This window comes from Trifolium pratense, linkage group LG2, assembly GCF_020283565.1.
Source record: "Trifolium pratense cultivar HEN17-A07 linkage group LG2, ARS_RC_1.1, whole genome shotgun sequence".
In the NCBI taxonomy this organism is placed as follows: domain Eukaryota; kingdom Viridiplantae; phylum Streptophyta; class Magnoliopsida; order Fabales; family Fabaceae; genus Trifolium; species Trifolium pratense.
The window spans coordinates 61,223,116-61,367,294 of NC_060060.1; the positions used below are offsets into that span (position 1 = coordinate 61,223,116).

At 33.5% G+C, this 144,179-nt stretch overlaps 12 protein-coding genes and 6 long non-coding RNA genes across 26 annotated transcripts; 5 read left to right on the top strand and 13 right to left on the bottom strand.

Moving 5' to 3' along the window:
* Positions 1-1,776: 1,776 nt before the first annotated feature.
* On the bottom strand, positions 1,777-5,040 carry LOC123909368 (magnesium dechelatase SGRL, chloroplastic). The gene is made up of 5 exons (XM_045960205.1): positions 4,642-5,040; positions 3,588-3,764; positions 3,260-3,418; positions 2,424-2,570; positions 1,777-2,140 (listed from the first exon to the last, which is right to left on the bottom strand). The coding sequence occupies exons 1-5, from the start codon at positions 4,786-4,788 to the stop codon at positions 2,033-2,035; spliced, it is 738 nt and encodes a 245-aa protein (XP_045816161.1). The 5' UTR covers positions 4,789-5,040; the 3' UTR covers positions 1,777-2,032.
* Positions 5,041-5,470: 430 nt separating this feature from the next.
* Positions 5,471-9,780, top strand: LOC123909370. Of its 2 annotated transcripts, XR_006809869.1 has the most exons (4): positions 5,472-5,827; positions 6,682-6,824; positions 6,899-7,026; positions 7,952-8,147. It is a non-coding gene; the product is annotated as an uncharacterized LOC123909370 (long non-coding RNA). The 2 variants fall into 2 exon arrangements; XR_006809870.1 differs by having other exon boundaries at positions 5,471-5,827; positions 6,682-7,026; positions 7,952-9,780.
* Positions 9,112-11,133, bottom strand: LOC123909371. Of its 2 annotated transcripts, none has more exons than XR_006809871.1 (3): positions 10,755-11,133; positions 10,355-10,642; positions 9,112-10,277 (listed from the first exon to the last, which is right to left on the bottom strand). It is a non-coding gene; the product is annotated as an uncharacterized LOC123909371 (long non-coding RNA). The 2 variants fall into 2 exon arrangements; XR_006809872.1 differs by having other exon boundaries at positions 9,112-10,122; positions 10,215-10,642.
* Positions 11,134-16,960: 5,827 nt separating this feature from the next.
* On the bottom strand, positions 16,961-19,400 carry LOC123909372. Its single transcript, XR_006809873.1, has 3 exons — positions 18,895-19,400; positions 18,112-18,823; positions 16,961-17,502 (listed from the first exon to the last, which is right to left on the bottom strand). It is a non-coding gene; the product is annotated as an uncharacterized LOC123909372 (long non-coding RNA).
* A 2,891-nt stretch (positions 19,401-22,291) lies between these two features.
* LOC123909373 (probable methyltransferase PMT24) lies at positions 22,292-26,986 on the top strand. The gene is made up of 9 exons (XM_045960206.1): positions 22,292-22,563; positions 23,534-24,381; positions 24,468-24,617; positions 24,831-25,101; positions 25,205-25,315; positions 25,643-25,817; positions 25,935-26,204; positions 26,296-26,496; positions 26,574-26,986. The coding sequence occupies exons 2-9, from the start codon at positions 23,569-23,571 to the stop codon at positions 26,800-26,802; spliced, it is 2,220 nt and encodes a 739-aa protein (XP_045816162.1). The 5' UTR covers positions 22,292-22,563; positions 23,534-23,568; the 3' UTR covers positions 26,803-26,986.
* Positions 26,987-32,068: 5,082 nt separating this feature from the next.
* LOC123905159 (putative wall-associated receptor kinase-like 16) lies at positions 32,069-35,064 on the top strand. Its single transcript, XM_045954793.1, has 3 exons — positions 32,069-32,966; positions 33,373-33,555; positions 33,701-35,064. The coding sequence occupies exons 1-3, from the start codon at positions 32,069-32,071 to the stop codon at positions 34,885-34,887; spliced, it is 2,268 nt and encodes a 755-aa protein (XP_045810749.1). The 3' UTR covers positions 34,888-35,064.
* Positions 35,065-39,231: 4,167 nt separating this feature from the next.
* LOC123909375 (wall-associated receptor kinase 2-like) lies at positions 39,232-41,575 on the bottom strand. The gene is made up of 2 exons (XM_045960210.1): positions 40,728-41,575; positions 39,232-40,305 (listed from the first exon to the last, which is right to left on the bottom strand). Exons 1-2 carry the CDS (start codon positions 41,516-41,518, stop codon positions 39,498-39,500), a joined length of 1,599 nt encoding a protein of 532 aa, XP_045816166.1. The 5' UTR covers positions 41,519-41,575; the 3' UTR covers positions 39,232-39,497.
* A 1,966-nt stretch (positions 41,576-43,541) lies between these two features.
* On the bottom strand, positions 43,542-64,528 carry LOC123909374 (wall-associated receptor kinase 2-like). Of its 2 annotated transcripts, XM_045960209.1 has the most exons (4): positions 64,040-64,527; positions 45,828-46,247; positions 45,206-45,388; positions 43,542-44,903 (listed from the first exon to the last, which is right to left on the bottom strand). In XM_045960209.1, the coding sequence occupies exons 1-4, from the start codon at positions 64,488-64,490 to the stop codon at positions 43,699-43,701; spliced, it is 2,259 nt and encodes a 752-aa protein (XP_045816165.1). In that variant the 5' UTR covers positions 64,491-64,527; the 3' UTR covers positions 43,542-43,698. The 2 variants fall into 2 exon arrangements, with proteins under 2 accessions (XP_045816165.1, XP_045816164.1); XM_045960208.1 differs by lacking the exons at positions 43,542-44,903; positions 45,206-45,388; positions 45,828-46,247 and adding exons at positions 61,296-62,692; positions 62,995-63,177 and having other exon boundaries at positions 63,617-64,528.
* On the bottom strand, positions 46,252-46,690 carry LOC123908581 (wall-associated receptor kinase 4; the record flags this gene model as incomplete). Its single annotated transcript, XM_045959257.1, has 1 exon — positions 46,252-46,690. A coding segment is annotated over exon 1 (429 nt), but the record flags the coding sequence as incomplete, so codon positions are not given.
* A 1,795-nt stretch (positions 64,529-66,323) lies between the features above and the next one.
* Positions 66,324-68,379, bottom strand: LOC123909376. 5 transcript variants are annotated; one of them, XR_006809878.1, is made up of 4 exons: positions 67,713-67,727; positions 67,353-67,433; positions 66,819-66,965; positions 66,324-66,713 (listed from the first exon to the last, which is right to left on the bottom strand). It is a non-coding gene; the product is annotated as an uncharacterized LOC123909376 (long non-coding RNA). The 5 variants fall into 5 exon arrangements; XR_006809874.1 differs by adding an exon at positions 68,053-68,379 and having other exon boundaries at positions 66,819-67,976; XR_006809875.1 differs by lacking the exon at positions 67,353-67,433 and having other exon boundaries at positions 67,713-67,759.
* Positions 68,380-69,638: 1,259 nt separating this feature from the next.
* LOC123909378 lies at positions 69,639-75,956 on the top strand. Of its 2 annotated transcripts, XR_006809880.1 has the most exons (4): positions 69,677-69,815; positions 72,339-73,359; positions 75,179-75,314; positions 75,402-75,956. It is a non-coding gene; the product is annotated as an uncharacterized LOC123909378 (long non-coding RNA). The 2 variants fall into 2 exon arrangements; XR_006809879.1 differs by having other exon boundaries at positions 69,639-69,815; positions 72,339-75,314.
* On the bottom strand, positions 70,117-75,285 carry LOC123909377 (wall-associated receptor kinase 2-like). Its single transcript, XM_045960211.1, has 4 exons — positions 75,152-75,285; positions 72,454-73,359; positions 71,886-72,068; positions 70,117-71,586 (listed from the first exon to the last, which is right to left on the bottom strand). Exons 1-4 carry the CDS (start codon positions 75,225-75,227, stop codon positions 70,382-70,384), a joined length of 2,370 nt encoding a protein of 789 aa, XP_045816167.1. The 5' UTR covers positions 75,228-75,285; the 3' UTR covers positions 70,117-70,381.
* A 2,301-nt stretch (positions 75,957-78,257) lies between the features above and the next one.
* LOC123909380 (gibberellin 20 oxidase 2-like) lies at positions 78,258-82,324 on the bottom strand. The gene is made up of 3 exons (XM_045960212.1): positions 81,784-82,324; positions 79,076-79,400; positions 78,258-78,670 (listed from the first exon to the last, which is right to left on the bottom strand). The coding sequence occupies exons 1-3, from the start codon at positions 82,263-82,265 to the stop codon at positions 78,401-78,403; spliced, it is 1,077 nt and encodes a 358-aa protein (XP_045816168.1). The 5' UTR covers positions 82,266-82,324; the 3' UTR covers positions 78,258-78,400.
* A 9,535-nt stretch (positions 82,325-91,859) lies between these two features.
* Positions 91,860-93,600, bottom strand: LOC123909381 (rho GTPase-activating protein gacZ). Its single transcript, XM_045960213.1, has one exon. It carries the CDS (start codon positions 93,200-93,202, stop codon positions 92,354-92,356), a length of 849 nt encoding a protein of 282 aa, XP_045816169.1. The 5' UTR covers positions 93,203-93,600; the 3' UTR covers positions 91,860-92,353.
* Positions 93,601-96,314: 2,714 nt separating this feature from the next.
* On the bottom strand, positions 96,315-96,692 carry LOC123905160 (putative F-box/LRR-repeat protein 23). The gene has a single exon (XM_045954794.1). It carries the CDS (start codon positions 96,690-96,692, stop codon positions 96,315-96,317), a length of 378 nt encoding a protein of 125 aa, XP_045810750.1.
* Positions 96,693-97,361: 669 nt separating this feature from the next.
* LOC123905161 (putative F-box/LRR-repeat protein 23) lies at positions 97,362-98,354 on the bottom strand. Its single transcript, XM_045954795.1, has 2 exons — positions 97,962-98,354; positions 97,362-97,851 (listed from the first exon to the last, which is right to left on the bottom strand). Exons 1-2 carry the CDS (start codon positions 98,351-98,353, stop codon positions 97,362-97,364), a joined length of 882 nt encoding a protein of 293 aa, XP_045810751.1. The 5' UTR covers position 98,354.
* Positions 98,355-101,081: 2,727 nt separating this feature from the next.
* On the bottom strand, positions 101,082-101,708 carry LOC123909382. Its single transcript, XR_006809881.1, has 2 exons — positions 101,436-101,708; positions 101,082-101,344 (listed from the first exon to the last, which is right to left on the bottom strand). It is a non-coding gene; the product is annotated as an uncharacterized LOC123909382 (long non-coding RNA).
* Positions 101,709-133,737: 32,029 nt separating this feature from the next.
* Positions 133,738-135,964, top strand: LOC123909383 (chalcone synthase-like). Its single transcript, XM_045960216.1, has 3 exons — positions 133,738-133,945; positions 134,606-135,181; positions 135,315-135,964. Exons 1-3 carry the CDS (start codon positions 133,768-133,770, stop codon positions 135,740-135,742), a joined length of 1,182 nt encoding a protein of 393 aa, XP_045816172.1. The 5' UTR covers positions 133,738-133,767; the 3' UTR covers positions 135,743-135,964.
* Positions 135,965-144,179: the final 8,215 nt, after the last annotated feature.

A 144,179-nucleotide genomic window follows, 5' to 3' on the forward strand; every position in this document is an offset into this window, starting at 1 on the left:
TGTGAGCAATCAAATTCACTTGTCTCCTAATAAACTTAACTTCAAAGTTCACACATGATAACATAACAAGAATAATTTCATTAACGATGAAAAGAAATTCTGAGTTGCCTCACCGCTTGGTACAAATAAGTTCGCTTGGTATTTTTTTTTTTTGGATAAATACGTGATGATATTTTACTTCTAATCTAATTCAAAATATATTAAAAGTAAATCATAAATTTATTTATTTTTGACAATTCATAACTTTATTTATAATAAGTAACGGCGATATTACATACTCCGTTATGATAAGACTGACAAAGAAGGTAATTAAATTTACTAATTACCACACTATTATTATTTTTCATATAGATAACACCATATATATATGCATGGTTATTACTTGATTACAATTCATATATGTTGAATGGAGGATGCCTAAGTTCTGAACAGGATAGGGTGGCCTAAGCTCCACTTTAATCTTCCAAACATGGTCATGAACATTCTCCTCTTGATGCTGCCTCTAACAGGAGGAAATGAGCTAAATTTTCTCAAGTTCTTCTCTGCTGCTGACTTATTTGGGTGCACCATTTCCCTTCCCGTTTTCTTTTCCATGAATGATCCAAATCAAACGAGTTTATTGCTTGATTTGATGAGAGAAGAGAATTAGTTATATGATGAGTAGTTGTATTGCATTATATTAATCATTCATTTATATAGGAAAATAATATGTGTGAGTGAAGTATATAAAGTTAGAGTAGGAACCTTCGTGTGTTTGTGCCATCATCTCTTACTATTTTTGCAGTTAGCTGACGACAATATTGCTAGGTTCATGCAAACCTAACTATTTTTCGTACTAACTTAATTTATTGGTGGTGCATTAGAGTGAGTGTTTGATGCTTTGATTAGCTTATAATCTCAACAACTTCAAGAACGTTCCCATAAATGGGGGTACAATGAAATTATGCACGGTGATTGATTTTTATTTTTTTTGACTAATAGTCTAGTGGTTAGAAAATCCACCTTAAAGGTGAATAAATGGAGTGTCCGGATTCGAACTCTGACTTTTGCATGTGATATCTCTACCAATTGAGTTAAGCTCAAAGGGGGCACACAATGATTGATTATATCATCGTCTGTTTGTTATATATAGTATTATAAAAATATATTATGATATTCAATAATTTATTTATTTTTAAAAAAAATGCAACAAACTATTTTATGTTTGTTTATCATACAAAAATTACATTTTTTATTTATAAAAATCAGTTATCAAAAAGAAAAATTTAAGATAAACTACTCAAAACAATTTCTCATAGGAAGTGATTTTTAATTTTTGTTTATTTAAGACCGACTTTTTTATTCATTTATCAAAATCTATAGCGAACTAATGAAAACTTATAAAAGTGAGTTTTTTACGAGAGAAACGGTAACAAACTAGCTCTATATGCCAAATGGAAGTTGGAAGTGTTTTGCATTGGAGATTAAATTGAAAAGTGGCATAGTTGCGATCATACCGGCACTAATGTACCGGATCTCATCAGAACTCCGCAGTTAACTAACAATGAATTGATTGGTTCAAGTGGTAAGGGTCTTACTCTCCTTAAGCATGTGGTTATGAGTTCGATTCATGCCTCATGCGTATGGAGAAAAATCGGCTGACACTCCAATGAATAAACATATATTTACCTTATTACTTAATCAAAATGTTTCATCCTAAATTCTTTTAGATTTCATTGGAGAATCATATATTTAGAACAAAATTGATCATAGAAAATAAGACTAAAAAAACCCAAATTAAGGATTAAATTTGATAACTCATCTTTGAGTGGGATTCAATCTGTTAACAATTACTTAATAATTACATAGTTCATAATAAGCAAATTCCTTCTAGTGCACAAGAAAAAATGCTTTTGTGCAATTTTACATTTTCCTCTTACAGACAAGTTCATTCTTGCAAGCTGACTTTTGCTTTGTCTAAACCACCCAAAGTTCTGAGTTGTGGAAAAAAATTGGGATATAAACAAATCAACCAAGTCACCAATAATACATTTCAAAGAAGAAAAGCAAAAAGAGCTTGGAAGATGGACATTGGGCTTCTCCACTTTTCCGGAGGACGATCTCTGTTTATCAACCCTTGTAACTGATCCGCGCGTTTTCCCTTAAACAGAAGAAACTTAATCAGAAAAGAAGAAACAGAAAGGCGAAGGTAAACAATACAAGACTGTCAAAATTGGTTTTCTGTTGCTTATATTTGAGATCAGATGAAGTATATCTCAAAACTTCAGATGTTTTAGAAATCAATGATGTTGTACTAAAATATTTATACTTTCGAACCATATTTGCATAAAAAGGGACATGGTCGTAAAATGTGATTGTATTTACTAATCTGTATGTACTGTATAACCTTAAACAATAAGAGATATGGAAGAGAGAGTTATTACCTCCATGGCATCCTTTAAAGGTCCCCAACATTCCATTCTGTTGTATTTTTTTGAGCTAGAATGAAAATATACTCGAACTGTAGAATCCAGCAATTCTGGATTATCATGGAAAAGTACAGAATCTCCACATTGAATTGCTTTGAGTACCTGGAATGCTCAAGACAAGAATCCAACCATGTGTCATAATACATTAAGGCATAGTATTAGTACTGTCACATTTTTTTTTTGGACAAGAACACAGAAAAAGTGAGAGATTTATCCTTGCAAGCAAGTAATATACCAACAAAATAAGCTTAGAATTTTAAACAATGATTTAGGTATGCTCTTGAGAAAACAAAACCTTCTACAAAATTCACGACTAAGAGCATCCTCAATGCAGCAACCCGTTTTTTAGTACTTAATTGGGTTCAAGACTATACATTACACATTTTTTATGGGGAATCTTCTTTGTAAGCTTATATGTTCATTGTGAGCAATGTCAAGCTATAGCGAGGAACATTTCACTAATTGGGGACCCATATGCAATTTTTGAGAAGATTCCACATAGAATACTCCCTCTAGACTCAAATATAAGCAAATTTGCGACTAACTTCATATTTAATGTCAAACGAAGAAAAAAGGCCGTTTGTAGAATATGATAATTTTTTCTTACAACGAGAAAATTAAATGAAGTTAACTAACATTTTTAATTAATGTGTGTATGATTATTTTTGCTTATACTTGAGTCCAAGGGTGTACCTCTTAGACCAGTCCTAATTTTCACATTATTTCTGTTTTGATAAGAATACTAGAATAGGGTGCATTAAGGGGATAATATAAATTGAATGCAAACATACCAAAGGCATTTCCTTGGAGAATATGTGATATCTAAATTCAGCAGCTAGATCCAGGAAGGAATTAGGACCACTGACAAAGCAATGAACATGTAGGCACATTTCATTTTTCACTTTCTTCCATTCAGCTACAACATCGTCTTTCTCGTACCACCCTCGCAACTGCCATTTCAGACAAGGAATGGAAGACATCAAATATGTGTTAATTAAAAGAGAACTTATATTTTCGTGCAACGGATTCTACTAATGAACACCTTAAGGGCACCCTAGTATCAAAATATGCATTAATTTAATTTCCACACCAAGTCCAGCAAAAGTTAAAGACACAAACCTGCTCTAGTTTGATCACATTGGAAACAGCTAAAGTCAGATTTGCCGTTAAGTCACAGTGAGAAAGAATGTAGGTTCTAGGAAGAATACTTGCATATCTGTTTATCGGATCTTCCAGTAGAACAACCTTGAGTTTTGAAGCTTCAAATTTTGTTGGAGGACCCAATAGCCTAACAGTCTAAGAAACAAAAAAAGGTAATCTTGTAAAATGAATATAAGTGATACTTACAGCACACTACTATGAGAAATCATATTTCTATGGACAGATCTTCATTTGAAAGGAATTATCTCATGGTGCTGCTGAATTTTATAAATTTGAAAGGAATTACAGCACACATTGGTTTCGAGCATGAAAGAAATCTTAATTTTGTAAATTAGAACTGGATGCTAGAAGCCAATCAAGCACGGTATGCTGTTTATCCCTAATTTAGTGATACTATAATGCAGCAAAAGTCAATGAATGCAATTACAACAAACCAACAAAAGAAAGCCTAATTCATTCTACACATTCACATATGAGTAAATACTAAATAGGAATTCAAAAACACAATGCTATGGGTTAAGGATTGCAACTTCCTACATTAACTATTAAGATGGTCAAAACACTATGCTAGGTGTTTGGAAGTTGAGTTCCATAGAGTATGACTCATAGTTGCTGATACGTGGACAGGGTCGATTGATTGCAGCGAGAGAGGTTTGCCCTTGGGACAGGCAGGCCAAAACATTTGTTGCGGGGGGCGGCCATGGTTGCATCGCCCCCCGCAGTATGATTTATGGATAATGTTGTGATCTGGACTCTAATATTTAAATACAAGTTAACCCACTTGGATTCGTCTGGAGGTACTGACTTAAGACCTGGGAGTATGCTAACTAGAAGAAGTCAATGTAGTACAAAGAAAATCATCACAGATAGGATCTAAACCTCTAAGAAAAGAAAATGGATAAATCTACCATATCCAAAGATGTACATGAACAATTCAAGAAGCACTAGAAACAAAATAGCAAAGATTTTAGCAATTAAGATTGAATGCATAAGAATAAGAATAAAAAGAAACCTCAGAAACAAGGGAATTGTAGGAAGGTGTAGAATTAGTAGTAGTGATGGAGGAGGAGCATCTGAAAGATGGGAGATGTTTTAACATGGTAGTGGAGAATAATCTAGTTGGTGAAAATGAAAATGCATTATGACATGATGATGCCATTGAAGATGCATAATAATACACTTCTCTTCATGTTTCAAAGGCTACCACCACCATTTTCTTCTTTGTTTGTTGTTTTGAGAATGAATGAAAAAAGTGATGTGGAAAAATAGAGTTCTGAGGTTGTGTGGTTAGAGATTCAGAAACCACAACACTACAAAATCACTGTCAATCAATTTCTTCCACACATTTTCTTTTTCTTTCTTTTTGGGTAGTAGAAAATAGAAAATAGAAAATGCACACACACACAAACACAAACACAATGCATTGTTGATTGATTGCAATTGAATCTTGTGGTGTGCCACGCCAGCATCAAACAGCTCAAATTTTTGATAAGATAATGTAATGACGTGGCTTTACTTGGATCGGCTGTTCGGATTCTGAATCAATCCGACCCGCTCCAACCTTTATATATTGTTTTTCAACTCAAACTCCATTTGATTTTTTTTAGTATTATATTAAGGTGAGCACTTCTGTGCAGCACAATTTTCAGCTGCACCGGTGCAGTAGTCACGGATCCAATAGAAATTTGACACGTCAGCTCAAGCAAATTTCGCACAAAATCATTCGTGGCCCAGCTTTGTAGTTGCTTAGCATCTTTAATTGTACTCAGTTTATGTTTAATCATTTAAAGCTAAGTTAATTAATATCCAAAAGTAACCATGGTTTGTATTTAGTTATCTATTAAATTTTTTTTTACAGAAGATATTTGTTCATCTTTCAATCTAATCGGAACAAAATCATCTCTTCATCTCTTCATCTTCCAACCACCGACAATCTCGAAAGCACCACAACCGCTCTCCTCCGTACGACTGCGCCGCCAACTGTTCTCCTCCCTACTATCGCACCGTCTATCTCCCTCCACCCTCGTTTTCACACCGTGACTCAAATCACTCGCTTTCCCTCTTCTCTTTTCTTCCAGTTTAGAACCCTAAACTTTTCCCTCTTCTCTCGCTTTCACTCTTTTTCTATTCTATTTAAATTAGAACCCTAAATCTCATTTGTCCTCCAACAACAACAACGTCTCTACACCTCTGAGCAGGTAAAAGATTGATTTTTTATTTTATTATATTAGTTGTTTAAATTCATTGTGTTATTTTCTTACTCATTTTGATTTTTGTTTTTATTAGTGTTGGTTGGGATTGCAAATTGAGAGTTGGTGAAGTCTTGGGTTGCAGCCAAGAACTAGGAGACTCACCCCATTTTCATATTTTACCCAATTTGTTTTTTGTTACTGATTTGTGTGCTAGCTTTTGTTTGATTTCTTACTTATTTTGTGCTTATATACAATGTTTATTATTTTCTGCTTTTGTTTCCAGATGTTTAACAAGATTTATAAACTCCTATTTGTGTTGTTTTTAAACTGGTGTGGGTTATAATTGTCAAACCAGTTTGTGTAATGTTTATGAACTTTGATTTTGATGGCTTCTTGATGACTTTGTTTTGTGGTCTGAGAGCATGGACTTGGGTAGTGGGATAGTGGCTATAGACCAGGGACAATGAATATAGTAACATATTTTGTGGACATTTGTATTTAAAGTCGATTTTCAACTCCTTTCAATTTTGTTCGTTTCATGGCTTTTTGATGATGTTGTTCCTTTCCTGAACGAAAGTTCTAAACGGCTTGAGTGTTGGATTGAATTTCCTTTCCCACTCCATAATGGTACTTCAATTTTATTATACATTGTTATTTGTGCTGGTTATGATTATCTGTTTAATCCATTGAATTTGTATAATCTGATTATTTAAAAGGGATTAATTTTGTTGCTGACTTTTTTTAGCTGATAATTTCTTAATTTTGAGTTATTGTTATCTATCTCCAATATGCAGAAATATGAAATTGATAGTGGTTATAATCAGAATAATTTATGCCTTATGGTTATGTGTTATTAACAGTTTGAATATCAAGGAGGCGGAGCGAGGAAGAAGATGAAGAAGGAGGCGGAGCGAGGAAGAAGAAGATGAAGAAGGAGGCGGAGCGATGAAGATGAATGACAATAATAGTGGGTATCAAGGAGAGTGATCGGCGCATTCTGATGGTGTGGCAATTTTTTCAATGTACCAGGATTTTGGATTTTCCAATGAATTTGAATATTTCCTTGATCATTTTCAGGTGCTAGAATTGAAGAGAGGTGAAAAGGGTCAACAAAGAAACCAATATATCGGTCAAAATAAACTTGGATGGAAATGGGATTTCTGATTCTAGTTCTAGAATTCCCTTCCTTTTATCATATGCTTGATGTTAGTATTTTTGACTCAACCACTATTATGTTCATGTTACTTCTTACCTATGAAGCACTAACATAAACACTTGAGATGACCTGGACACTAGAAAGTAATAAAAATTTAAGACAAATGGAAGTCATTGAATGTAATAACATGTGTTGGTTTCATGTCCAGTGACGATGCCAACACGTGTCTATTCGATATGAGTGTCAATGCTCTATAGTTTTTAGTATATCTCGTTCTTGCTATCTGCTGCCTTTTATAACATAACATGAGATTTCAATCAATGCACACACAGTCCAAAGATGAATGTTGTAACTTGTAAGGTCCGAAAGTGTATTATTCCATTGCGATTTCTTGTTGTAGTAGAATACCGAACATAGTAATCATGTAGTAGATAGGTGCACGTGAGATGAATGATGGACTTGTCCATAGAAGAATAAATAGAAAGAGTTTAGGCTACCAAATGGCCTAAATATCTATTTTTATTTGCTTCATTTTATTAAAATAATTTGCTACTGATTTCAACACAAGGAGGTAGGGTCACATGTGATAGTGTGAATGTTTTTGCACTTTTATGAATCTTGGTCTGATTTTCTGTATAATTGGGCTTCTTAAATCTCTGTTTCCCTTCTTATACTTCATTTTCTGGTATTTAACCTTACAACTCAATAGAAGCTATTTTTTTTAATGTGCTCTAGAAGTTTGATAAAATGCTTGTTTGAAACAAAGATGCAGTACCATTTTATCTTCCTCTTATGTTCTTAAAATTTAGATTGTTTCTCCAATGGTATCTAAAACTGGTTGATACCACTTTATTCTGGAAATTTGAAATTGAACACTTTCAAATGGTTGAATTGCTTATATATAGCCATTACAACTTGAATTTAATATTTAACGTTAGTTCTTTTTTTTTTTTACCAAAACTTTGGTTCTTTAGGTACTGGTGTAGCAGCTGAAGTGCAAATGATATATAGCACTTTATATGTAAAAGAATATGAAAGAACTAGGCATTGGTGCTGGTTATCTGTTCCACCGAGTTATTTTCTAGATCAGTTAACTGACTTGACATTGATTCTGTCAAGCTGATATATAGCTATGCAATCGGGGTTTTACTTCCACTTTGATGACCATTTCCGTGTAGTGTACTTTATCAGTATACCTTATCAGTTGTTACCATATCAGTGTACCTGAAATTGCACTCATACACAAACTAGCTAACTGAAATAATATAGTGTGCCTTATCAGTATACCACAATATTACAAAACATAAAGATATGTCCATATTAGAATAAAGATATGTCCATATTAGAATTTTCCATGTCTCAAATGTTAACACAACTAGCGAGTAACCTGTGCTTCGCACGGGTGGATTAAACTTAAAGGCAAACTTAAATAAAAATTTAAGAAATAATATGTGAACAATGAAAATACAAAAGTCAAAACAAATATAAAAAATCAATCCAATATACCACCAAGACTTGAGATACCTTGATTGTCATATGCTTTGCTTTGGTTTGGTTTAGGTCACAAAAATAAAAGAAATATAGTTAACATCACTTTAGTCTTGATTTACAAACATAAAATCCTTTTTGAAAACCTTTTAAGTTAGTAATTATCTCGAATAATATTAGAAGGGTCACAAGCAAATTAAGATATTCAACCCAATTACCCAAAAAAGTACACTAAAAAGAAAGAGCCTAACAAAAAAAAAGACAAATTAACTTGGTTAGAAACAATTTTTATTTACTTAAAAGACAAATTATACAAGATGTAATTATAAGGAGTGAAAATTACAAGCCTGCATAATATAGCAAGGAGCACCACGTGAAATCCTAATACAATGAAACTAAAGAAAGACAAATCCCACAAATAGGAAAAACCAATGCAAAAGATCAAAACAAAAACAAAGATTTCAATATCCTAATAACACCACCACAGACACGACAACAGCACCACCAGTTACTCATCACAGTACCTAATACCAGAAAGATATTCGTCTCACTCATTATATTGTGCTGCTCAGAATCACAATTGAAATTCCTCATATTTGCAGGAGTATCAAAAGTGAATTCCACGTGAGATGATGGTGGATTCAATCTTGCTTCCTCTTGTACCTTCTCTTGAGCAGAGACAGTTGCAAACTTTGATGCTAGCTTTTCTCGTGTCCTCTCCAGAAAAGCTTTCTCCTTCTTCTTCTAATCTAAAGATTCAACAGATGATTGTATCGCCTCAAGTTCATCCATAGTATTACCAAGATTCACTTTGGCTTGTTTCAACTCCATTAAAATCATAACATGTGATGACATAGCCGAAGAATACACAGTATAATGCTGCCATGATTGGCAAAGGTATCGAAGCAAAAAATGCTCCAAATTTTCCTGGTTCAAAGGGAAAGTATGAAGCATGAGATATCACTAAATTTATGTAACAAAGAGAATATCAAGTTACACAGATTATAAAATATGCTAAAATTATGAAATGGTGTTGCGCAGAGATTGTTAGTCTAGCATACCAAATACAGAGACAAAAATCATAAAACCATCTGATATTGCCAATAATCCAGCATTTTCCTTTACACATTTACACTTAAATTTGAACTTTGATTCTCTTCTTTACTTAGTTGAATTATCACATCCGTATTATTCACAGAACACGGACTCACGAGTCACGATCACGGCACAAGGTTAAGAGAACAAGATCCACATGGTCACTTGTTTGGATGTGAATCAGACATAAACAAAAGGTTTGACAAAAAAATAAACAAAAGTACTTCTAAAAATCTGGTGGCGTGGCATATCTTGTTTTAAAACCATAAGTCATACATAGTGCAAAAAAAATTTAGGACAGAGGAGAAAGAAAATTTAATGAGAAGAAAATATGAAGTAAACTTACCAAACATGCCATTGAAAAAAGAAGCTACTCCCTAAAATAAAAATAAGAGTGACACATAAAAAATCAATCATAAGTTTCTTGTCCATAATTCCAAAAAGAATTACAAAATATAGTGAACCTTGCCAGCCATTGAAATAACCAAGCAATTGTGATGGAAAATAGAACTACGAATCGGTCAAATGTAGGCTTCTTGGTGCTTATATAACGATGAAGATACTGCGGTATCGTAGAAAACAATAAACACGTTTAGATTTAGCATTAGAATCTAAGTTTAAGAAAATTATATCATGGATTTAAAATCATTATACTTGCGTGAGAGATGAAAACCATCAAAATAGTGCTGGAAGCCCAACTTCAACACATGATGCCAGCTGCAATGATTGGAATAATTAGAGTACAAGAATCATATCATATAAAAACTAAACAAATTGAAAATAGAATATAATACCTCAATTTATTTAAGTTTAAATACAAATTTATAGATCTTTGCAGTACCTGCAAATCAATTTTTTTTTTTTTTGACTAAACCTGCAAATCAATTAGAACCTGAAATCTGTGACATACTTTGTGAGATGGAAAGCAGTAAATAAAGAAAATGAAATCTATATGAAGAAACACAGTCCAACATTGGTCATTTTTAGTTTGGAAGCATAAACTGGGCAATTAATGAAAGAAGGAGACTCACCCTCAAAGAACACTGCAATATCATAAACGGTGTTGTTCCATAAAAAAAAATCTAGTTTGCAGAAAAAATTAAAGAAAATTGGAAAACTTAAAACAGAAAAGAAGAAATATGAAACATAAAGAACAAGAAAACAAACATAAAGAATATACTATGTAGTATGTACCATTTTTTATCCACGTATGTACCATTTTTTATCCACATGTTCCATTTTTTTCCCACCCCCTAAATTTGCTTTGAGATCTCTCTAGGATCCTCAACCAGGATAAAAGTTGCTGCTTCACATCGGCACAAGATCACTTCTTATATAAGCACCAAATAGCACATTTGGGGGAAAGGGATCAAATAGCACCCAATCGAGAGCAAACCGAACCGAGGAGGTAAGTGAGTCACGCCAAATTGACACGAATTAGCAAAAGCGAAACGGTGCTGGGTGATGTGAATGAGAGCGAAACCAAAATTGGGAGGGGAAAACTATGGATTTTAAGTCATGAAAAGATTTGAGAACAAATGAGAGGGAAACCTAAATTTGGAAGGGGGAGATTAAATTTGGTATTTTCAAAAAAATAAATTGTATTAAATAATTATTTATCTAAATAAATAAATAAAACATTTTTTTTCCTTCAAAAATTGCCAATTTTTCTATGTAAATATTCCCTCTAGTCAATATTAATATATCTCACGTGTATTATGAACCAAATATATCAATTTTTCAATTAACCTAAGTTAGGGCAAAGTCTGATCATGTTAAGGATGGTGAAATGGTGAGAGGAATACCTCCATAGGTTGTGGAAAAGCCTGAAGATCTTAAGGATGGATAAAGGGTGAAAGGAAGACCTCTATTGGTTAGGGGGAAACCTGAAGATATTAAGGATGGGTATAAGGTGAAAGGAAGACCTCTATTGGTTAGGGGAAAGTCTGAAGATGTTAAGGATGGGTAAAGGGCGAAAGGAAGACATCTATTGGTTAGGGGAAAGCCTGAAGATGTTAAGGATGAGTAAAAGGAGAAAGGAAGCCCATTATAGGTTAGGGAAAAGTATGTGTTGGTTAGAGGAAAGCCTGAAGATGTTAAGGATTGGTAAAAGGTTAAAGGAATACTTCTATAGGTTAGGGGAAAGCCTGAAGATGTTAAAGATGACTAAAAGGTGAAAGGAAGGCCTCTCCTGTTAGGGGAAAACCGAAAGAAGTTAAGGATGGGTAAAAGGTGAAAGGAAGACCTCTATAGATTAGGGGAAAGCCTGAAGATATTAAGGATTGGTAAAAGGTAAAAGGAAGACATCTATAGGTTATTACAAAGCCTAGAGATGTTAAGGATAAGTAAAAGGGTGAAATGAAGACCACTATAGGTTAGGGGAAAGCCTGAAGATATTAAGGATTGATAAAAGGTGAAAGGAAGACCTCTATAGGTTAGGGGAAAACCTAGAGATGTTAAGGAGGGGTAAAAGACGAAAGGAAGACCTCTATTGGTTAGGGAAAAGCCTAAAATGTTAAGGATGGATAAAAGGTGAAAGGAAGACCTTTGTTGGTTAGGGGAAAGCCTGCAAAAGTTAAGGATGGGTAAAAGGTTAAAGAAAGACCTCTCTTAGTTAGGGGAAAATCTAAAGATGTTAAGGATGGTTAAAAGGTGAAAGGAAGACCTCTATTTGTTAGGGGAATGCCTGAAGATGTTAAGGATGGGTAAAAGGTGAAAGGAAGACCTATATAGGTTAGGGGAAAGCCTGAAGATGTTAGGGATGGGCACAAGGTGAAAGGAATACCTCTATAGGTTATGACAAGGCATGAAGATGTTAACGATGAGTAAAAGGTGATAGGAAGACCACTATAGGTTAGGCGAAAGCCCGAAGTTGTTATGGATGGGTAAAAAGTGAAAGGAAGACCTCTATAGATTAGGGGAAAGTCTGAAGATGTTAAGGATGAGAAAAAGGTGAATTGAAGACCTGTGTTGGTTAGGGGAAAGCCTAAAGATGTTAAGGATGGGTAAAAGGTTAAAAGAAGACCTCTCTTGGTTAGGAGAAAGCCTGAATATGTTAAAGACAGATAAAAGGTGAAAGGAAGACCTCTTTTGGTTAGGGGAAAGCCTGAAGATGTTAAGGATGGGTAAAAGGCGAAAGGAAGACCTCTATTGGTTAGGGGAAAGCCTGAAGATGTTAAGGATGAGTAAAAGGTAAAAGGAATACCACTATAGGTTAGAGGAAAAACTGAAGATGTTAATGATGAGAAAAAGGCGAAAGGAATACCTGTGTTGGTTAGGGGAAAGCCTGAAGATGTTAAGGATGGGTAAAAGGTTAAAGGAAGACCCTTGTTGGTTAGGGGAAAGCTTGGAAATTTAAAGGATGAGTAAAAGGTTAAAGGAATACCTCTCTAAGTTAGGGGAAAGCCAGAAGATGTTAAGGATGGGTAAAAGGTTAAAGGAAGATCTCTCTAAGTTAGGGGAAAGCCTGAAGATGTTAAGGATGGGTAAAAGGTAAAAGAAATACCACTATAGGTTAGAGGAAAAACTGAAGATGTTAATGATGAGAAAAAGGCGAAAGGAATACCTGTGTTGGTTAGGGGAAAGCCTGAAGATGTTAAGGATGGTTAAAAGGTGAAAGGAAAACCTCTATTTGTTATGGGAATGCCTGAAGATGTTAAGGATGAGTAAAAGGTGAAAGGAAGACCTCTATAGTTTAGGGGAAAGCCTGAAGATGTTAAGGATGGTTAAAACGTGAAAGGAAGACCTCTATTTGTTAGGAGAATGCCTAAAGATGTTAAGGATGAGTAAAAGGTGAAAGGAAGACCTGTATAGGTTAGGGGATAGCCTGAAGATGTTAAGGATGGGAAAAAGGTGAATGGAAGACCTGTGTTGGTTAGGGGAAAGTCTGAAGATGTTAAGGATGGGTAAAAGGTTAAAAGAAGACCTCTCTTGGTTAGGGGAAAGTCTAAAGATGTTAAGGATGAGTAAAAGGTTAAAGAAAGACCTCTCTAAGTTAGGGGAAAGCCTGGAGATGTTAAGGATGGGTAAAAGTTTAAAGGAAGACCTCTCTAAGTTTGGGGAAAGCCTGAAGTTGTTTAGGATGGGTAAAAGGTGAAAGGAAGACCTCTATAGGTTAGGGGAATGTCTGAAAATTTTAAGGATGGGAAAAAATTGAAAGGAAGACCTATGTTGGTTAGGGGAAAGCCTGGAGATGTTAAGAATGAGTAAAAGGTTAAAGTAAGACCTCTCTTGGTTAGGGGAAAGCCTAGAGATGTTAAGGATGGGTAAAAGGAAGACCTCTCTTGGTTAGGGGAAAGCCTAAAGATGTTAAGGATGGGTAAAAGGTGAAATGAAGACCACTATAGGTTAGGGGAAAGTCTGAAGCTGTTAAGGATGAGAGAAAGGTGAAAGGAAGACCTCTATAGGTTAGGGGAAAGCCTGAAGATGTTAAGGATGAGTAAAATGTGAAAAGAAGACCTTTGTTAGTTAGGGGAAAGCCTGAAGATGTTAAGGATGGGTAAAAGGTTAAAGGAAGACCTCTCTAAGTTAAGGGAAAGCCTGAAGATGTTAAGGATGGTTAAAAGGTGAAAGGAAGACATCTTTTTGTTAGGGGAATGCCTGAAGATGTTAAGGATGAGTAAAACGTGAAAGGAAGACCTCTCTAGGTTAGGGGAAAGCCTGAAGATGTCAAGGATGGGTAAAAGGTTAAAGGAAGACCTCTCTAAGTTAGGGTAAAGCCTGAAGATGTTAAGGATGGTTAAAAGGTGAATGAAACACCTCTATTTGTTATGGGAATGCTTGAAGATGTTAAGGATGGGTAAAAGGTGAAAGGAATACCTCTATAGGTTAGGGGAAAGCCAGAAGATGTTAAGGATAGGAAAAAGGTGAATGGAATACCTGTGATGGTTAGGGGAAAGCCTGGGGATGGTAAGGATGGGTAAAAGGTTAAAATAAGACCTCTCTTGGTTAGGGGAAAGCCTAAAGATGTTAAGGATGGGTAAAAGGTGAAATGAAGACCACTATAGGTTAGGGGAAAGTCTGAAGATGTTAATGATGAGAAAAAGGTGAAAGAAAGACCTGTGTTGGTTATGGGTAAGCCTGAAGATGTTAAGGATGAGAAAAAGGTGAATGGAAGACCTGTGTTGGTTAGGGTAAAGACTAGAGATGTTAAGGATGGGTAAAAGGTTAAAAGAAGACATCTCTTGGTTATGGGAAAGCCTGAAGATATTAAGGATGGGTAAAAGGCGAAAGGAAGACATCTATTGGTTAGGGGAAAACCTGAAGATGTTTAGGATGGGTAAAAGGTGATAGGAAGACTGAAGATGTTAAGGATGGGTAAAAGGTTAAAGGAAGACCTCTCTAAGTTAGGGGAAAGCCTGAAGATGTTAAGGATGGGTAAAAGGTTAAAGGAAGACCTCTCTAAGTTAGGGGAAAGCCTAAAGATGTTAAGGATGGTTAAAAGGCGAAAGGAAGACCTCTATTTGTTAGGGGAATGCCTGAAGATGTTAAGGATGAGTAAAATGTGAAAGGAAGACCTCTCTAGGTTAGGGGAAAGCCTGAAGATGTTAAGGATGGGTAAAAGGCGAAAGGAAGACCTCTATTTGTTAGGGGAATGCCTGAAGATGTTAAGGATGAGTAAAATGTGAAAGGAAGACCTCTCTAGGTTAGGGGAAAGCCTGAAGATGTTAAGGATGGGTAAAAGGTTAAAGGAAGACCTCTCTAAGTTAAGGGCATGCCTGAAGATGTTAAGGATGGTTAAAAGGTGAAAAGAAGACCTCTACTTGTTAGGGGAATGCCTGAAGATGTTAAGGATGGGTAAAAGGTGAAAGGAATACCTCTATAGGTTAGGGGAAAGCCTGAAGATGTTAATGATGGGAAAAAGGTGAATGGAATACCTGTGATGGTTAAGGGAAAGCCTGGAGATGTTAAGGATGGGTAAAAGGTTAAAAGAAGATCTGTCTTGGTTAGGGGAAAACCTGAAGATATTAAGGATGGGTAAAAGGCGAAAGGAAGACCTCTATTGGTTAGGGGAATAACTGAAGGTGTTAAGGATGGGTAAAAGGTGAAAGGAAGACCTTTGTTAGTTAGGGGAATGCCTGAAGATGTTAAGGATGAGTAAAAGGTGAAAGGAAGACCTCTATAGGTTAGGGCAAAGCTTGAAGATGTTAGGGATGGACACAAGGTGAAAGGAAGACCTTTATAGGTTATGACAAAGCCTGAAGATGTTAAGGATGAGTAAAAGGTGAAAGGAAGACCACTATAGGTTAGGGGAAAGCCTGAAGTTGTTTAGGATGGGTAAAAGGTGAAAGGAAGACCTCTATATGTTAGGGGAAAGTCTGAAAATTTTAAGGATGGGAAAAAAGTGAAAGGAAGACCTATGTTAGTTAGGGGAAAACCTGAAGATGTTAAGGATGAGTAAAAGGTTAATGGAAGACCTCTTTTGGTTAGGGGAAAACATGGAGATGTTAAGGATGGGTAAAGGGTGAAAGGAAGACCTCTATTGGTTAGGGGAAATCCTGAAGATGATAAGGATGAGACTTTCCCCTAACCTATAGTGGTCTTCGTTTAACCTTTTACCAATCCTTAACATCTTCAGGCTTTCCCCTAACCAACACAGGTCTTCCTTTCACCTTTTTCTCATCCTTAACATCTTCAGACTTTTCCCTAACCTATAGTGGTCTTCATTTCACCTTTTACCCATCCTTAACTTCTTTAGGCTTTCCCTTAACCAATATAGGTCTTCCTTTCACCTTTTACGCATCCTTAACATCTTCAGGCTTTCCTCTTACATACAAAGGTCTTCCTTTCACCATTCCATCATCCTTAACATTTTCAGGCTTTCGCTTAACCTATAGAGGTCTTCCTTTCATATTTTACCCATCATTAACATCTTGAGGCTTTCCCCTAACCTATAGAGGTATTCCTTTAACCTTTTCACCATCATTAACATCTTCAGGTTTTGCATTAACGTATAGAGGTTTTACTCTCACCTTTTCACAATTCTTAACATTTTCAGACTTTGCCCTAACGTATATTGGTCTTACCCTCGCCTTTTCATCGTCCTTCATAAGCCACCGATATTTTTTTTAACAGTATGATTTTCTAAAAAATAAAAAATATACTATTAAAAAGATAAAGGTAGTTTTTTTAAAGAAAAAATAGATTTGTTTTCTAAAAAAACTGGAACAAACGCATACATAACGTCAGCCCCAAAATCATCACCATTTCATTTCCTTTCACTTATTATGCGCAGCGCAGCTCTAAGGGGGAATTGTGGACTATCACTTATTAAATTTAGCAACCTGTGAAGATTTAATAATCACAAAAGGCAGATAAAAACACTTTTGTTGGTGACCTTGCATAATCGGTAGAAACCATGGGAAAGATATTCATACCAGAAAATAATACTGCAAAACCAGTAGAAATCAAATTGCATATATTAGTAATACAGAAAAATAGGTCCAAATTCTTACAATATGTGTGTGGCGGTATTACAATTTGTACCCAACATGAGACATAAAATAATTAATAATACTATAAATACATCCAGAGGTCTCTTGCAGCAATCTATATATGTAACAACATGAATAACAGCGTCAATTCTGAGAACTTTTCTAAATTTACTATGCAACACTTTCAAGAGCTTCAATGGCCTTTTCAGTTCAGCAGCATTGTTCTCTTGCCAAAATCCAACAGCACCAATTGTTTTGACACTAGTTTCCATCTTCATTGATGAGAATTATTGTTGAATCAACCTTCATAGCCTGCCAAGCCAATGACATTCAGCTAGATTAATAAACAAGTGAACCAAGCACTGAGGGGGTAGCTCATTTAGAAGCTTTGTTATGATAAGATTAACATTGAAATGCAGCTCACTGAGGGGGCAGCTCATTTAGAAGCTTTGACCCTTGTCATGAGATTTCATATTTATCTTTAATGTTAGCCTCCTTTCTCATTTGTTCTGAAAATATTTAAGCACTGGAAAAATTAGAGATAATGACTTAAGAAACAACCAACCACTGAAAAGGCAATCAAATATGACAATAAACCAATAAAATGATGAATAAAACATTTGGCTTTGAAAACGTAATATCAAAATCAAAATCATGAGATTACTTATATAAAATCGAAGTTCATTTTTCCAAATAAGAGTCGGTTCCTAAATTTCTTTATCTACTTATTTATAGGTTTATGTTAGTGTTTCATTTATTGCAGTTTCTTTTGCTTTAGCTCTAGATGAGAACTCTTTATGCTAGAAACAATATTTTAAATTGCAGTAGCATTTGTAACTACGACACTTGGGAGGAAAGAAGCATCCATCTGATTTTGTGACCAAGTTAATCTACATTTAGGCACAAGATAAAAATAATAACTCTGCATATAATCTTCAATATGATATATGATATACTCTCTACAATTCTAACATTGCAGTTGGAAAGGTTTGAATACATAAAAGACACAAATGAATAATCTATATATCATAACTGAAGAACATGTACAGAAAACCATTTTAGAAAGTCTTATTTATAAGTCACATAAAGCTAAAGAAAGAAACCAAATGGATACTCACATTGCACTACCTGCTGCAGGGCCAATTACTTTGCATGCTGCATAGCAGTTATGCAAATTCCATTTGCTACACCTCTTTGATGTTGATCATGTTTTCCAAATCAACATGTCATATATCTTGTTGCAACCCCATTACAAAACTGTTTTAAGCGTAGAACCTAAATTAAAACTTTACCACTGCTTTATTTTGCAGAATGAATAAACCAGTAGAAATTATCTCCTATATCCACCAAAAGAACTTTATACATTTAGGCAAGTTCAATGAAGATCAAAATTTTCAATAAAATTAAACCGATCTCTTCATTTTTAACGAGTTTTGATTTATCGAGATAGAGTTTTACTTACAGTGAAAAGTTTCTGCAGAACGGAAGCACTATAAGCACTATATATCGATATGCTCAATGTTATATGAATGAAAATAAACTTTGCCGACTCTTACCTCTCGCCTACAATGCCATAAACTGATGACTTTGGTGCAGCCATACCTTATTTTCACATTGAACCAACTCAATGAGTAATTCTATTTTTTGTTTGAGTAATGATTATAAAATACTAACACAGATTGCATAAATGATGAGTATAAAGGAAGGAGTGTAGTGAAACCAACTCAATGAGTAATTGTATTAGGTAAAATATGAAAATGAGGTGAATCTCCTAGTTCTTGGCTGCAACCCTAGACTTCGCCAACTCTCAATTTGCAATCACCACCAACTCTAATAAAAACAAAAATAACACGATGAATTTAAACAAGAACAAAATTAATAAATAAGATTCAATCTTTTACCTGCTCAGAGATGTAGAGATACTGTCGATGCAAGCCTCAGTTTACAATACGAGATGTTGTTGTTGGAGGACAAATGAGATTTAGGGTTCTAATTTGAATAGAAGAGAGAAAAATTGAAAGCGAGAGAAGAGGAAAAAGTTTAGGGTTCCGAACCAGAAGAAAAGAGAAGAGGGAAAGTGAGTGATGTGAAAACGACGGTGCAGTGGTAGGGAGGAGAGCGGTTAACGGTGCTTCAAGACTGCCGGCGATCGTAGAGGAGAGGGAGGCGGTGGTGGTTGTTATTGACGGTGACTTGGAAAATTGAAAGATGAACAAATCTTGAAAGCCTCGATACAATCAATCCAAAGTAACCATGGTTACTTTTGGAGTGTTAATGATGAGGTTTAAGTGTCGTGGTTCTGTTTTCTTGCCATAATCTTTCGCACCACAAAAATCAAAGAAATCCACGTGGCCGGTTTTCATTGTTGCGTACCGGTGCAGCGAAAAAGGCCTCCTGCACCGGAGAATTTGCCTTATATTAAACCTCTATTTCTTTGGGCTGGAGTTTGATAATTTAGAGTTGTATTGCGGGTTATGTAAAATTTGGTTAAAAATTATTCTAATCAGATATTGAAATCGGATTATTCCTAATAATTTGTTTTAGGGGAGTGCATTAACTACTTGAATCTAATGTCTTGATAATTTATAGATATTTATCCATCAACCAATGATAATAAACTATATGTATATTAAATAAAAGTTGGTAACAAGTTAGTTGTGAGTACCACATGTAAATATACTTATGTGAATCTCATTAGTCGATGTCGATGGATAAATATCTCCAAATTATAAAGGTAGAGTAAGCCCCACCAAATGAATATTGTTACCAAATATAATTGGTCTTTTGTACTTTTTCACCCAGTTTAGATGTATAAATAGACCAAAATAATTGGTCTTTTGTACTTTTCTCATTCAACAAAAGGTACTGAGAAAATGCTCATTTTCTCTACTTTTCTCTACTCAAGAAAAAAGATGAACAATGAAACTCACTCCCAAGATGTTTCTCATGTGTTTTTCAACCTTAGAAAAATCATTAGGTCTTCAACCCCCTAATGACTCTCTCTCTCTCTCTCTCTCTCTCTCTCTCTCTCTCTCTCTCTCTCTCTCTCTCTCTCTCTCTCTCTCTCTCTCTCTCTCTCCCTCCCTCCCTCCCTCCCTCCTAGAAGCATGTGTCAGAAAAAAGCTTAAATACAGCTGGACAGCCTCCCTGCACCTCACGCAGCCAAGAACCTTTTAGAACTGCACCCCGCGCAACCTTTAGAAGCAAACCAGGAAACAAAAGAAACAGGTATGCGGCTAGCGCAAAAGGCAGAATCAATAAACACAATTTTTATGACTTAGAAACATTAGAGATTTCAAGGCACACACAACATATATATATGGGAGGGATCAAATTACACCGGTGTAACATTTGAGTGATGTTACACCGCTCAATAACGCTTTAACGAAAACAAATTTGGCAAAATCCACCGTTGGATTGAAAGTTTATATCTTATAGATCATCCATGTTAAGTTTTATAAAAATCTAAAATCGTTTGACATGTTTTTTAGACTTGTCAAAATTAACGGATTATGCGTTTTTATTAAATACCGTTAATATTGATCAATCTCAATGACATATCAAACGATTTTAGATTTTTGTAAAATTTAACATGGATGATCTATATGATATAAACTTTCAATCAAACGGTGGATTTTGCCAAATTTGTTTTCATTAAAGCGTTATTGAGCGGTGTAACATCACTCAAATGTTACACCGGTGTAATTTGATCTCTCCCCATATATATATATATATATATTTTGTCAAATTATCATATTGTTCAATAATATTATTAGAAAGAGGTCTCCGTTTTTTTAAATAACTAACATAATACCAAACTTATTCACCTTTTAAGAGATTTCTATTTCCAATATTTGATTACATGAGTAATGCTAGGGTCACACTCTCCAGCACACTCTTTAGACACACTCCAATTAAAACTAGCCATGTCATCCACTTTTTAAATTTATTTACCTGCCACCTTTTAACTATTGATTTTATATATATATGTTTTTTTTTTTTAAAATTTTTAATAAATCCTTGAATTTTAACTTTTCATCTTCCCTAACCTTTCAACCATGCCTGTCTCTATCTTTCTCACGTTCGGACAAATTCTCCTTTGTTAAAAGAAGTTCTTTTACCCAAATTTACAACCATTATTTGCAAACTTCTGCCAAAGAAACTTCGAGATCTAAATTGTTTTTCTCCAAATAATGCCATTGACAACATTTACTGGAATATCTTTCTCAAATTCCCATTCCAATCTAAAACAATCACCAAAAGAATGTTTATACTGGTTTCTATTTTCAGAACAAAAGAGAATGTCATTGTAGATGATGTTATTGTTCAATGAACCCAGGTTAAATAGTAACAACATTGGAAAAGAATTAGATCCGGAAGAAAAGAAAAAATGAAACCCAACAAAAATTAAAAATGGAACCATAAAGACGTGTCTAATACGACCACGAGAGACTAATTCATGAAACAGATCTGAAGTAGCCATGGACGAACAGTGCTGCAACGTTGAAGTTTTTCTTTATCCTTTCTATTTTTATTTTTTTTAGGAAATGTTGTTTCTTTACCGGTTCAACCAGTTAGCAGGTAAATGAATTAAAAAAGTGAATGATGTGGCTAATTTTTATTGGAGTGTGTCTAAAGAGTGTGTTAGAGGGTGTGACCCTAGCATTACTCTTGATTATATATATGTGGCTAAAAAAATTTAAGACATGTGTTAAAGAATAAAAAAATAAATTTGATATTAATTGTTTTATTGTATAAATCATATATCTTATGTGCACAAGAGTGTTGTTAGAATAAAAAAAATAAAATTTGATATTAATTTTTTTTATTGTATAAATCATATATTTTCTGTGCACAACATATATTTATCCTTGAATCACTTAAGATCGTAAATAATTACCAAGTGCTCCCTCAAGAAAATTTAACAATGCTACACTGGCAGGCTAATTTGTAATTTCCCGATTGGACCAGCGTTTGATTTTTTTTTGTTGATAATGTCGAACATTCAATTTTAAAACTAGGGTTTAAGCTATAAGAGATTTGTTATAATTTTTAAAAAGTTAAATGCACGACTTTTAACACGAATATATTTTTATGTAGAGTAATAATTGATCCTATTATTTATTAACATGTGCATACATGACACATGTTAAGGTAGTAAAAATAAAAATTATGCCTTAAAATTTGTGCATTTTAACTTTTCAAGCATTAAATGTCTTGTATTATTAAATGTTAAATTTCTATATTAAGATACCTTATCATATGCCCTATATGCACATGTTAACAAGACCCTTATTTATTACACCGTATTATTATTAATATTGTTAATTGTCTGTAAGCAAGCCCACAGAAAAACATCAATTTACAGAGCACCATTGCTGTCACAAATGATATTCAATTCAAGCACAACACAACCCACACACACTAACTGTTTCTCATCGATTCATCATGTTTTAGTGTTTTACCCAAACTCCTTGATCTTTTAGCTAGCACACACATCAACAAAGTATTCTCCTTGATTCATTCATTCATTCTCAGATGTGCTCTACTGGGTTGTATGACAGATGAAGGTGAGTAAACTTTATGCTTCTTAACTTCATCTCTGTTTCTGGGTTTCTTTGTTTTTTCAATTTCTTCATATGGTTTCCTTCAATTGTTTTGCTTGGACTATTGGAGAACGTTTCGGTTTATTTTTCTTAATAAAGTTTACTTTTTTTGACTCATTCGTACATGTTTCATTATTACTTTTTCTTTTTTACTAAGAAAAGAAAAAAAGACAAGTTAATAGTAGTTAATTCATGACCATGATTACCTTCTTTGTTTCAAGCTTTTAATTGCTAGTACTTCTTTGGTTTTATTATTGTCTACATTTTTTTTGTCACCCTTACTAGTAAGAGACCCGTGCATCCGCAGAGAGATCTAACCTTTTTATGAAGTTATCTCAATTGTATACATAACCCTGATGAGCTCTGCATGCAAAGCGGTAGATATGTTTAAGTTTTGAGCAAAACAACCGAGATCGGCAGCATTGCTATCTCTGAAAATACCACCGCAATCAGCCGGCATAGAGCAACCTTTTGCTGTGTGCCATCTATTTTAAAAAAGAAATAGACAAAAGCATCGACATTTAGCCACTCTTATATATCCAATATATTTTCCATTCATAGTCGATGATGTGAGACTTAACCATTCACACTTGTGTGAGTCCCCACATTGTATAGTTGATCCAATAACATGATCCACTCCCTCTCCCGCATCAAGCCAAACCACGACTCTGATACCTTTTGTTGGGGAGTCTGGGGGAGTGTCGAGAGAAACAACGGGTCAGTGCTCCAGGATCACTAGAGAGGAAGACGCCATATTTCCACCCAAAACCTTAAGGAATTAGTTTCATGGACCACCTCTCTTATATATCCAACATTATTCCCATTCATAGTCGATGTGAAACTTAACCACTCACACTTGAAATCCAACAACATTTAACCGAGTTACATTGTTTTCTTTTTAATGGATTTACTAATGATTTACTCCACTTTCTAGGTGTATTTATCTTGAAATAGAAGAAACTAAGAAGCATGGCGCCGGGGAAGAATTCCCGAGGGGGCGAGGGGAGGAACTCATCAAGCTACTGTTCAACAGTTCCAATAGCTGTGTTTGTTGCATTTTGTTTAGTTGGTATATGGATTGCAATGTCATCCATTGTTCCGATTCAGGATTCAGTCATGGAGGTACCCGAGACAATTAATGAGGTGAAAAATATAGCTAATCAAACTGGTTCTAGGCAATTTGAAGATAAGTTAGGCGATATACCACCAGAGGAATCAGCAAGGAGAGATAGCCAAACCCCAAGTCCTCAGAGCGAAAGCCATTCAGAATCTGTAGAAATAGGAGCACCGAATGGTCAAATTGATGATAATCAACTCAGAGGATTGACGAAAACTTTGGATGAAAGTAAATCTGACAAGAACTTAGATGATAGCAAATTAGGGACAGAAAATAATGTCGGTGAAGTCACACAACAAGACGAGACTTTCGGTGAGACTAAGGTGGAGGAAATCAAGAAAAATCTGGATTCAGAGACAAACCAAAGTACTGGAGATAGTAACGTGGAAAGCCATGAAACTTCAAAAGAAGAAACTTCAAGTGAATCGCAGAAGTCTTCAATCTCTATTGATGATAGCAGCAAATACGACTGGAAACTATGTAATACAACTTCGGGATCCGAATACATCCCTTGTCTTGACAATTGGAAAGCAATTAGAAAACTCCCAAGCATAAGTCACTATGAACATCGAGAGAGGCATTGTCCAGATGAAGTTTCTACTTGTCTTGTCTCTCTTCCGGAGGGCTATAGAAGCCCAATTAGGTGGCCCAAAAGCAGGGAAATGGTATGTAGCACACAAACTGAATTATTGAAATTCAATAACTGCCTGAAAATAAATATTGAAATTCAATATTTTGGTGCCTATTGCAGATATGGTACAACAATGCTCCTCATACAAAGCTTGTAGAATCTAAGGGTCATCAAAACTGGATCAAAGTTTCTGGTGAATACCTTAGTTTTCCTGGTGGTGGAACTCAATTTAAGCATGGTGCTCTTCATTACATTGAATTCATTCAGAAAGTAAGCCTTTAGTAGGTTTCTATGTTCCACAATTCATGTTCAATTATGTTATTTTGCTTAGCCAGTTGATTTTAATTTTTTTTATCAATACAAATTACATAACTTAGAACAAGATTCTTAGTTATAGGAAAACAAGATTCAGAAAGTGTTTTTTATTTTTGAGATAATTACAATGTTCGTGATTTTCCTGTTTTCGGTGGTTTAATAACGCAGTCTCTTCCTAATATTGCGTGGGGGAAGAGAAGTCGTGTGATATTGGACGTTGGATGTGGTGTAGCGAGCTTTGGTGGCTATTTGTTTGAAAAAGATGTTCTGACTATGTCATTTGCTCCTAAAGATGTGCATGAGGCGCAAGTTCAATTTGCACTCGAAAGGGGTATTCCTGCAATTTTAGGCGTCATGGGCACCAAAAGATTACCATTCCCTGGTTCTGTCTTTGATCTTCTCCACTGTGCTCGTTGTAGAGTCCCTTGGCACATAGAAGGTGTAATTGACATCTTGATTAAATTTTCCTTTCCTCAAATATATTTCTTTTCCCACTTATGTTTGTTTCGTTTTAGTTATACTATATTATTTGTAAAATGCAGGTGGCAAACTACTCTTAGAGCTGAACCGTGTCTTGCGGCCTGGTGGTTACTTTGTATGGTCTGCTACTCCGGTGTATCAAAAGGATCCAGAAAATGTTGGGATTTGGAAAGGTAAAACCATTAGACCTAAATTCATTTCACCATAGCCTTGTTTGGATAAATGAATTACATATGTGTTTACATATGTACAAGTCATTTGTTAACAAAAGATAAAATAAAACTGTTATACAAACTATATGCTGCCATAAAAGCTATACTGGAGAGCTTATGGAAGTAAGCTGCAAACACCTTATTGGCATGTCATAAGTTGTTTCCATAAGCTCTCTCAAACAGTCTCAAAAATGCTTATGTCAGTAGATAAGCTCCTACTAGTCAATCCAAACAGGCTGTAGAGATGAACTTATGGATTGTTTTTTATACAAAACCATTATGTTGCAGACATGCGTACAATTACAAAGTCAATGTGCTGGGATCTGGTGGTTATTGCAAAAGACAAATTGAATGGAGTGGCAGCCGCAATATATAGAAAACCAACCGACAATGAATGCTACGAGAGAAGACTAAAAAATGAACCGCCAATGTGTAGTGAATCCGATGATCCAAATGCAGCCTGGTACATCTATTTTTTGTTTCTTGTTCAATGTAATTCATGAATGTTGTTGATAGTGCTTTATTTATTTGGAGATTATTCCGTCACTCTTATTTTTATTTTCCACTTCCATATCTTTAGGAATGTATCACTACAAGATTGTATGCACAAAGTGCCATTAGGTGCATCAGAGCGTGGAACAATCTGGCCGGAGCAATGGCCGCTGAGGTTGGAGAAACCACCTTACTGGTTAAACTCTCAGACCGGCGTTAATGGAAGAGATGCTTCGGTGGAATTCACCGCCGACTACAAGCATTGGAAAGTTGTTATTTCACATTCATATTTGAATGGAATGGGAATCAATTGGTCTTCAGTAAGAAATGTCATGGACATGAGAGCTCTTTATGGAGGGTAAGTTGTACTTTCTACTTCATTATATTTTCTAGTCCCTAATCAACCTTAACAAAACTATTACTAATTTTGCGTTCTTTTGTGTTTTTAGATTTGCCGCGGCACTTAAAGCGTTGAAATTTAATGTTTGGGTAATGAATGTGGTTCCAATTGATTCTCCAGACACATTGCCTCTAATATATGAGCGTGGATTATTCGGTATTTATCATGATTGGTGTGAGTCGTTTAGTACCTATCCTCGATCTTATGATCTTCTCCATGCTGATTCTTTATTCTCAACAATTAAAGAAAGGTATGCCGATTTCTTTATTCTCGATACTTCTTATCCTTGTGATTTATTTAGCTGATTTTATTTATGTATGGATTCAGGTGCAATATAGTGGCAGTGATTGCAGAAGTTGATAGAATGTTGAGACCAGAAGGATATTTGATAATAAGAGACAATGAAGAAATAATTGGTGAGATAGAAAACATGGCAAAATCTCTACATTGGGATATTCGGTCGAGTTATGCAAAAAATGGGGAGGGTTTACTTTGTCTTCAGAAGACATTTTGGAGACCAACAGAGGTTGAAACTATTGTGTCAGCCATTGCCTAATTTATGATGCTTCAGCTTCACTTTCCCATTCATTGTTTTGGTAGAATGTGTAGTGTATTTTTCTTATTCTTCACTTTCTATGCTTGTATTATTGAAGAATGTCACTCTCACTTGTACAACCCTATGTAATGTAATATTTATTTATTATTTTAAATGTAAATAACTTGGTTGTTTACAAAATGTACTAGTATGGACTTGATCTACACATATACCTAGGGCAAACCAACATTTTGGTCCCTGAAAGTGTAACTCGCTACCACGTTTGTCTAAATTTTTTGGACTAAATTGACCAACAAAGAACACATTCGAGAACTAAATTGACTATTTAGAAACAGATTTGATGACTAAAATGACTAATAAAAAAGACATCTGTGGATTTGTTTTCAATTTTAATGCATTTAGAGATTAATGTAACAGCGAGTTACACATTCGAGGATCAAAATGGTTGTTTGCCCTTAATATTAAACATTAGCACTGTGATCTTTAACTAGAGTAGTACTGGCATTTGAGTATTAAACCACTCAAAAGGGCTAGTGTTATAATGGACTTTCTTTACTTTAGGTATATGCTACTATTCCATAGATGAGAATTGAGACATAATAATGAAGCAATTTTCAAGAAAACTACTTGTTGAACCTGTTTGAGTTATAAAATAGTGAAGATGCAGGGGACCAAAAAATGGTATTTTAAAAAAAGAAAGGTAATAATAGGTGGGTGATATATCAATAATTTTAATTTTGATTATTTAAGACATCTAAATAGCTAGCTATCATGCACGAACACTCCTTGGATTAGGCGTGTCCCGGTGTTGGACATGCGTCAGTATTCGACACCGACACCGATACTTATGATTATATTGAATTACATCATTTTCTCAAATGATTATCGATATTGACGTGTCAGTGTCGTGTTTGTGTCCGTACATAAATAGCTAGCTGTAAGCCAAACTATTAAAGGTAAGTGGATGTCTGAATCTCACATGTTAGAGGATTGAATTTAATTTGTATGTTCTGTGTAAAATAGTTGGTAGTTGCACTGACCCCGAGTTCGAATCTGGAATTTCAAACTTCTCCGTATTTAAAAATGTGAGTGTAGCAACTAAACTACTGGAAGAAAGAAAAGAATTTTCACATATCAATATATACTGCATGATTTTCTGAGAGATGTTTATATATTGGAATATAGGCTAACTGATTATATTTGTCTCTCCATCTTACAATTACTAATATTTTTTTTTAGTTACTTGGAAAATACGTTATGTTTTTCCTTAGAATGTTCCGTTTTTTCTGGATGTTGATAAACCAGAAGCAAAGAAACAAATAACAGAATTAAGGGAGCTATGAAGCTAGCTAGTAGCCACTAATCAAACTTGAACCACCCTAACACACCACTTTCATTTTTAAATACATTTTGCAACCATTTTAAATGCATATATATATATATATCCCTTAAATAACTACGTGGCCTTTAAGTCATTCACTAAATCACTATTAACTTAACAAAGATATGCTATAAACTATGCATACTTCACTGACACCACTGATTCAATTATCTTCCTTTACTTAATACACTGTTGTCGGGAAAAACAGCATATAAAGTGTCAAATACACTTTTCTTTTTGTGGACACTTATTCTAATCACATAACTTTTTTCATTAACCACTTTAAATGAACACTCTCCTCATGTTTGCATGATTAAAATTCAGGAAAAAAATAATAAACTCAGTTTAGCATCTAACACTAATTTTTCAATCCTCTCCTAGCTAGCATGTACTCGAAACTGGATTTCGTGCAGTAAACTGCAGCACGCAGCAACGAATCATGGCCGTTTGATTTAAAATCGGCGGCTGATATTGCGTTGCAGTGAAAAATTGAATCTTTAATCTAAACCGTCCGATTTATAATATTAATAGCTGAGATTTGGTACAGCGTGAAACTGTGTGCATTTCTACAGCAGGAAATCAAAATCCCATGTACTCTAATGCAAAAATATTGAAAAACTCTTTTTCATAATGCTAATTAATTTATACACTCTAGAACAAAGTTTCTTACATAAAAAACATATAGAATTAACCAATGGTTAGTTGGTCTAGCGGTGATTGGCGCTGGACTTGGTAGGGATGACCACAGTTCGATCACTGCAACTACGATCGGGAGGAGGCTGGAACCACTTGATGGCATAACTGACCCCCGAACCAGATTAAGCGGTCCCGTGGACCAGATACCGGTGGTGAAAACCAAAAAAAACAAATATAGAATTAATTATGATTGGCATTTAAGTAATAAGGAGTCAAAGTGATTACTATTATTTAATTCAACAAAAATTCCTCACACATGCACAACCAGATTCTATTAGTTTATTACACAATGAGAGCAACAACAAGGATAGCTTAACAGCTTAGAATTATGAAATACCTCTTTGTCTGCCATTTACACATCCTTTTCCAACCAAACAAGTTGTCATTCTCCCTACATTACTGAAACTGTCAGCTGCCAAAAGCTGCTTATCCTTTTTAAGCCACTGTGCACTTCCTTTGAGAAGAAACAATCTTAATTCTTTACACTATTCATATCATCATGTCATGTTTTTTAAGGCACCAGTTTTTGTTCTTCATTCTTCTTTCTTTTGTGGTTGTGTCACAAGGATCATCAAGATTTCCTAAGGATTATTGGGAACAGATGCTTCCTAAGAAGCTACCAGCTCCTTCTTCTTCTCCTTCTAAAGGCACAAACTTTGTGCCTAACACATCTTCCACAACCTTGAAAAAAGATAGTCTTCGTTCTTCATCGGATGGAAAAGTCTAATGTGAAAGAGTAGTAGAGTGATGATTTTTAAGAAAGCATCAAATTTTGTAAAGGAATCCCTTAGATGTGTCTGACATGCATGCTAGCTGCTTATAAGTTATAACTTATAACTCACTCAATCACATTACTGTTGTAGATTTATTGATCTGAGTTTGAAGATAGTTCTTTGTAAAGATAATTGAGTAACAACTCTTTATATATGATAAGATTAGTGATGACAATAATTTAGCATGAATAAATATTGCTGGCAGAAAAACCAGGTTACTTGTAATTGTAATATCCCTTTGAGAAACATTTCAATTCTAAGAAATCATCTTTGTAATGTTTCACTGAATGCACAGATAGTATTTTTCTTGTTCAATCTATTAATATTATTCACAGAATCATAGTATTTTCTTTGTTCATTATTCTTTTCTTTTTAAGGTTTTCTTAATGGTAAAATCTTATTCTGATTTCACACAATCATATAGAAAAATGAATGAGGATGAGAATTGATGTTGCTTTGTTAAATAATGATACTGACACAGCATAAAATTGTTGAACTTTCTGGATTAATTTTTTTTTGCTAACCACATGTTATCGGTGCGAATTTCACTTAGCTTAACTTAATGTAGCAACAAATTTAATTTTGGATAGTGATTCAGTTCAAGAAGTTGTGGCAAAAAAGTGCTATAGGACAAAGAGATATCATTCTTGGACATATGCATGTACAATAAGAACAGTCTGTAAAAGCACTTGAAATGACATGAAACATCAGTGTTTATTATGTCTCTGATAATGTTCCTACTTTTTGATTGCTTTGCTGTGCTATAAAGTGAAAGTAATTGAGTTGTATGTTAATCTAATCAAAGTTAATTTTGAAATCACATTGCTGTAAAAAAATTGATTTGCTATTACACAAAATAGAAACAAAAAACTACTATTACATTGTAACCACTAGAGATAACATAACCAGAAACATCAAGAAGTTGTATAGAAAGAAAAGCCTGATTGTAGGAGATTCTCAAGAAGTCCATGACATGATTATTTGAAGAACATTTGTGACCTATGAAGCACGGACACCGGACATGACATAGACATTGACACATCGACACCGATAATAATTTGAAAAAAAGACATAATTCAATGTAATATATCATAAGTGTCGGTGTCATGTCGGACACCGACGCGTGTCCGACACCGGGACATGCCTAATCCGAGGAGTGTCCATGCTTCATAGTTTGTAACAGCAGCATAAAAAATTTAATGACATTGAAATCTAGTTTATACTATCAGAGGCAAAAGAGTTAATGACAGATGGCACTTTGAGCAAGTTATCACTCTCTTCTAAACACAAATTTGAACTTCCCCATCTATGATCTTCCATAACTAACATTCCCTCTAGTTCCATCACCACTTCTTTCATCATCGGTCTTTCCTCTCTTTTCAACCTTAAACACATTTCTGCAAAGCACACTCCAAGGCTTTTGTCATCCTCCGGCCTATCAAAATTGAATGCCTTTTTTCCTGTCAAAAGTTCTGCTAAGACTACACCAAAGCTATAAACATCACTCTTTTCTGTTAACTGGCGACTCCTTTAATGCTTACTATTTCCGTCTAATTAAATGAGTTTGTGTGACATTTATGTGGCACACTTTCCATCTATCCAATCAACCAAAATTTCACAATAGTGACTAATGTTGAAAATGACAAAAACGTGGAGACTAAAAATATAATAAAAAAGGATAACGTGGAGACCAAAATTTTACAATCACGTCATGCAATTTTACAATCTTCCTTTTGGCTTCAAAAGGATAATGGTATGTTCACTCCTTGTTTCCATTCCAAGTGCAGAAGAAACGGATTCATACTTGGTAACAATATGAACGAAACTGCTAGGTTTTGTTTTTTTTTTTGTTTCCTATTGCTAATTACGCGTATTAGTTGTTGGAATACTATATAGGAGAGATAATTACTCAATGGTTGCTATTTTTTAGGAGAAGCAATTAAAAAGCTTTTCATTGTGATGATCTGTTTATTTATTTTCTAGTACTATTTTAATACTCCTAATTACCATATTAATGCTTATCAAATGTTGTAAAATGGAATTTATGCCTTTGAGTGGCTCTATAATACCAAAGGAGGAATCAAAGCAGCTGACAAAGCCACATGATAATGACATTAAAAAACTAAGATACTACACTCCCTCCCACCAATTCAAAAAACCACCAGTAGCTTAGATGACATAGCTATATAGCTCTACTCCTATCTTTTAACAACTCCAGACGAAGAATATCCGGCGGTTTGACAGTCCAAAGGTGGGGAAGAGAACCATTAGCAACTAGAGAAGCAACTACTGCATGAGCTGCTTTATTACCCTCTCGAGACACCGAGGTAAAACCACATCACATCTAATGAAGCTTTCTTTTAGAATGAGTATGTTCTTGATAATACAAGTGATCTGACCTCTTTCCGAAGCAATAATGACTCTGCACATAAAACAGTTTCTACTGATTGCGGTTGTTGCTGTTCTTTATACAAAAGCATCAACTCAACCAATGTCACTACCAAACTGCCCATCAAAGTGTGGTTCTGTCACCATTCCCTACCCATTTGGAACCACCAAAGATTGTTCCCTAGACAACACCTTTCTCATCAATTGCAGCCAAACATCACTCCTACCATTCTTCCAAGCAAATAATTCTGTTTATAATTATAATATAAGTGTTCTAAACATCTCATTGAATGGTGAGCTGCGTGTTGCATGGCCAATAGCCAGTGATTGCTACAATGAAAAGGGTAAACCCGAGAACGAAATAAATCAAGAAATCAGCCTGACATATTTTCACATCTCGCCAACTCGAAACAAGTTTATAGCAGTTGGTTGTGACATATTCGGAGCATTGGACGCGTTTGATTCTTGGGGAAACCACTATGCCACAGGATGTGTGGCTTACTGCAACAAGCCTAATGATACAGAGGCCAATCAATCTTGTTCAGGCATTGGCTGTTGCGAGATTTCAATACCCCAAGGTCATCATCAGTTGTTAACAAAAGTAGTATATATTGCTAATACCATACTTGACAATAATCACTCATCAGTACATGACTTCAATCCTTGTGGTTATGCTTTTTTGGTTGAAAAGGGATACTACAGCTTTAAACCCACAGACCTCAGTTTGAAGAAGAAGGAGTTTCCTGTGGTGTTGAATTGGGCACTGGGGAACCAAACATGCCAGCAGTCTAAGAAGAATCATTCAAGTTATGCATGTAATGCAAACAGTACATGTCACAATGTAGGAAAATCTGATGGTGGTTACATTTGTAGATGCTTTAACGGATATCGGGGAAATCCATACCTCCATCATGATGGTTGTCAAGGTATTATATATTTCTTCTCTCTTGTTATCATCCATTCTCTCTTGTTTAGATTTTTTGTTTTGTTCCTGATTTAATCTCTTTATCTATGTTTGCATATTATGAATTAAGAAACTGTCATATGACCATAAGTTCATCTCTTTATCTCTTGTTCCACAATTCAAAAGTTGAAATTGGTCTTTGTATTTTATTGTTTTGCGCTTAATCTAGGAAACTTTCAAATGTATTTTAGTACTTTTTGTCAATTTAATTTTTCTAGCACTTTTTGTACAAATTTTAAATTTTCTGGCTAATGAGAATTATGATTTTACATAACTAAAAACTCCACAGTAATATGTACTCTATTTTTATTTGAAAACTCTACTGACCTTCCTGAAAACACAAATGAAACTGACAAATTATTCTATAGATATTAATGAATGCATGGAGCCAAATGACTGTGTTAAGAAGGCAACATGTGTCAATCTTCTTGGAAGCTACCAGTGTTTATGCCCGGCAGGATCTGAGGGAGACGGGAAAAAGAAAGGAACAAGATGCACTAAAAAATTGAGTACCAAACAAAGGAAAGATATCATATTGATCATCGCATTGAGTGAGTACAACACATTCTATTTTTTTTTTTCTTTTCAAATAGTTTAGTGGCCAGACTCGAACATTCATGAAGTTGACTTGAAACATCAACGAGCTACGCAATGCAGAAAGAAAACGATTATGTATCCATTTATTTATGTCCTCAGGTGTCAGCTTAAGCCTCGTAGCACTACTGGTTGGAAGTTTTTATGCTTATTTTGCATTGAAGAAAAGAAAGCTCATTAAACTTAAAGAACAATTTTTTCAACAAAACGGTGGCTTACTGTTACAACAACAGATAGGCAGGCATGGAGGATCAACTGAAACAGCTAAAGTCTTCACTCTTGGGGAGCTAAATGAAGCTACCAACAACTTTGATGAAGGAAAGATCCTAGGACAAGGAGGTCAGGGAACAGTTTACAAAGGAGTATTACAAGATAAAAGAATTGTAGCAATAAAAAAATCCAAAATCAATGACCCAGACCAGATTGAACCGTTCATCAATGAAGTGGTCATTCTTTCCCAAATCAACCATAGAAATGTGGTAAAGCTTTTTGGTTGTTGTTTAGAGACAGAAGTTCCCTTGCTTGTTTATGAATTCATTCCCAATGGCACTGTTCATAAACATTTGCATGATAAAAACCAATCTATAAAACTAACATGGAAAACAAGATTAAGAATAGCAAAAGAAACCGCTGGTGTCCTGGCATACTTACATTCCGCCGCTTCTACACCTATCATACATAGAGACGTGAAATCTACAAATATACTCCTAGATAGCAATCTCACTGCAAAGGTTTCTGACTTTGGAGCTTCAAGGATTGTACCTCTTGATCATAGTCAGATAAACACTCTAGTGCAGGGAACATTGGGGTATCTTGATCCAGAATACCTCCTCACAAGCCAGTTAACAGAGAAGAGTGACGTTTATAGTTTTGGGGTTGTCCTAGCAGAGCTACTAACAGGAATGAAGGCATTATCTTCTGATAGGCTGGAGGTTGATAGAAACCTTGCTGCATACTTTGGTTCTTCGATGAAAGCGGGTCGGTTACTTCATATTTTGGACAAAAGTATAGACATGGAAAATATTGAGCAACTAAAAGAGGTTGCCCAAATTGCAGAACGATGTTTAAGGGTGAAAGGTGAGGACAGACCCACCATGAAAGAAGTGGCAATGGAACTAGAGGGAATATTAGTTATTGAAGAGCATCGTATGGGAAGTGACAATTTGTCATCAGAAGAGACTGAGAACTTGCTCAAAAATGTTGAAGATGGCATTAGTGGAAGTGGCATTAATTCTTCTGATCCGTATAGCTTAAACCAGATGTCAATGTCAACGTTTGGCGGAAGATGATTAGCTGATATTAATACTCATGATTAGATGTTAATCTATCTTCAATTCTTCATTATAATGGTGTTGCAGTATGTTATATTTCATCTATGTATGGCTTTACAATTGAGTCTGCTTATTTATGCTTGAGTAGGTTTCTCCAATTACATTGCTAAATGAATTTTCACTATGAAAACAATATTAATTCCACTTTTAGAAGCATATCAGCTCAATGATATTTATTCTTCATTCTTATATGATAGATTTCTTCATGTAATGGTATGCATGACTTCTATGAATGTAGTTTTGCAACCGCCTCCCTGTGACGGCTGCGGCCAGGGGCGGTCCTGTCTATTTGGAGGCCCGGTTTAAATATTAAAAATCGATCTCTAATAAAAAACTGTTAAAAAAAAAGTCATTCTTTATTTAAATTATAAATAACATAAGAAACATCAATAATGAATTGGTCTAAGGGTAAGGGTCTTGGTCACCTTAAACTTGTGGTTACGGGTTCGTTTTCATGGCTCATGCGTATGGAGAAAATTCGGTTGATGGGAGAAAATTCATAATCAAGAAACGTGTAATTTTTTTTTTCTTTTTTACTAAACATGTGTTATTTTATGAACATTGTTAATATATAACTATTATTATAAGACCTCAAAATTAATCAATTGAGTACATCTGATATTTTATAAACATTAACAATTTATAATTATTATTATAGGATCTCAAAATTTTAAATTGAGGCCCAATGACGTCGCTCACCTTGCACCCCCATAAGGGCCGGGCCTGGGGGCGACCGTGGCTGCAGCAAAAAGTTGGCAGGGGTGATGAAGAAGATGGAAAGACCGGCCGAATAGTGAGAACGTGCGCTAACATTTTTATGTTCTGTTTTAAATTTTTAGTTATTTAATTATAGCCTTTAAATTCTTGCCATCAGACTGCCACAATGTCTTTAATCTATGAAATGGAAAGGAGTAAAAGGAGCTTTGTGAAATGGAGCAATGCTGCTCTCTTAGAAACAAGGGTTAAATGTACAAATAGTGAGCATATAATAGTTTGTATGAAAAAATCATAGTTTGAAAAATTGGTAGCATAGAGTACACCGAAAAATACAATAGTATGAAATATACTTAATGAATGTAATATTTGAAATAAAAAAATATTATAAAACGATCAACTGAACCGAGCCGAACCGAATAAAATCAGTTAGTTTGTTTCGGTTTCATTTATGAAAAACTCTAAAAACCAAACCAAACCGAACGGTGACAATCTCATTGGTTCGGACACCCCTAGTACTACATATATCACCATTCCCTTCCAATTTGGAACCACCAAAAACTGTTGTCTAGACAACACTTTTCTCATCAACCGCAACAAAAAAACACCTTTCTTGCCACAAAGTAACCAAACAATCTTAAACATCCCACTCAACGGACAACTTCACGTCGCGTGGCCAGTAGCCAGTGATTGCTATGCTGAAAGAGACAAACTAATGAACCAAACAGTTCAAAAACTCAACTTATCCAACTTCCACTTATCTTCAAGTCGAAACAGATTAACCGCAGTTGGTTGTGATACACGGTTGGAGCAGTTTCAGTATTAGATTCTAGTGGAAAAAAAAAACTACACAACGGGGTGTGTGTCTTTGTGTAACTAACTTGATGATATAATCACCAATGGATCATGTTCTGGTACCGCAAGGACATGTCATATCGAAAGTTAGTTATCTTTCTGTCGACGCTGTGGCCAACCATGCTGGTGTAGTTGATTTTAATCCGCGTGGTTATGCTTTTGTAGTTGAAGATAGAGGATATGAATTTGTGTCTACAGATATAGTTAAGATGCAGTCCCAAAACCAAAACAGATCATATATATCATCCTCATAATTTCTTTAAGTGACTATATTAATTGTTCTCTCTTTGAATCACATCACACTCTATTATCAATTAGATTCCAAATTTATCATTACAAATTTGTATATTCATCAAAATATGATTATGTTCAGGTGTGAGTATAAGTGTCATATCAGTACTAATTGGAAGCTCTTATGCATATTGGGCAATGAGGAAAAGAAAACTCATAAAACTTAGACAACATTTTTTTCAACAAAATGGTGGCTTGTTCTTAAAGCAACAGATAGCAAAGCATAGAGGCTGTTCAACTGCAACAGCAAAACTCCAAACTGTGGATGAGTTAAAGAAAGCAACCAAGGTGGTCAAGGAACAATGTACAAAGGAGTTATACAAGATAATAGAATAGTAGCAATAAAAAAGTCCAAAATAAATTACCCAAATCAGGTTGAACAGTTTATCAATGAAGTGATTGTGCTTTCTCAAATCAATCATAGGAATGTGGTAAAGCTCAAAATGTTGTGGATTGAGTACATAGAGATAACAACAGAGATGTGAAAACTTCAAATATACTTCTTGATCATAATCTCACTGCAAAATTTTCTGATTTTGGAGCTTCTAGGATTTTTCCTCTTGATCAAAGTCAGATAACAACTTTGGTGCAGGGGACACTAGGGTATCTTGATCCAGAATAATAGGAACTTTTTTAAAAATCGGCCAAAATGCAGGGACTAAAAACATATTTATCCCTTTTCAATATAATAAATTTAAGGAGTTTTCTACCCAAAACAAAAATAAAATAATTTAGGAGTTGCCCCCTTCTAAAACTCTCTTTCGCGGCAGTCATTACCAAGTACCAACAAGAGAAGGAGAGGATCCAATTTGGAAGTAAAAGGGATATCGCGCGCTATAGCGCTCCAGCCCCCTCCGTCTTCGATGTTTCTTTCGTTCTCTCTCTCAGGTTTTGTCTTCTCTTTTTTTCTTTAATTCATCTATTATTACTAATTGCATAATTTATGTTAATCAATGGTAACTTAATCGGTTATGTCTGACAAATTCAACAAATCCTCCTTTTGTGCTGTTTTCACACATTTACAACAGTTTCAAACCGTCGCTATGTTTTTCCCCACACAACACTAAATTTGATAGCAAATGTTGCAACGGTTACAAAACCGTCCCAAACTTTAAAAAAAAAAAAATTAATTTAAAACATTTTTTATTCACTATAAAAAAAAAACATTTTTTAGTCATTTTGATGGCTTATTAAAGAACAATTATAATATCCATATATGAGTAAAGAAATTAAAATGCACAAATATATAAATAAAAATAACTTAATCTCATTTATATAATTCATTCAATAGTGACAAGATTCATACATCAAAAATTTAATTCAAGTACTTGAAGTTCCAAACGAAAGAAACTAATGTAGTTCAAACATTCAAAAATTAAAACATAAATATTAGTAGAGTGGTTAAACATAAGTTCAAAAAATATCTAAATATCCCTAGTATGTGATGTTGCTTCATAATCCTTAATTAGTGTGCACTAGACTCAGAAACGCCTACCATCGCTTGACTCTTCTTATTCGGTTACCTAAAAAAACATAAGTATATATTAGGATACTTAAAAAAATGAACTGTAGTTGTACAAATTGACTTAGTCCATGGCATAATTCCACAAGATAATGGTATTTTCATACATAACATAATGCATCTCTTTTATAAGCAGATCAAATAAATGAAGTCATAACAGAACAAATTCTTTTTTAAGAACCAATGAATAATTTATTAATGAAAGAGAGAGACAAGGTATACCAAAGAGTTACAATATGATTACAATGCCAAAGTGATTCAATTTTCTTATCAAAGAGTTACAATATGATTACAAGGTATCTAATTTTTCTATTTCATTATGCCAATGATTCAATCTAACTGGTGGTGGCAAAAAAATTGATTAACTCAATTTTCATGTGAACAATGTTGTTTCAAGTCAAAACCATACTTGCTTGTATCTCAGATCATTGAAGTCATGCATACTTCTAAAGGTCGAATTAATGTTGCTTTGGTAGTGAAAAATCATTTAGCAACTTAATTGGAGAAAGAAACTTACTCAAGCATAAATAAGCAGACTCAATTGTAAAGCCTTTATTTAATATATGAATTTTGTTAAAAGAATCATAGGATCGTAGTGCCATACATCATATACACATAGGAAAAAAAGAGAGCATGGTCATGCTCATGAGGTAAAAGTTGCTAAAAAAAGTATAATCGGTGCTCTTATATAGAGAGCATATTTGATTGATAAAAGATGCTAAAAAGAGCACAATCGGTGCTCTTATATAGAGCCATTTTAGCCTTAACTAACTAACTACCTAATAACAAACTAATTTGAACCTCTAACAAACTAATTGAACTTCTAATCGTGAGTATTAATATCAACTAATCATGAGAATTAATATCATGTCCAATACATAGAGGAAATATAACATACTACAACATCATTATAATGAAGATAGATTAAGATCTAACCATGAGTATTAATATCAACTAATCATCTTCCACCAAACGTTGACATTGACATCTGGTTTAAGCTATATGGATCAGAAGAATTAATGCCACTTCCACTAATGCCATCTTCAACATTTTTGAGCAAGTTCTCAGTCTCTTCTGATGACAAATTGTCAATTCCCCGACGATGCTCTTCAATAACTACTATTCCCTCTAGTTCCATTGCCACTTCTTTCATGGTGGGTCTGTCCTCACCTTTCACCCTTAAACATCACTCTGCAATTTGGGCAGCCTCTTCTAGTTGCTCAATATTTGCCATGTCTATACTTTTGTCCAAAATATGAAGTAACCGACCCGCTTTCATCGAAGAACCAAAGTATGCAGCAAGGTTTCTATCAACCTCTGGCCTGTCAAAAGATAATGCCTTCATTCCTATCAAGTTTTCAGTCTCTTCTGAAGACAAATTGTCACTTCCCCAACGATGCTCTTCAATAACTAATATTCCTTCTAGTTCCATTGCTACTTCTTTCATGGTGGGTCTATCCTCGCCCTTCACCCTTAAACAGCGTTCTGCAATATGGGCACCCTCTTTTACTTGCTCAATATTTGCTTCATCTATATTTTGGTCCAAAATATGAAGTAACCGACCCTCTTTCATTGAAGAACCAAAGTATGAAGCAAGGTTTCTTTCAACCTCTGGCCTGTCAAAAGATAGTGCCTTCTTTCCTGTCAGCAACTCTGCTAGGACAACTCCAAAACTATAAACATCACTCTTCTCTGTTAACTGGCTTGTGTGGAGGTATTCTGGGTCAAGATACCCCAATGTCCCCTGCACTAGAGTGTTTATCTGACTATGATCAAGAGGTACAATCCTTGAAGCTCCAAAGTCAGAAACCTTTGCAGTGAGATTGCGATCTAGGAGTATATTTCTAGATTTCACGTCTCTATGTATGATAGGTGTAGAAGCGGCGGAATGTAAGTATGCCAGGACACCAGCGGTTTCTTTTGCTATTCTTAATCTTGTTTTCCATGTTAGCTTTATAGATTGGTTTTTATCATGCAAATCAGTGACGGAGCCAGGAATTTTGTATAGAGGGGGCATCATAATCGTATAGTATAAATTTGTAGCATTTAATATATTTTACATTTTATTTTTTAAGCATAAATATACATCATAAATATAAAATATTGAATGATCTTCTCATTTTTCAATCTCAATAAAAATACCTCTTTATAAGACAAATACGAATATCGTGTTTATCCAACACATATATATCTTACAATATTATGTAAAATGTATATCCATTTACATTCCTAGAAGTCACTTGTGTGTAGTGGGGTGGAGTACAAGTTTTACATTCATAGCAACTTTAGTATTTGGATGATAAATGGATGTGGGCTTAAGTGGTAAAAGTGTCAACACATATATAGTATAAAAAAATTCTCAAAAACTTAGTGCAAGCTTGTGCCCCCATTGTCATGCATGTGCCTCCGTCCCTGATGCAAATGCTCATGAACTGTGCCATTGGGAATGAATTCATAAACAAGCAAGAGAACTTCTGTCTCCAAACAAAAGCCAAAAAGCTTTACCACATTTCTATGGTTGATTTGGGAAAGAATAACCAGTTCATTGATGAACGCATAACCACATGGATTGAAGCCATGTACTGATTTGTGATTATCGTCTGATATGTTCTTAGAACCATAGTTTACTTCTGCAAACAAGTGACCTTGGGGCATTGAAATCTCGCAACAGCCAATGCCTGAACATTTATTGGCCTCAGTATCATTAAGGTTGTTGCAGTAAGCCACACATCCTGTGGCATAGACTTTTCCCCCAGAATCAAATGCTGTGAATATTCCCAATGTGTCACAACCAACTGCTATAAACTTGTTTTGACTTGACGAGATGTCAAAATATGTCAGTGTGATATCCGGAGTTGTTTCGTTCACAAGTTTACCCTTTTCATCGTAGCAATCGCTGGATATTGGCCATGCAACACGCAGCACACCATCCAATGAGATGTTTAGAACACTTATATTATAATAATCAGAATCAGAATCATAATTATCAGCTTCCTCTTGGAAGAATGGTACGTGTGAAGTTTGGCTGCAATTGATGAGAAAGGTGTTGTCTAGGGAACAATCTTTGGTGGTTCCAAATGGGTAGGGAATGGTGACACAACCACACTTTGATGGGCAGTTTGGTAGTGATATTGGTTGAGTTGATGCTTTTGTATAAAGAACAGCAACAACCGCAATCAGTAGAAACTGTTTTATGTGCAGAGTCATTATTGCTTCGGAAAGAGGTCAGATCACTTGTATTATCAAGAACATACTCATTCTAAAAGAAAGCTTCATTAGATGTGATGTGGTTTTACCTAGGTGTCTCGAGAGATAATAATAATTGGATATGATTTTTGTTTTGGATATGATGATTCTTTACAAGTGGGATACTCAAGGTCGAGACACCTTCCTCAGCATGGTGTGAGCAAGCTTTTCCAGCTGATTTGTTCTTTCTCCAATATTTGTTTTCAATTTTTTGGTACTGTGCTTCGAAATATGTTGGGAGATTCTTGGTTAAAAGCACTTGGACAATATCAAGAATTTTGTTATGAAAAGGGCAAACTAGTTTTTGATCATACTGTTACTATGAGAGAAACAATGGCGGTATCTTCTATTGGGATTAATTATGCCACAATCTTTGAAGTCTTAGGAACACATGGAAATGAAAATTGTGTGGCACTAGTATTGTATGAGGCCTTGTTGCATAAAAAAATTGAGTTCTCTACTAATATTGCACAAAACCTAGTGCTATTGTTGTCTGCACCTATGAAACAAGTTGTTGGAGCAATGTTTGTTTTATTAATGCATATTAAGTGTTATTCCATGAGGAGGCAGGAGCTGAATGTAAAAAGTGTTCTCAAGTATCATGAAAATTGTTCTAATGTGGACAATGTTTTGAAGAACCTTGGTACACTAGTTATGAGTGTTGCTGCTATTGTTTATGAACAAGAAGCTAATCATTACCATCCTTGGTTTTTATGGAAGATGGATAAGTTTATTCACTATGTCAACTGTGATGTATGTGTAAAGGCAACTCTTTCTACTGATACCACTTCGTGATATTGAAACTGTCTATTTCACATCTGCCACTACCCAAAGATTTTTGCTAGCCCATCAAAGAAGAAAATATGCTCTTGTTTTGCACAGGAAGATGGTCTACAAGGGTATTTTTCATGCTCCTAAAGTTTTAACCAAGTTGAAGAATTGGCTTCCAGAGTATAAGTATGGATCTCGAAAGTTGGCTGATAATGTTGATCATGTTGTGGCTATTCTACATAGGAAAATGATCGAAAGGGGTAGCGTTCATGTTTCTTTAGTTCTACTCAAATGGAAGTCTTTACCTCCTAAGCATGGTACTTGGAAATTTTCATCCTTGAGGACAAGGATGTTTGAAGCGGAGGGTATTGTAACAAGAAATAATATTAGATTAATAGTTTATTTTAAATAATAGTTTATTTTATGTCATTTTACATTTTTATCCTTTAGGGTTGTATTTAAAGACATTGTGTCTCACTTGGAAAAGGAATCAATCAATATTCAACAAATTATCTTCTTATCTAAACACAACTCTCAATTTATCTTTGCATAATCTCACCTGTACCGAATTCTATTCAATTCATTAGAATTCCTACTTTGAGACTTGATTCTATCGGTTTCGTCCCTAGAATCTATTTACCCGTTACAGTATGAGCGTCTTCAGCCCCCTCCGTCTTCGTCGTTTCTTTCATTCTCAGGTTTTGTCTTCTCTTTTTCTATTATTAGCTCACTTTATGTTTATTAATTTTTTAATTAATTTTGTTGCTTCAGAAATAGTATAATTGTAACTCATGTTTTCATGTGATGTGACTAACTTTGTTTCAAATTCTTAACTTGTTTTCCATTTCAAATTCCCGTTGTTGAATTCTAGTACTGTAAAATGTTTTGCATTGTTTTGTTTCTTGGGGTTCATATTCATATTTGCATCACATAAATTGTAACAACAGTGACCTTTTAGTAAAACAAGTGTAGCGGCCGAACACTGGATCACCGGACCCGATTTCCTTAGGTTCATAGAGCCAGAAATCTGCGTTGTAAGAAAATTTAATACTAATCAAAACTATACTTAAATTTGTTATGCATACCATTATATGAAGAAATCTGGCATATAAGAATAAGAATGAAGAATAAATATCATTGAGCTGATATGCTTTTAAATGTGGAATGGAATTAATGTTGTTTTTGAGAATGAAAAACAATTTAGCAACTTAATTGGAGAAACCTATTCAACCTTGCAGCAGACTTAATTGTAAGTCATTTATTTACATAAATATAGCATGTCCAATACATAGATGAAATATAACACATACTACAACACTGTTATAATGAAGGTAGATCAACATCTAACTATGAATATTAATATCAACTAATCATCTTCCACCAATCGAGATTGAGATCTGGTTTAAGCTATATGAATCAGAAGAATTAATAATGCCACTTCCACCGATGCCATCTTCAACATTTTTAACGGATCCTGTTGTTTTGAGCAAGTTTTCAGTCTCTTCTGAAAACAAATTGTCACTTCCCCAACGATGCTCTTCAATAACTAATATTCCTTCTAATTCCATTGCTACTTCTTTCATAGTGGGTCTATCCTCCCCCTTCAACCTTAAACATCGTTCTGCAATATGGGCAACCTCTTTTACTTGCTCAATATTTGCTTCATCTATATTTTGGTCCAAAATATGAAGTAACCGACCCTCTTTCATTGAAGAACCAAAGTATGAAGCAAGGTTTCTTTCAACCTCTGGCCTGTCAAAAGATAGTGCCTTCTTTCCTGTCAGCAACTCTGCTAGGACAACTCCAAAACTATAAACATCACTCTTCTCTGTTAACTGGCTTGTGTGGAGGTATTCTGGGTCAAGATACCCCAATGTCCCCTGCACTAGAGTGTTTATCTGACTATGATCAAGAGGAACAATCCTTGAAGCTCCAAAGTCGGAAACCTTTGCAATAAGATTGCGATCGAGGAGTATATTTGTAGATTTCACATCTCTATGTATGATAGGTGTAGAAGCGGCAGAATGTAAGTATGACAGGACACCAGCTGTTTCTTTTGCTATTCTTAATCTTGTTTTCCATGTTAGTTTTATAGATTGGTTTTTATCATGTAAATGCTCATGAACAGTGCCATTGGGAATAAATTCATAAACAAGCAAGGGAACTTCTGTCTCTAAACAACAACCAAAAAGCTTTACCACATTTCTATGGTTGATTTGGGAAAGAATGACCACTTCATTGATGAACGGTTCAATCTGGTCTGGGTCATTGATTTTGGATTTTTTTATCGCTACAATTCTTTTATCTTGTAAAACTCCTTTGTAAACTGTTCCCTGACCTCCTTGTCCTAGGATCTTTCCTTCATCAAAGTTGTTGGTAGCTTCTTTTAGCTCCTCAAGAGTGAAGACTTTAGCTGTTTCAGTTGATCCTCCATGCCTCCCTATCTGTTGTTGTAACAGTAAGCCACCGTTTTGTTGAAAAAATTGTTCTTTAAGTTTAACGAGCTTTCTTTTCTTCAATGCAAAATATGCATAAAAACTTCCAACCAGTAGTGCTACGAGGCTTAAGCTGACACCTGAGGACATAAACAAATGGATACATAATCATTTTCTTGCTGCATTGGATAGCTTCTTAATGTTTCAGGTCAACTTCATGATGTGATGGACTAACATTTTTTATTTTCAAGTTTCAACATTTTTCATTGTGATAATAAAATTTGTTGACATATCCGGTAACTGTAGTTTAGTTGTGGTATATAATTGGAAGAGCCGGGGTTTGAACCCTGAATTTCTCATTTTTCCACGTTTAAAGTGTTTGAGTCTAGCCACTAGACTATTTGACAAAATAAAAATAAAAGTAGAATGTGTTTGTACTCACTCAATGCGATGACCAATATGATCTCTTTCCTTCGTTTGCTGCTCAATTTTTTACTGCATCCTATTCCGCTTTTTTTCCCGTCTCCCTCAAATCCTGTCGGGCATGAACAATTGTAACGTCCAAGAAGATTTTTGCATGTTGCCCCCTCAACACAGTCATTCGTCTCCATGCATTCATCAATATCTATAGAATAATTTGTCAGTTTCATTTGTGTTTTCAAATAAAAATAGAGTACATATTACTATGGAATTTTTAATTATGTAAAATTATAATTAAATCTCGTTTAGCTAGAAAATTTAAAATCTGTACAAAAAATGCTAGAAAAATTAAATTGACAGTACTAAAAAAACATTTGAAATTTTTCTAGATTAAGAGCCAAACAATAAAATACAAAGACCAATTTCGACATTTGAGTAATTTTGACTGTCATATCTCAATTCAGAGATGAACATATGATCATATGGCAGTTTTTTAATTCATAATATACAAACAAAGCTAAAGAGATTAAATCAGGAACAAAACAAAAACTCTAAACATTGGCAGGATTGTTAAAACCAAACATGGCAAGATTAACTTATTAGGCTGGAATGCTTCATAACAAGAGAGAAGAAATATATAATACCTTGACAACCGTCTTGATGAAGGTATGGATTTCCCCGATATCCGTCAAAGCATCTACAACGGTAACCACCATCAGATTTGTCAGTTCGTACATCGTAACATGTACTGTTTGCATTACATGCATAACTTGACTGCTGGCATGTTTGGTTCCCCACTGCCCAATCCAACAACACAGGAAACTCCTTCTTCAAACTCATGAGGTCTGTGAATGAAAAGTTGTAGTTTCCGTTTTCAACCAAAAACGCATAACCACATGGATTGAAGTCATGTACTGATGAGTGATTGTTCAATAAGCTGCCAGAAATATAGAATGCTTCTGTAAGCACATGACCTTGAGGTATTGAAATCTCGCAACAACCAGTACCAGAACAAGATTGATTGTCCACAATATCATTACGGCTGTTGCATAAAGCCACACATCCTGTAGAATCATTTGCTAAGAATAATCCCATCGTGTCACAACCAACTGCTATCAACTTGTTTCCAGTTGGTGAAATATGAAAATTTGTCATGCTGATACCCTGAGCTGTTTCATTTGCAAATTCACCCTTTTCAGCGTAGCAATCACTGGCTATTGGCCATGAAACACGCAGTTCACCATCGAGTGCAATGTTTAGAACACTTTGATTACTCTGTGGCAAGAATGGTGCGTATGAGGTTGAAGATGTTTGGTTGCAATCAATGAGAAAGGTGTTGTCTAGGGAACAATCTTTGGTGGTTCCAAATGGGTAGGGAATGGTAACAGAACCACACTTTGATGGGCAGTTTGGTAGTGACATCGGTTGAGTTGATGCTTTTGTATAAAGAACAGCAACAACAGCAATCAGTAGAAGCTGTTTTATGTAAGCAGCCATGGCTTTACTATTTTTTATAAAATCCTCCTACTTTGTTTAGTATTTATAGATTCTTTTAATGCTACTTAAAAATAGAAAAGTCAAATGACTTATTTTTCTTGTGGAATTTGGAATGATCAAATTAAATTAAACACGCACGGTTTGTCTAATATTAAAAATAAAATAGAAAATATAAGATCTAAAAACAATTTTTAAAAAAGATAGATTTCACCACGTGAGTTTAGCTCAATTGGCTAGGGATTACAATATTTATGTAGGGAGTCACCGGTCATCCCACTTATCTACATTAAAAGTTAGAATTTCTAACCATTATTTGACAAATAAAAAAAAAGATAGATTTTACTTTACAAATGATTTTTTAGCCCTCATAAATAAATAAGGTTTTTTTTTTGTAGTTATGAGTTAGCACCAACTTGTTACCTTAGGAATAAAAATAGTAATATAAAATTGGAAAACCTGAAGAAAAGATCCTTATAATTTTAAATAAATTAGTCTGCATCAAAATTTTCTTGTTATACGACTTTTAATTTCGATGTGTTAATTTTCCACGTGCTAATTGTAAACATCGTTTTTATGGGTTTTTGGATTTTTATGATAAAATGAAGCTTTCAAGTGCATGCTGCAAAGTTTCCTGTAAATTGCATGAGTCTTCAACCATTCACATTCGTGTTTTTCTTCGTTACGCAAAGGCTACTTTGCATATACGTTTAGGACTTATGACCATAGTTTAATCCAAAAGATTGGTAAACGAGAGATGTTAGAAATTTTATTTATATTCTATACATTGGTCTTAATTAATTAATTTAGGATTTTAATGGAGAAACACTGATAGTGTATAATTGTTTACACAATCATCTTTTAAAAAACCATTAATTTGACATGTCATATTAAAAAAGTGGGATAAAGTGTGGTGATATGTTAAAAAATATGATTGTTATTGGTTGACAGTCTAAAGTTATTTTACACCGTCAATGCAACTTTTTTTTTCTTTTAATTTAGAGAGAGAGTTTTTAAAGGACACACTTCACCGGTGTAAATAAATTTTAATTGACAATTAATAAGAATGGTCCAACATTACATGTCATATCAAGAAAATGGAGTTAAATTAAGTGACGTGACTGAAAATATGTTTGTAATTAGTTGACGATGTAAAATTATTTAGAGTGAGGCAGAAATTGAATTTAGTAGTGTTTGTTATTATTTCAAACATGTGAATGTCAATGACTTTCTTTCCATTTGTTATGTGCTAGTTGGCTTGTAAATTACTCCCTCGAGACACAATTATAAGCAAAAAATATTTTTTAGATTAATTGAAAAAATAATGTATTCAGTCTATATTATTGACTAGATACATTATTTTTTCAATGAACCTAAAAAATGGTTTGTTTGCTTATAATTATGTCCGGAGGGAGTATATTTTTTGTATGGATTCAAATTGAAAGCACTTGGAAGGTTCTTAAGTTCCCCATAGATTCAATATGTTTTTGTTTGTTTGTTTAACATTTTCAAATCTTAAGACAAAGAAGAATCAATATGATTTGTGTGGTTAGTATACAGTTGAGAAACAATTAGGAAGTTGAATGGCATAGAACCAAAGAATTAGGGAAGTGGTATGACTTTTACACCAGCTGGTAATGGGGGTAGTGGAGATCGATTTTACCCTCTCAAACTCAAACCTATAAGGTTCGGGTATCGTCATACTCGTTTCAATTTTCAATGGGAATGAAAACTAGAACGTCAAACTCATACCCAAACGGGGTTCGAGTAATCTGTGGGGTTCAGGTTTCTCTATTCCGGCCTATCTCCATATGAACTTGAGTTGCGTTTTAGTATTTGTTTTTTATTAAAACGAGTTAAAAGTAAAAAACTATTTTGTTTCAACAATATTTATACAAAGAAAATAAATAGAGAAAATAAATTGTTTAATATTAAACTTAAAGATGTGAATGTAATATAGAGTTTGTTTAACGGTTTCTAATGTCAAATTGATAAAATGTAGTTCAATAGAAGCGGGATGGATTCATGATGAGTATTAGGGCCCGTTTGGCCTAACTTTTTTTTCCTCTTCTTTTTACTTAAAAGTAAGAAGTTAGGCTAAACAACAATTTCTAAAAGCTATAGTAAAAAAAAAAGGTTTAACTACACATTTTGTCTCTTACGTTTATTTTAGGTTTCTATTTGGTCCCTTATATTTAAAAAGTATCAATTCGGTCCCTTACGTTTATTTTAGGTTTCAAGTTAGTTATTTCCGTCAATTTTGTACATCAGAATTTATCCCGTGTAAAATAGAATTTTTTTTTTTTTAATTTTTTATTATTTATAACTTGTCTCGCATATGATAATTATTTTGAATTTTTTATCAATGATATTTTGTCCCATATACGATAGTTAAAATATTTGTTTAGAGACATTCAATTGAATAGAATTTTGAATAAGTGAAGATAGGGGAAAAATTGAATTTGAAATTTGGTGTCATACATTGCAAACCAAAATTGGAAGAAGTTAAAATAGTCAAAACCAGTGATGTCACATGTCATATGATTTATTTGTAACTTAAATGTCATTTTCACGTGGTTAGCTTAGATGACTTGGTCTAACCTCAATGATGCATTTCCTTTTCACTCACAAAAATGTCATATGGCTTGGATGACTTGGTTAATTCTGTGCTTTTAATTTAGTTTCCAAATTTTTGGACACCAATTATCTTTACTTTGAACACATGACAACATCTTAAATAAGGGCAATCGAAAGTTTTTAATAACAATCTAACTTTTTTCCAAAATTCTCTTTCTTTAGTCGTGTTATCGACCTTCCTCGGCTGCCACGAGAAGGTAAGGGAAAGAAATGTTAGACCAAATTAATCGTGCAGCTGTCGACGGGAATAGGATGTTGCGCAGTATAGCCAGAACGACAATTAGCAGCGGTGGCGCGGCAGATACAGGTGACTTTTCTACTGTGTTGTCTTTCTCTGTGCATATATTTTTATTTAGTTTAACCGCATAATTTATGTTAAACAAGGGTGACTTAATTAGTTATGTCTGACAAATTAAACAAAACCTGATTTATTTGCTATTGTCATACATTTATTTTCCTCTTATTTACTTTTCTATTTCATTATGCAACGATCCTTTGTTGAATTTATTTATTTTTAATTAAAAAAAATGGCTGAAACTTGAAACGCTAGAAAAGAAACACTACACCACTATCATGTGAGCTTAGCTCAGTTGCCAGAGACATTACATTATATATACAGAGGCCGGGATTTGAACCCCCCGTCATCCCACTTATCCACTTTTTAAGAGTGAATTTTTTCTCGCCACCAGGTGATGGAATATTTCGCAAGTGAACGAATTACCACGTAGTAATAAAAATATCGATCCACAGGGATTGTGTGATTAAACTAGTCGAATCGTGTTCATAGACATTATGCAAAAACAGAACATGTATGGGGGTTGATTGAGTGATCAATTGGTAGAAAACGAATGCTTAGAGAATAATGGAAAAACGAGGTAGAATCATCGGAATCATCTAGTCTATAGCTATCCGCATGCAACCTACAATGTCATAAGAACTACTCAAGTGTTCACAACTAGATCGACAAATTAGTGAATCGCAATCTCTTGTCAAAATCCACTCTATTCGTCGTCGATACTCCCCCGATCTCTCGGGCGGAAGCTACCTACAACGAATGATATTACCGCGCGTCAATCGTTCGCTACACTCTATGCCTCAATCTCTCGACCGGAGACACTCGAGTGCTCAATGCAATTCAGTTCAGACATTAAATCAATACTCTCGCACGTGACTTAACTCGAAATCATTATAACACTAATGCAGGATTATAAAGCATTAAAATCAGATTGCAATTGATGAACACTATAGAAAGAGTACAATCTTACAACACTTGCAGGTTACATTCAGCTGAACTACATCCTAAACTATCCTAGATCCTACCTCCAAAGGAGTTTAGCTCCTCATCGTTCTTCGTTCGCTTCCTCGCTTCATCGCCATGGCTTGTGAATCCATGCTCTCGATGTGCTTGGAGCTCTCCGCTGGAGTGTTGAATCACGATCTTCAAGTTCCAAAACCAGAATGTAGTGAAAAGTTGCAGAATTTTCCAACCCGAAAACAGAATTATGCAGAAACTATATATACAGAATGCAACCACGCCGCGCGCCAGATCTATCACGCCGCGCGTGGTTGCAAATCCATCAACTACGCCGCGCGTGATAACAGAATCACGCGGCGCGTGATCAAGTCAGAGAGCAATCTTCATCTTCAACAAAGCTTCACGCCGCGCGTGGTAAGGCATCACGCCGCGCGTGATCAGAGTAAAAATCTTGGCTCCCTGTGAGCTCCATCACGCGGCGCGTGATGGGCTACGCCCCCAGCGTAGTGAAAATCCTCCATTTCCTGCAATTTTTCCTGTTTTCTTGCAAATCAAGTAATCAAGCTTATGGTTAGATTGCTCTTATATTTATTGCTAAAAACCTACTAAAATGTATCTAATGTTGCTAAAATAGGCATGGATTAGAGAGTATGACGATTCGTCATCACAACCCCAAACTTAAACCTTTCCTTGTCCTCAAGGAAACAACTTTTACCTCAAGCTTTCGTGTCAAGACCTTGGCATTTTCCTTAAATTCACTCGAATCATACATACGTGAGACTCACCTGATGATCAATGATCCACCTGCAAACAATGCTCAATTGCACAACCGTTCCCGCAAGACATTTTCAAGTAGTTCACACTTTTCGACCAAGGCTCTATGATTCCATCACACTACTCACATGCACTCTTCAGTTTGGGTAATTCACTCAAATCAACACATCAATGCAAGTCAACAATAATTTTGCAAGTAGTCTAAGAATTCATTCGGTTCACTTTGTGCACACACATTAGAGGTCTTTTAGGGTTATAACGTGGCTTGGCTAGGGTGGATGGTGACATTTTTGGATAAGTAGTAGAAAAACTTGGAGTTAGATCCCCCTAAGGTCAAAAATTCATAAACCAAAAACCCTTTTCTTTTGAACTATAGTGGACTAGAGAACTTTTTTCAAATCATCAAACAAAGTTTTACAATTCTTTAGAATTCAAGGCTATCACTTCTTTTAGTACTTCTTTTCTATTTTTTTTTTTTTTTTCACATTCATCTCTTTTTTCATTTTTGCATTTCTTTTCAACATATCTTTCTCTAAAGCCTTGAATCTTTGAAAAATTTTCAAATTTTTCAACCAAAAACTTTTTGTAAGTTCTCTAGTACCCTCACCCCAAACTTCATTGTTTGCTAATTCCAAAGAGCAACCCCAAACTTAGTGGTGAGCATTGCGCATCAACCACTAATTAGGTGCCTAACCTCCAAGAAAGTCATTCCTTTTTTTCATCAAAAATTTCTTAAGGTTTTGCAAAAATAACATATTTTCTTTCAGCTCAAATTGGTTAAGCAAAGGATAATTATAAGTAAGGGTGGATAGAAAGGCTCAAAGGTACCAAGGAACATGCCTCGTGTGTGCGACAAAATTACCAATCAAATAAAGAGACGACAAGCAAAATCGAGAGACAATACACGAGTGGATATCACACATAGAAAGAATGAGAAGTGTTTGGCTCAATACCTCACGGTTGGGTCGAATCAAAGAGCCGGTCAAAAAGTGTGCGTTCCCTTCCTTTGCCTCTTGATCACATGAGTGCAACAAGCTATTGCACTGCAAGTTTCACAAATCACACACGGAGAAAATCAAGTAATTGATACTCAAGTAACTAGAAAGAACATGCCAAAATATTGAAACAAACTCTAGAAGTAAAAACCATTCCACCATTAAACAAAAGAAGATTCAAATTTAGAGTACACAAGTAAAATATCCAGCCAATATCCAAGCAACATCAAACATTATTACAAACCAACGAAAGTAAAAGACAATTTAAGGAAAGATAGAATAGTAGAATAGTAGCAGCAACAGAACATCATAACGCAGAGAAGCCCTTACTTCACAGTTTTTGAAACTTCTTACCAACAACAGTGCAAAATCTTAATACCTGCGAAAACCCTCATGAGATTGATTAAATGAGATGAAGGTTACTGAATTCACTTGCACTGATTTTAGGCTTCACATCGCACTTAAGACTTTAGTGAAATTGATAGATCTGAAGCCTAAAACCAAGCAGATGAATCTGAACCTTGATGAATGGTGAGTCTTTAGCTAGAACGTGAGAGTTTAAATAATCAGAACAGAGTCACCTGATGACGCCGCGCGTGCCTTACTCCACGCCGCGCGTGATCTATTTCAAAATTTCTCTATGGCCCTCAAAATCCAACGGTCATGTTGACCAAATTCAAACGGTCAAGTTGACTTGATCACGCCGCGCGTAGCTTTCCTCACGCGGCGCGTGATCGCTTTAGCAAAACCACTTTCCTCTCTGCCTTGTTCACGCGGCGCGTGAAAAGATACCATGCCGCACGTGATCACTAGTCAGGGAGCTCACTAATCCACTTCCATCATCACGCCGCGCGTAGGAAGCCTTCACGCCGCGCGTGGTCGCTACTCCAGAGGCACCCTTCTCCTCAACTTACACTACGCCGCGCGTGATTGCACTACGCCCCCAGCGTAGTTCCCTTTAACAGTCCTCTGTTTTCGCTCTGTTTGCTGCTTAAAGCTGCGCACCTACCTACATCTTGCAAAACAAAACAACTAATCATTAGAACCCGTTGGGTTGCCTCCCAACCAGCGCTTTTTAACGTCCCGATGCTTGACGTTCCATGCCCCTAAGGGTCTTGGAAGAAAAGTGCCACATTGTGCCGAACGAGCTCTCCACCACGATAAACTTTCAACCTTTGACCATTCACCTTAAAACTCTGATTTTCCTCCCCTGATTTGAAAATTTCCACAGCCCCATGTGGAAACACTTCCTTAACTACAAAAGGACCAGACCATTTGGACTTGAGTTTACCGGGGAATAACTTGAAACGGGAGTTAAACAGCAACACCAACTGTCCTTCGTGAAACTCTTTTGGAATTAATTTCGCATCATGATAGCGTTTAGTCCTTGCCTTGTATAGTACCGCATTTTCATATGCCCTTTCGCGCCATTCCTCTAACTCATTGAGCTTCAACAACCGAGCTCTACCGGCGAGAGTGGCATCCATGTTCAGTTGCTTAACAGCCCAGTATGCTTTATGCTCAAGCTCTACGGGTAAATGACATGCTTTTCCATAAACCAACTGATACGGGGAAAAACCGAGGTGGGTTTTAAATGCAGTACGGTATGCCCATAACGCATCATCGAGTTTGAGTGACCAATCCTTCCGAGAGGAGGAAACCGTCTTCTCAAGAATCTGTTTCAATTGGCGATTGGACACTTCAACTTGTCCGGAGGTTTGAGGGTGATAAGGAGTAGCAACCTTGTGCTTAACGTTATACTTCCTCAACAGGTTTTCAAGATGCTGATTAATGAAGTGCTTGCCTCCATCGCTGATTAAGATCCTCGGCACCCCGAATCTTGTAAATATGTTCTTTTTGAGAAACCGCACCACAGTGGCTGAATCATTGGCTTGGCAGGCTGTAGCTTCGACCCACTTTGTAACATAATCCACACAAACCAAAATGTGCACATTAGATTGGGACGAAGGAAATGGTCCCATAAAATCAATCCCCCATACATCAAATGGTTCGACTTCAGTTAGGCCATGCTGCGGCATCTCATCTCTTTTAGACACACCCCCCGATCGTTGACATGCATCGCAAGCTTTTACAAACTCCATACAATCTTGAAATATCGTTGGCCAAAAGAACCCACATTGTAAAACCTTCGCAGCTGTTCTTGGGCCACTATGATGCCCGCCACAAGGCGAGTTATGACAATGCCACATAATACCTCGGATCTCACTATCGGCCACACATCGACGAATCATGCCATCATTACTCATCTTGAACAAAAATGGATCATCCCAGAAATAATGTCGCGAATCCGCGAAGAGCTTCTTCTTTTGTTGTGCCGTCATTTCTTCCGGAATGAATCCACTAGCTTTGAGGTTGGCAATGTCACCGAACCATGGAAACTCAGATACGGCAAGCAATTTTTCATCCGGGAATTCACACTTAATAGCTTCTTCCTTATTAGTAATATCCGGATTGCTTAGCCTTGAGAGGTGGTCAGCCACCACATTCTCTACCCCCTTCTTGTCCCGAATTTCCAAATCAAACTCCTGTAAAAGCAACATCCATCGCAACAACCGCGGCTTGGAATCGCCCTTTGTCAACAAGTACTTCAAAGCTGAATGATCTGTAAAAACAATCACTTTTGACCCAATTAGATAGGAACGAAACTTTTCCAAAGCGAATACCACTGCTAGCAATTCCTTCTCCGTTGTGGTGTAGTTAATTTGATTCTCATTAAGGACCTTGCTAGAGTAGTATATCACATGGAAAAGTTTGTTATGGTGTTGGCCTAGGACTGCACCAACCGCGTAATCACTTGCATCGCACATCAATTCAAAAGGGATGTCCCATTGTGGCGCAACGATCACGGGAGCAGTGACCAACTTAGTTTTAAGACAATTAAACGCAGTCACACAAGCCTCATCAAAAAGGAACACCGTATCTTTGACTAGTAAGGATGATAAGGGTTTTGCAATTTTTGAAAAATCCTTAATGAACCGCCGGTAGAACCCGGCATGTCCGAGAAAACTCCTTACCCCCTTTACATTTAACGGTGGAGGTAGCTCTTTGATTACCTCAATTTTGGCTTGGTCTACTTCAATCCCCTTTGAGGAGATTTTGTGGCCGAGAACAATTCCTTCTCTTACCATGAAGTGACATTTTTCCCAATTTAAAACCAAATTGGTACTTATACATCTTTTCAGCACATCATTCAAATTAGAAAGGCAAAAATCGAAAGACTTACCGAAAACCGAAAAGTCATCCATAAATACCTCCATAGTATCCTCCATCATATCGGAGAAGATGGCAAGCATACATCTTTGGAAAGTCGCTGGGGCATTACATAACCCAAATGGCATTCTTCGATATGCGAACACCCCAAAAGGACAAGTGAATGCAGTTTTTTCTTGATCTTCCGGATCGACGGTGATCTGATTGTAACCGGAGTAACCATCAAGAAAGCAGTAGAACTCCTGCCCCGCTAACCGTTCCAACATCTGATCCATGAATGGCAAGGGAAAGTGATCCTTCCTAGTAGCGGTGTTAAGTCGGCGATAGTCAATGCACATACGCCATCCCGTAACAGTTCGAGATGGAATAAGCTCATTCTTATCGTTTTTCACCACAGTCATCCCCCCCTTTTTCGGAACCACATGCACCGGAGATACCCAAGCACTATCGGAGATAGGGTATATCATGCCGGCCTCCAATAGTTTCAGCACCTCTTTCTTCACAACTTCCTTCATGGTAGGATTGAGTCTTCGTTGAGGTTGCACAACTGGTTTAAACTCAGCTTCCAACTTGATTTTATGCATGCAAAAAGTGGGACTTATTCCTTTCAGATCGGAGATAGTCCACCCCATTGCGGCTTTGTTGGACTTCAAAACTCTCAACAGTTTCTCCTCTTCCAAATGAGTGAGTTTGCTGCTAATGATGGCTGGAAACGAAGCATCGTCACTTAAGAACACATACTTCAGATGTGAGGGGAGTTGCTTCAGTTCGGGAACTTTCCTCCCTTCTTCCCTTTGATCCTTATCATTCACTTCAAGGAGATTTTCAAACTTAGGACTTTCATCTATCCGATTAGCATTCAAATTGCTAAGACATAACTCAATTTCTCGCTCTCATTCGTCTTCCACATTATCCAATGAGTTAACTAACACCTTTTCAAGAATGGAGGAGGAGTGTTGAACCTTAAAGATATCTTCAATGACCTCGTCAACCAACTCAATTCTGAAACATTGAGTGTCATCGTCGTGTTGTTTCATAGCTTCAAACACATTAAAGAGGACTTGTTCACCGTCAGTCCGGAACATTAGTTCTCCCAACTCCACATCGATAAGGGCGCGTCCGGTAGCTAAGAATGGTCTTCCTAACAGCAATGGTTCCCAATTCTTGTCTTCTTCCATGTCTAAGACAACAAAGTCAGCGGGAAACACAAATCCGCTGACTCGCACCAGAACATCATGTAAGATACCTTCCGGATACACGATGGATCTATCCGCCAAAGAGAGACTCATCTTTGTCGGCTTTGCTACAGCTCCCGGTATCTTCTTCATCATTGATAACGGCATCAAATTTACACTAGCACCCAAGTCACACAAAGCCTTTCCAATAGTAAGATCCCCAATGGAACAAGGGATTGTAAAGCTCCCCGGATCTTTCTTTTTCTGAGGTAGCTTCCTTTGGATGAGAGCGCTGCACTCTTCCGTCATACTTACCATTTCATCATCTAATGGTTTTCTTTTCTTTGTGAGCAGCTCCTTCAAAAACTTTGCATAACTCGGCATTTGCTCCAATGCCTCAACCAATGGTATGGCCATCTCAAGCTTGTTCAACACCTTCATGAACTTCTTGAACTCCTTCTCCCGCTCAAGATTCTTAACTTTCTTTCTCCTAGGAAAAGGCATCCTAGCATACGGCGATTCATCAACTCCTCTACCTTTCTCAACCTTCTTACTCTCCTTTTCTTTTATCTCCCTCTGTTTTTCAACTTCTTCTACTTCATCCTCACTAATCTCCACTTCCTTAGACAGATTTTCATTTTCTACTTCTCCCTCACGTCTCTCATTTTCAACTACAACCTCTTGCTTATTTTCAACTTCTCCCTCATTGACCTTCTTTTTCAAGGGCTTCTCTACAGCTGGCCTTTCCGGTATCTCTCTACTCCTCAAAGTGATTCCATTGCAAGTTTCATTTTTCGGATTATCATGAGTGTTTCCACCGAAACCTCCTTGGTTTTGCAACATAGAAAACTGTCTTGACAGCTGACCCATTTGCACCTCAAGATTCTTTATAGAAGCTTCATGATTCTTGTTAGAGGTTGCTTGACTCGATTTCATCGCTTCAAAGTTGCTTTGGGTCATGAGCATGAACTGATTTAGAGTCTCTTCCATCCTTGATGGAGGCCTTTGCTGCTGTTGCGGTGCACCTTGACTTTGCATACCGTTCCCCCACCCGGAACCGTTGTTATTGTTGTTGTACGGCTTCCGGAAATTGGCTAGGTAGCGAGCCTCCTCTGAACCCTCCGGGAAGCATCCGCCATTTGGGTGGTCCTGCAAACAAAAATCACAGCGCACATTGTCAATTTTACCTATTGGAGAAGATTGAACTTGCGGATTGGACAGCAGCTTCATCATTGCTTCCATTTGGCTAGTCATGAGCTTTTGTTGTGCCAATAGCGCTGTTTGAGTATCCAATTCCAACACTCCGCCTTTCTTCTTGGCTCCTCTATCATTAGTAGCTCTATACTCGTTTTGAGCCATGCTTTCCACCAATTCTCTTGCTTCAGTTTCGTCACGGTTCTTCAACGAACCACCGGCTGATGCGTCAAGTATCATTCGCGTTTGAGCCCTCAAACCTTGGGTAAACATTTGCATCTGATTGTGGCCATCGAAACCGTGATTCGGACACCTTTTAAGACAAACTTTGAACCTCTCCCAAGCATCATACAACGTTTCACCATCCGCTTGTTCGAAGTTGCTAATTTCAGCCCTTCTTTCTAGGAACTTATGAATAGGGAAGTAACGATCTAAGAACTTCCGCTCCAGCTGTCTCCAAGTCTCAATAGTTCCGGCGGGTATCGTGTCTAACCAATCTTTAGCATGGCCGGTGAGAGAATGCTTGAATAACCTAAGTCTTTTGTCCGATTCGCTCACCCCCGGTGGATCGGTATAGTCGCAGGCTTCATAGAAGTGAGACAAGTGTAAATTCGGGCATTGAGCTTCCGAACCTGAATAAGGATTCTCTTTTAGGGCGGAGAGGACCGTGTTCTTGATGTCGAATGAGACAGGATTCGCCGGCTGAAAGCCTTGATTTGCCAACGCGTCATTGTCTCTCCTCCCATAATCACCAAGGGTACGCCTTGGCGGTTGAGGAACCGGTGGAATCTGTTCTTCTTCCATTGTTGCTGCAGTCTGTCCTTGACAGTCCGGTGTATCCCTTAGCAAAGCTGTTCCCCTTGAAGCTTGAGCTTCCCTTGTTGCCTTTCGAATTGCGCGAGCTGTCTTTTCAATCTCTGGATCAAATTGCAGCTCTTGAGGACCTGTTCTCCGCATGCACAATGAAACACACAAGTAGAACGCTCCGGGAGAAAAATATCAAACAGAAAAAAAAAAATAAAGAAAACACAGAAAATATGAACACTATCGCCTTGTCGAATCAATCACAATCCCCGGCAACGGCGCCAAAAACTTGATGGAATATTTCGCAAGTGAACGAATTACCACGTAGTAATAAAAATATCGATCCACAGGGATTGTGTGATTAAACTAGTCGAATCGTGTTCATAGACATTATGCAAAAACAGAACATGTATGGGGGTTGATTGAGTGATCAATTGGTAGAAAACGAATGCTTAGAGAATAATGGAAAAACGAGGTAGAATCATCGGAATCATCTAGTCTATAGCTATCCGCATGCAACCTACAATGTCATAAGAACTACTCAAGTGTTCACAACTAGATCGACAAATTAGTGAATCGCAATCTCTTGTCAAAATCCACTCTATTCGTCGTCGATACTCCCCCGATCTCTCGGGCGGAAGCTACCTACAACGAATGATATTACCGCGCGTCAATCGTTCGCTACACTCTATGCCTCAATCTCTCGACCGGAGACACTCGAGTGCTCAATGCAATTCAGTTCAGACATTAAATCAATACTCTCGCACGTGACTTAACTCGAAATCATTATAACACTAATGCAGGATTATAAAGCATTAAAATCAGATTGCAATTGATGAACACTATAGAAAGAGTACAATCTTACAACACTTGCAGGTTACATTCAGCTGAACTACATCCTAAACTATCCTAGATCCTACCTCCAAAGGAGTTTAGCTCCTCATCGTTCTTCGTTCGCTTCCTCGCTTCATCGCCATGGCTTGTGAATCCATGCTCTCGATGTGCTTGGAGCTCTCCGCTGGAGTGTTGAATCACGATCTTCAAGTTCCAAAACCAGAATGTAGTGAAAAGTTGCAGAATTTTCCAACCCGAAAACAGAATTATGCAGAAACTATATATACAGAATGCAACCACGCCGCGCGCCAGATCTATCACGCCGCGCGTGGTTGCAAATCCATCAACTACGCCGCGCGTGATAACAGAATCACGCGGCGCGTGATCAAGTCAGAGAGCAATCTTCATCTTCAACAAAGCTTCACGCCGCGCGTGGTAAGGCATCACGCCGCGCGTGATCAGAGTAAAAATCTTGGCTCCCTGTGAGCTCCATCACGCGGCGCGTGATGGGCTACGCCCCCAGCGTAGTGAAAATCCTCCATTTCCTGCAATTTTTCCTGTTTTCTTGCAAATCAAGTAATCAAGCTTATGGTTAGATTGCTCTTATATTTATTGCTAAAAACCTACTAAAATGTATCTAATGTTGCTAAAATAGGCATGGATTAGAGAGTATGACGATTCGTCATCACCAGGCTACTTACAAAAAAAGAAAGACTACACCACTATATAGTAGGATAAACTAGTACCAATCAAAGCAGCAAAAAGCACTTGTTGAGTCGGACATGATTCATAGAAAATCAAATTGGAATCAAACGAACACCCCATATCTACAAGAACATCGGCACACCCATTAGCTTCACGATAAATATGTTGAATCTCCAGTTCCCACTCTAACTGTAACATTTTTCTAATCTTTTGTTGTATAAGCTCCAACCTGAGGGGCACACTCTACCGTTAGACTTCAACATTTGAACCACTATTTGAGAATCAACCATAAGTTGCACATATTGGAATCCCAAACTCCACACACACAGCAAACCTTCTAAAACATCTTGAAGTTCAGCTATTAGCACGTTGCACACTTGCACGCGCCCAGATATTTAGCAAATCCTCCACGCCACTCTCCATTGCTGCCCCTAATGAGCCCTCCACAGTCCACATCCAGCTATTTCTTGATTCTTATATGCTCCATCTGTTTTCAAACTAACCCACCCTTCTTTCGGAGGCTGCCATTGAATAGTTCTCTCTTCTCTAATAACAACCTGAGCAATGTTATTTGTCGTAGCTGCTGCACCATACACATGCACATACCTCTCAATTTCCTGCACTTGCCAAACTGGACGTCTGAACTCAGGATCATGTTCTTTTTATTTCGCCATCCCCATATGGCATAACAAGATGTAGCCCAGAATGCTGGCCAGTGGCCATGCTCCTATATTCCCTTTGTTGAATTCTAGTACTGTAAGTCTATTTTTCTTAGTGGAATCAATACTGTAAAAGGTTTTGCATTGTTTCTTGGGGTTATATTCATAACAACAATGACTTTTTAGTAAAAAAAGGTGTATTTTAAAGCAGTCATAAATTCCTATGAAGATTTAATACAAAGCAAAGCTATACTTATATTTTTCAGATCATTGAAATCATACATATCATTATATGAAGAAATCTACCATATAAAAATGAAGAATAAATATGATTGAGCTGATATGCTTCTAAAGGTGGAATTAATGTTGTTTTCATAGTGAAAAATCATTTAGCAACTTAATTGGAGAAACCTACTCAAGCATAAAGTAGACTTCATTGTAAAGCCTTTATCATGGCCAATACATAGAGAAAATACAACATTCTATACTACAACCCCATTATAATGAAGATAGAATAACATTAATCATGATTATTAGAATCAACTAATCATCTTCCACCAATCGACATTGAGATCTGGTTTAAGCTATACGAATCATAAGAATTAATAATGCCACTTCCACCGATGCCATCTTCAACATTTTTAACGGATTGTGCTGTTTTGAGCAAGTTCTCAGTCTCTTCTGAAAACACATTGTCACTTCCCCAACGATGCTCTTCAATAACTAATATTCCCTCTAGTTCCATTGCCACTTCTTTCATGGTTGGTCTGTCCTCGCCCTTCAACCTTAAACACCGTTCTGCAATATGGGCAACATCTTTTAGTTGCTCAATATTTGCTTCATCTATATTTTGGTCCAAAATATGAAGTAACCGACCCTCTTTCATTGAAGAACCAAAGTACGAAGCAAGGTTTCTTTCAACCTCTGGCCTGTCAAAAGATAGTGCCATCATTCCTGTCAGCAACTCAGCCAGGACAACTCCAAAACTATAAACATCACTCTTCTCTGTTAGCTGGCTTGTGTGGAAGTATTCTGGGTCAAGATACCCCAATGTCCCCTGCACTAGAGTGTTTATCTGAGTATGATCAAGAGGAACAATCCTTGAAGCTCCAAAGTCGGAAACCTTTGCAATAAGATTGCGATCTAGGAGTATATTTGTAGATTTCACATCTCTATGTATGATAGGTGGAGCAGAAGCAGAATGTAAGTATGACAGGACACCAGCTGTTTCTTTTGCTATTCTTAATCTTGTTTTCCATGTAAGCTTTATGGATTGGTTTTGATCATGCAAATGCTCGTGAACAGTACCGTTGGGAATAAATTCATAAACAAGCAAGGGAACTTCTGTCTCCAAACAACAACCAAAAAGCTTTACCACATTTCTATGGTTGATTTGGGAAAGAATGACCACTTCATTGATGAACGGCTCAATCTGGTTTGGGTCATTGATTTTGGATTTTTTTATCGCTACAATTCTTTTATCTTGTAAAACTCCTTTGTAAACTGTTCCCTGACCTCCTTGTCCTAGGATCTTTCCTTCATCAAAGTTGTTGGTAGCTTCTTTTAGCTCCTCAAGAGTGAAGACTTTAGCTGTTTCAGTTGATCCTCCATGCCTCCCTATCTGTTGTTGTAACAGTAAGCCACCGTTTTGTTGAAAAAATTGTTCTTTAAGTTTAACGAGCTTTCTTTTCTTCAATGCAAAATATGCATAAAAACTTCCAACCAGTAGTGCTACGAGGCTTAAGCTGACACCTGAGGACATAAACAAATGGATACATAATCATTTTCTTTCTGCATTGGATAGCTTCTTAATGTTTCAGGTCAACTTCATGATGTGATGGACTAACATTTTTTATTTTCAAGTTTCAACATTTTTCATTGTGATAATAAAATTTGTTGACATATCCGGTAACTGTAGTTTAGTTGTGGTATATAATTGGAAGAGCCGGGGTTTGAACCCTGAATTTCTCATTTTTCCACGTTTAAAGTGTTTGAGTCTAGCCACTAGACTATTTGACAAAATAAAAATAAAAGTAGAATGTGTTTGTACTCACTCAATGCGATGACCAATATGATCTCTTTCCTTCGTTTGCTGCTCAATTTTTTACTGCATCCTATTCCGCTTTTTTTCCCGTCTCCCTCAAATCCTGTCGGGCATGAACAATTGTAACGTCCAAGAAGATTTTTGCATGTTGCCCCCTCAACACAGTCATTCGTCTCCATGCATTCATCAATATCTATAGAATAATTTGTCAGTTTCATTTGTGTTTTCAAATAAAAATAGAGTACATATTACTATGGAATTTTTAATTATGTAAAATTATAATTAAATCTCGTTTAGCTAGAAAATTTAAAATCTGTACAAAAAATGCTAGAAAAATTAAATTGACAGTACTAAAAAAACATTTGAAATTTTTCTAGATTAAGAGCCAAACAATAAAATACAAAGACCAATTTCGACATTTGAGTAATTTTGACTGTCATATCTCAATTCAGAGATGAACATATGATCATATGGCAGTTTTTTAATTCATAATATACAAACAAAGCTAAAGAGATTAAATCAGGAACAAAACAAAAACTCTAAACATTGGCAGGATTGTTAAAACCAAACATGGCAAGATTAACTTATTAGGCTGGAATGCTTCATAACAAGAGAGAAGAAATATATAATACCTTGACAACCGTCATGATGGAGGTATGGATTTCCCTGATATCCGACAAAGCATCTACAACGGTAACCACCAACAGATTTGTCAGTTCCTACATCGTAACATGTACTGTTTGCATTACATGCATAACTTGACTGCTGGCATGTTTGGTTCCCCACTGCCCAATCCAACAACACAGGAAACTCCTTCTTCTTCAAACTCGTGAGGTCTGTGAATGAAAAGTGGTAGTTTCCGTTTTCAACCAAAAACGCATAACCACATGGATTGAAGTCATGTACTGATGAGTGATTGTTCAATAAGCTGCCAGAAATATAGAATGCTTCTGTAAGCACATGACCTTGAGGTATTGAAATCTCGCAACAACCAGTACCAGAACAAGATTGATTATCCACAATATCATTACGGCTGTTGCATAAAGCCACACATCCTGTGGTATAGTTGTTTCCCCTGGAATCATTTGCTAAGAATAATCCCATCGTGTCACAACCAACTGCTATCAACTTGTTTCCAGTTGGTGAAATATGAAAATTTGTCATGCTGATACCCTGAGCTGTTTCATTTGCAAATTCACCCTTTTCAGCGTAGCAATCACTGGCTATTGGCCATGAAACACGCAGTTCACCATCGAGTGCAATGTTTAGAACACTTTGATTACTCTGTGGCAAGAATGGTGCGTATGAGGTTGAAGATGTTTGGTTGCAATCAATGAGAAAGGTGTTGTCTAGGGAACAATCTTTGGTGGTTCCAAATGGGTAGGGAATGGTAACAGAACCACACTTTGATGGGCAGTTTGGTAGTGACATCGGTTGAGTTGATGCTTTTGTATAAAGAACAGCAACAACAGCAATCAGTAGAAGCTGTTTCATGTAAGCAGCCATTATTGCTTTGCTATTTTTTTCAAAATCATTGGACTGTATTTATACTAGTTAGGAACCCGTGCAACGCACGGGCGAGGACGATTGTATTATCTGATTAAATATAACACTTAGACAATTGGTTGTTAATATAACACAACCATATAAAAAAGACATATAATAATATAATTATTGTTATAGTTAAAACCTAAATCAACAAACAAACAATAACTTAAGAGTATCATCAAGAAAATAGTTAGATAAATGTCAATTAACATATAATACAACTATATTATAAGCAAAATATAATACAAAATTCGTCCTAACATTATTTATAATTTACTTTAATAAAATAGTTAGATAAAAGTCAATTAACATAATACAACTATATTATAAGCAAAATATAATACAAAATTTGTCCTAACATTATAAACATAAGATATATGCATAAACATAACCCTTTCGAGACGCCTTCCCTTCAGGTGGCCTTAATTCATTTATCTTATCAATAGTCTATATTATAGTCTCCCGTGTTATAATAATTGAACAATAAAGAGTGACAAAAATTAAACAATAAAGAGTGTCAAAAATTTTAACTATTAACCATACAATGAAATGACACGGAATAGAGGAACAAATTACTTGATTAATGATTTACTTATATATAATATCAATAGTTTATACTATAGCCTCCCGTATTATAATAATTGAACATTTATCTATTAGTTGTTCCTCCTCAATTTAATGACATATTTTTAGTTACCCTTAAGACTAACTGAAAGCATATAGTAAATATAAATATATTTAATCAAATGGAAAGTTAATGTTTCTTAGTTTTCACCCCTCAATTTTGATGCTATAAGCAAGCTAAGTCATCATTCTTTTTCTCCACCCAATCCCTAGTATTCTTATTTTACTAATATCAAAGTACAAAATTTGAGTCTACATGTCTCTATATTGATAGCAAACTCGATGAACTCTTTTACTGCATAATTATGCAGCATTCTAACATCCACATAAAATGTCATAGGCAAGCATTAATAATACTTAGTTTGGTCCATTGTTTATATAACTTTAACGGTATAGTGCGTGGCCCTAAAACCACCGCCGGCCCTAAAACTTTTTTTGATTTTCTTCTTCTTCTCTCACCCATAGAGGGGTGGTTTTAGGTCAATTTTTGGCCTAAAATCACCCCTTTACATTTTTTTCTTCTTGCTTTTTAATACAAATAAGTGATTTTCACATAGTTTAAGTCTTATAGTTTTGTTTTCATCTTTGCGATTTTATCCTTTGTTTTGATTTTCAGTATTGTTGTCCCGTCTTAGTGCGGAGTATTGATGTCCCGTCTTAGTGCGGAGTATTGTTGTCCCGTCCTTGTGCGGTGTTCATTTGTTTCAGGTTTGAAGATTAAGGTTGATCCAGTGCAGATCCAATCAATGACTTTTGTACCATCAACGCTACAGATCCGGCGACATGAATGTTCCGGAAACTTCAATATAGTCAAATATGTAGGCTTTTGCAATATGCCGTTTGATGCTATTAACACGGATGCTGTGAGTTTGTTCGCAGATTCATCCTTTTTGTTTTTAGCGATTTTGATTTGTATTGCATCGATGTACTCTTATCAATTTGAATGAATGAATATCTTTTATTTAGTCAAAATACTTAGTTTGGTTCTTTAATTAAACGCGTAAGCACTTGAATATTCACTTGAACAAATAATAAATAATAAATTATATCTTATATTTATGAATGAATTCAGTCTCTCATGATAGTAGATCATTAGGAGCGCCTTAAAAAGATAAATGTAGTACATAAACCACTCACATAAATATTTTTTGAACTTATATTAGTCTGCCTCATAAAGCTCTCTATTGATTAAACTTTATTGAGTGCTTTTGAATCGTGCACTATAAAGGAAAGGGTGAAAAATAAGGCAACACCAATAGAATGTGCTTAATCTCTATGTAATTAATATATAAGTTAACACAATATACAAACAAAAAAATGCAGTGTACATACTTTTAATAGTACACGATACAATAGAAATTGAGATAACTCTATCCTAGTTGCACTCAGGCTTTAGCTAATCTTCCACAAACTCTAGAGTTTCCTTGTAGTTGGAGAATGGTACAATATCAAGCTCGTGTCGAGCTTTTCTGCTTGTATATGGCACATTATGTGCACTAATTACTTGGTATTGGATATAAAGTCCTGACCTATTTAATCTCATACTTCATGTGTTACCTAAAATTGCAAAAATTAGCGTTTCAGTAGTAATTAACAAAAGGCAGCCAAAATCTTAATCTTAATACAAAACAGAAAACAATGATAAGGGCCAAATTTGCTCACCTAAAATCACTCTTTAAGGTCGCAGTCCCGTTGTCGAGATGAACTAAATAATAAATTTCAAGCTTGATGATATTGAAAGCTACTCCCATATTTCCCTTCAACTTGAATACATTTTAACCAATAGATCTTGAAAGACATCAACAACAACTGTTGAACCTCGCAAAAGTTTTAGAAACAAAATCAGGTTTACAAATTTACAAAGTAAAAGGAAACATTAAATTAGACACAATGAGCTGAAATTTTGCAAGAGAAGGAATTCGAACCTCACATAGGCCATCCAATATTAAACTCGGTGAGATATAGAAGGGAAAGAGGTAATTGAACAAATTTGAATTTTGAATTGAAGAGGGAACATGTGTGTATATATAATCATAAACAAAAATAAAAACCAAATAGAACAAAAAGACAATAGGTGACTAATGCATTTAAGTAACAACAATGTTTTAAAACATGAGATTATTTTGAAATGTCTTCAAAATAATAAACATGAGATTTATTTACTGAAACCAAGAACTAATAAACTGAAAACAATACCTAAAAAAAAATGTGACTATTGAGATCTATCGTTCACTAAGCACTATTCACTCTCCCATTCTCTTCTACTTCATTGTATTCCTAAGAGAAGAATAAAGACCAATAAACACAACAACAAAAGATGGAAATATGAACATTTTCATATCACAATAATTTTTTTGGATGAATCAGATAAAATTCTAAGAATGAGACTTCTAAGGTTCATGTTCAATTAAGTACCTTCCTAATTTATATTATAAACCAAATTGTTATGGCTTGACATATTTAAAGGGATAGTGAACCAACAAAGCCTTCTAAGAATGAGACACTTAAGGTTCATGTTCAGTTAAGAAAAAAAATGGAGTGAAGAGAAGGACTCACCTTGTAAATCAGAATGCTAAGGGAAAACATGGCAAGCCACTCCTTCAAATCAGATTATAATATTCAAAAAAACTAAAATCAAACCTAACTCAGAAGGGGAAAATTGAAAATCTAAATTAGAATATGAAATCAAATCATGAAATAAGGAAGGGATTAAGAAGCAAGTTGAAACCTTTCTATTTGAAGAAGCCAATGGAGGGCGATGAAAGTGACGGCGGCGAAGGTGTTGGTGGTGGTGAAGATATTGGAGAGGATGAGAGAGAGCTGAAGAATTGAAATCCAGAAAGTGAGTTATGATATTGAAGAGAGGGAGAATTTGAAATTTGAAATTGATTTCAACCTAATTGAGGTTTTTGGATTCTAGCCTGTAAAATCTGCAATACGTGAAAGCTACAGCTCAAGGAAGGTATTCTTGCTTCTTTGTTTTTTTTTGGCGTGAAGCTTTTCTTCTTTCAAGGAATGGGCTTTGCTGGGCTGGATTATGTTGGACTCAATGTATTTGGCCCAAAATCACAGAACAAAAGAGGAGGGAAAAACAATTCAAAACATTGCCCATAAGAAGTAAACTTTTTGTCATTTTGTCCAGCAATGATTTGATGAGGGAGGCTGTGAGATTGACACTTGGCCAAAATTACCCTAGAGCTGTGATGAATTTGTGTAGTTAGAATGATATTCTCCTTGTAATGCTACTTAAAACTAAGAGGGGATAGTAAATGGTCAGTCAACTTCTAGGACTCCTAGCAACTTGCAGGGGCCCCTTGTAGATGTAGGAGTCTCCAGCCGGCCTGATTGACCAATAAATGAAAATAGCAACAACTTGTTACTTAGGAATAAAAATAGTAAAATAAAATTGGAAGACCTGAAGAAAAAATCACACTTTTTTAAGAAAGTTATCCCTAAAAAAATGATTTTTATGAAAAGCTATTTAAAATAACTTATTTTTTAGTGATTTTTTTTTTAAAAATTTTATGATCCGAAGTTTTTTGTAACATAATGATGAAAGACTTAAAACGACATTTTAAAAGAAGCTATCAAAATTTTTATTTCAAACTTTTATAAAACAATTCTTTATTAAAATATTTTTAACGCAAAAACAATACACTATAAAATCAATTTTAAAAAAAAAACTAAAACAAACTCACCCTTAATTGCATGAGTTTGACCATTCTCGTCTATATCATCAATAAACAATATTTAGTAAACGAGTGATGTTAGAAATTTCATTTTAAGGTGAATAATTGGGAGTACTAGAGTTCAAACTTCAGTTCTGCATATTACATGTAATTTTCCTACCAATTAAGTTATGCTTATGGGGACACTGAATTACTCCCTCCATTTTATTTTTATTTTTATTTTTTTGGTACATACTTCCTCCATCTTTTTAGTTTACAGTTCCCTCCATCTTTTTCTTTTTTTGGTACATACTTCCTCCATCTTTTTGGTTTACAGTGAACTGGGAATCGTACCCAGGACTTATTACATACTACTTAAACCCCTCACTACTAGACCAAACATAGTGGCTTATACTCCCTCCATTTTTAATTATAAGCAAAAATTACTTTTTAGATTCATTGAATAATTGATGAATTTAATCTAACTTTCTCTACTAGTCTCTCCCCCTCTCTCTATCTCTAACTCTAACTACTCTCACTCTTTTGGGAGAGTATTTAACATTATGAATATTTCAAAGATAATATTCAACGTTTTTTGCAATTTCTGCATGTATTTGGCTATTTTTTGGTACAATTTTAGTCAAAAAAATCATCACAAGTAATGTACAATGATTGGGAGAGGAATAGGATTCAAAATATGCTGAAGCACAAATTCAACCTTGTAATTTAGCCGCTAGATTATTTAGAAAAAAAAAGTCATATCATCATCTAACCATTTTTATAATTTTTTTTTGGCAATATAACAAGAGTAAAAGTAGTAATTTTTTATTAAAAAATAATAATAATTTATTAAAAAGTTATACATATAATAATAATTATTATTCTCATCCCCTTTTCTCTTCTTTATTTCATTCAACACAATAGATCTTCACATCTTACTACACTGCTCTTGGTGTTGGTTCATATTCTTCAATACACGAAGCTTCCTATGGTTAGTTTTTTCTCTTTTCTCTGTGCTTTCATTTCAATATTTTACTTCCGTTTAGGAGGATAATTATCATACTCATTCATATGTTGATTATATGCATATTCAGCACCCTAAATTGTTATTCAATTTGAATTTTTTTGTTTTGTTTTGGTTTGAACTTGAAGTGCTTGTTAAACAAATCTGTCATATAAGAATGAAAAATAAACATCATATGGTTCTAAAGGTGGAATGGAGTTAATGTTGCTTTCAGAGTGAAAATTATTGAACAATATAGTTAGAGAAACATATGGAAGCATAAAGCATACTCAATTGAAAACCCTATATTTACATCCATACAAATATGAATATCATGTCCAATATAGAGGGGAAATACAGCATATACTACAACATTATTATAATGGAGATAAATTAATATAACCTAATCGGAAAGCTGGGTAGCTCAACTGGTTTGGAATTAAGGGCTTAAGAAGCCGAAGGAGAAAAAGGGTGGGGATCAAACCCTAGTGAAAATGAAGGATAAAAAATACTTATCTAACATATATTTTGCCTATCCTAAAAATAATAACTAATCATCTTCCACCATTCAAAGAAATTGAAATTTGGTTTATGCTATATGAGTCGGAAGAATTAATTCCACTTCCGCCCACACCATCTTCAACATTGATAATGGACGGCGCTGTTTTGAGCAAGTTTTCAGTCTCTTCTGAAGACAAATTGTCACTTCCCCAACGGTGCTGTTCAATAACTAATATTCCCTCTAGTCCCATTGCCACTTCTTTCATGGTGGGTCTTTCCTCACCCTTCACCCTCAAACACTCTTCTGCGATGTGGGAAACTTCCTTTAATTGCTCAATATTTTCCTCATCTATATTTCTGTCCAAAATTTGAAGTAATCGGCCCTCTTTCAATGAAGAAACAAAGTACACTGCAAGGTTTCTGTCAACCTCTGGCCTGCCAAAAGATAGTGCCTTCTTTCCTGTCAGTAGCTCTGCTAGGACAACCCCAAAGCTATAGACGTCACTCTTCTCTGTTAATTGGCTTGTGTGGAAGTATTCTGGGTCAAGATACCCCAATGTCCCTTGCACTAAAGTGGTTATCTGAGTTTGATCAAGAGGAATGATCCTCGAAGCTCCAAAGTCAGAAACCTTTGCAGTGAGATTGCTGTCTAGTAGTATATTTGTAGATTTCACATCTCTATGTATTATTGGTGTAGAAGCAGCAGAATGCAAGTATGCCAAGACTCCAGCAGTTTCTTTTGCTATTCTCAATCTTGTTTTCCATGTTAGCTTTAAAGATTGGTTTTGGTCATGAAGATGCTCATAAACAGTACCATTGGGAATGAATTCATAAACAAGCAAGGGAATTTCTGTCTCTAAACAACAACCCAAAAGCTTTACCACATTTCTATGGTTTATTTGTGAAAGCACAATCACTTCATTGATGAACGGCTCAATCTGGTTTGGGTCACTTATTTTTGACTTCTTTATTGCTACAATTCTTTTATCTTGTAAAACTCCTTTGTAAACTGTTCCCTGACCTCCTTGGCCTAGGATCCTGTCTTCGTTGAAGTTGTCTGTTGCTTCATTTAGCTCCTCAACAGTGAACACTTTAGTTGTTTCAGTTGACCCTCTATGCCTCACTATCTGTTGTTGTAACAGTAAGCCACCGTTTTGTTGAAAAAATTGTTCTTTAAGTTTAACGAGCTTTCTTTTCTTCAATGCCCAATACACATAAAAGCTTCCGACTAATAGTCCTACGAGACTTATGCTGACACCTGGACATAAACAAATGGAAACATAATCAGTTTCTTTCCGCTTAGCTTTGTTGATATTTCCTGTCAACTTCATGTTGTCAAAGACATTAGGCAAAATCTCAAGTCACCGTTCTGGTCTTGGAGGACTGAATACCTTTAATGTATTAGTTTCAGTTCAGAACAACAATTTACAACATGGATTTAGATTGGTGATTGCCAATGAAATATGTTTCAAGCTTGAACAATTTTCATTTTGATAATAAAATTTGTTGACATGATCTTGCTATGAATAAATCCAGAATAGGATGTGTTGTACTCACTCAGTGCAATGATCATTATGATTTCTTTCCTTCCTTTGGTACTGGATTTTTTATTGCATCTTGTTCCATTATTTTTCCCATCTCCCTCATATTCTGCCGGGCATAAACAATGGTAGCTTCCAAGAAGATTGATGCATGTTGCCTCCTCAACGCAGTCATTGGCTTCCATGCATTCATTAATATCTAGAGAATAATTTTGTCAGTTTCAATTTCTGCTTTAAAAGTGGAAGCGGAGTTTTCAAAGAACAATAGTTACCATTTACTGTGGAGTATCAATTATGTAAAATTATAAATAAATCCCCTTTTGCCAGAAAAATTGAAATTTGTACAAAAAATGCTAGAAAATTTAAATTGGTACTAAAAAACGATTTGACAGTCTCCTTGATTAAGTACCAAGTAACAAAATATAATGACCAATTTTGACTTTAAGTAATTTTGACTGTTATATCTCAGTTCAGAGATGAACTTATGATCATAAGACACATGTGTCTTGTCTTTAGACCAAACATGGCAAGATCAACTTGAGTGATGAAATGGATCATAACAAGTGAGAAGAAATATTTAATACCTTGACAACCGTGAATGAGGTATGGATTTCCCCAATATCCATGAAAGCATCTGCAAAGGTAGCCAGATCTCTCGGTTGAATCGTAACATGTACTTTTGTCGGCCTTACATGCATAACTGAAAAGATCCTTCTGAGCTTGCTGGCACGTTTGGTTCCCTACTGCCCAGTCTAACAACACAGGAAACTCCTTCTTTTTCAACTTGGGAAGGTCTGTGGATGAGAAGCTGTAGGCTCCATTTTCAACCACAAAAGCATAACCACATGGATTGAAGTCATGTACTGATGAGTGATTGTTGAATAGGCCTCCAGAACCATAGGCTATTTCTGTTAACACATGACCTTGGGGTATTGAAATCTCGCAACAACCAGTACCTGAGCAAGATTGATTGGCCACGATATCATCAAGCCTGTTGCACAAAGCCACACATCCTGTGGTGTAGTTGTTTCCCCCAGAATCATTTGCTGAGAGTGCTCCAATCGTGTCACAGCCAACTGCTGTCAACTTGTTTCGAGTTGGTGAGATCTGAAAATTTGTCATGTTGACATGCTTAACTGTTTGGTTCACACGTTTGCTCTTTTCTGCGTAGCAATCACTAGCTACCGGCCATGCAACGCGCAATTCACCATTGAGTGAGATATTTAGGACAGTTTGATTACTCTTTTCCAAGAAAGGTATGTTTGTTGAGGTTGGAGTTGAAGATGTTTGATTGCAATTAATGAGAAAGGTGTTGTCGAGGGAACAATTCTCGGTGGTCCCAAATGGGAAGGGAATGGTGACAGAACCACACTTTGTTGGACAGTTTGGTAGTGACATCGGTTGAGTTGCTGCTTTTGTATAAATGGCAGCAGCCACCATCAGCAGCAGCTGTTTTAAGCGGACAGCCATGGCTTTGCTTATTTTTTCAGGTTTGTCATTATACAAATCCTTGGATTTTGTTTAGTATTTATTTATTTATTTATTCTCCTTGTTATGCTATTAAAAAATAGAAAAGTCAAAATGATTGATTTTTCTTATATGGAATGAAATGATCAAATTAAACACGATTTTGTCGAATATTTTTTTATAATGTGATTTTAGTTTTTAATAGCAGTGATTGCAATGTTGCCAACCAGTTGTTTAAGTTTTATAGGTAAAATTGGTCAGAAGACACAGTTGTGTTAGCAAAAGGAAATTAATTAAACATGATCAAAAGCTAGCTGCTATAGCGCTATTAACATCATAGGCTGCTGGGAGATAACATTGTCTTAGGACTCATTCTAGCTATAAAACTTTTTTTTTGTTGATAAACCTATAAAATTTTAACAGCATGGTTAGAGACGTTGCCATCACTATATTATTAAAAACTAAAAATTCATTATAATAATAAATGTATATAGTCATGTTTATATATTATGTCCAGTCAAAAAATTGTTAATATATTATGTTTCTGTCACACAAAATGTGTATAGATTATGTATAAAAAAGAACCGTTGAGTTGTTAGTTATGATTCCAAATGTGAATTTGAATACATATTATATTATAAATGGTCTATCCCTTTTGATTATGATAATATAATAGATAGTAACTTCTTTGTTATTGACAAAGTCTTTGTTTTTGCTGACATAGGTGTGCATATTTGTATGCATATTATAAATGGTCTATCCCTTTTGATTATGATAGATAGTAACAGAATTAGGCTAATCTCCAAACTAAATTGCAAGTCCTTTTAGTGCCAAGCCAAATTAAACTTATATCTCAGGCTATTTTTTCAGCAAAAGCAAAAGTTTAGGTGAGTTGAATTTTAAGAATTCACGTATCACTAATACAAAATAAACTCTTTTCATCATTTTTCATTACTGATGTAGCATTTCTTGATGTAGTGTTTAGGATACTTTTAATCGGTTACTGAATTGATATAATAAAGCCTTTTTACATCAACTATAAGATGATAACTGATGCACAAAATGATTTTTACATCGATTATGCCCTAATAAGTAATAACCAATGTAACAATGTATACAAAAAATAAATCAAAAATTAAATAATTGGAAACATTAGGGAAATTTATAAATAAAATGCACAAAAATTCCGAGGTCTATATATGATCTTGAGTAATTACACAGACGCCTCTAATTTGTTAAATTTTTATCCAATTTTGGTTAATTCTTCATTGTATGTAGTAAGAAAAATCGAAGGCAGATATGATATAAACCATGCAGTTAAGAACCAAATGCTGACACAACAAAAGCTCTTGTAACTAAGGGTTTGTTTGGTTAGAGAGGAATGAAGAAGAGGGGAGGTATTATTTTAAGTTTTAGTACTTTGGTTCATTTTTCGGAGGGGAGTGAGCTAAAATCCTTCCCCTTCCCTCCCTTCCCCTCCACTCCGTTGAACAAAACATGCTAAGATAATGATGCGTGCATTTTTGACCCCAAAGATAATGATATGTGAATTAGACACAACACAATAATACATTCAATCAACAAAAAAATATAGACAACCAAAAATATATAGTATTCAGAAGAAGTAAAATACATTCAACTATAGGCAAATACCATAAGCAAAAACAATATGATAACAATATGGGAGTCAAACACAACACAATAAATACAATTAGCAACCCAAGATTATTTGCTGTTTTATTTGAGAGCGAACTGATTATTCCCAACCCAAGATTATTTGCCGTTTTATTTGATGGAGATAATCATGTGTCGCATGTCGAATCTCGGGTGGATATGGTGAAGGGGAGTGCAGACTATTTTGATGTCGATATTGCTGTGTAGAAGGAAGCATTATATGAATAATTCATTGTTCTACTTCTCTCAATTAAGATGTCTCCTCATTAAAATGCATGGTGGATTGGAAATGGAAACAATTGAGGTATGTTTTTGGTTAAAGAGGTTATTCTTTTATATCTGATAAGTATCTCCCCCCTTTATTCCTAACAACTGTTATGTTACTACATAGACTTCCTACTTGGTAGAATTTTGTAAGAGGAAAGTCATTGAGGAAACGACATGTATTCTCTTCAAATACTTTACATCCTTTCGAGTTCGAGGAAAAGTAGAACAAGATTGACATTGATTTGGCACTCGTAAATTTGGACAATTACGAAAATGAGGAATAAATGTTTTTCGCTAATAAGTGTCCAAGTGTGGGGGAAGGTCCGGTTTTTAAAACATTGGTATATATATTAAGATCATCTCATTCTCATGGAAATGGTTCCTAGCTAGAGGCAACAAGGATTTTGTATCTATTAAGAATGGTATTTTAATTCACTAGATTGTATAGGCCTAAACTTAGTCTCAGAGAGGTGTTGGTTTGTACATGTTATTCTTTGTATTTGTATTGAGGTTGGAGTACCCTGAAAAGTCCCCTAGAAAATAGTATATTTTTTTAGACAATATTTTACTCTTCATTTGTACAACTTGTAGGTCATACACAGAGACAGTAATTGAGTATGCCCCCCAAATAATGCCATGTTACCATTTCTGTTCTGTACAATTATTGTTCTTAACTGCATATGGAAAGTGGTCCATGAAATTACTATGTTTTCTTGTTAAAAACTATAGCTGAGGGAGTCCCCCACACCCTTTTCACATATGAGTTTGTGTCTCTCTGGTCATATTACTGATTGATAGTACCAACACAAAAACATATCTGGTAATTTGTCTTTAAATGTGTATGCATATATGACCCCCCCTCACGCCATTAACCTTTTGTCTTTTCATATCACAAATTTCTGTATATTGGCTCTAAGGTAAATTCTAATATGTACCACTTCATCAAGTGGTCCATGGTGGACCAGTCATGAATAACATTATAATGAATACGAATTTTACAAAATTACTGTTGGATTGAAAGTTTATATCATATAGATCATCCATAGAAAAATTTAGAAAAATTGAAAATCATTTGATATGTTATTGAGACACATCAAGATTAACGGTTTATTAAATAACGTAAATCTTGATGGGTCTCAATAACATATCAAATGATTTTCAAAAAATTTTAAAAAATTTATGGATGATCTATACGATATAAACTTTCAATCCAACAGTGAATTTCGTAAAATTCATATTCGGTAGATCACTTGTCCATGATGGACCACTTGTAAAGGTGGTCCACCGTAGCATTAGCCTGGATCTAAAGGAGGTGGTTGTTTCCTAACTTCTCTGCTTCACTTCGAATCCATGCAATTATCTCATTTCGTGAAGTAAGTTTTCTGTTGTGAATTGTATGCAAAAATCAACTTTAAGATTCATAACCTTGGGTACTATATTTGGCCTCACATCAACCGTATTGAAACTAAGTAACCAATTCAAGAAAACAACACAATTTTAGTAAACTCCAGGCTCGAGTCCTAGAGTTCGAGCAGTATTTTTGAATGGTTCAAACTCTAGAACTCGAAATGTACCGGTACATATAAATTTGATGAACAACGTTCCTAACATAGATGCGCGAGAAACAATGAGGGTCAACAAGAAAAACTCTATAAAAATTCAATATGCATTTAAGAGTCAATACATAGCTCAATATGATCTAACATTCCAAATTCAGCATGATATCTGGTTTAATATGATGAGTCTCTGATATGATGTGATTGTCCAACTAATCTAAACTTAAAAACAAGTAAAAGTTGAATAAACCACAACTATGAACTTGGAAACATATCTTTATCCAATCTTTTGTTTTTATCAACATCTCCATCTAATCTATTCCTAATAATGTGGAACATTTTACTATTCACACTAGTTCTTTATCTTTCTTTTACAATGTTATAAGGTGAGACCTACACTACATCTTGATAATTTGGGAATATTTACCCAAAAACCAATAAAAACAATTTTTCTTGACATTTTTTAAACATAATATAGACTAGACATATATGAGCTAAACATAATAGATGGACATAACTTGGACACTCATAAATGTGAATATAAACTAGACATTAGAAAAGCAATCAAATATCCCCGTAAGCGTAACTTAGTTGGTAGTTACATTGAATTATATATGCATGAGTCAGGATTCGAACCCCAAACACCCTACTTATTTATTTTTAAGGTAAAATTTCAAGCCGATAGACTACCGGCCCAAAAAAGCAATCAAATAAATGCATGTAACCAATGTAGTCAAGTTCTTGTACCGGGTCTTAGGTTCTTAAGATTCTACGAGCTCGTGAAGGCCAAACGAGCTTAGAACCCATGCATGTTCCTTTTTTGACCTGTGTGTAGTCAGGTTCTCGCACCGGGTCATAGGTTCTTACGATCCTAGAGGGTTTTTGACCTGAGTTCTAGACGGCGCTGTCGCCGTCATGAACCTCGCCGGCGGTTAGTGTATGTTTGTTCCTACTCCTTTCTCATTTTCGTTCACTCCTCTCTCACTTTCAACCATCTCTTTCACTCAAACATCTGTCTTCACTGAAACCTTTTGAACCCATCTCTTTCACTCTCAAGTTTCAACCCTCTACTTTCATTTTTTTTTAACCCTATTGTTGCTTCTTATAACCCTCTGTTATGAACTTATGAATATTTGGAATGATGTCTATGAATTATTAATTAATTAAGTTTATTTTGTTCATGTATTATATTTTTTTTTTGTTTATGTGTATATGTATATACGTGAAGTTACAATTTTACCCTTGAGTAGGATTTTACGAATTCAGCTACGATCCCGATCTTACGATTCTCAACCAGCCTACCGATCCAAGTAGGATCTCAAACCTGACTACATTGCATGTAACCTTTTAATGAAAAAATAAATATATAAATAAACACGAGATAAATAAATGTGAAAAATATTGCAATACATATCCAGCAGCAGTGGGATTTAGTTGCATAAAAAGCAGGAAGATTGATTTGGAATGTAGGAAAACAACAGGGAGAATTTAAAGAAGAGATTGTGTCTCAACCTCTTATAAAAATAAAGTAGCATATAACAGAAACTACTTGTTGATTAACATAAGGTTAAATTTGTGGTTTGGAACTTAGCAACCAGTTGGTGAAATTTGAGAGCGTAGATTCATCTGCTCTGTAATGATTTTGAGTAAATTCAAGCAAATCTGACCATGTAAAATCAGGATAGTGTTTGGTCCCATCACTGCTAATAATATCTTTAGGGGGTCTCACCACCTTATCATCTTTAGGACATAGAAAGAATGCTAAGGACCTTCTCTCCTTATGCTTGTTAACCACTGCCCTATGTAAGCAACTTTTGTACCTTCCATTTGATAATGCCTACACAACCCAACAAATTTATTTATGCACACCTTAATAACATCATTTCTTGTCTAATCTAAGTCATATCTAATCATATACAACCATAAAGGTTTATATTGTGTCATAGATGGTACATATAGTAGGACCTATATTCTCATTTCGAAAACCAGATATTTAACCTAAATTGTTCTTCAGTACTATTAATTTTGAGATTAGTCGATTCACATTATATTTTCACTAAATAGTTTTTACCATCTATTTGAGGTTGGACGATAAAAATTAATGCACATATCTTAAGACTGACATGTTAGATGCGAGAGATGAATTCACGTTCTTATAGTGTATGAGTCAATTCCACACCAACTGAGTTAACTTTTATTGACAATAATGAACATTAGTTAAAGGGGTTAAGTAGATACGTACCATGAAAGTATCTCCAATATTAACGACGAGCGCGTTAGGAAGGGGTCGAACCGTGTTCCATTTGTTGTCAACAAATACTTGAAGCCCTCCAACTTGATCTTGGTGAAGTAGTGTTATAGAGGTTGGATCACAATGAGGTCCTGTCCCAAGGACAAGACTAGGTTGTTGACAACATGGGTAATTGTTGCATCTCATGATGGAACAACCTTCTTCAAACAACTCTCTGTAATGCAATGGATCGTTCACTCCTAAGCTTATTGCTAATAGTTCTGTTAGCTTCATTGCCAACTCTTTCATTGCCTTGCAGTATTTCTCAAATGTCATTCTGCGGAAATAATATTCATTCACAATAAATTGATTAGCTAACTTATTATAATAACTACTAGTAAAATTCTACTGTATCTGTTTTACAACATTTGTGCTATTTTTTTTTTATCATGAACAAAATTTAGGACAGAGATGATGTTTCAATTTAAAGAAAGAAGACTTTAAGATTCAAGAAACATTTTTTTATTACTAAAAGACTCAAAAAACATTAATAAATCATTTTTTTTATATAATAGAGATATATATTTTCAAAATAATTACACACGAGTAAAAGACAAACGGACAACAAGCTGCGTTGCTAATACTTTTTGGATGGATTAAAAAAGACAATAAATAAGTAAAATAATGATGATTTTACATTTACCCTTATTAGTTAATTATTTATTTATTTATTTATTTATATAGAATTATTTATTTTTATTATCATAAATTTAAAGTGAAAATAATAACTTAAAAAAAACATAATTAAAGAGTAAAGTTGAACCGAAATTTAAAAGTCGCCATTTTGTTGGAATAGTTTTTGTAAATTAAATGGGTTGATTATTATGAAAAAGAGAATAGTAATTTTTTTAATTAATCTTATAAAAAAAATTAATTATTTTTTTTAAGTTTAGTGTTTTTTTAATGTCAACCCTCTAGTTCTTCGAGAAAAATACTCTAGTGTTTTTTACTGTGAGATATGTAAAGTTTAATCAAGAAATTATTCTACCTAGAGGTTAAAATATTTGATGTTCGAATTTTAGCTTCTGCATACCAACTGATCAGCTAAGCTCACATAGACGAACGATTATTCTTTAAACTTACTCAATGATCAATAATATGTTTTTTTTAAAAAAAAAACATTAGTGGTTTATTTTTTGAATAAACGGCTAGCGATGTTTTTTTAATAACGGTTATTGATGTTGATCTCACGCGGTTTGGTCTTTTCAATTCCAAGTAAAGACTAGCCCATTAATATAAACAAAAAATATAATATTAAGACTGCAGTGCTGTATCTATCAAACTGATCATAGAACTCTAGTCAAAAATAAAATCTTTTTTGACAATAGTCAAAAACTAAAATATATAAATATATAATTAAATATTTAAAAGAGTACTATTGAAATAATTTCAACATAAAATTGAATTTTTAAAAATCATTATTTTGATATATTTTTAAGTGCTTGTAATTAGTTCAGGCTGACTCATTAATATATCTTTTCGTCATGACATTTAAGATCTGTTTATTTTATGAAAATATTATTTTATTTTCCAAAGCTTGTGTCATTTGTTAACAAGAAATTAAAAGACTCTTAAAATGAATAATTGTTTACATTATTCGGGAACAATAAAAATGTCAAAATATGTGTCAAAAAAAAGTCAAAATGATTTTTTTTATTATTCGGTTATTTTAATTTTATCACATTATTTGCATATATAAGTATGATATTTTATGTTATTAACTTGAATGTTGTAAGTTTGATTGCAGATTCATCTTTTATTTTAAGCGATATTGAATTCACTACTTAAATCTCATGTAATTTATCAATTTAAATGAATGAATATCTTTTATTTTAATTAAATAAATAATAATTCAAAATACATAATCTATAACTAGATTGCATGTTTTTTCTGCCATTAATTCACTTATAAAGTCTCACACTTCAATTCCTTTTAATTTAAAGTTATCATGTTATTGCTACAAAATTTTCACAGATTAACAACGATTAATCTCCGTAAAAAACTTATAGACACATAAAATAGATTGATCCCTTGATCCCCCTCGCACCTGAATGTTCTCTATACACAATAGTTATAAATCGAACTAATAATCATTTTTCTAAGGGGTCTAAGGGCCTCTTTGGATTAACTTATTTTTGAGTTAATACAAACAGCTTATGCAATATAAATTAGGTTTTATGCTATTTTATAAGTTCACACTAGTAAAAATTATATTTTTATAAGCTATTTTATCATATACTATCTTGACAAACTTATAATAATACATAAAAATTACATAAGCTAAAAAATAAGCTAATCTAAACGGGGCCTAAATCTATCACTTGAAACAATCTATTCTTGATTTGGCAAGTCTCACATACATTTTTTTTTTGGGTAAATCTCACATACATTTTATTAATTATTAGCATGTTAAAATTACCACATTTTTGTCCCATAAATGTAGCTCAAATGGTAGCTACAAGGGAGATTATTCGAGTGGTCGGGGTTCGAACCCCGAATTCCATATTTCTCCACATTTAAATGTGTGAGAGTCTATGCACTAAGCTATTTGACAAAAAAAAAGTTAACACATTTTTAAAAAATTATGAAAATTTTGCATGCAAATAACCAAGACAAAAAAGAAACAAGAGCTACTGAAAAGTGATTGATTATGGTCTTACCCAGCTTGTTCAAAATCATCCCCTAAGGTAGATTTGAAGTAGTTAGTGACAACAGGCTTCAAGGCATTGTTGACATGATAATATGGGAAAGAGAAAGTTTCCTTCCATGGCAATTTAGAAGAGAAACGATGAGCATGACCACCTGAATAACCCCACATAGAACCATGTTCCTTATAAACACTCATTTTCCTATCAAGTGATAGTTTAAAAATAGTGTCCATTTCATCATAAGCTTTAGCAATGAGGTTCATATCAATACCATGATTAATGACTTGGAAAAAACCATGGTTTAAACAAGCTTCATTTATGAGCTTAGATGCATTTTTTGTGGCTTCATTGTTCCCTTTGAGAAATCCATCAAGATCTACTATTGGTGCTTGGAGTTCTTCATGAGCATCTTCTAGATACTCTTTTGGCCAAATGAAATTTTTTGGTACGTGGGGTTGAACTTGAAACTCACACAACAATTGACATGAATCCATCTATGTTAAGGAAGGAAAGGGACTTTAATTTACAAATGATTAATATAGCTTAGACTATAGGAGAAAGACTACATATATATAATATAAGGTAAGGAATATATATCATGAATTTTACTATTTATAAAGATGAGAATAAGATATTGAATATTAATCATTAGCTAGCCTGCAACAAACCATGTATTTTATAACTATATATTTATATTATTATTACACTATTTTATTAGTGGGAAGTATCTATGATCGTTAATTTTTTTTTAACGGCAAATATATTATTACTAATAATTAAATTTTTGTACAAGACGAACAAAGACTCATAAAAGAAGGACTATAAAATAAAGATGTCATATATAAGTGGAACACCAGTAAAAAACTAAAATATACACCACCTCTACTCTTCAATTTCCAGACCACAAAAAAGACAACAATCATAACCAAAGATAAATTTAGATGGCCATCTTAAATTATAAGTCTCTCTTCAACCAAATATTTCATCCACGATGTTAATTAGATTCTGAAATATTGAGTTCTACTAGAATCATTGAAACAATATAATGCTGTATATTGTAATATTTATGATGTATTCTCTTCTGGCTCACAAGTAAAATGCTTAACTTAATTAGTTAATATGGACATTATATTATATATACAAGAGTTATAGGGTTCGAATTTTAGACACTCCACTTATCCATCTTAAATGTGGAATTTCTAACAACTAGTGTACTAAAAAAGAAAGTTGTTCAATTTTTATTTTTTTTATTTCATATAAAAACGAAAATACATTTATACTTAACCTAATTATAATGATAATCTCCTCACAACATGTTAAGGAATTAATGCAAGTGTAGTGTTTTTTTATTTTTTATTTTTTTATAATAAATGAAGGGTACTGTTTTTTTTTTTTGATAAGAAAGGGTACTGTTTTTTAAATAGTAATATTTAAATGGTGCACATGATAGTTAATTTTGTATATATTTGAATCCAACAAATTTAAATTATTTATTTATTTTTAATCGAATACGAAGGAGCAATATGTATTTTGATACTATAGCATGACAAACTAGTTATAGATGCTCGCCAAACTCAGCAAGTCATATCCTCAGTGACTTGTGTGTTTTAACTTTGGACTAAGCAAAACATGATTTTTTTTGTTAATTTCTTTTAAGAGCCTTGTGTTGTGTAAAAAATTGCTACAAAATTTATCTTAAGCCTCTAAAACAGTTGGATTGGCCAAGAGTCTAGCCTATTCAACTATACTTGGTCTTTGTTGGTACTTTTGATATATTTTCTGTTCATTAATATAAAATATTTTTTCGAAATTTCGCATGCATTAATTATTTGTTTAAAATAATTATACTCTCATTTAATTTATTATGGTTAGACCTACTTTACCTTTTCATAATTTAGGGATATTTATTATAAGTGGATTTGTATGTGATACTCACAACTAATTTGTAACAAACTTTTGTTTCACATGCGTATAGATTGTTCTCATTGGTTGATGGAGTAAGTACCCACAAATTATAAGGGATAATATAGTAAAAAACATTGATTACCAACTAACTATAAGGGATAATATAGATATCAATAATATTTGTGAGGTTGATTATGAAAAGGTGACATTATGAAAAGGTGACTACTTTTCTTCATATTCATAAATTTTACAAGTGAGAAGGCTAGAGAACTTAATATAGACATTTACATTGGCGGTAGCTATTGTGGTAAGTGTGAGATGAGTTAAGTCTCACATTACTTAAAAAAGTGGAAGTTGAATATTTTATAAGTGAGAGGACTCATAAACCTAATGTCTTAAGATATTGGATAAAAATGTGGTATCCAACTCACTTGTATCGTTGTTTTTTAGCCCAATGTGAATGATCCCCCGGCTGTTCTCTTGTGACCTAACAGTGGTATCAGAGTCGATGATTTGATGTGCAATTCATTTGTATCATTGTTCTTAAGCCCAATATAAATAATCTTCCGACCGCCCTCTCGTGACCTAACACTAATAGCTGTGAGATTTGAATCAATCAATATATATTTCTAGAATGAGTCAAATTGTTACTAACGTTGGCAATACATATTCTATACTAATCGCTCCATCTTAGACTATTAGAATGTGATTTTTTATATTACTCTTCTTTAATTTCTTTTTAGGTTCTAATCAAGTATTGGTAGTTTTTCACTCTGTCCATTATGATTACATTAGAGTTGGTCATATAGCGAGAGAAAAATCTTTGAAAGTAGTAGCTATGTAATGATGGATTTGCTTCAAATCAATGTTGCGAGAAACTATGACATCTTTTATATAATTCTTTGGAAAATCTTATTTATGTTTTTGCTTAGTTTTTAGCTTAGGGTTTAGCCTCTCCTTTAAATAAAAAAAAAGTATTACTCGTTTTTCGTTTTACTCGTTTTGTTATATTACTCAAAAAAGTTGTATTTTTTATGTAATTAGAATATGCTCGACACGTAAATTGTAGAGATTAAAATCTCGAATCTTATAAGATTCAAATCATAACAAATTCTCTCTAAAAAATTTAATATAGTTACATGTTTAAACTTTGTTATATTACTGAAAACATTGATTGGTGAGATTTACTTATCAAATATTTAGCATACGACCAACATGAAACATGATGTGATCATTTAATCTTATGTTCTTTTTTGATTTGCCATTTCTCTTGAATTTCAAATATATATGTACGAAAAAATGCACTACTTTTTGTGTAAAGTTGCATGTTTTGTTCTACTCTAACATATGTACTACTTATGATACAATCGATTGAGCATGTGACAAATTATTGCATTCGATAAATTCGAGAATTTAAGTAAATTCGCTTTATTTAGGTAAAGTCGACATGTAAGTTCCATATGTAAATTTGTTAAATTTATCATACTAAGTATGAGATGTTGGATGAAAGATCTATAGAGGCACAATCTCATGAATCCCAGAAGATTTCTCATGAGATTATCACTGAAGGTATGTCTCTAGATGAATAATTTAAAATTATTGTAATTATTGACAAACTACCTCCTGGATGGTAAGACTTTAAAAACCAACTTCATCATAAAATCAAAGAGTTTTTCATCGAGAGTCTGATCAGGGACGGATCCAGAAACTTATTGCACGGGGGGCCGGAAATAAGAACAATTATTTTGAGCCTTAAATATATTTTTTGTTAGTTATTTTGATTTTCAAATTTATCTTTCCTTTGTTAGTTTGGTCTTCAAATATGTTTTATGTTAGTCAGTTTGTCCAAAAATTACTAATAATAGACATATTTGAGAATATTTTGTAATTTCAATAACTTTATTTGACAATTAATATTTCATATATTTAAGGACCGGTATATTTTATGTTAGTCATTTATTTTTATCATAATATAATTTATAATACTAAACTAAAGTGTTATATATAGATAATTGAGACATAATAATATATATATATATATATATATATATATATATATATATATATATATATTATATACATATATGAGGGGGAGGGGGGGCCTTGGCCACTGCCTGCCCCCCTTTGAATCCGTCCTTGAGTCTGATTACCCACCTCCGAATTGAAGAAGAATCTCGGAGACAAGATCAGAAAAAAGAAGAGGAGACTCTTGTAGTCTCTGGCAACAAAAAGAAATTTGGTGCGGCTCTAAAACCTACGGGCAAACAACTAAAGAATCAGAATTGTGGTCCAACGAACCGAATAGTAACCCTTCTAGGCCGATAATGCTAAACAGCAGTCACACCTACACAAAAGAGTGATGCTCTTACGGGTTTAGGGTGATTACTCTCTCTGTGTTGGAGTTAGCATGGGAGAAAAATGTGTGCAACTTAATCATAGCATGTGACTCAAAGGTTGTGGTTCAACTTGTATCTAAATGATGCTCCGTTTGAGTATGATACTTTTATTTAGCATACGACCAACATGAAACATGATGTGATCATTTAATTTTTATTTTTTATTTTGTTCTCTTTTGATTTGCCATTTCTCTTGAATTTCACATTTATATGTACGAAAAAATGCACTACTTTTTGTGTAAAGTTGCATGTTTTTTTCTACTCTAACATATGTACTACTGGTGATACAAATTATTGAATTATTGCATTTGATATTAAAATAATATTGAAATTAAGAAGTATATAACATAATACTTATAGCATCTCCAATAAGGGTATCTAAAAGAGTTTCATAAACTAATGATACGGTACCTTATTTTTTTTATCATTGGAATTCCATGACGTGACATATAGGGTGCGTTTGATTTGTTAAAAAACATGGACTGAACAGGACAACTTTTGTTGTACTCTGTTTGATTTGAAACTGGTTATGGAACTGGACAAATTAGGTAGCAAGGGACAGGACAAAAACAAGATTTTTTGTCCATCACTGAACCATGGGACAACTTTTTGTCCACAGTACAACTATAAAAAATACGAAAATATCCATTTTATTTTCGAATATAAAAATATTATCGTCTTATATCTCCCCGGTACAATTTTGTTATGTCTTGTATTATCTTGTTCTGTCATGTATTGTTATGTCCAGTCCATACTGTTTTACGAATCAAATGATACTGGTACCTTAAATAAGGTACCGTATCATCAATTTAATGTTATTATTAGCTTCCATATATGTCAAAATATTACCGTTGACATTCAATGACCAAATCTTTTTTTTTTTTTTTTACTGTAGGAAGGTTTTATCTTTTTGTTGCCTTTCATTTCATAAGTTTTCATTCAATTTCGTTTCTTTAACAATAGTGCAGAAAAGTTTTTTTTTCCTTGTAGTTGGATGTTGATTTGATGATATTTCATATTATTCTATATATTACACAATTTTTATTTGGTTTGTTCTCAAGTTATATTTTATTTGTTTTCTATCAAATGAATCCTAATATGTATAATAATAAAAATTAATTATTATATTTTTCATTATATATTTCTCGTCATATTTATGCATTTTTCACCATTTTTTATTTATTGTCATGTATTTCTCATTATTTAATTATTAATTTATTTATCTATGTATTTATTAAATTAAATAATTTTTATTTTTATTTAAACAAAATAAAAAATAAATATAGAAAGGACCACTTGTTATTAATATATGATACTCAAAAAGTGGTATCACCATTAAAGCAAAATATGAATGAATTACATAAATACTACATGGCATTGTAGGGACCACTTGTTAATAATGTATAATACCCAAAGTGATATCAAACTTTCAACTTAATTATAAGAAACTATATAATATATTACCATAATATAGTTTCACACTCATAGACTAATATGGATTATCTCATTTTACAAGCGGTAAACACACCACCTGCAATCATTGCATTCTTTGTTATTCTTGGCTATGAGAATTTTTTTTTATGATTAAATGAATTTTATCAATAACTTGCAACAACATAGACATAACCTACTTTTTCTTAAAGAAGATTGTATAGATAGGCATAGTTATTCATGTGTTAAACTATTGGACAAAAAAGTACCTTACAAATAATTTTATATGGTACACAAGTGTTTTTCAAGACACACCGTAACCTCAAAAATACATTGGTTAACTTATTCATGTTTATCTTGCAATTTCCAAAATTATAAGAAAAATGCTAACTGATGTTTCAAAAGTAGTATTAATTAATGGCGGGCCAATATTAATCATGTCACAATTCATCATGTAAATAATATGTCGACACGTGTACATTAATCTTTTACAAAACAGAAGTGATTTATCCTGTCAATAGCACCAAAAAGTAGTATCAAAATCCTCACTCGTGTAATTTCTGTGGTAACCATTTGCACTTATTTTTATTGCCATCAAATCCCAGATTAGTATTCAAATCATTATCTAATTAAACGCGGAATTTCAATGTGGACCAATTTGGGGTCACTCACAGTTTCATGATAAATAGATATGATCTTAGGATATGATATTTTTATTTTATAGAAGGGTATGGATCAAATTACACCGGTATAACATTTGAGTAATGTTACACCGCTCAATAATGTTTCAACGAATACAAATTTTACAAAATTCACCGTTGGATTGAAAGTTTATATCATTTAGATCATCCATGTTCAATTTTATAAAAATCTAAAATCATTTGATATGTTATTGAGACCGATCAAGATTAACGCTGTATGTGTTTTTATTGAATACCGTTAAGCTTGATCAATCTCAATAACATATCAAATGATTTTAGATTTTTGTAAAATTGAACATGAATGATCTAAATGATATAAATTTTCAATCCAACGGTGGATTTTGTAAACACTTCGGTACACATATTATGTGGATATGTACTGGTACACGACTTAGGTGGATGATTGTGATTGATTCACAAATACTCACTCCGACCGTAATTATAACCGAATTTTCATTTTTTAGATTCATTAGAAAACTAATGAGTCTATAATTAAGTCTACATACATTAGTTATTCAATGAATTTAAAAAGTGAATATTTAATTTATAATTAGTGTTAGATTAGAAAAATTAATAAATTTATAAACCAATTAGAATCATCTACCTCAACAAGTGTACCAAATAATTCACCTATTTTTTTTTTCATATGAATTAATTAATTCATGTCGCTTTAAGCAAAATTTGGTGTACTAAAAATCCGACAATAGTTGCAAGGCATGCGTAGACTCTTATCCTGTTGTAATTATTTTTATTGGAGACGGCAACTTTATGAAGAAAAAACATGAAAAATCAAATTAAAACGACTTTAAGCTAATGATCCAATAATGAAGCACGGATTACTGATCAATTAACGGGTTGTTTTTGGCAAACGGATCCAATTCAACTAACACACTGGGCCGGCGCAATATAGGTTATGATGGTCCAAGAGGTAAATAAACTCTTTTTTTATATATTAAGTCTTCGGTTTTTAAGAGAAAGAAATCGAATAATTTGAAGTTCGTTCGGGAAATAAGTAAAATTTAATCAAAAGTTATTTCACATAGTAATCGAACTTGGATTTTTTTTCCCGAATGATTTAATCTTAGGAAAAATTCATTAATCACTTCTTTTATTGTATGGTATTATGTTATATATTAGGCAAAATTATGTATGTCCATTTGACCCTTATTTCAGCATTGATCTTTTAAAGTGTTTTCAGTTTTCAATTTGGTTATTATGTTACATTATATTTGCATTGCATTGTTGTACTTTGTTATATATTTTGTGCAAATCATAGTTTTTGTTGCACAACTAGAGATGAACGAACTCATGTATGTTCATTCATTACACTTCACACTAGAAATAAAAAAACTCATTTTGGATTCATGAATTCGAATTATAACTCATGAATTAGGATATTGCTATGAAAAATTAGGTTCTTTCTACATATTTTTGAAGTTGGGAATTTTAATTTAAAGAAGTGAAGGAATAAAGGAAAAGGACGAACCTGTCATGTCTATGCGAGTTTTCTCAATATTAAAATTTACTGTGTATATTTTGCAACTAAATTTGTTCAAAGACGATGACTCCAAATTAGGTGTATCATGAAATACCAATTTAGACTAGAGAAAAACCTCTTAAAGATCAATTGGAAAAATGGTCAAATTTAATAGACCACAAATGTAATTTTGTCTATATATTATATATTATATATGTCTCTTTGTATAAATATCATTTAACTAAATTATGAGAATTAAGATCATTTGTTAACTTAGTTTGTGACCATAACCATATTTAGTAAGAAGGAAAAATGCTAACTAGGGTTTTATGACCATTAGATATGGAAATAAATATAGTAAAAATATTTTAAAATTTGTGTAGTCAAATTCTTAAAAGTGTAAAAGATATTCTAAATTTACTTATTTATTTATTTCCCCAACTAGTGTCAGAAGGTACTAGTTAGCATGACCTATTTAGTAATCCAGATCCTCTACCTATTATCGAATTCCAAACCATCCCAACATAAATGAAAATTGCTCTTCTATCCGTCCACCCCCCCCCCCCCCCCCCCCCCCCCCGACCTCAAACCCAATTTGACCCAAAAAAATCCTTCGAAAGGATCGTGTCTTACACAATGATCTCAAGCTAGGATCGCAAAGCAGTATTCCGTTACTTACATTTAAACTCAAAATTAGACTACTATAAGACACAATATGTTGAGAATAGGCTCATCATACAATATCATATAACTTCTTTTTGCTTTCTTTGTACATAAAAATACATAACACATTAGTTGCCAGAAAATTTCAGGGTTGCCAGAAAATTTCAGGAAATTCAGGTACTAGTCTGCTTCATAAATTGTCTTCCAAACATGTTCTGCAATTTGCCATAAACAATACATTTTCTAAAGTTACATTCTAAAACTTTATGTTTGGTAAATTTTGGAAATCGATATTTTTTTCCTATGTTGGTAAATTTCGAAGTTACCTTCTGAGACCTTGTGTGTTCAGATTGTAACTTTCAAATGACACTGAATTGTAATTTCGAACATTTGGAGGGCATGAGAGCAATGCGAGTGTTAAAAGAGCAATTTTCAACATATATAGTAAAAGAAGCCCAAATTGATTGAATATAGTAGGCTTTCTTAAAAATCCACCACAAGGATCAAACACTATTTTTCGATTTTCCATACCAAATTCACAAACTAATTTTTTTTTAGGAGAATGTTAACATGTGCACCAAGGGCACATGTTAAGGAGACAAAAATAGAAAGTATTAAATGTTGAAATATTAAATTTTAACTTTTTAAGCATTAAATTTTTGTATCATTAAATGTTAAATTTCTATATTAAGATATCTTAACATGTGCCATATATGCACATGTTAACAACACCCTTTTTTTTATCATATTATTAGTGCGAAGATTCTCGACTACTGTTTAGTAGCGATAAATTTTTTGTTAAAAAACTCATGAGATACATAAAATAGAATCTCTCCTTCAACTAAATATTTTCTTTTACGCAAAAAGTAAAGATCAAATCTCAAATCATCGGCTTAAAAACTCAAAACACTTACCGTTGATTCCTCATTTTCAATAATAACTGCATCAACTAGTTGCCTTGGCCTTTGCCTCCTTTAATTTTAAGGATCAACGTTAATTATAAAATAAAATAAATAGATTGGCCCTTGGAAGCTTTGCATCAGAATAAAACTCTCAAATAAGATTCCCACTTCTACGTGTGCCAGAAAATCTTAGTGAAAATTAACTAATTAAAATGGTGTATCTATGTAGCAGAGAACACTTCTACATGGACTAATATGAGATATTAATAAAGTTAATGATTTTTTTTGAGATATTTATATAGTCATAGACCTATTGAGCACAATCAAAAGACTACATTAGTAGTTTGCTCATAAAACTTTAGTAATAGAGGTTATCGAAGCCACTAGGTTTGGTCTAGTGGTGAAAGAATTGAGTAGTACGTTATAGGTCATGGGTTCGATCCCCAACTCAGTGTAAAAAAAAAAAAACAAGAGTTATTCATGTATCAACTCCTTCACTCACATAGCGAACGAACTAGTAACCTATGTGGTTAGGAAAAACACTAAATCTCGACATATAAATATCTAAATATCAAGAAATTGAACAATCACCGAAAATGAAAGAAAATATATTAAGCTGATATGAAGATAGTATTCAAATCAAGAGTAAACTGAAGTGTGTTACTGTTACATTGTTATATATATGTTGGGATTTCCAACTATTACAATCAGATTGCAACTGAAAACTAAGTGTAATTAATTAACTTGTAATGTAACTAACTCTCATCAGCTATTCAACAACAAGCTATAACCAATACTTCAACAATATTTGATTGCCACAATATCATTTTTGGAACAGGATCCTCTCCGGCCGGTGGATGGTCCTGCGCAAATTCCAGCCATTGATTTAAATTTACTGTACATAATAAAAATTCAAACCAGCACACACAAGTGTGTCTTTAACCTTTATAATTAAAAGGTAACAACACAAATTTCATCAACCTTACATGATAGTAATAATAAATAAATTTCAATATTCAACAAAAATCAACAAGCCCAAAAAAGAAAAATCAAACATAGCAAATTGGTTTCAAACTATGTATAAACACAACACAAACACACTGTTTTCTACAAAAATATGAAACAGTCCAATGAGATAAGAGGATTATCAATATCTTCCATAATTGTTGCATCCATATTATGACTATTGCTAGAAACCACATCCTTAACCACAGTCTCTCTTGGCTTCAAATTTAAACCAGAAAAATGAATTCGCCGCGAACTGTTATTTGGACTAGAGATCACTGCTTTACCACTTTCTTTTCTTATTGAAGTCGAATTCACGGAGCGTGAATAATGAGCTACACTAACCTTAGGACTATTAATCATTCGTTTCGAAACACAATTATCCGAGATATTAACAGTTAAAGCACTTCCATTAAATCTACGACCCGGAGAAGGTGAACCGGACATTCTATTAGGCCTCATTGTTGGTAATTCTACTTCCTTTCGAAAACTCTTTTGTCTAGTTAGGTTTGTTGGTGAATTTGATCTAACTCTTTTCTGTGGCATATTCTGCTTTGTTAGTGGTGAAGGGTTTATGATCTTTTTAAGTTGAGGTTTAGTTTCGGCGAGCGAGTTAATGCGAGTTATAATGTGTGGATTTTCTTTATAGCATGACCAAAGAAACTCATTGGAGAATGATCTATCTTTAGAGCTTAAAGACGATGAATTCGAGCTTGAAAAGGAAGAAGCTGAAGAAATTGTGTTTGAACTTGAAGTAGTGCATGTGAAGGAGGAAATTGAAGAAGTTGGAGATGGATGAAAATGTGAGATTTTGTTTGGTGGTGTTGGAATTGGAATTGTTGAAGTTGGTGGTGGTTGATGTGAGATAACAAGTTTATTGTCTTGAAGGTGTTTGTTGAAATGACTAAGAGAATTTTTGTTGGGTTTGCATTTACTAATGCATGAACCCATTTTGGATTTTGTTGAGAAATGAGATGCAATGGAATGAGGAAGAAGAAAAGGGTGGTGATTGTGGTTGTTAAGTAATTTAAAATAGATTTGGAAGTTGGGTTTGAAAAAAGGAATTCAGGAACCATCTTTTGCTTTTTGGTACTTTTTGTGTGTTTCAATTTCAACACTTTTCAGTGTTGATTTTGAATTTGGTTACCGGGGATGAATGGGTTCCGTTGTGTAACGGTTATGTAGAAAGATGGTGGGTGGCTGCAGGCTACTATCATCACTTGTTTGCTTTTCAGTTTTTTAGTGCGCAGTGTCGTCATGGTATTGGTAGGGTCTTTGTTGTAGTGTATGCAATGCATCAATAAGACAATGTTTTACGCCATTTTTTTTCTAGATGGAGGATATATTTTGGTAAATCAAATGTATTATTCCCGCAACTGCAGAGACTAATCATCTTGAGGTAACTGAAATTCACTTGAGGAGTTGACCTTTTCCAACAAATGCTTACCCACACGCATCGGTCGGGATTGAACCTAGGACCAACTGATTAAATGACTTAAGTATTTATCACTTGTGCCACATTATGTTGGTACTAGATAGAGGACAAACAGTGAACTTTTTTTTATTCTTTTTCATTTTCGACGTCTATCTATATTTGTATTAGGGGATTTTCTTTTGGCACTCCATAGTCTTTTTGGTCTTACGAAATTTTCAAAATACTTTTATCCACTAGTTAATTGACAATCATAAATTGCTACGTAAATAGAGACCCATAGACAGTCTAGGGATAATTAAAAAAATTATTCTGCTACTTAACTACCGAATTGCACCACAACATCCCCCCCTCTCATTCTTGTTTTCAAAAACACTTTACCTAAACAAAGATATAAAACCCCAAACTACTCAAAACCAACTTAAATTACGAGGTTATTACACATTTGCTCAAATTTGGTCAAATTTTTTTCTGTTCTTGGCAGCTTTTTTTTCTTCCCTTGTTACTAATATTATCCGCTACTTAAGTAGTCTGGATATGTCTAAAGCTGATTTTTCTAAGTTATTGAAATTGTTCTAATATTGTTTGATATTTGTTGATCCTATTTTTCGGGTGTGTTTTATGGTTCAGAAATGGATCGCATTAGAGGAAATACGGATGAATCTACCACCGAGTCTTCACGCGGGAAATGAAACAACAACAAGAACTTCAACAACGCATGTCACCTCAGCCTAAGCTGGATGCGTAGGAGTAGGAGGAGGAGGTGGCTCAAGATGGGGCATGAGGATGCATATGTGATGGATGTTGGTGGGGATGACTAGATGAGAAGGAGGAGGTGGAGGAGTCAAAGATTAATTCCGTTGAATTTACATAAATATGTTGCCGGGCCAAATTTCCTCCTCTCAAGCAATCCTTCAAGTGGCTCCTCAACTTGGTTTCTATTCCTCGAGCAAAAAACACCTTTAGAGCCTCCTTACATGCCGACTTCTTGACTCATGCTAATTTCCCCTAAAAAGCGTTCGTGATATTTTTAAGAACGACCAAATAAGCTTCGTGAATAGTTTTTTTTTTTTTAGCTTCTTTACTAAATAATAATAATAATAATAATAATAATAATAATAATAATAATAATAATAATAGATGATGCATCTTATCTATATACAATAAAATTAAAAGGTGAATTTTTTCTTAGAATAAAAACTAATGAAAGTACTTTAATGATAGTATTAAACATATAAGTTTTTACAGGGGAAAATGTTATTCCAACACAATTTTCAAACAAAAATACAACAAATATATATTTTTTGTTTTTTTAATATTATTTGCATGGATCGATTTCCGTGCATGTGGGTGGTAAAAATGTGTGTCAATTTTGTGTCCCCAAATTTTGTGTTTAGATAACACTCCTCTTTTACGGGTCTTGTTATCACGAGGACTACAACTTGAGAGGATGGGTAAAGTTGACAAGATCTTATACCACTATTCAATATTTTTAAAACAGTCTATTACCGCGAAAATGACAATGATAAAACGGTATTTGTAGTGACAGAGTGAATAAAAATCATGAAAACGACCGCGATAAAATTAACACTGTTACGCCACAACGGATTCTGTTACGATCATGCCTTAAATTTTGTAGTGCTTAAGTTGTTTTGTAGAAGAAAACAGTTCTGTGCAGTCATGAATTTATGAAGAAACAGTGAGAAATTAAGTCAATATACATTATATGGTAGTACAAATAATTTTAATAAGATTTGTGCAAATTTGTTATTAATTCACACCGTGACGACCAAAATCCATTACATACACAATACAAGTAACAGTCGAAATCACAAAATTCTTACTGCAACCTCGACTGCAACCTCTATTTAAAATCTAGTATGTAGGTATCTCACTGTTCAGTTGTTTCCTGCATGTTCTTGTTTTGTTTATCCTTTTAATTTCAAAGTATTTTAGATTCTTTTTTTTTTTGGTGATAAAGTATTTTAGATTCTAACTAGTTGGGAAATCAACAGCAAAGTTTGCATTTTGTCACCACTCTATTGTCACCACTCTATTTTTGTCCATACTAGTTTTGAGCATATCTAGATTATAGTCTACTAGTTTTGAAATGTACTTATAACATTCTTACTTTATCTTACTATTTTGTATGTTGAAGTGATTTTTATGCATTTGGTCTCTCTCTAGATAAACATGTGAGAACTAAAAGCCTAAAAGTCTTGGCAAAAAAAAAAAAAAAAAGCCTAAAAACTTAAAATGATGTTAAGACTTCTGATTAACAGTGCATGCAATTGCAAACCACACATGGGATAATAATTAAAGTAAAAACTTCAAAATTGCACTGCCTACAAAACAATGGTTTAAAACATCATTTGCATTTGAGAATAAAGAAGATTCACAATCCAAATTTTCAACTGAAAGTAAAGATGATGACAAGAAATTGACTATATAATAATAGTCTTCCACACGATGAGAACTAATAAGGATCATCATCGTCAATGGTTTTAAATTGTAGTTCGCATCCGCACTTGCGGCCCCAGTATAGTTTGTGAAATTTGAAAATGATTTCACACTGCAGCAGCCGCATTGCACTTTGCAGCCACCACGCAATGATGGCATTCACCGCAACCGTTACCGCATTCGCGACCAGAACCTCAACTTAAAACCAGTAGAATAGTCATATTCGTCTTGGTCATCATAAGAAGGATCATCATCGTCGTCATCATAAGAAGGATCATCATCGTACTGAACAGTATTGCAGCAGCTACAATTATCAGTATAATAACCAGAAGAATAGTGGTCGTCTTGGTCTTGGTCATCATATCTATTCAGTTGCAAATCAATGATCTGATTGGTGCACCTTTTCTCCAAAGTTTCATCACTCAATTCAAGATGCTCACACCGTTTAATGTGAAGAGATTTAAGAAGAGGGCATTTATCAAGAATGGCAAGCAAACCAACATTAGTTAGGTTGTCTCCATCGATAACAAGATGGTTTAGACCAGACATGGTTTCAGCAATAACAAACGCCAAATCATCACAAGGTTGTCCAGAAGAAACATATAATTCTGTGTCATATTTAAGCGATTTCAAAAGAGGACACGACCGGTAATCTCTTATATTATAAGCTTGCTAACATAAGCTAACCCTAAACCAAGTTTTTTCCCCCTCATTTTCTCTTTCTTTTTATTGCAGCTTTATATTAAAAATATACAGATTTGTCATCGAACCTGCATCTCTTACTTACAATAAAATCTTTCAACCGCTAAAACATGTGCTTCAATTATTAAAGAATTTAGGAATCCTAATATGTTAACCCTATTTTCAATAAATTTGAACAGCGGAATTAATCACAATTTTTATTTATTTATGGATGTCTACTTAAGTTTATGTTATTGATTACGTCTTTAATTTTTTTTTTTAACCTTTAATTATCATCAATTTTTTAACCTTTAGTTATCAACAATTTTTTTTAATAAGTAAACAAAACGATGGGGTTCAAAAATTATTTAAAAAATATATAAATTATAAAATAAGCACATAAACAAATATAGAATAATTAGTCCATGAAATTCCCTATACTACTCTTATTGAAAATGCTCTTAGAATTTTTGTATTTTATTTTTTATTGTTACATATTACACCTAATTAGACCCATGCACCGCATGGGTCAAAGTTCTAGTTATCAGTATAATAACCAGAAGAATAGTGGTCGTCTTGGTCTTGGTCATCATATCTATTCAGTTGCAAATCAATGATCTGATTGGTGCACCTTTTCTCCAAAGTTTCATCACTCAATTCAAGATGCTCACACCGTTTAATGTGAAGAGATTTAAGAAGAGGGCATTTATCAAGAATGGCAAGCAAACCAACATTAGTTAGGTTGTCTCCATCGATAACAAGATGGTTTAGACCAGACATGGTTTCAGCAATAACAAACGCCAAATCATCACAAGGTTGTCCAGAAGAAACATATAATTCTGTGTCATATTTAAGCGATTTCAAAAGAGGACACGACCGGCCAAGGGTTTCAAGAGATACCTTAGTTAAATTGGTCATTGAAATCTCAACCTTTTCTAACAGAGGAAGCTTTCTCACCGCTTCGCTAAATCCTTCATCAGAAATTGCATAGCAAAGGTCAAGCCTCATGCTACGTAGGTGGCTGCCACTGTAAATAAAATTTGAATTAATTAAAAATATAACTATTAAAATATGCTTATTAATTAATAAAAATAACCCCATTAAGATATCTATCTAAGAAAATGTATTTTTGGTTACTTATTGGCTATGCATTTAAGAAGATCGTTGGTGACGACAAGTTGAATATCAATGTCTTGGAGATGATTGCAACTTCGTTCAATAGCAGTGTAACAAATATTATTCAATTGATGACGATACTTATAGGGTAAAGATAGTATGTGATGGATGAGAATAGTACGCCACATTAAAGGATCCTTGCAAATATTCCACCATAGAGAACACACTCGGCTTGCACTCATCAAAATTTCAACCGTACCAAGCCTTTGAAGGATGTTTTCTGTCAAATCTCTTGGAAGATCAACCCAATTTGGCATCGCTTGCCTTTGAAGGATGATGTTTTCTGTCAAATCTGGCTCGCTTGCCTTCAGCCACTCATGCAATTGAAACGATTGATTTTTTCTGTTACGCATCTTTTTTTCTTCTGTTGGACTAATTAACCCTAAACCTAACCTAATAAGCTAATTAACCTAATTATTATTATTATTATACTTTTCCCCCTTGTTTTTAGGCGGCCCAGATCCAATAAATTAATTACGTTACCAAATTAAGTTATTGAGTTATACATAATTAAGGCAAATTCTATGGTACATATGAACAATTTTAATGTACCGGTACATTAAATGAATATTTTTTCAAAAGAAATCATTTTTCTATCATTTAAAATATTATAATAACTAAATTATATTTATCGAAATTGTAAAAAAACAAAATTTTATATTTTTTTGAATTTTTTATCACTCATAATAGCCATTATTGAATTTTTTAATGAAAAAATGTAAAAAAATTAATATAATACCTATAAAACATTGAACTTGTGGTTTTCTTATGGAATTATCATCTCTAAAATACAATAATCGACAAATAATTTTTTAATTTATAAAATAATCGTTAATTTATTAATTAATCGATCTAATGTACCGATACATTAAAAATTTTCATATGTACCATAGAAGCTACCCATAATTAATTATGTTACTCCTAATTCTACTTTTCCCATGTTTCAAAACAATTTGCCGTCTGTATATATGTCTTATGAATGGCAAAAGTACCCTATTGATTGCCTTCTTAATTAGATAGGTTACAGGGAATGTGAATATTAATGTAAATGACTCAATTTTTCGCTGTTGTTTCTTGGGAAATTTTTGTGCCAAAGAACTTCTTTAGTTGGATTATTTTGTTGGTTGGATAGAGTACTACCATGTACTCGGATTTGGATTTGCTGCTGTTGAGATTTTCCACAGTTTCACAAAGTTACTTAAATCTTCTTAACCATCAAAGTAAATATCTAACTACATCTCACAACACGTACTCTAATAAAAAAGTACAAGAGAATAAAAACAAAAACGCCGGATATAAACTTAAAGTTTTACCGACCGGTACATCTAAAAACAAAGAACTTAAGTCTAATATATAACTTTGGTCTCCCTCTTACTTCACCATTCTAAACGAGATGTGAGACTTCTCCAACAACTATAATTTTCTAACCTCCTTCTTTATTTAAAAGACCGGATGATGTGAGACTTAACAATCAACCCCAACAAATAGAGACATATATTATGAAGGATGTACTCTCACTTAAGTAAAATTCTTTCCACTAAATTACTTTTAAAAAATAAAATAATAATTAACACGTTTTCCTTCTTTTTGTCATTATTATTCGTTGAATAATTTCATTGAACACCTACTCCTATTAATAATTCCAATAATCTAGAAATGGTAGAAATAATTAAAGAGAGGCACTTGCAGATTGAAAAATAATTAAATAACAAATAAAGAATAATTCCTATTGATCTAAGGCTGCCAAACAAAATTGATCTTTCTTGCTATATATCTGTTGTGAGCCACCACAAATGGATTTTATTTGGAATAATAAACTATTTATGTCAGGAATCCCACCCCAACCACAAGAACAAGATTCCCAGGAAAAAATAGCTACGCATTGTTTTTAAAACATTATTATGTTCTGTCATCAATCATCACGAGTTATGCTCTTTTTGATTTTCATACCTAAAAAAGCAAAATTATATGCTTCAATTCAATCCCATGCTTTGCTTGTGGGTTTTGGAATTGTTCTCTTCATAGCCCTGCGATTTGGTTTTGTTAGCTTCCTATTAAAACTTTCATTCCCCAATAATTTAGCAGTTTCACTTAAAATGAAGAGAACATTGCGGTACACATCTTATTTGAATATATACCATTATGTTCAATGGATAATTATAATAGATCCATAATTAATAAATATTATTTATGAATCCATCAGAATTATCTAACTCGGCGGTGTATTTCTAAATCCAAAATATTCACCTTAGCTGCATTACTTCAAGGCTATATTGTTGTATACTTTTTCATACCACATTTGTTTTATCGGATAATGTCCGATCTTCAATTAATTATATTTTTGCCTCTACACAATTCTCTCATTCACAAATGTGTTTGTATCTACGGTTTGAGTTCACGGCAAAAGCAAAATTGCGTTCCAATGCTCGATTTTGCTGTGAATTTGAGAAGCTGCATCTATTAGATGCATGCAATATAGTCAGGATCGAGATCCAATGTGTACGGTCGTACGCTTTACGAGCTACAACAGGACAAACGAGCTTCGGCTTTATTTCGGTTTGTTTTTGCGTATTTGGTGGCCAGGGTCGAATTTCTGAAGCAGGAACGTAATGAAAAATGAGCAGGATCGTTTTTGCGCCTTTTATTAGATATTTTATGAACTTAGTACTTGGTTGTTATGAACTTTTGGAATGATGGTTATGAAATGTTAATTAACTAAGTTTAATGTTGTGATTCGTAAGTTATTTTGTTCATGTATATATGTGAAGTTACAAACTTACAATTTTACCTTTGAGTAGGATCTTATGAATCATGTTACGACCCTCGTGCTTGCGATCCTTCACTAGCCTATAGATCCTACGTAAAATCTCGATCCTGCTTACATTGATGTGTGTCTACTCTTGTTTTAATGCGGAAACAAACACCTTATAAAATTATATAAGTGTTGATTGAGAAGCAAGAATTGTACCAAACTTGCGCTCGATATCAAATGTTTTTGCAGTTTTTTACTATTTGAACCTACGGGACAAACATTTATCAAATTATCTATGCAGAATTTGATTATTATGAAGAAGTTACACAATAAAAGATGAATAAAATTTACAATAAAATCTGTAATGTATTTGGATAAAGGGATGATACAAATAAATTTCAAGTAATCAAGTTACGGTACAAAGTTACTATATAATATTGTTATCAAATATCAATCACTCATTTTCATTTTGTTCTGTTCCTTATTCAAAGCATCAAGCAAGCGTATAACCGATCTCGATTACTCATCTTCACAGCAATCCGCAAACTATTGGGCTATTATTTCACACTCTTTGTTTTATTTCTATAGTTGCCTGCATATTCGTTCAGAAGAACTCAAGTTCAAATCTTAACAGAAATTAGAAAGTTAAGACAAAAAATTACAACAACGATTGAATTGATTACCCGCGGTAATTATTGGTCTAGGAGGCGAAAGAGTGTTGTTGGTGTTGAAGCACTTGGGACAGATGCATTGAACAAAACAATTACACACAGTATTCTTGACACACTTCCTCTTTGGAGGAATCACAGTTGCATCATTGGTTTTGCTCCATGGTTCTGTTTTTATTTTCCCCTTTGTCTCTGGCACAAGACTTATTATGTCTACACCTTCACAACAGAACCTCAACCTTCTCATCATTTTCTATTGCTCTCTCAATTCTATTGCACACAATGTCACTATAATAAGCTCTTTTGGGTGTTAAATAAGTGACCACTTTTTGTCATACATATCAACTTAATAATAAAATTTTGTCTCAAGGAAGGGGCAATGTGAACGTGGTTTGTATACCTGGCTCGCTTTTAAAATTAATTAGCCAAAATTATGTAGTACTACTTTAACTTTCAACACTTATTTCTGATTGGTTTATAAGACCGTTTGAATTTTGTCTCATGTAATGGAGAAAATTTGATTGGAAGGAGAGCGCCACCTTGTGTGTCCCACATATTTCTCGACGAAAATTAACCGTCACTAATAACAGTAAAAACTTCTTATCAATATTATGGTAATAAAAAAAACTTACAAAAATTCATCAACAAAATCATGGTAATAAAAAAAAAAAAAACTTAAAAATTCAACAACAAAAGTTAAGCCTAGCGGAAATGGTTAACACTACAAAAAAGAAAAGACTAATTTAGGACCATCTTCAAAAAGATTAACTATAGTGGCTGCAAAAGCCCCTGACAAATTAGGATAAATTCTGTCTCATAAATTTTAAAGGATATTTTCTCTTCGGCCCCATGTATCTTTTATACCCCCTAATATTCCAATTTTGCCCTTGATAAAAATTTCGGTTCGCAGAAACCGAAGTTTTTTCTAGTTCAAATTTAGGAAAATTTCGGTTAACAGAAACCGATTTTTTTTTTTCAAGGCAAAAAAATTCGGTTCGTAGAAACCGAAGTTTTTATTGAAGGGCAAAAAAGTAAAATCCAGAGGGTGAAAAAAAACCATGGGGGCCTAAAGAGAAAAGGGGCCTAAAGAGAAAATATCATTTTAAACTTCAAATATGTTGTTTTTACTCGTTGGAAAAACTCTAAACAACTTTGTGAGGGTTTTTAAGGCCACAAAATTTGTTGTTGATTTTGTGAGGACTTTGGCCGCCATATATAAATACATAAATTATAAAAAAAAACTAATCAATCATTTAAATTTTAAAAAAGTATGAGAAATTATTGAGTGTATTTAATTTTTAATAGTATGATATATAATATTATATTATTTCTTTAATATTAATATAAATATAAATATAAAATATATATTTAATTAAAAACGGTCCAACCCGATTAACCTCTGTCCGACCTATTGAACCTTGACCAGGTAAGCACATCGGTTCAATAACCGGCCCGATTCTAATTACCTCGCTAATGACTAAATTCGGCAACAACCAATCACCAACAAACAATGATCACACAAAACTAAATCGAGATTCCACCAACTATTCATAAAACAACAAGGCTCAATCTTCAATCTATTAACCCTCCATCTTTATGACAAAACATTCATCACTTCCACAAGTTCTTTAGGAACCTTAGAAACATTATTAAAAATCTTATCATCATTCATAATCTTCCAAATTAGCCAAAAAGTAGTATTTCAAACCTATAAAACCTTTCCCAAGCTTCATATTCCTTATTCCTTATCTTTTTTTATAAGAAAATTTCTTATCTATGCATGCTAACACTAATATGGTATCAAATTCCGGATTTAATTTATTCATGCTAATAGACTAATATTAGTATGGTAATAAAAAATACGATATATTGTTCCCATTTTTCTTGGGATTCATTTTGTTTTTTTAATTTAAATACACATGCTCACAAACCACAACCTAACAACCTCAAACATCACATCACCAAAAAAAAACACATACACCAGTAATTGAAGGTTCAATACATACACCTGAATCTCAATCTATTGAGCAAGATGCAATAATATTAAAAAGTTTATCGAATGTTGGATGGATTTTTTATAGGCTGTTCTTGTAGCGGTTGCCATGTTTTTTGATGCACAACATGTTATTCATAAGCATTTACACCGATAACTATCCGAAATGGCACTGCACAAACAGAAACACAAATTCATCATGTACTCCATCCTCTGATATTTGCAAACTCTCAAGATCTTCTTCTTGGTCTTGGGACACCCCCTTCAAACACAATAATTTTTAACTTTGTGTTGTTGAAGGTTTCAACTTATGAAACCAAAACATCATCAAAATCAAGTTTTTGAGTGGTATCATGTGAAATATTTGATTCCGTCTCAACTATTGCTTTACATTTATCATGTCACTAGCTATAACCAAAACAAGAAAAAAGTCCTTTTCCTACATGTGCAGCTTACCTTTGATCACAGAAGCATTACTTTTTATTATGTTCTGTTGAAATGAAATTACACAACTCTGATCTTTATATAGACCCTTTTCTGCTATTCTCATAAAACAAGTAAATACTATTAATAGCCCACTATCTCTTGGCCTTCCAACTACAACAAACTCTTTGTCTTTCCACTAACTTATTGATAGAAACCCACTAACATTAAAGTTTATTCAACAAAACTCCCCTGTAAACTTAAATGTTCCTTCCATCTATCATGCCTATCAATTTCTTGCCTCTGTCGAAAATTTCTTTCGATAATGGTTTTGTGAAAATATCTGCTGCTTGATCCTTGCTTGCTACATGCCTCAATTCGACACTTCCTTCCTTCACATGTTCTCGAATAAAGTGGAAGCGAACGTCGATGTGTTTGCTTCTTTCATGGTTTACAAGATTCTTTGCTAACTCAATTGTTGATTTGTTGTCCACTTGTTTTACTGTTGCACCTACCTGTTTTAGCTCCATTTTGCTCAACAATCTTCTAAGCCATATTGCATGACAAACACACCAAGATGCTGCCACATATTCAGCTTCACATGTCGAGAGCGTCACTATCGGTTGCTTCTTAGAAAGCCAAGTAAATGCAGTATTTCCCATGAAGAACACATATCCTGAAGTGCTTTTTCGATCGTCTACATCTCCGCACCAATCACTGTCGGAGTAACCAACCAACTTGTAATCTTCTGTTCTTGAGTAAAACATTCCAAGTGACACTGTTCCTTGGATGTACCTTAGGATTCGTTTCAATGCCTTCCAATGTGAATATACTGGCTCCTCCATGAATCGACTTACAATGCCGACACTTAATGAAATGTCCGGCCTTGTACATGTGAGATAGCGAAGACTACCTACCAAGCTTCGATATTTGCTTGCTTCGACACGTTCTCCTCCATCAAATTTTGACAGCTTTGCACCTGGTTCCATTGGTGTCGAAACTGGATTACAATCTTTCATTTTGAATCTTTTCAGGATTTCCTTTGCATATGTCTCCTAAGATATGAAGATTCCTGCTTCTTCTTGTCGAACCTCCAGACCAAGAAAGAATCTCATCAGACCTAAGTCTGTCATCTCGAATTCACGTGTCATTGTGCCCTTGAATTCTTCTATCATCTGACCATTGTTTCCCAAGAAGATTAGATCATCGACATAGAGAGCAACAAGTAACATATTACTGCCATTCTTCTTTACATACAGAGCATGTTCGTAGGGACATTGCTTGAAACCATTCTCTTTGAAATATGTGTCGATGCGTGTATTCCATGCTCGCGGTGCTTGCTTCAACCCATAAAGTGTAACGACCCAATTTTCATATTATTATTTTTATGTGTTAAAATATTTTATTTAACGTGGCATTTTAATTAAGTTAATAACTTGAGTTATTTATCGAGTACTTTAGTTATTAAGCGAGTAGAGAGAGTTAACGCGTTATTGGGCCAAGCCAATTGGGCTTGAGGCCCAATGGGCCTTGTGAGTGTGAGGGGGCGCCCATAAGGGCATAGTGAGGATGAGAATTCATTTCTCATGTTTCTTTTGTGTTCTTGAGAGGAGAAGAGAGAGCTTGAGGAGCTAGGGCAAGAAGGAGAGCTAGGGATTCGAGAGCTTCGTCGTGTTTTCTTCGAATCCAGGTAAGAGAGTAGATTTCATATTCGTGGGTGACCCGAGGAAGGGGAGAATGTCGATTTCTCCTCACCCGAACTTCCTCCACCCCATTTTCGTTTTAGTTTGAAATGGATTTTTCTTGATGGAAATCGTTTCTAAGGTTCTTAATATGTTTAACATGCTTTTAACATGATTAATGAACGGATTTAATGGTTAAAAACGAGTTTTATAACAGATTAAACTCAAGAACTTTGTGTTCTTGAGAGTTTTGATGAAAAAGTGTTCAATCTTTACTTTTTCGATGTTTATGACGTAGATCTGAGAAATGAACTGTCCTTTTGTGTTTAGATATGCTTGTTGCACTTGAATATGAACTTATTTGGAGTTTATAACATGAAAAATGGTTTATGTGAGAGTCTTGGGAGTTTAGAGTTTGAAATGAGAAATGTAGAAAATTGTTATTTATGAGGTCTGAACCTTTACGTGCAATTTTGACCTCTTTTCGTTGTGAACTGGTCTTAGTGGCCAACATAAAAGTTGTAGCCCTGTTTGTTAGCTTTCCAACGAGTATATGTGCGTCTCCATTGGACTTTCGTAGCCCAAGTTATGATCGTTGCAATGAGAGGCTGTCCTGCAGAAATCAGAACCAGTTCATTCTGCAGAGAATTCGCCCCAGGCGAAATATATTTCGCCCCAGGCGAAAATTGGTCAGTGAGAACCAGTCATTCTGCAGTTATTTCGCCCCAGGCGAAATATATTTCGCCCCAGGCGAAAATGTTGCAGTTTTCTCCAGTTTTTCATCTGCGATCTTCCTTTGCATGTAGTTTCGAATCAGTGTCTTATTCTTACATGATTGTTGATGATTGTTGATGCTTGTTGATGATTGTTGATGCATATATTGATTGTTAATCATGTATGAAGTATAAATGAAGTATATTAAGGTGTTAATCAACTTAATAAAGAAGGATATTAGAATTATGTTATTCTAATAAAGACGGATATTAAGGTATTGATTATCTTAATAAAGACGGACGTTGGATAGTGTTCCACGTTATTGTTGACGGGCTATATGCCAAAATTGTTGATGAATATATTCATGAGTTTGAGTGCATGCATCATGAATATTTAGGGATATTGGCTTGTCCAATAAAGAAGGATATCGAACTATATTTGTTTGATAAAGACGGATATCGGAGGTGAAATACTCTGATAAAGACGATGGTACCACATGCATTAGAGGTGTTTAGAGGACATAACATGAATGTGAAGCATTAGATTGCATTAGGGATTATGTGTGCATTTTATTATAAATGATGTTTGACACATACTTGGTAAATGTTGATTGTTAATCCGTATGTGAGTAGCAGAGTCCGTCATGACTATAAAATGAACAACGCAGGGTCCGTCATGACCATAATCTGAACAATGTATTTGTTGATGTTTTGGTATTGTCCGAGACGACGTGAAACTATATGTTTGGTATATAATTGTAGATGATTGATTATGTGATAAATGAAGTAATATGCATGATATATGAATATGCATGAATGATGGTGATGTATATGTATAATGTATGATTATGCATGTTTTTATGAAGAAGTGTTTAAGTACAATTTACTTACACCTGTATTATTTTGAGTATGTTATCTAACTCTCTTTTATGTGTTATGTGCTGGATCGTTGGGGGTCCAGATTTTACAGGATTTTGTGGTATTCGATGTCGAGTCGTCGATGAAGCTCCGCTCTGATTGTGACACGGGAAAGGGTTGTATTTAGACTATAGGGTCTTTATGACTTTCGATATTTATTTGTAAAACTATACATTTTGAGAAATGATTGTTTTGTATAAACACTGTTTTTACTAATTAACTACATTAGTATTATTTTGATTGAAGAATGTAATACTCGAACCACAACTTTTATAATATCGAACATTACTTTCCGTTGCGTATTTTGAAAAAGATTTTTTTACTAAGGTAGAAATATAAAAATAATGGGTTGGGTGTTACAATTGGTATCAGAGCAGGTCGTCTTCGGACTGTGTGGGTTATGTGTCGATCAGAGCAGGTCTGTGCAGTCAGACCAAGTGAGTATTGTGTGTCAGTCGTGTTTGTCTAACAATTTTGTTGTGTTTGTTTTGTGAAATCACTTATGTTGTTCATTTAGGAACTATGAGTGATGTGAATTGAATTAAATTATTCGTTCTTTTTGTGAGTAATGGTGTGAGTGCTATACTCCTATGTTTATAATAGTTGTATATGCGTAGAGTTTAACCTTTTTGTAGTTTAAACTTGATGGATTGATGCTTATTGCTAATTGTTGATGATCCGGCATGATATAAAACTGCATGTGACGATCCGGCATGATATAAAACTGCATGTGACGATCCGGCATGATATAAAACTGCATGTGGTAATGATTTGAAATAATTTTAAAAACTAATATTATTTCTTGAAGATTTTGGTGAAAATATGGAGTTATTTTCTTTTGGGTGAGTGAAAATTAATTTTCAAAATGGTGAGAAGAGTAGGATATTAATGTGTCCTGGTATGTGTTTGTTATATGTTTGTTTATAACATGTGCTAGATGATTACTAGGCATTTGAATTGCTATGCGTTTTATGAGTAAAAACATGAAGATCTCATAATCCTATGTTGTAATTGTGATGCATGATTCTAATTGTGCTTTCAAGTCTATAATGATGTTATATGCTTGATGTTTTGGATTTTGTAGGTTAGTGAGTCGAGAAAACGAGAGTTTAGTGAGCGTAAGTTCAAAACCGTAGCAGAGCACCCAGATTTTTGGATGTGCTCGCTAGGCGAAGAATGAACCTCGCTGAGTCTCGCTAAGTCTTGCTAAGTCCTGTGAATGTTTTGACTTGTCTCGCCGGGAGCTCGCTAGCTTTTGCTAAGCGAGGGAGCCAGACAAGAAATTTATTTTTTTGTTGACGTCTTGTTCTGAGTTGACTGAATGTGAGTATGAATTATTGCCTTGCAATGTTTATTTTTCTTGTGATTGTTTGATTTCCTAACTTTGAAAAGTGAGGGAAGTATAGGTTACTTGAATGCTTGCATGAATTTGTGTTAGTGTTTAGGTATCGTGGGTTAGGTTTTGTCCCCTGTATGCGACATGCGTGTAAACGATGTCGATACTAGTTTCTTCTTAGGAAGAATATGTTTAGAGACGATAGAACCGTTAGGTGTGAGCACCAGAAGTTATAGTGGAAGAGTGTAGGTGGGTTTGAGATAAGTGGGGGAGAAGGTTATATCCCTCCGAGATGTTTCGAACGTGAGAAGATGAGATGAGTAGAGATGCTCTTGAAGCAGAATATTCAGGAAGTGGTGACGTTGTTCGAAGTGGAATGAATGGGAGCAACGAGTTGTGAGAAACTCCTAGAAGAGAAGTTGTCAGACTAAGTGTTTCGCCGTAGGGAGTTGGTGAGATTGGTTAAGTGAGATGAAGAGTATTCGGAACGGTTGGAGATCATGTGTTGCACTAAAAGTATGGAGGCGTGTTTTTGTGGACCAAGGTTGAAGTATCTGTTTGATCGGAAGGAGTCGAATATGAGGAAGAGGAAGTGATTAAGATTCTTGAGGAGGTGATGATTTTGAAGTAAGTTGTCATCCAAGTGGATCAGATGTTGTACCGGATTCTTGAGTAAGAAGCTTTATGTGAGTCGTGCATATGGTAGTAGGATGAATTGGTTGAACAATTTGAAGTTCTAAGTCTAGTGTGGAGTGACTTTCGGAAGAGATTTGAGAAGCTTAGAGAAAGAGATATGAAGATTAGTGAACCGTTGGTGTTAATTAATCGATGAAGGGAAGTAGGTTTTAAAGTAAATGAGAATGGAATTGAGAAATATCATAATAGGATTGGTATGTTTGTTGAATCGTTGGAAGTGAGGATTGTATGAGTAGTCGAGTTTATTCGAAGATGGAAGTAGGATAACAATTCGAAAGATTTTGTGAGAGGCTTGCCGAAGAAAGGGTAATTGGATTTGGATAATGACAGGGCAATTTGTGTCGAAGTTGAATGAGATCCTAGAAGTGGAGATGAAGCTAAAAGAGAGGTATTATTTTTGAATGATGAAGAATAAGAAAGTTAGCCGTTGGAGAACGTGTTGAGAGTGAGTAATAGGAGGTCATGTTGGAAGTGACTTGTGTTAGGTGAGAGTTTGCGAAAAGGATTACCGCACATATGAGTAGATGTTGTGTTTGAGCACATATAGTAAGGAGTTGAAGGTGATGCCTAAGGTAAGTGTCGGAGAGCATTTGGTAGTGCCCACAAGATAAGAGTGAGTAAGTATTTGCTAAGGAATTTGGATTCATGGAATGGAAGAGTCGGTAGAGACTAGTTTTGTTAGATGCATCGTGGATGTTGATGAGGTATGGTCACAATCGGTGACAATGAAGTAAAGGATTTTAAATTGTTTCATCATGGATGATGGGACGATAGTGATTTGGTGAATAAACTTAAGATGTATTTTGGACGAGAATTTTGGAAATTTTCTAGAGATGTCATATTGGGATTAGACAAGGAGTCATGAGTAAGAATACTAAGACAAAGGTCGATTAGAATTTAATGGATGGGATTAGATCGTATGACGAGTATTTGGAGCTTTGTGGATTTAATTCGATGAGTGAATAAACGGAGAAGAGTGTGCTTGTTGCAATACAAGATGATGGGGAACATGGATAGGTGGAGTGTGAGAGAATTGAAGATGTTGTTGGAATCAACGAGATAGAGGTTATGATCGTTTGGAGAACCAATTTTAGGTGGTAGCCTAATTTTGAAGTAGCGAATTGCTAAGGGATTAAGGAGAAGTGGTATTGGAAAATGTTGCGTTAAGGAATGCAAATGTTGGTTGAGAGATTACTTGGGAACGGAATAGTCGTGTTGGGATTCGACTCAATGTGAGAAAAGGAATTTGACGGTTAGAGACGGTAGTTTTTAGCATGTGTCAATGGAGTTTGAGAATGTTGGTCATCAAGTGATTGTTGGAATTGAATTATCGAGTGATAAGTTGGAATAAGATTCGAATATGAATAAGTGATGTAACACGGTTAAGTGATCCATGAGGGAATCAGAGACTTATAGGATTTGTGGAGTTATGGAGTTATGGAAGTATTCCACGGAAGTATCTTTCGGAGAGTTCGATTGGTTATACCTATTTTGGGGTAGAGTTGTGAGTACCGTAGAATGTGAGTCTGTGGATGTTTCGTGCGGAGTGGATGTTTTAGCGGTTTGATAAGAATGGTTTGTGCCGATATCATGATTGTTGAATATTTATCGACAAATTGAGGAACTGGCCGTCCTTGATCTCTTGTTGATAAATGGACAAAAATTGTGTTGGATGGGATAAACTAATTTTGTCAAACTTGGTAATGTGTAGCGTTTTGAGCGTTTTGTTGGAGGGTCGGATACAGGAGTTATCCGGAGTTGCTTTAGTTGCGTAATTTTCGAGGGCGGAAATCTTTTAAGTGGGGGAGAGTTGTAACGACCCAATTTTCATATTATTATTTTTATGTGTTAAAATATTTTATTTAACGTGGCATTTTAATTAAGTTAATAACTTGAGTTATTTATCGAGTACTTTAGTTATTAAGCGAGTAGAGAGAGTTAACGCGTTATTGGGCCAAGCCAATTGGGCTTGAGGCCCAATGGGCCTTGTGAGTGTGAGGGGGCGCCCATAAGGGCATAGTGAGGATGAGAATTCATTTCTCATGTTTCTTTTGTGTTCTTGAGAGGAGAAGAGAGAGCTTGAGGAGCTAGGGCAAGAAGGAGAGCTAGGGATTCGAGAGCTTCGTCGTGTTTTCTTCGAATCCAGGTAAGAGAGTAGATTTCATATTCGTGGGTGACCCGAGGAAGGGGAGAATGTCGATTTCTCCTCACCCGAACTTCCTCCACCCCATTTTCGTTTTAGTTTGAAATGGATTTTTCTTGATGGAAATCGTTTCTAAGGTTCTTAATATGTTTAACATGCTTTTAACATGATTAATGAACGGATTTAATGGTTAAAAACGAGTTTTATAACAGATTAAACTCAAGAACTTTGTGTTCTTGAGAGTTTTGATGAAAAAGTGTTCAATCTTTACTTTTTCGATGTTTATGACGTAGATCTGAGAAATGAACTGTCCTTTTGTGTTTAGATATGCTTGTTGCACTTGAATATGAACTTATTTGGAGTTTATAACATGAAAAATGGTTTATGTGAGAGTCTTGGGAGTTTAGAGTTTGAAATGAGAAATGTAGAAAATTGTTATTTATGAGGTCTGAACCTTTACGTGCAATTTTGACCTCTTTTCGTTGTGAACTGGTCTTAGTGGCCAACATAAAAGTTGTAGCCCTGTTTGTTAGCTTTCCAACGAGTATATGTGCGTCTCCATTGGACTTTCGTAGCCCAAGTTATGATCGTTGCAATGAGAGGCTGTCCTGCAGAAATCAGAACCAGTTCATTCTGCAGAGAATTCGCCCCAGGCGAAATATATTTCGCCCCAGGCGAAAATTGGTCAGTGAGAACCAGTCATTCTGCAGTTATTTCGCCCCAGGCGAAATATATTTCGCCCCAGGCGAAAATGTTGCAGTTTTCTCCAGTTTTTCATCTGCGATCTTCCTTTGCATGTAGTTTCGAATCAGTGTCTTATTCTTACATGATTGTTGATGATTGTTGATGCTTGTTGATGATTGTTGATGCATATATTGATTGTTAATCATGTATGAAGTATAAATGAAGTATATTAAGGTGTTAATCAACTTAATAAAGAAGGATATTAGAATTATGTTATTCTAATAAAGACGGATATTAAGGTATTGATTATCTTAATAAAGACGGACGTTGGATAGTGTTCCACGTTATTGTTGACGGGCTATATGCCAAAATTGTTGATGAATATATTCATGAGTTTGAGTGCATGCATCATGAATATTTAGGGATATTGGCTTGTCCAATAAAGAAGGATATCGAACTATATTTGTTTGATAAAGACGGATATCGGAGGTGAAATACTCTGATAAAGACGATGGTACCACATGCATTAGAGGTGTTTAGAGGACATAACATGAATGTGAAGCATTAGATTGCATTAGGGATTATGTGTGCATTTTATTATAAATGATGTTTGACACATACTTGGTAAATGTTGATTGTTAATCCGTATGTGAGTAGCAGAGTCCGTCATGACTATAAAATGAACAACGCAGGGTCCGTCATGACCATAATCTGAACAATGTATTTGTTGATGTTTTGGTATTGTCCGAGACGACGTGAAACTATATGTTTGGTATATAATTGTAGATGATTGATTATGTGATAAATGAAGTAATATGCATGATATATGAATATGCATGAATGATGGTGATGTATATGTATAATGTATGATTATGCATGTTTTTATGAAGAAGTGTTTAAGTACAATTTACTTACACCTGTATTATTTTGAGTATGTTATCTAACTCTCTTTTATGTGTTATGTGCTGGATCGTTGGGGGTCCAGATTTTACAGGATTTTGTGGTATTCGATGTCGAGTCGTCGATGAAGCTCCGCTCTGATTGTGACACGGGAAAGGGTTGTATTTAGACTATAGGGTCTTTATGACTTTCGATATTTATTTGTAAAACTATACATTTTGAGAAATGATTGTTTTGTATAAACACTGTTTTTACTAATTAACTACATTAGTATTATTTTGATTGAAGAATGTAATACTCGAACCACAACTTTTATAATATCGAACATTACTTTCCGTTGCGTATTTTGAAAAAGATTTTTTTACTAAGGTAGAAATATAAAAATAATGGGTTGGGTGTTACATAAAGCGCCTTCTTCAATTTTAGCACTTTTTCTTCTTTTCCGACTTTCATGTATCCGGGTGGTTGTTCGATGTAAACGTCTTCTTCGAGCACACCATTTAAAAATGCTGACTTGACATCCATTTGAAATATCGGCCATTTGAATTGAGCAACTTGAGAAATGAGCAATCGAATTGTCTCCATTCTTGCAACAGGTGCAAATACTTCATCATAGTCAATTCCTGCTTTCTGTTTGTATCCCTTTGCAACAAGTCGCGCTTTATACCGTTCTATTTCGCCTTGAGCGTTCATCTTTTTCTTGAATACCCACTTCACACCAATGGGTTGACTGCCTTTTGGTAATTCTGCTAGTTCCCATGTGTTGTTACGTTCAATGGCCTTAATCTCTTCGTTCATGGCAGTTTTCCATTTTTCGCTTCGCAGCGCCTCTTCGAAGTTAATGTTTTCAGTATCTGCCAAAAGACATACAAGGTGTACCTCTTCTGTCGTTTCATACAAATCTTGCAGACTTCGCATTCTGGGTTGTAGAGGTTCATCTTCACTGTCAGACTCTTCAAGTTCTGTTGAAATGCTTGTTGGTACGGCGACAGATGATTCTTCAACTTCGACATTAACTTCTGTTGAATTGTTCCAGTCCCACTTGCTCGCTTCATTTATTCGAACATCTCTACTCACTATCACCTTCTTGCTTATGGGATCGAATAGCTTGTACCCTTTTGTCTTCTCATCATACCCAATGAATATGTACTTCTGACTTTTGTCTTCAAGCTTCGTTCTTCGTTGATCTGGTAGATGTGCATATGCCACACTACCAAATACTTTGAGATGGGAAACTGTTGGCTTCTGTCCGCTCCATACTTCTTGTGGTGTTTGATCTTCTAACTTCGCATGTGGACATCGATTCTGAACATAAATAGCACATTGTACAGCTTCTGCCCAGAATTGCTTCGACATGTTCTTGCTTTTAAGCATTGATCGAACCATGTCGAGAACTGTTCGATTCTTCCTTTCAGCCACACCGTTTTGTTGAGGTGAATATGGTGCAGTTAGAAATCTCCTTATGCCCTGCTCTTCACAATACTTCATAAAAGCTGTGGAGGTATACTCACCACCTCTGTCAGATCGAACGGCTTTGATGTGTCTGTCAGTTGCCTTCTCCACCATTACTTTGAACTTTTTGAACACCTCGAATGCTTCAGATTTTTCTTTCAAGAAGTAAACCCAGGTCTTTCGTGAGAAATCGTCAATAAAGGAAATGAAGTACCTTTTGCCACTGAAAGATTCTGGTGTGATTGGCCCACATATGTCGGTATGAATCAGTTCGAGAATATGTTTAGCTTGATATTCTGCCTTCTTTTGAAATGAGGTTCTTGTTTGTTTGCTAAGCACACATTCTTCACAAAACTTTCCTTCATAATCCATGTTTGGTAGCCCGTGCACCATATTTTTTTTCGCCAACCTTTTCAAACCAGCATGATGTAGATGACCAAAGCGTAGATGCCACAACGACGCTTTGTCTTCGACATTGACTTGCAAACATTTTTCTTGAACGCTTCTCAAATTCAGTTTGTACATTCGATTTCTCTCCATCTCGACTTGAGCAATCAGATGCCCTAGCTTGTCCTTCAAATGCAGTATCCGATCTTTTATAAGTATCGAATAACCTTTTTCTGTAAGTTGCCCCAAACTCAAGATGTTGGTCTTGAGATCTGGTACATAATAAACTTCCTTGATTGATCCAATCAAGCCATCCTTCTATAAGTAACAGATTGTACCCTTGCCTTCGACTTTCACTTTCGATGCATCTCCGAAAGACACATGACCATCTTCAATCTTTTGCATTTCTTTAAACAGGTGTTTGTGACCACACATATGATTACTTGCCCCTGAGTCGAGATACCACATAGTGTCATTATTGGTGTTGATTTCATTTTGAGCCATCAAGAGAAAACCTTCATTTGCTTCAGCTTCCAAAACTAGATTGGTTGTTTCTTCTACCTTCTTTTCGACTTGACAATCCTTTGCAAGATGTCCCACTTTACCACAGTTATAGCATTTGTAGGAGTTGCAATCCTTCGCGTAATGACCATACTTCCCACACTTGTAGCATTCGAAGTTGGAGTAGTTTGATCGACCACCTCTTTGACCACGTCCTCTGCCACGCCAATTTTGCTGGCTTGACTGTCCTCTCTCGAAGTTGCTGCCTCGACCACCTCGACCACGACTTCCACGGCCACGTCCTCTTCCTCGGAAGTTTTGAGAAAAGAGTACCTTTTCGTCTTTAATTGACTCCTCGACTGCTTCTTCTTTCTTTTTCATCTTACGTTGTTCGTGTGCTTCGAGAGAACCAGCGAGCTCTTCGACTGAGAGCGTCGAAAGGTCCTTCGACTCTTCTATTGCACACACAATATTCTCAAATTTATCTGTTAAAGATCTCAGTATCTTTTCGACAACTCGTGCATCAGTCACCGCTTCGCCATTTCTAGTGAGTTGATTCACCACTGTTTGGACACGCGTGATGTAGTCAGATACAGTTTCTGACTTCTTCATTTGCATCCTCTCCAATTCACCACGAAGAGTTTGGAGTCGAACTTGCTTCACTCGATCTGCTCCTTCGAACGCTTTTTTTAACGTGTCCCATGCTTCTTTCGACGTAGTCGAACCGGCAATTTTCTCAAAGCCTGAATCGTCAACTGCTCGGAACAACATGTACAGTGCCGTCTTATCCTTTGATCGCGTCTCTTTCAACGCCTTGTTTTGAGCTGCCGTATATCCCGCAGTATCTGTTGGTTCTTCAAACCCATCTCTGGTCACCTCCCACGCCTCTAGAGCTCCAAGAAGAGCTTGCATTTTGACACTCCAGTTATCATAATTTGACTTCGTTAGTTGCGGCAACGGCATTTGACTCATCACGTTTGCCATTTGCTCTGATACCAATTTGATCACAGAAGCATTACTTTTTATTATGTTCTGTTGAAATGAAATTACACAACTCTGATCTTTATATAGACCCTTTTCTGCTATTCTCATAAAACAAGTAAATACTATTAATAGCCCACTATCTCTTGGCCTTCCAACTACAACAAACTCTTTGTCTTTCCACTAACTTATTGATAGAAACCCACTAACATTAAAGTTTATTCAACAACCTTATAGTACATCAGAAGCAAGTATTAGACAAAATGGAAAATTCACACAAGGGTAAAAAAGTGAGGAAAATTCATCAAGCAAGTATTTGATCAGAAGCACCTACCTTAGGCTATGTTTAGATACAAGTCTATTGAGCTAATAACTACTTCTAACAACTTGTAACTGCTTCTAACAGCTTGTGAAACTAACTAACTAATCCAATTTGACAGTTGGCTTGTTGCACAAGCAACTGTCCTAAACCTTCAATTCTTCTATCAACACTATTTGACCCCCCTCATCACCACTATTCATGACACTTTACCATTCCATTAGATCAATCTCAAGCTCCATATTATGCCTGCTAATTTCCGGTCGGCGAGAGGAAAACTGACGGCGCTGCTACTAACACCAGCTGACAGACAACAAAAATCAAGACTACTGAGCAATTTGAACCTTTGTATTTTTATTTCAGCTCAAGCATTGCACTTCAATTTCTAGCTCTATGTGATACAATGAATCAAGAGAAAACAGAAAATGTTTCTTTGTAAGAGGCAAATCATTTTCATTCAAACCAATGAGTTCATGTTCGTAGTTTTTTTAATTTTTTAAATTTAGCAGTGCTTATAGTCAATGTAAATTTTTCTTGTCAAGTGCTGTTAATAATGATATATTTTTGGTACAATATGTAGTAGCCTATATGATCAGTTACTTTAAGATAATAATATTATGGTGGCAAAAATGTATAGGATAAGGTGGTATTGGATCCTCTCCTTCACTCTCTTCTACATCTCTCTCCTTGTTCTTTATCTCTCTCTTAATTTTAAAAAGTTCACGAATGATTCACATGCCTATTTAACAAATATTTTTCCTAACCTATACCCATGACCTCCCCTGTTTTCCGGCCAAGAAGAATTTTAATTGGCTAAAAGCTTTTCGTGATTTCATCGGGATAAATTCTTTCGGGATATATAGCATAGCCCTAATTTTAATCTCTCTCTTCAATAAAAAGTTCTAAAATAGAGAGAGGAAGAAGAGAGATGTAGAGGATAGTGAATGAGAGGTCCAATCTCCTGAGTACGATTTCATTTGGTCTCTCATTCAATTCAGACGAATCCTCCGGTGAAGAAATTCTTAGGTAGGATTGCCCCTAAGATTGCATTCTTAGGAGCAACGAATGAAAACAAAACACATTTGTTGTGAATTCGATTAAAAATCACACCAATAATAGAACTTGATGTGTGGAGCAAATACGATTAAAGCAACCAAATTAAGTGAACGACAATAATAATCACAAAACAATGATAAACGGAGAGAAAGGAAAAACACAATAGAATTTTTTACCCAGTTCGGTCAAAGTAACCTAATATGGGGGAGAGAGCAACCCTCCGTTCTACTATCAAATGAAGTACTTGATTACAACGAAATCCTCCAAAGAGTTACAAGAATTAGCCTTGTTCCTAATTCTACCCTAAGCCCGAAATTCTTCCCGTGACCAAGAAATTCAATATGAAAGTGTTTCTCAAGGTGATGGATCAATCCCAACTCTAGTGTTTGCCCAAGAGAAGTTCTCTTATAAACCCTAGTCTTTTGTTGACTTCAGAAACCCTAAAAACACCTTAAAAGAGTCAAAAAACGCCCTGCCTATAAATAGGCCCGCACAGGCTGCGCCTCGCGCAGAATACCCTGTGCCTCGTGCATGAGGCAGCAGCTAAAGCTCCACCTGTCGCGCCTTGCGCAGAATACCCCGCGCCTCGCGTAGGATGCAACAGCTCAACCTATTTTTTCTTGATCATAATTTTAAGGCAATTCCAACAACATCATTATAGATTTTTAAATAATTTATAAAAGATCTAAAAATTAGAAATTGACGAGTCCTTTCTATTCATAGACTCATGGTCATTATTTCTGGTTAGTGATCTTAATTCACCAACGTCCACCATTTTTCTGGTTAGTGATCTTAATCACAAGCGTCCACCATCACCACCACTCATAATATATGCTACAACATTTTTGGTATCTGGCAACACTATTTTATGGAACATGTGTAAATTGTTGCCTAAAAATGGATCAGGTGACATTTTACAATTGTTGCCAAAACAATATTTGCAACGCCTAACAATTGTTCCCTAAACTACTTCTAGGAACGATATTCAAGCGCCTCTAATATATATCTTTGACAATACCTGATAATCGTCCCCTTAAAAACTTATGGGGATGATTTTACATTGTTGCATTATTTCAAACTAAAGACTACGTTTTTTAAGTGTTGCATTAAAAATTATTTCAAACTAGTTTTTACAAACTAATCCTTGATATAATGCAACATTAAAAAAACTAGGCGGCAATCTTCCCTCCAAACATTAAAAATTATTGGGTAAATGATCATTTACCTTCCTGCAAAATAAGCAAATTTTCGTTTACCCCCCTATGCAGATTTTTTTTCTATTTACCCCCCTGCAAAAAATAGATTCACTCATTTTGCCCCCCGTGTGTACAGCAGGACATGTGAATGTGCAAATCTGCTGACATGGCTTGTACACGTGGAAAAAAGAATTAATATTTATTTTTTAAATTCCACGTCAGATAATATATATTTTTTTATAAAAAAAAATTCCTACAAAATTAAAAAACGGATTTTCTTTTTTTTTTTCCCAAAAAAATCCTACAAATAAATTTTTTTCCTACAAAATTTTTTAAAAAATTTCCTGCAAAAAAAATACATTCTTTTTTTCGTAAAAAGAATTTGAAAAAAATTTCCAACAAAAAAAAAAGAATTTTCTTATTTTGCTCCCAAAATAAATATTTACTCCAAAATAAAGTTTATTTTCAAAATAAAAATTTTAAAGATTTATTTTCAAATCTTTTTGAATTAAAAAAAATTTGATCTTTATTTTTTAAAAACAAAACATTATTTTTTTGTTAATCTCTTTGAATTAAAAAAAATAGAAAAAGAAGTTTTATTCGTGTTTTCCTCTTATACCAAAATCATTTGTCCTAGAACAAGAAAAATAGAAGGAAGCAGAAGACAATAACGAAGTAGAAGACGATTCCGGTGATTGAAGAAGACGACGACGAATATGATCACGACGGTGGAATCAAACCGGCGAAGATTCTGTTTTTTTTAAATCAAAAATATTTGAAAATAAATTTTTAAAATCTTTATTTTGAAAATAAACTTTATTTGGGAGAAAAATATGAAAATTCGTTTTTTTATTTTAGGAAAAAAATAATAATTTTGTACAAAAAAAAACTATTTGTAGGAATTTTTTAAAATTTTGTAGGGAAAAAAAATTTATTTGTAGGATTTTCTTTTAATTTTGGAAACAAAAAATCGTTTTATTAATTTTGTAGGAAATTTTTTTTTTGAAAAAAATATTATCTGACGTGGAATTTTAAAATAAATATAAATGTTTTTTTCCACGTGTACAAGCCACGTCATCAAATTTGCACAATCACATGTCCTGCTGTACACACAGGGGCAAAATGAGTGAATATATTTTTTGCAGGGGGTAAACAGAAAAAAAATCTGCATAGGGGGTAAACGAAAATTTGCTTATTTTGCGGGGGGTAAATAATCATTTACCCAAAATTATTTAGTTTAAATGTTGTAGTGTGAGTTCCTTCTCAAAATACAACACCTTAAAAACTCTCTTAATTTTTTCTACACTTGAATTTTTCCCACCTTAATTTTACAGGTTGTCTCAAAATAACGGAATACGAAAATAACACCGTCTTGTGTTCCATCTCGTGCAATAATGAAGGTGCTCTCTTTGTCCATGCCACAGGAGAAAACACTAGTGTCGCTGACATCCTTGGATCCACTTATATTCCTCAAATTGTCCACTCATTTTTTCGACATCCTTTGAACTTGATTTTGGTAAGGAATTCTGTTTGGCCATGTTCATTTTGAGGCGCTGGCTAGCATGCACAAGGCTCCTAGGTCTCCCACCATGCACAAGGCTCCTTATGCATTGGATTAAAAGTAATACATGATATTATGGTGTACTGTCAGCACTATATTATTATTTTTTTAATATTTTTTTTACTTTTTTTTTTAATCGGCATTTTTTTTTATAACTTTTTAGTTTTCGGGGGAAAAGTTTTTATGAGACTGTTTGGTAAGACCAATAAACAAACTAATTTATAAAAGTAATAAGGGAAAATAACATATTAGTAAAAAAAAACTAATTTTACCACAAGGAAAATAATAGCTGAGTCTTTATTAAAATAACATCGCTTTGTTCGGTAAAAATAACGAATGACTGATAAGCTAGCTGATAACTTATAGCTGATGAGTGATGATAGATAACTTATAGTTGATAAAATAAATGAAGTGTTTATAAACAAATATAATAAATGTGTTTACATTTATCATATAATAATTTTTTATCCATATAATATAATAAATATTTTGAGATGCATGGGAGGGACGATGTAAATTGCATTTTCTTCAAATTGTCGACGTGATCAAAAGTAAAACGTTTGCCTGTACCAAAAAAAAAAGTTTACCAAAAAACCTGTCGAAAAAAATTATTTGCCAAATAAAATATAATGTTTCGTAAAAAAAAAAGTATAAGTAAAACAATAAAAAAAAAAACAGAATGTCTGGTAGGTAGAAGTATGTCATATTCAATTATAAAAAATAATAACTATAAAGGATAAAATTGGATTTTAGATAAAGTAATAAGGGTAAAAATTGAAGAAAACGTGATAAACTATAAGCTCAAAAGGTATTTAAAATTGCATATAGAAAATATTATTAAAATAAGTTATAAGCTCATGGTAAAAAGAATATTACCAAACAACATATCTTTTAACTTATAAGATATAAGAAGTGAACTATAAATTAATTTTTTTTATTGGTCTTGCCAAACAGTCTCATAAAGACTCTTCTTCCGAAAATCAAAAAGTAAAAAAAAAAAATATATATTGCTGATTAAAAAGAAAGTAAAAAAAATTAAAAAAATAATGATATAATGCTGACAGTACACCATAATATCATGTACTGCGTTTAATCCAATGCATAAGGTGCCTTGTGCATGGTGGGAGACCTAGGAGCCTTGTGCATGCTAGCCAGCGCCTCATTTTGAACCTTATTTGGTTGTATCAATTTGGATTTGGATGTTTTTTAAGCATAAAAAAGATACAAAAATATAGCTGGCCTAATTTGTTTCCCCGTTAGAATTTCTTCCACCAACCAAATCTGACTTGGCTCAATCAAAATTATGACAAGATCCATGAAGGATCTATATGTACCATTTACACACTTTTGGCTTCATTTGTGACCTTGACTTAAAACTTTTTTCATTCCACTCTCTGTCCTCTTTTAGTAAATTATGTTTCATTCTGCGAACTCTTTATTTAAGTCAACTACTATTAATTATTTTTGGTAAGGAGGCTAAAAATTAAGAAAAAATTTTACGAAAAAAGAAAATTCTCATTGCTGTCGTTTTTAAGAAGATTACGAACGCCTTCTAAAAGCATCTTGGAGGCGAGATGCCAATGCCAAGTTCCTAAAGTGGATACGTTTATGGGTTAGAATGCGAGAGAGCTTCCTTTTGTGGCCCACGACCTCCACTGTAAGCAATCCAAGATCGTGAGTCTCAGTCTGAGTCTTGGCGCGTAAAGATACTCTTTTCAAGCCTCTTTATATTGGGCTTATTTGGTTTGAGGCTTATGTCTTCCAGGCTTAGCCCAGTGCATCTCGGTATTGAGCCTAAGCCCCATCCCCATGATTGCTTAAGGGCCTGAGCTGACAAATAAAAATGTTGATTCAATAACCTTATGATGTTTTCTCTCTAGGTCTCCCATGTATCTTTTATATCCCCAAATATTTCAATTTTGTCCTTGCTAAAAATTTCGGTTCGCAGAAACCGAAGTTTTTTGGCAAAAAAAATTTGGTTCGTAGCAACCGAAGTTTTTATTGAAGGGTAAAATCCAGGAGGAAGAACCATGGGGGCCTAAAGAGAAAACATCCAACCTTATTCATGGGGTGAGAAAAATGCCACCTTTTAACGGAGTTAGCCCATAACCATTGACTTGAATTCAAACGGCTTAGATAATATAACAATTTTAAATAACTGCGAAAATTGATTTAGAATTAGATGATAATGATGGCTCATTTGGTCTGTTGGTAACAAATATTCATAAGGTAACAGACTAACAGTTGATGATTATCACATACTTATATTATATGATCTCAGAAGACAAACACAAACCCATGGAAAATGGGAAAATTTTCACTCTAGTAAGCAAAAACAAAAACTCGTGTTCATAAGAACAAACAACTACATTTAATGAACAAGAAGATACAAAGTAATGATATATATGCTCTGGTCTCATATACTATAAACAATTTTTTTTCTCCAGATTCATTGAATAATTAATGTATATAGTTCATAATATGAACCAGATACATCATTTATCCAATGAACCTGAAAAAAGAACTTTTGCTTATAATACGAGACCAAATGTAGTTAAAGAGAAACACAGAATAATGCATAGAGGAGCATGCAATCTCCATCTCCATGGATGACTATGTAGAGCTAGCTGGGGTGAACAATACTGTTGGACTTTGAGGACTGAGGAAGAGGTGGAGGAGAAACCGTGTTGGAACTGGAACTCTTGGGATCAACAATTAGATTCCATATCTTCTTCTTCACAGAAGATTTCTTTGCAGGGAAAACACTTCCATTCTTTGGTTTGTGCCATGGCTCTGTTTCCTCTGTTTTCACCACTCTCTCCATAAAATCACTATGTAAAGATAGTACTCTACTATACTGGTTAAGGGTAGTGAGGGGTTGAGGGGTATTTATAGTGTTATTATTTGAAATATCTAATAAAATTTAAAATATTATGAAGGAATGTATAAATGTGTATAAATTTGTCCCCTTACGATTTTAAAATTAAGTTATTAAATTTAGTAAAAATTGAAACTTGGTGACTAAGATTGTGAGAATCTAAGGTATGTACATGTGATTAAATGTGTGTGTATGTACATATGAATCTAAGATATAGTGATTACACGTGGCAGTTGTGCTGATTATTTAGTGATGGTGATGACTGAGGACAGCTAGATGAAAGCTAATACTATGATCTTAACACAATTTTTCTGTTTGGCTTTTACCATCCAATTCCTGCTTTTGTTATGTATGAGCTTCTAGACCTTTTTCTGTGGGTCCAGTTTAGGACTTTTGGGAATGGGTGCTTTCAATAGGGAAAAGGATGTCAGGTTCGTAGTTACAATTTTGAACCGTTTGATTAGAATCGATTGTTAAAATTATGATTGATCTGAATTGTTTGATCTCAAATGAATAATGCAGATTTATTACAGTATGAAATAGAGCGATAATTGGAGTATAGACCATCTGATCCTTTCAATAGTCATTAGAGTGGTGGCCTTGTGGGTAGGACTACTACATATCATCTTATAGAAGAGTTAAAATAAATATGCTTGTTTGCTTTTTAGTCAAAGAGTTTGATTAATAATTTAAATGAAAATTCAAACTTAGTGAATAAGATTCCTGCAATGTGCTGATCATATACATATAGATAATTTTATTTTAATTATGTGGTCTCTATCTACTTAATTAATGAAGACAATAGTAAGGTTACTGTTAAATTTCCCATTGATCCCACCTCTCATAAATGCTCCCAATACATACTGTCACACTCACACACATCTTTACTTCTAGATCAAGAAAATTGTGTTATTACATTCTTTCTAGAAGATAATTATCCTATTACTGATAATTCTTTTAATGTCACTTTCTATATTAGGTTTGTTTACGCTGAATCTGCAAAAACTCTGACTTCAATTGAATCTGTATTAGTGAACTGTAAGATTATATCTTTAATTATAATAAAAGTTAATTTTTTATATTCATTGAATAACTGATGTATCTGATTTATATTATAACCAGATACACCGATCATTCAATGAACATGAAAAGTGAAATTTTGGTTATAATTAAGATAAATTATCGAGCAAAATGTATCCTACTCCTTTTTAATTACTACTACTTGATTACCTGAATTTAAGTGATGATTATAAGGTCATAGAATCATTGTCCCAAGTCTAATATAATATCCTCATTAATAAACAACTCCCATCGTCCCAAAATATAAATAAAAGTGAGTTAAATAAACTACTCATTTTTGCTTATATCTCGGAACGGATGGAGTACAGTATTTAGCGGGGGAAACAGATTAATCATTGTGACTCCTAGTAAATACTTAATAAAGTGATTTATGCATGTGATGCGATTGTTTTTATTTTACAATTGCATAAAATTGAAACATTAAATATTATCAAAATAATAATAATAAAATAGAGAATCCGAGATTCAAAAGATTTATTTTTTAAAAAGTGATGTGGCATTGTAAGTGAGTGGTTAAATGAAAAAATATTATTGGTTTAAGGATTATGGTTTACTTTACATGAGTAACAAAATAACTATATAAAATTTATATATACAGGAGTAATATGATATATCTCCGCACAACATATAAATCTATTTAAAATACACAAAGGATTGGATGAAAAGAGTGACAGAATCTAAGTCATACAATTGGCATATAAATAGTGACAGAATTAGAAAAACCCAAATAAAACAAATAAAATTAAAGGGTACATACCTTTTAAAAATATTCCAAAGGGACATATGTGAATAGCATCAACCTCACAGTTCAGTTCTTTTGAGTAAGAGATGATGACCCAAAGCCTAAAATCAAAAATTATAAAAATAAGTATATCAATAAAAAAAATGAATAAATAAAAAAGTAAAGGAAAGGAAAGTAAAACAACTATTACATAATTCAATTAAAAATAAAGTATATATTATTTAATTTGTATCATAATAGAATATGAATACACATATACAGTAGCACTTAACTAAACCTATAAATGGATGTGCAACACAAAAGTTGAATGTATAATCTGCAACAAACAAAAAATGTCAAATTCTCTTAATTTTATTTGTTATGCAAAAAGTTAATTTTTGCAAAAAATAAAATAACTACAACAAATCATGGTTTTAGAAAATAACATAAGTATTTATACCTGATGCACAAAAGATGAAGAAGCAAGATAATGGAAAGAGAAATTGCACATATAAGATATGAAAAAAAATCTATTCTCACGTTCAACCGAAAAAACAAATGGTAATATTGTTAAGCACATGATTGAGCATCAGGGGATGAAAATATTTGTTTCTAACATTCGTAACGGTTAATTAGGAAAATATGAATAAGATACAAATTAAAACAATTGTATCCTATATATTAAAAATATTGGTAGAAGAGTCAAATGGATGAAAATTGAATTGTGACTTAAGAGATGAAAATATATAAACAGAAGTTACAAAGTTAATTAGTGTGTATTTTTGTATTCTCCTTATTATAATATAGTAAGCAAAAGTTATTATATTCGCTAAAAAAAAGTAAATGGTAAGTAAAGGCTTGAGTGAGTGTATATTAAAAAGCCATAAGTATATAAATGTAGAATATGAAAAGTATAGAGATGACAATAATAATAATAATAATAATAATAATAATAATAATAATAATAATAATAATAATAATAATAATAATAATATAAGTAGAAATGATGTGGCATTGTAGAGTGATTTAATTGGATTTAAATAGATGATGTGTCTAAATGAAATAATTTGATTGGTCTAAGTGGATTAGGGTTAGGAGAACTATTTAGGAATTATATATATATATATATATATATATATATATATATATATATATATAGATATTTAATATATGTTCACGTAAGACACCACTTATGGTTAAATTTGGGTCGTAATTGACCAGAATTATTTTGAATGTTGATAAATGGAAAAGAAGCTGAGTCATCATGTCTTTTGTTTTTAGAATCTGTTGACGTTTGACATTTGACAGTTGACCATCTCGTTCACACCTAGGATCCAACTCATTCAAAGAAAATCTTGACTAACTTTACTGATGAATATTCATTTCACACACCACATTCACTATATTTGAAATTTCAACCAATTTTTTGGAACAAAATTTACATGAATAATGATATGCTTTTCTTAATATATTGATTAAATTCAAGCAGTCAAACGAGTATTTTTTTTTACCATCAATTTAATCTGATTCAGAGTGGATCAGAATCAATTTAATATGATTATATATGATTTAATTCTCACTACATAATACTCATTAAATATAATACTCATTAAATATGTTCATATGACTATGTCTTACTTTTTTTCATTACGTATTGCACATGATATTCAACAGAGTTAGCTAAGAAGTGTACTTGTTGTAGACAAGTTTTGATACAAAAGTTATTTTGATCGAGTGTTATAATAATTTTCATCATCAATATTTTTGGTAACTAATAAATAAAATTAATGATTATGTATGTTGCGGTAAGTTTGAGGTGTGTTAAGTCTCACATTGTTTAGAAAAATTAAGATCCAATATTTCATAAGTGAGATAATCCACAAATCCAATGACTTAAAGTTTTGAAAAATATGTGATCGATGCATAATTTACTTATATGCATGGTTGCTTTTAAGTCTAATGTGAATGATTCTCTGTGTTGCTCTCTCATGACTCAAAAGTGGTATTAGAGTTAATGGTTCGACAAGAATTTGACCGACTTCTTGAATCGAAAATGTTCCTAACAAAAGTGGTCATGCGGCGAGTACAACTCCTTGTTGAGTAGCATGGCAACTATGATGCAAGTAATGTGGTGTCCAATTTACTTGTATAACTACTCTCATGTTAATTAGTTGTTGGTTGCTAACAATTGTTATGATTAGTTGTGTATAAAGTACTTCTTTCATTTGTAAAAACATAGTCTCAAAATTAATGGTCCTTTCGATTTTTAAGACAATATTAATTAATACTATTTTCATCAAATGAATTACTCTTTATAAGCAGAGAGTACTAATTTTGGGTCTCTGACTGAAAAGTTACGGTTAAATTGTCTCTAATTTTCACAAATTTGTAATTTTAGTCTCTTAATTTTCATAATAGCACTTTTGACCTGTTAATATTTTAGTCACTTTGGCAAAAATATTGGTCTCCCACTAGTTATATCTCCCACAATATTTTTAAACTCTCTAAAATTTCAATTATATTCTTTAGAATGTTTTGAAAGATAATTTTTCAAATATGAAAAATCACTTTGAACATGAGTGAATTTATGTCGGCTTGTAGCTTTTGAACTTTTACTCAACCTTTCAATCTCTCAAAAAGCTCATATGCTTTTTTTTTTTTTTTAAGTTTTTTGGTTCAAATCAAGACTGCTTCGTTCATATATTTTTCTTCATTCCTTTGACGTCAAATAACGTGTAATATATATTTTTACCCGATTATTTTTTTTATTGAGCATTAATAGAGATATTGTAGAGACATTTCCGAACGTAACATCCGAAAAATTACAAATTTAAACATATTTCAGAAGTTATCTTCTGAAATTCTATGAAATTTAGCAAATCCATAATATAGTAGAACATAAGATCCATATTTTTTTCGCATTAGTACACAAACACTAACTAACTAAATACTCAATAACAATAAAATACTTGCAAACACTAATCAAATTTTTAAACACTTTAAAATTATCCACACAAAAAAATAACTATTAAAAAAAATCATCAAAAAGGAAAATAACATCAGATTCTGTTGTAGGCATAAAGTCACCTATTTCAGAAGTTATCTTCCAGAATCATTTCAGAAATTATCTTCAAGAATCTTTTGTGTTTGGAAGTTTATCTTCCAAAACACCTGAGCGGCAAAATTGGATATTTGGGGAGACCTAAGTGTAAAGTATGGGGCCTAAAGAGCAAATTTATTTTCTTTTGCTTAACTGTTATTTTAAATGGGCCGAGCCCATAATTTCCCTTTATTTTCTGGAAAATTTTACCTTCCACCCCAATATTTATAGTCTTACCCCAACAAACTATAAAATATTTCAATTTTATCCTTTTTACATTTAATTTTTTATACTTTTATTTTTTTTCATCCTTACTTTTAACATTTTCGGACCCAGTTGGCTCCACATAACATTTTGTACTACCAAATTTTTTCTATTTAGACAATTTAATTTACTAGAAATTTATTTAAAATTAATCTGGTAAACAATTTTTTTAGAAAATTTAAACCATAATACATCAGTGATTCCATGATTATTCCTGTCAGTTACCTTCAAATAATCCATAAAACTCTCAAGATAGTGTGTTATGGTTTGTAGTTCTGTTAACCCCACAATAACACCTTTTTCATAACATGCAGATGCAAATTCTTCATATGTTTCTTCATTGTTCGATCAATCTGTAACAAAGTTGAAGTATCAACAGCGCTCTGGTCCTATAACATGAACCAGAACTCTTTGCTTAATTTTTCCAGTAAAATAAAGTGAACCCGAAATATTAGAAAAAGTTTCCCCAAAAAAGTGAGTTCACCCCCACATAATTGTTCCGGTATGTATAAAGTGTTCCGATTTATAACAAATATATTCAAAAACTTTAATGTGTTTCGATCCAATTTTGGTCGCAAATAAAAAACTTTGCGCCAATCTATATAATTTCGAAGTATGTCCAAAGTTTAAAGTACGAGTAAAAAGGCTACTTCGTCTTTCTGTTAACAAAAAAAAGGCTTAAATGCAATTTTACCCTCACTGTTTTGATTAAATCGGAATTTTACCTTCCTGTTTTAAAACGCGGACTTTTATCCCCTGTTTTATAATTTTGGCTTAAATGCACTTTTGGTCCCCCTATTTTCAAAAAAATGAAGTTTTGGTCCCCCAATTTTAAAAACCAGTTTTTTAGTCCCTCTATTTTCATTTTTTTTAAGTTTTGATCCCCATCTTATTTTGGGGTTAATTTTGTTGATGTGGCCTTGTAACTAATGATGTGGCAACATTCATGTGGACAAATTTAATATCCATGTCATTATTATATATTTTTAAATTCATTAAAACTTTATTTATAAAATATTTTAATTATTAGAATTATATATTCAACTGAAATGATAATTGTTAAATCATGTGATTGTTTGTTTTTTTTAGGTTTAATAAATTAGAGGTTGTGAATTTTTGGATTTTTTATTTTAATGAGTTTACGATGATGATATGATGAAGAAATGTGATTATTTTGTTTTCTGGGTTGGTAAGAAGAGTAAGGATAACTGGATAAGTGGATGATGATAATGGGAGCTATGGATTGTTTGATGTGATTATTTTTTGATTGATTTCTTTTTAAAAAATACTATAATTTTAATAATTAAATTATTTTATAAAATAAGTTTTATTGAATTAAAAACAAATAATGACATGGATATTAAATTTGTCCACGTGGACGCTGATATGCATTAGTGGCAATGCCACATCAACAAAATTAGCCTTAAAATGGAATGGGGGATCAAAACTAAAAAAAAATTAAAATTGGGGGACTAAAAAGTTGGTTTTAAAATAGGGGGGATCAAAACTTCATTTTTTTGAAAATAGGGGGATCAAAAGTGTATTTAAGCCTATAATTTTTTAGATTTTTCCCTCCCTAAAATTCTACTTTCGAGTCATAACTTTAAAGCTTCTCACACAATTCAATTTGGATCAATAATTCACCAAACGTATACCGAAATGACCGTAATCGAGTTATCTTTCCACATAATCAAACCCTACTAAATTTGGAGTTACAAAGAGAGATTAATTACCGTTTTAGTGATGGTATGTCCCCCAAAATTCTGCACAAAATCTGCTTTCGAGTCACAACTTCAAAACTTCGCACAGAATTCCATTTGGATCCTTAATTCACCAAACTGGTACCGAAATGACCGCAATCGAGTTAGTTTTCAACAGAATCAAACTCCACTAAATTTGGAGTTACAGAGAGAGATTAATTATCATTTTAGTGAAGGTCTGTCCAAATTAATTATTGTATGGAACTACTACTGGTATTTTTGTCATGTCTCTCACCCTGTAGCTCATTTTTTAATAGTATTTACATGTCCGAAAATCTAATGAAATTACCCTTGTTGTCATTTAAATTTCCTCAAATTTGGAGTTACGATGTGTTTGGGAGACGATGTTGAATTTGAAGGTCAGAAGTAGATTTCTGCAAAATTATTAATTAGACAGACCTTCACTAAAATGGTAATTAATCTCTCTTTGTAACTCCAAATTTAGTGGGGTTTGATTCTGTGGAAAGATAACTCGATTACTGTCATATTGGTATCCTTTTGGTGAATTATTGATCCAAATTGAGTTATGTGCGAAGCTTTGAAGTTGTGACTCGAAAGCAGAATTTTTGCAGAATTTTGGGTGACATACCTTCACTAAAACGGTAATTAATCTCTCTTTGTAAATTCAAATTCAGTGGGGTTTGATTCTGTGCAAAGATAACTCGATTACGGTCATTTCGGTATCCGTTTGGTGAATTATTGATCCAAATTGAGTTGTGTGTGAAGCTTTGAAGTTGTGACTCGAAAACAGAATTTTAGAGGGGACAAAATCCAAAAAATTATAAAACAGAGGGATAAAAGTCCGCGTTTTAAAACAAAAGGTAAAATTCTGATTTAATCAAAACAAGAGGAGCAAAACTGCATTTAAGCAAAAAATAAACTACTTCATTTTTTTATTTTTTTAAAGGCTTCGTCTTTAAATTTATAACCATCAGCCAACTTTGTTTTTAAATTTTTAAAAGCCAAATCACTTCTCAACTTACTTCATGTCTATCAAATGAGTGCGCATGTCTTGTTGTCATGACTAGATTAACCATCGGTCAATTTGCAAAAGTAAGTAATTAACATGGCTGGTCCATAGTCAGTGCAAGATAGATTACTGCACAAGCCTAAAATTTTGTCACGATTAAATCATGATTAAATAAACCCTTCCTTATAATCGTCACGGTTTAAGGGTGGTTAAATTGAACTCTATGCATTTTGTCACTATTGAATTGTGTCCAAATTGGACTTTTGAGATATACTTAATTAACTTAAGAGAACAATCATGTATCCGTATGATGTCATTGCACGGAAACGTGTGTATATAAGCACAAGTATAATCTAACAAGATATGAAGTGTACAATTTGGAAATGTGATTACATAAAATCTTTTACTCAATTCAAAATAATTACTTCAGTAATATCATAAAAAGTTTTACCTAAAAATTATCGGTCACCAATAATATAAATAAATAAATTGGATGTATTTGTCCCTATGAGCTTAGCTAAATCACGTATATTATACAGCTGAATTTCAAACTCCGAATTCCACATATTCATATAATTTCTAGCCAATTAGACTATTAGACAAAAAATATATATTGGATAAAATATGTATTTCCCCAAAATTCTAATTAATTACTTCATGGCCGACTGTGATTGTGATTTCACTGTTTGGTGTGTAAATACTAAATAGGATATCTTGTTTCAAACTAAATAGACCTCAACTAATTAAAAATTAAAAAGTTAATTATTGGATTTGGATAGAATCCACTGACTTTTTAGTTGAAGTTATTTTTTGTTTTAAGTATTAAGTACGTAACACACATATATAGTTAAAGATATTTTTTGTTTTAAGTATTAGGTACGTAAAACACATATATGTACAATAGATGGAGTGGCCGGCTACCTACTAAAGCCAACACATTCAAAATAAACCAATGAAATACATGAAGTGCATCTATGTCATTTCTAGGTTAATTAAACTTCCATTGATTATTTATTTCCATACGATGTTTTATGTGTTTCCTCTACGATGATGGGAGATATATTACATCCCTTCTAAAATATAACATCTTTTTCACAAAAAAAAAAAAACATGCGAATAGAGTTAAGAAAAATGATTTTTCACTAAATTTTTTAAAAATATACGTTCGTTTTTTTTTTAAAATTATCCTTCAATTATTGAAAGAGATAAATAATAGTTTTTATTTTGTTTCAATTAATTACTGATATTTTTGAGTAATTTTAATTAATACACTTTGAAGTTTGGAAAATATTTTATAAAATGGGACAACAAAATTTAAGAAAATGGTCTTATATATTGGGACAGAGGTAATACATTGGGGTCTTTAAATCTAAACCGATCCAAATAAAAATTTAGTACTGGTCCAAAAATTCGAAAGCCGCAAAAAACTGAATTTTATATTTTTGAATGTGTTTGGATGTCTTCTTGTGAATATCATTGGATCAGATCGAATTTCGATTTGATTTTTCAAAATCCATAAAAAAAACGAACCAAACTGCATACATATATTTTTATACTTGAACTTTTAATTAGCATGATATATTTCATTAACCTATTACTTTTTGGTTTTTAATTTTTTTTAATACTACTTATTATTTAAATTTAATCTTTTTTTTTTACTATTTTATTTTATGTGTTTCAAATATAATTGATAATTTTCATTCTAAAATAATAATTTATAGTATATTATGTTATAGCCTATAAGTCTCTATCCGTAAATATTGGAGTTAGAAAAAAGTATGACCTTAATCTACTTTAATTTCTTGAGTATCTAGAACAACTACCGGAATATTGAAGCAATCTTTCGCATAGCCCTTTATTGCATAGCCCTTTATTTTTTTTCTTGGGTTGCGTATGTTGAGTAAAGAACAACCCCGTGAAGCTACGGGATTTCGCATCCTTCTCTCCCCTCCTTTCTATCATTAGAAGCAAAGAAAGGCAGGAGCTGGTTTTTATAACATACATAATCTCGTTCATTTTTCCTCCAGCAAGGAGAGAAGAGTCGGTTCAACTCATGAAATGGATGCTTTCGTATGGGCTGTATGCCTTTTATAACTAAAGCTAGAGTTCCCAGGATCATTTCCACTATGTATGCTCATGCCGGAGGGAGCATCCCCACTTAGTGATCGGTCCGCTAGTTTGTGCAAATCCGAACAAGTTATCACGGACGAGCCACATGCAGGAAAACTTGCACGTGTGGTTCTTCCAGCTTAATCACTTACTCGTGCTTATTAATATTTAATAAAAAAATATATAATTTATAATTTGGATATCCAAAAACCGATTCAAATTAAATTGTACAAAATTGGACATCAAATTCAGCTTAGTCATCTAAAACTAAATTCAAGTGCAAATAATTTCATCTTTAATTGGGATAAATTTTTGCCTCAAAATCAATACAAACCGTACTCCAATAATAATAATAATAATAATAATAATAATAATAATAATAATAATAATAAAATTATTTACCAGTTAGGGGGAGCACGTGATAGCCAACAACCCCTTTCAAACAATATTATTTGTCTATAAATAGTAACTAAATGGAACTTGCATTCATATAATTTCTACGTACAGATATTGAAACCAACAGAATGACATACTTGGAGAAAATAAGAGAGTCCCAAAGAGCCAATGGACCAGCCACCATACTAGCAATTGGTACAGCAACTCCATCCAATTGCATTTACCAATCTGATTTTACTGATTATTACTTCCGAGTTACCAAAAGTGAACACATGACTCAACTCAAGGCCAAACTGAACCGTATATGTAAGCTCATCATTTCAACACTATTGTTTGTTATCTAGTTTTTTATTTATTTATTTATTTTTATTTTAAAATTTTCATATACAGACTAAATAACAATAATAATTATAATGGAGAAGTTCGGATTCAAACTCCGGTCATAATCGATGACTAATTTTCCATTAGCAATATGATTAATCTCCGGGCATACAAGGAGGGTATGAAAAAGAAAATTGTCAAAAATTATCTAAAAAAATTGTTCAAATAACCTTCCTCTTATATTAATTGCAATGAGTTTGCCTCAAAAAAAAGGGCACATATTATGCATGCAGCCATGCAATGCACATGCACCTAGTACCATTTCATGCTTCTTCATGCATATGCTTAAAAGCCAAAAGTTGTATGAAATATAGTTCCCAATTTATCAGGGTTTGAGGTTCGAACTCCAAACACTCCACTTATTTATTTTAAGGGTGAAAGTTTTCGTTAATAAACTACTTGACAAAAAAATAAATAATTTCCATTTATTAATTTGTAATGGCCACTAATATAATTTCTTAAATTTTACTCTATTACAACATTTTAAGTATGTGTTTAATATGAACTAAAATGGTCAAACAATGAACCAATATCATTTTTTAGTTAGTTGATTAATACATATTTTACTTGATTGGTCTTGATCAGGTGAGAAATCAATGATAAAGAAACGTTACATACACCTCACAGAGGAAATTCTTGAAGAAAATCCCAACATATCCGCTTATGAAGAACCATCGCTCAATGCACGCCAAGACATGTTAGTTAAAGAAGTACCAAAGTTAGGCGAACAAGCAGCATCAAAAGCAATAGCCGAATGGGGAAGACCAAAATCAGAGATAACTCATCTCATATTTTGTTCAACTTCTGGTGTTGACATGCCCGGTGCTGATTATCAACTCATCAAACTCTTAAATCTAGACCCATCCATAAAAAGGTTCATGTTATATCATCAAGGTTGTTTCGCTGGTGGAACCGTTCTTCGTCTTGCTAAAGATCTCGCTGAGAATAACATTGGTGCACGTGTCCTCGTTGTGTGCTCTGAAATAACCGTCGTTACTTTTCGTGGGCCCAATGAAAATCACTTGGATTCCTTAGTTGGACAAGCACTCTTTGGTGATGGTGCTTCGTCTGTGATTGTTGGATCAGATCCTGATACAACAATCGAACGACCATTATTTCATATCGTTTCAGCTTCAGCAACGGTTTTACCAAACTCTGAAGGTAATTTTTTTTTTAAAATGAAAAAATTTAGTACTCTAGGTAATTGTTACTCGCTCTGGTCCTTAATATAAAAAAAAATGTTAACTTTTTAGATTCACCGAGTAACTAACGTATTTTGTCTATATATATTAAGGTGCTATTGAAGGACACTTGCGCGAAGTGGGTCTAACTTTTCATCTGAAAGACAATGTTCCAAATTTGATTGGTGAAAACATCGAGAAGAGTCTAGAAGAAACTTTTCATCCATTAGGGATTAGTGATTGGAATTCATTGTTTTGGATAGCACACCCTGGAGGTCCTGCAATATTGAAGAAGATTGAAAAAACGGTTGGGCTGAATTCAGAAAAACTAAATGCAACTAAACATGTTTTGAGTGAATATGGAAATATGTCAAGTGCATGTGTGCTATTTATCTTGGATGAAATGAGGAGAAGGTCTATGGAAGAAGGGAAATTAACTACTGGTGATGGATTGAAATGGGGTGTTTTGTTTGGATTTGGTCCTGGCTTGACTATGGAAACCATTGCTTTGCATAGTGTCAACATAGATCACCACAACTAGCTTGAATTTCCATGATGATTATGGTGGAGGATTATTATATACTAGTGTTACAGTAAAAGAATAAAAGATAATCATGTATATATACATGATTAATGTTTGCTTAACCTTTTCATTATTGTATTGTATTGTATGTATAACCGTAAAAAATAATCATGTATATGTATATTATGTTTGCTTTTACGTGTGGTATAATAAAGAAGTTTACTATTTCTACGTAGAAAATGTTGTGCGGAAAATTCAGGGACTTAACTAGAAATTTATTTAACGTGGGCAAAAACATTAAAAATAAGTTTTATCTAATATTATATATAGATATTATAAATTAAATATTATATGGATTATTAATTAATATGAAGTATATACACCCAAAAATTTAATGGGAATTACATAGCCTCATTATATGACGATTTTTTTTTTTTAAAAAGGCTAATATTATTAAGGAACTAAGGAAGAACACAAGCACAAGGAGTACTTGTGAAATACAACCAACAGAAAATACAAATAGTACGGAGACCAACAAAAGAAACAGGGGTGGAACACTAGAGGAAAAGCAAACCACCATTTCCCTACACCAGCAGACATAACTGAAGGCAATACACTAAATAACGTACGGAGGCAGAAATTTAGTACAAGAGGATCGAGTTTAAAAGTATAATTTAGTAAAGAAAAAACTAAATTTTGAATTATGAACCATTTTTATTAAGTTGAAATCCCTCTATTTTCATATTTATTGTAATTTTAGTCTTAACTCATGCATTTTGCCATAAAAATTGCAACTATATATTTGCAGAAAAAATGTGAATTATGGTTTTAAAAGAGATATTTTGTCAATAAATTTAATATTGGGACAGTAATTCACCTTTTTATTTTACAAAAAACATACCATTTTATTGAAAAAACATATGTTGGTATCAAATTAATTTACACCAAATATAAAAACAGAGCCAAAAGGTTGAATTAAAATGGAGACCATTTTCATGAGTTTAATAAAATAAAGAGACAAAAAGTGAAATTAAACAAATAATATAATATCATACTAGTATAAAAAATTAAAAAAATATTTAGGGGGACTCTGGCCTCGAATGGTCCCCTTCTAGCTTTGGCATTGCTTGTTACTATTAAAAAAATAATTGATTAGTTCAGCCGGTAAAAACATCACATATATTATGAACGAGTCATCGTTTAAACACCAAACATTCCACTTAAACCTCATTTGTTAACTGTGGCTAAACCACTTTGGTTTGTTAGAAAAAAGTTGCCAATAAAACTCATTTGTACTAGCTGATGTAGTTCTTTTCAGTTTATCCCTAATTATTCATACATATCGACATTCGTAGTCCCAAAATAATCTTTAATATTTAGACAAGTTCACTTCAACAAAGTAAATCCTTGAAAAATAGAATACTACAATAAGTCAGTACAACACCCTCGAAAACTTCAAGAATTAGGAAAGAACGTGGATTCCCTTTTAAGGATCGCTTCCCTTTATCAAATGAAATGAGTTTCTCTATAAATAGAGATACTCATGAGGCAGGAAATTATATCAAAACACAATCATCAGAAAATCATGTTCACATAAGTCTGACTTCTGTCTAAGATATTTCTAAGTCATTTTCATTCTCTAGTGCACCAGAGTCATTGAGGAAACTTTATTCTGTAAACTACCATTGTTGATATGCTTGGTGTGAATGTGCAAGTCACGTGGAAGATTTCAAAGTATCCTGAAGGGGATTCGTCAGGTTACTCATTTGCATCCGGTTTGCATAAACTGGTGGGGGCGAATCGAACCTAAAGCTTAGTGTGTTCACACACGCTTTGGAATTTATGTGCACCATCATCATGTTCTTCATCATCATCTTCTTGTTCAAATATTTGCAGCAGACCCCTAACAAAAGTTCTCACAATCTTTAGGTTCGATTATTTATTTATGATTAACTCATGGATGCAATTTTTAAAGGAGATGATCATAGCCTTTGCAACGAATACTAAACAAGTCAGGCACATGTAAGGTGGTGTGGTTCATGGTTTAAGGTGTATAAACTTTTGACGGTACGTTCCTTCAATTCTATATTAAATAATATGGTTTTAAGTTAAATTTGTTTAATGCATGTATATATGCGTTCGAGAAATTGGATCCTCGGCAGCGAACATCACTACTGCCAACCTGCTGCAATACAATAGCCGCATGATTAATTACATCATATTGGATGAGAAACACTGAAACAATATGGTAAGTAATATTGGATGAGAAACAAATGAGAAAGTCGCGTGCCACTTTGTTTTTGATCCAATAATATTTATGGATTTTACCTCAACATAAACTCTCTATCATTATTGAGTAAAAAAAAAAACTCTATCATTATTAGCATTATTTTCTTTTTCAAATTAATAAAATTATTTAGTATTCCAAAAAAAACAAAAATTATTTTTAAAAAAATAGGTTTTTTTTTTTACATAAGTTTGCATAATAGAACAGACAGGCGCGGAACGCGCCATGTCTGGTCGCTAGTAATTGATAAATTTTTAGTCTTTAAATATTTTTTGTCACACTACTTTTAGTATTTGTTTTATGTACTGTTTGACCCGACTTTTTTTAATTGTAGAAGCTATTTTAATAATAAAACAAAAAATAATAGCTTTAAAACTAAAATTAAAGTTGTTTGGTAAATCTTACTTTTTTTATAACAAAAAATTAAAAGTTGTTTTTTTATTTATTATTATAATAGGGTTAAAAGATATGTTTGATAAAATATTATAATTTTTCTTAAAATATAGAAGCTGATTGTTTCTTACTAGAACTTTTAAAAATTGTTAATTTGGCCTAATTTCTTAGAAAAAATAAGAGGAAAAAAATTAAGTCAAACAGTACCTTAAAATCAATTCATATGTATCTTCAAAATTTTGAGTTATTTTATTATAAAAAAAATTGAGTTATTTTTTACCAATCGTATTTAATACATTATAAAACTTTCTTTCACAAAAGTTTTTTTTGTTTATACATGCTTTGATTTTAAATTAGAATTTGTTTTTTATTTTTAAGTCATTATAATATTAATTAGTACAAGGCGTTCTATGTACATATATTTTGTTTGGCTTCAAGAAGCTTTTCAATATTATTTCAGGGTTTCTCATCCAATATGATATAATTAATCATGCGGCTATTGTATTGCAGCATGCTGGCAGCAGTGATGTTCGCTGCCGAGGATCCATATCGATGCATTCGATCATATATATTTGGAATTTAATGCCTTTAATTTTGATTGTTCTTCTAACTGTTAATCATGATTGGAGTAAAACACACGTTCAATTATTTGCCGAAACGATGTGTCATTTGGTGAAGAACATCATATTGGTTCGTGAAAGGTTACGACTGAAACTATTGCATGATCAGTTTTGGTGTTGGGTTTTAAAAAATAATAGTTGAAGGAGAAATGAACAAATATGTACTTATGACTACGGTGAAAGGTACACAGTTATCAGTCTTGATATATGATATGTATGATATAGAAACTATATTTAAGTATGTGAATTTTGAAAAGTATGAATAAGTTTGATTATGAGATATGTTTTTATGCTATCTTATCTTTTATCTTAGTAAAAGGAAGGTTGAGTTGCTCACAAGCAAGTATTGTGATGATGTGGCACTCTATAAGAAAAAGTTTACAATCTTTATTAAAATCTTTTCATATTTCATATAATAGAGTTACTCTAATAATAAATAATAAACAATAATAATATATTAAAAAAAAAAAACTAACACAATTTATTGTTGTTGAATTGAGACAAAAATGAATTGCAAGCAGGAAGGTTGAGTTGCTCACAAGCAAGTATTGTGATGATGTGGCACTTTATAAGAAAAGTTTACGATCTTTATTAAAATCTTTTCATATTTCATATAATAGAGTTACTCTAATAATAAATAATAAACAATAATAATATATTAAAAAAAAAACTAACACAATTTATTGTTGTTGAATTGAGACAAAAATGAATTGCAAACAATGAAAGGTGGAAGAATGATGCATCATGTTATTGTTTTAATTGCATTGCAATATATTATTAAAATATATATTGTATGTTACAATTCCATATTAATGCAATTGAAAACAAAGAATTCTTGGAGACACTAATATTGAATATGTAAATTTAGCTAATTATCAAACACAAACTCTATATAAAGTTAACCCAAAAGCTAATTATCACCACCACCATATCAGGAAGTCTACCTTCTATGTTTTAACAAAATTTTAATTTATCTATCTCATGGCAAAAACTCTATGGTTTCTTTGTCTAACATCTTCATGAGAAAAGTTATATGCATCTTCACCTTCCATATCTTAAAGTTACACATTATAGTGTCTTGAATTGATTTAAAAGCTATTGTGTGCATATATATAGTTACATCATAAGTATATTAGTTTTGTCCTTGGTAGGTTATGGTGTCTAACCTCATAGAATATCAGGTATGTCTACATGTGATTGATTAAGAAATTGATATGTGATAGTTGCCTATTAATATGTTTGTAAATTGGAATTTTTCTATTACTCTGAGTTTAGAACATCTCTAATCATTTTTTATATTTCTTTTTTAGGTTGGATATTTTTTTAAATATCAATCGGTGTTTTGTTCGATGATTAATTAAACTTTGAGTTGAATCGATTAATATGAATATGACTATTTTTTCATGTGAAGGAAGAGAACAGGATAAAACATACTTCTATTTTTGCTTACGTTGCATCCTTGCTCCTTATAAAGCCTATGAAATGGCACCTCATGTAAGGATGTGTATTTAACTCTAATGGCAGTTTGTAAACCATCATTTTTTTTTAATTGATATAATGTTTGTAATTAGACAACTTTTCTTTTTCATTTATTATTGGGTAAATAGTGTTATACCCCCCTGCAAAATATGCGAGTTTTGCATTACCCCCCTGCAAAATATTTTTTTGAGATTACCCCCCTGCAATGTCAAGATTCTTTGCGTTACCCCCTGGCTTAACAAGTGGGCATATGACATGGAAGAATCTTGACGTGGCATGACACGTGGAAATTAATTTATTTTTTATTTATTTTTAATTGCCAACTCATTAATTAATGTGGGTTTTTAATTAAAAAAATGAAAAAAAAACTTAAAAGTTGTTATATTTTTATGAACTTACTTAAAAGAAAGTTTTGTTTTTTTTTTTGACTAAAAGTTGTTATTATATATATAAAAAAAATTCTTATATATATATATATATATAATAACTAATAATAGAGTAACCAAAAAAAACGAAGATGAAAAAAAACTAATAATAATAATAGTAACCAAAAAACTAATAATAATAATAATAATAATAATAATAATAATAATAATAACTAATATTATTATTAGTTAAAATATGTGATTGCAGTTTTTTTTTTTGAGTACTCTATTGTTATTAGTTATTATTATTATTAGTTTTTTGGTTACTATTATTATTATTAGTTTTTTTTCATCTTCGTTTTTTTTTTTTGTTACTCTATTATTAGTTATTATATATATATATATATATATATATATATATATATATATATATATATATATATAAGAATTTTTTTTATATATAATAACAACTTTTAGTCAAAAAAACAAAACTTTCTTTTAAGTAAGTTCATAAAAATATAACAACTTTTAAGTTTTTTTTCATTTTTTTAATTAAAAACCCACATTAATTAATGAGTTGGCAATTAAAAATAAATAAAAAATAAATTAATTTCCACGTGTCATGCCACGTCAAGATTCTTCCATGTCATATGCCCACTTGTTAAGCCAGGGGGGTGACGCAAAGAATCTTGACATTGCAGGGGGTAATCTCAAAAAAATATTTTGCAGGGGGGTAATGCAAAACTCGCATATTTTGCAGGGGGGTATAACACTATTTACCCTTTATTATTTTATTAGTCTAATGTTTTAGCTTATTTGTTTCTTATTTTCTTTTTCATTTATTATTTTATATAAGGTAAAAGATTTGTATAAAAAATTGTTGATTAATGGGAATATAATTAATTTTTTTATGTGAATAAGTTGAAGAGGATAAAAGAGACTTCTATTTATTGATTTTGAAGTGCCTTAAAATTTATATAGGTCGAGGGTATATTGATGTTGGAGGCATTCAATTAAAAGAGGACAATCCAAATAATTTATAAATATAATTATGTGTCTCATTTTTAAATACTATATTGTCTACAATGTGTAGGTGATCTACTTGATCTCGATCAAGAGAAATATAGAAACAAAAACAAAGTAGAAATTAAAATAAGTTTTTTTTTTGTAGTTGACACTCAAGTCATGCGGTTCTTATAATTGTAATACATGCAAGAAGTTATATTGATTCAACTTAACTTAGAGGTTGTCCAAATATATAATCTTCATGCATTTATCGTATAACACTTGCCTAAATCTGGATGGTTCAATATGAATATATATGAATTTTAATAGACGGTTCTATTTTAATCTACGCATGCCATCTTATTCTTACAACCATAAAATGAATCGATGAAAAGAATTGTGCTAAAAACATGTTAGTTTAGAAATTGTGCTAAATACTTTTTCCTCCCACTTAGAATTGTACTAAAAAATTTCTAAATTAAATTAAAAAAAGACAAAAATTATTAAATAAAAATTGTTGATGCTCATTTGTCAAAATAAATTTTAGATATTATTAAAACCGTAGTTGTTAAAATATATTTACATATATTTAGAAAATATAATCACACATATATTTAAACATATTTACACAACTAAAATTCACCAATAATTCAAAAATTATTAATTTAATTTACATAATCACCTACTTTTTGGATAAATTAAGTACATATTCTAAAAGAATATTTACGTTACGGCTGAAAATAAAATAGTGGAATATTTATAAGAATCAGATGACATTTTTTTAAGCAAATATGAAGATGCCACATGTTAAATCTTATTCATCTATAAGACTTTATTTACCTTAACCAAATAACTAAACATAAATTCAAATATATAAAATCTTCGTCCAAACTTATATATTGACAACAACAAATATTCAAGTTTATATAATATAATAAGAAAAATAAAATAAATGTTCAAGAAAATATTAAAGAAAAGGGACAAAAACTAACAATAATTTTGAAGAGACACAAACCTCACCAAAAAAAAGAAAAACAAACCAAAAACAAAAGGACCAAGCAAAAAAAAATGTGAACCAAACAATAGACTAAAAAATTGGGACTAATAAAGTTGGAATAAAATTTCACTAAGCGAATAAGTGAGAATAAACTCCAAGAAAAAGAGAGATGAGTAAGTAGATAAGCTATTTGGAACCTTAAATTGCATAAAACGTAGTAAACAAATACGCTATTTGATACATAATTTTCAAAAAATGAGATCACGTGGAACAAATAGTCAAAGCCACCATATATGAATCATATTCTATAATCAAAACTTATTTTAACATTTCTCATGAAAAATATTGTCTACAAGTATAATTAGGTATGCCTCCAACTCTTATTGAAAATAATAAAATAAGGGATACATCAAAAATAAAAAACAAAGTGACATTTGACTATAAAATTGCAACTCATATAAAGAAAACTAAAATCTTATATGATTACACTAATAAAATAAAAAATGATACATCCTTTCAAACTTATGAAATATTATAAGAGATCTATTACATTAAAATATAAACAAACTACCATATAAATTAATAAAAAATCTAATATTTCTAAACAATTTTTTTTTACTCATATAATAATATTAAATATAACCATATTTTAAAATAATATCTATTATTTAACTATATGTGATTATAGTTATCACAATTATTATTTTTTATTTATAAAAATATTTTAATTATATATATATTTTAATCAAACTCGTGCAACACACGGGTTTACCCCTAGTTTTAATATAAAAGTAGTGTATATGACTTATCATAAATATATATATGAAATGCATATTTTAGTGTTATTATTGTTTTGTGCAAGAAGTTATTAAAATTTATAATTAATGATCTCATATTATATGTGTATGATTATATATGAAAGTTATTGTTAAATTCTTGCTTATCTTGATATTAATATTGGTTGGGTATTTTGAAATTATTGTAAGTTGCAAGTTGGTAAATGTTCATGGAGGAAATTAAGTTATAGAAAATGTTGATGATTTTGAATCATTGTTTATCTTTCTATTATGATAATTATTTGAATCTGTCATAGAACATATTTATACATGAAACTTGATTTTGAAATTTAGAATTTATGATGCATGAATTAGTTATATATGATAACTAATTTGAAAAAGGTTTCTGATGATAAAAGTGAAATAAGTTCTAAAGTATTATTTTTAAGTTCATGTGGGGTATATGACTTACATGTGTGACCCATCTTATGAAATAAAAGTTTGTCATAACAAATCTTTATGATCATGTTTGT

What these genes read in the sequence shown, in the direction of transcription:
- LOC123909368 (XM_045960205.1), bottom strand. Translation starts at nt 4,788, where the DNA reads ATGGCATCATCATGTCATAATGCATTTTCATTTTCACCAACTAGATTA. An exon ending in ATGTGATCAAACTAGAGCAG is followed by an intron (nt 3,419 to 3,587) that starts GTTTGTGTCTTT and finishes CTGAAATGGCAG; the next exon opens with TTGCGAGGGTGGTACGAGAA. An exon ending in CTTTAAAGGATGCCATGGAG is followed by an intron (nt 2,141 to 2,423) that starts GTAATAACTCTC and finishes CTTCTGTTTAAG; the next exon opens with GGAAAACGCGCGGATCAGTT.
- LOC123909373 (XM_045960206.1), top strand. Translation starts at nt 23,569, where the DNA reads ATGGCGCCGGGGAAGAATTCCCGAGGGGGCGAGGGGAGGAACTCATCA. An exon ending in AGTCCCTTGGCACATAGAAG is followed by an intron (nt 25,102 to 25,204) that starts GTGTAATTGACA and finishes TGTAAAATGCAG; the next exon opens with GTGGCAAACTACTCTTAGAG. An exon ending in TTCTCAACAATTAAAGAAAG is followed by an intron (nt 26,497 to 26,573) that starts GTATGCCGATTT and finishes GTATGGATTCAG; the next exon opens with GTGCAATATAGTGGCAGTGA.
- LOC123905159 (XM_045954793.1), top strand. Translation starts at nt 32,069, where the DNA reads ATGACTCTGCACATAAAACAGTTTCTACTGATTGCGGTTGTTGCTGTT. An exon ending in CCATCATGATGGTTGTCAAG is followed by an intron (nt 32,967 to 33,372) that starts GTATTATATATT and finishes ATTATTCTATAG; the next exon opens with ATATTAATGAATGCATGGAG. An exon ending in CATATTGATCATCGCATTGA is followed by an intron (nt 33,556 to 33,700) that starts GTGAGTACAACA and finishes TTATGTCCTCAG; the next exon opens with GTGTCAGCTTAAGCCTCGTA.
- LOC123909375 (XM_045960210.1), bottom strand. Translation starts at nt 41,518, where the DNA reads ATGACTCTGCACATAAAACAGTTTCTACTGATTGCGGTTGTTGCTGTT. An exon ending in ACAGTTCATGAGCATTTGCA is followed by an intron (nt 40,306 to 40,727) that starts TCAGGGACGGAG and finishes ATACAAAATTCC; the next exon opens with TGGCTCCGTCACTGATTTGC.
- LOC123909374 (XM_045960208.1), bottom strand. Translation starts at nt 64,490, where the DNA reads ATGGCTGCTTACATGAAACAGCTTCTACTGATTGCTGTTGTTGCTGTT. An exon ending in CCATCATGACGGTTGTCAAG is followed by an intron (nt 63,178 to 63,616) that starts GTATTATATATT and finishes ATTATTCTATAG; the next exon opens with ATATTGATGAATGCATGGAG. An exon ending in CATATTGGTCATCGCATTGA is followed by an intron (nt 62,693 to 62,994) that starts GTGAGTACAAAC and finishes TTATGTCCTCAG; the next exon opens with GTGTCAGCTTAAGCCTCGTA.
- LOC123909377 (XM_045960211.1), bottom strand. Translation starts at nt 75,227, where the DNA reads ATGCTTCCTTCTACACAGCAATATCGACATCAAAATAGTCTGCACTCC. An exon ending in ATATCCACCCGAGATTCGAC is followed by an intron (nt 73,360 to 75,151) that starts ATGCGACACATG and finishes ATAATGACAAAC; the next exon opens with CTGAAAAAATAAGCAAAGCC. An exon ending in CATAATGATCATTGCACTGA is followed by an intron (nt 71,587 to 71,885) that starts GTGAGTACAACA and finishes GTTTATGTCCAG; the next exon opens with GTGTCAGCATAAGTCTCGTA.
- LOC123909380 (XM_045960212.1), bottom strand. Translation starts at nt 82,265, where the DNA reads ATGGATTCATGTCAATTGTTGTGTGAGTTTCAAGTTCAACCCCACGTA. An exon ending in GATGATTTTGAACAAGCTGG is followed by an intron (nt 79,401 to 81,783) that starts GTAAGACCATAA and finishes TTATTTCCGCAG; the next exon opens with AATGACATTTGAGAAATACT. An exon ending in ATATTGGAGATACTTTCATG is followed by an intron (nt 78,671 to 79,075) that starts GTACGTATCTAC and finishes TGGGTTGTGTAG; the next exon opens with GCATTATCAAATGGAAGGTA.
- LOC123909381 (XM_045960213.1), bottom strand. Translation starts at nt 93,202, where the DNA reads ATGGGTTCATGCATTAGTAAATGCAAACCCAACAAAAATTCTCTTAGT.
- LOC123905160 (XM_045954794.1), bottom strand. Translation starts at nt 96,692, where the DNA reads ATGTCTGGTCTAAACCATCTTGTTATCGATGGAGACAACCTAACTAAT.
- LOC123905161 (XM_045954795.1), bottom strand. Translation starts at nt 98,353, where the DNA reads ATGCGTAACAGAAAAAATCAATCGTTTCAATTGCATGAGTGGCTGAAG. An exon ending in CTTAAATGCATAGCCAATAA is followed by an intron (nt 97,852 to 97,961) that starts GTAACCAAAAAT and finishes TTTTATTTACAG; the next exon opens with TGGCAGCCACCTACGTAGCA.
- LOC123909383 (XM_045960216.1), top strand. Translation starts at nt 133,768, where the DNA reads ATGACATACTTGGAGAAAATAAGAGAGTCCCAAAGAGCCAATGGACCA. An exon ending in GGCCAAACTGAACCGTATAT is followed by an intron (nt 133,946 to 134,605) that starts GTAAGCTCATCA and finishes GGTCTTGATCAG; the next exon opens with GTGAGAAATCAATGATAAAG. An exon ending in GGTTTTACCAAACTCTGAAG is followed by an intron (nt 135,182 to 135,314) that starts GTAATTTTTTTT and finishes ATATATATTAAG; the next exon opens with GTGCTATTGAAGGACACTTG.